A 144179-nucleotide genomic window follows, 5' to 3' on the forward strand; every position below is an offset into this window, starting at 1 on the left:
CAGAAATGGATTTTTTTTAAACTACTATTTTAATCTCTTACTGGCTTGATTACGTAGGACAATTGACAAGCCTGATTTTGACCTGTTGTCACGGGTGTATACACCATTGCCCTCTATTTCTCAGGACCAGAGCCCTGTCACGGACCCTTCCCAGGGAAGACCAGCTCACCTTCTGGAAGGCACTTGGGTGGTGGAAGAACAACAGGCTCCTCGCCACAGCTGCCTGGCCTACTGTCACCCTCGGGAAGGAACCATCCATTTGCTGTAATACTAAATTAATTACATCTGCCTCTCCAGAATTCTGTATGTCCCATTTGGACAACTACTTCAAGGTCCATACTTTTATCTGTACATCATCCAAAGTATGTGATCAACATGGGTCCTCCAAGCAGAGTGGGAAAACAACCACGTTTCTGTTTCCTCTCTTCTTGCAGACCTGGAGCAGAGCACCCTGGGGAAAGCCAGAGAGGACAGAACTGAGAACAAAGAACTACACTACTAAAAAGTGTATTTTCCTGACCGTGGTGACAATGACAGATATTGAGGTCAAGAACCAGTAGCCATATAAACGGTGGAAGCCTTGTTACCTGGGCCTGAAAATGAGATCACCCACATGACTGTCACCGAGGACAGTAGTCAGGCTTGGAAGATGTGCAGTATACGGAAGACCAAGAGAGGAGTAGGTGCTGTGTAGTAAGAATGATTTTCACGAATAGAGATCCAACGGGGAACAAGCCAGAAAAACTTGACTTAGTGATTTTACAGTCTAGTAAGGCAGTATTAGCATTCCTTTGGCAAATGAGGATTGATTTGCTTGTGTATGATACGTTACCAAATGTAGAGTTAAAAATTGGTGCTACGCCACGTAACTATTGCCGAAGTCCCTTTTTAAAAGCCACTTGGTATTATTGTTTAAAATCAGTGTAAGGGGTCACTGGAAAACATTAGTTACACGGCTTCCATTGAAATGGAAGTACCTGTTTATAGTTATGTATTCATGCAAACAGACAGTGTAGCATAAATAAATATCACCATTCTTTACTTAACATCACAATGGAAGCGAAATAAGGCAAACCCCAATGCATAAAATCTTTATTGGATCTCAGGAGGAAGAGAACAGCAACTTTTTCATTGAAATGTCCATTGCTCTGTGCTGTCAACACTAGTCCTCCAGTGCAGAACAGTCTTCCTAATTGTCCACAGGAGAGAAATATAGTGTTATAGAAAACATTTGGTAACTTGATGTAACCTGGTTTCTTCTGCATAGAAGTTTTAACTGTTTACTGATAGTTGTCATGCTGTTCCTGAAGTAACGTTTACTTTTCGTTTCTCATTAGCGAGGTTAAAATGAACTCCGCTTTTTGTGCTTCAGTATGAAGTCTTTGGCCTCCTTGTCTGAGGAGTGAGTGCAGTAACTTCTGCCTTCCATCTCCTGCTCTTCCCAGTCCTCTTCCCACCTAGGAAATGATGCAAGGAGAAGGGGACAAGGACCCAGCCTCCTCTTCAATCCATTCTGCTCTCTGACGGGAGATGATTTGTGTCACTGTGTGAGTATCGGAGCACAGTCCAAGGTCCACTGAAATTAATGCTTTGCCTTCTGATTTAAACCCCAGTAGACAAGCAGGTGCTGCCGCAAGTACAGAAGTTTCCATTAGGCACAGCAGAAAAGCCAAGCAAGGAAGGAAGATGACCTTCTGTGGTCTCCTCCCTCTTGCACCACTCTGCAGGATTGCTGGTGTAACAAAGTTCTCAGAAAACCCTTGAAAAACACTGAGAGAGAGAGGGAGAGAGAGAGAGAGGACTGTACAAATATTTCAAGCTTTAAAACTGTCTTATGGACAGCAAACAGAAGGCATTAGCAAGAGTGAAGAGTTCAACAGAGGGAGAGGTAGCAAGTCGTGTGCTCAAGAAGGCAGCATACCGTGTATATGAACGGTCTTGAGTATGCAAGTTTTACTTCAAAACTGGTTTTACTGGTAACATGGTAACTGAGGGTGGGAAGCAAAAGAAACAGGAGAACCAAGCCAGATGGACTGGGAGGGCAGAGAAAGAATGGTCACAGAGAGGGAAGATGAACCTCTCCCTTGGTAAGTGGCAAAGGCATTTTAATGCAGTGAATAAAACTGAAGAGAAAATGTAGGAATTATTTTAATTTGCTCTCCTCAAAAATGATGGGTCTGATTCTCAGCTTGTATAATGATTACAGCTCCAAAATAAAGGATCAAGGGTTGAACAGAAGTTGTTTAAATCAAATTAATTCTAGACAGTAAATTCAATTCCCACCAACTTCAGTGAAAATATGAAGTGCTGAACAAATTACATTCTGACTTGGGTTTTTGTCCCCAGTAGAAAGGAAGAAGCTTACCGGTCTTTATGGTCCTCTAAGATATTTATTTTTTATATAAAGTTCATTAACATAGGGATATCAAATCAAGCAGTAAAGAGTGTTTCCAGAGTTAACAGGAAGAGTTTTGGAAATGTCCTATCAGAATGTTATGACTTTATTTAAATAAAAGCTGTTAAATTCATATTTGAAAACCTAATATTTATATTTCACGATAAAGCAAAAGCTGTAAAGAACACTGGCCTCTGCTGTAACAGTTGAAAGTTGGGGGCATAATTATATAGTCATTCATCTAACAGGGCAGGGTTTACATCCAGGATTAAAACATGCTTTAAAAAAAAGTGGTCTTGAATTATAAATAATGTACAGTTTTATATTGCACTCTTCCTACACAATTTTACTGCTTGGTAAAAACAGTGAAACACCTCATACCTCACTGGAGGCTCTTTTATACAGTCCTCTTCTGGCTGATCAGCAGTGAAGCATTAAAATGCATTGAAAAATTACAATTAATTTCTGAAAACTTACTTTTTCTATTCTTTTTAGGAGCACAATTGTGACCTGGGGAGTCCGCAGCATCTCTTGCCTCTGCTGGTTTGAAGCTCTCAGTACTTCAGTAAGTATCATCTGCCTAGCGGAGTAATGGAGATAGAACTCTTTTGTGCTTAATACTCATTTTTATTTCTGAAACACAAGGTTGCTGCTTCAAGCTTTCACATCACAGGGAGAAATAATCCTTTACATTTTTTCTATTGGTATTTCACTCTAGACCCTAAATGAAAGAAAATGAAAATATGTCTCCTTTCTTACTTGGTCTGTTGGAGATCCTTTACTTAGTCCTCTAAAAATCACTCAGAGGTGTGTGCTCATGTGTATTGTGCGTGGGGCAGTTGTTTCCAGATAGCTGGTAGTTTAGGTTTATCACCTTCCTTTATTTTCCCACAGATGTAGTACCACAATGTAAGAGGGAAAACATTCTCCTGATGCCAGAACATAATTTTTTCATGTTTTTCTTGCCATGGATACTTTCCTAGATGAGTTAATTTCCACCTAGAGAACCTTTTGAGTCATCTAAATCAGAGGAGATGAGCCTTTTCCTTGCAGAGGGCCAAATAGACCTTTCACACACCTTTCATGGGCCACACATTAACACACAGATTAGTGTTATTTTATAACCTGGGAGGGGAAAAAAATATAGCTTCGAGTCATATAAAATAAAAGTCATAGGGTAATTCTGCCAATAGGTTTTCACATCTTCTACACATGACCTCCCTTGCACAGGGGACTCCCATATTTATATACCTCCTGGAAAAACAACTCCTGAATGCTTTATTAAGGGAAATATCACCTATATAGCATTCCAGCCCTGGAAAAATTCAGAAGGAATGTCTCTGAAAGTATGTAAAAGTGTAGCTCATCTCTGACTAGTTGCTCATTTAGCTTAAAAGATACCTGCTGAAGGAATTACATCTGTACCTTCTCCCAGCCCACACCAATAAGAGTTTGCAGGAGTGGATGCAGTTCCTCAAAACATTGCTCTGGACAGCCAACCCTTCCTCTCCCCTGCCCCATCTCCTCCGTAAATTTGTGCTTTTCTCACTCATGCATCTGATGTTTTCTTTAAATCAGAGAAATTCCTCCATACCACATGAAATGCCTTTGTTCTCTCCGCAGTATTTGTTGAGAAGGATGGATTGGATGCACAGAAAGATCATGGTAGGCGTGTCAAAACATACCTAAACTTATCTTAAGCCTACATTCATTTAGAGTAGATCTTAAGGCTATTCTGTTGTGGATTTTATGACTTCATACTTGCTTGGATACTGCCAGTTAATGAAACTATTGCATGAATTTGTGAAAGACCACACGTAACAGGTTGTGTCACTAGCTGGGGATGCTAAATGTTTTGGGTTTCCCAGAATATATCCTCTCTTTTTGCCTGGAAATGTTCTCTGGGTAGTAAAAGGTATTTTTTTTCCCATTTGTCTGGATAAGTTAGCCCAGAGAAAAGGTAGCTCTCTGGCTGCCAGATGTACAGCAGCCCCAGGCAAGTGTATGTGCAGATCACCAGGTGGACGTATTGCTTCATGCCGTAAGACAGACCCCAAATGCATTAGTTCTGTTGTCTATAGCATCTGTGCCGCTTCTCTGTTGGGAAATCTGGGGCAGAAATATTGGAGCCCTATTAACTTAAAGTCCTTGGGTTTACATTATATGTAAATAAGTGACACCCCGTACTTTTTCTTCTTAAAACACTTAAAATACTTGTGCCTGATTTTCTACATTGTCAGCATCTCCCTTGCACGTGAAACTCTCGGGCTCATCACTCCCTGTTGCAACAAGCATTTGACATGGTCTGATGATAAGTTTTAGACTTAAGAGATCTCAACAGTGGGAAAATCATGTTTTGGGGAGTAAGGGGGTACTAGTAGTGCATTGCTGCTGGAATGGCTCCTACAGCATCACCTAATCAACTCCATCAATTTCTGGCTGGCCGAACAGCCTGAAGTCGCTGGGAACCAGGCCAGTGGCCGAACCACTGACAGCTGAGGGGTGGATCAGCAACATGTGTTCCTGACCTCTCCGCTGAACGAAAAGCAGTTCTGATGCTGATCCATAGTCTGTGTATCTACAGAGATGGAGCCAGTTGGTAGAACTGGTGATTCTAGCTATCTATAAGTTGTCCTGTATGTTTTGCATATTGCCATAAACCAACGCTAACGTGTACTCCTAGTTCTGATCGCACCAGTAAGCAACTGGCTAAGCATATGGAAGTGATGGCTCAGGGGGCACGTAAAAAGCAGATGAAGGCACAATGGGCATTAGTGCTGCAGAAAAGAGGTCTAAGAGGTGATGTCAGAAGCAGCTCTTTATGCTTTACCGTCCCCATAATTTCACCCAGCAGAGTGAAGGAAAGCGCCTGTTGTCACACTGTCTTGCAACTGCTGTAACACACCGGTGAAATCTCCTCGCCCTGCCCTACACGGGTCAGCTGTGTTCTCACTGCTCTGTGCTTGTTTCCAGTGAAAAACAGTTAAGTGCTTCTTTTCTTCATAGCAATAGAGAGCCACAGAATCTACCCGGCTTTGTTATCAGATGATTTCCCTGAAGCTGTAGATTGGCCTCCCAAATTTTCTGTGTGCACCAGGAGCTAAATGAGCTAACCTTCTGTCAGGCAGCGAATTCTGGGACATTTTTTCCACTTTTGCAAACATTAGTCTGTTTAAGTGAATCAAGTACTTAACATGGCATGATGAGGAAGAACCCTGGGGAAAAACTAGTCAGCTCATAGTCTAAAACTGATGCAGTCATAGTTCTCAAAGAAAAAGAAAGAAAAAAAGCACTCAAATTTTCCACTATGATAAAACCAGAAGCAAGCGCTAGAATAAGTAGGTTTTGACATCCATTGTTCAGTGTCACTTGAGTGTTATTTTTTCTATATAGCAGAACAGTGGTTAATTCATAGCTCTTGGGATATTTTTTTCAAGCATAAATCACTATAGGGTGGGTTTATTTTCTCCTATATCAATAAGTGGTTTGTAAAAATCTGCAGGGAGAAATAAACCATACAAGCTGGCAAGTCGTTTTAGTGGCATTTAAAACAACCGTGGTAGTTATAAACAGTAAACAAAACATAGTAACCAATTTAAACACTAGAGATTGTTGTATCATAGAGGCATAAATCATTAACTTAATAATTTCAGCAGCAGTGACTCAAATACAAAATTAAGCCAACAGTACCCCCTGTGGCAATAATGAAGTACTGTGTTTCTTGCAGAAAACAACCGACACAATTTGTGGTTGCAGCTTGGAAATCCTCTGAAGTTGATCCTTGGAAGAGAGACCTCCAAGCAGCTTTAGCACAAAGTACTTTTGTAAGGAATTATATTCCAGACATATTTTTGTAAACACAATCCAGAGGCTATAAGCAAAGGAGATGAGTTTAGAGGTATTTTGAGAAGAGATGCATGCACACGAACATGATGGCAGAACGTTGCTGGGATTCAGACAGTTCTGGGCTTTTAGACAACATCACTGGCTATTTCTCTGAAGTACCTAGTGACGCACCAGTGTTATGAAGAAGGAGATTAAAGCATAGAAGGGTCTGAAGATGCAGTGTTCACCCTGGCTAAACTCCTATTACAGTAGCACTGAAGGGTTCCATTCCAAATATCCCAGCTGGCCATTTATGAAACACTGAAGCATATCTGAAATGAAACTACGCTTTCCTCCCCTCAGCCAAATCCATCCTACATCTCTTCCTACCACCTGGAAATAAAGCTTAGACTGACTAAGCTTCTCTCTAGGCATTATTCATGGGTCAAAAGTTAGGTGGCTGAATCTTAGCTTTAAGCCTCCTTAATTTTCCAAAATTACAGAACTTCTAGGATATACAAATGCTGCTGAGCCAAAATTTCTTTTCAAAGAGATTAGAAAATCCAAAAACTGCTGTTGGAGTTGGTTGGGAATGCAATTCACTTGTAAATTCATGCTTTTTTTTAATTATTTCTCTGATATTAGTGCTTCCAGTACAGTATTCTGGGGATGGGAACAAATAAAGTATTTCTGATGTTAGATGATACTACGGGGGGGGGGGGGGTGTGGTGTAAGGGGGGGGGGGGGGGGATAATGTGATAATATCTCACTTCAGAAGTGCCTTTCAATTAAGGATATCAGAATTGTTGTCTTCTTCCCTTTGCTTCAGTGCCTAACAATTTTATTTATATGGCAGAAGCCTTGTACAGCATGGAATAAGGTAACAACCAGAGTCCCAGTGAAGTTATAATCTAAGTAGAAGACAAGAAATTAAAAATTCAATCAGCAGTGCAGGGACACTTTTCACTTACATATGTACAATAACTCTTCAGTAAATACTTGAGTATGCTGGTTTTCCTCATAGAAATCACTCAAGTCAAACTCATCTTCCTCAGCTGTCCTTTGTGATTTTGCAGGGTGGTGATATGTAATTTCAGCCTAGTCCCTTTTTTAACACAACTAGATTTTTGTTCTCTAAGTATGTGTCATGACATACATTAATGCTTACACGAAATATGAAGTCCTTCCCTACACCCTAGGGAAGACACAGACTGACAAGTAAAGGACTGATTGCAAACATTCCTGAATGTAAATCCAGACTATTGAATCAAGCCTACATATCACATATAACGTATACATTAGCAAATAAAGGTGATGAAAGGAATTTGCAGAAATGACAGGCTACAGTGCTGTGCACTCCAGGACTTCCCTGCAATTTCTAAGATTTAATCTTAAAAAAAAAATAAAAAAAATTAAGAAAGAATCATTATCTGCGACAGTTTTAACAGCATTACCTTATCCTCTTGTCTGAAAGCCCTGGAACAGTACGAGGAATTCTTTTTCAGTGTATCAGAGAAGAGAAGATGCAGCAAAGTGCTGTTACTGCTGGTAAGTAATCTGGATAATTTATCTGAGTAAGCAGCAGGGACTGAGTCAAGCATCAGCTCTCTGAAAGCCTTCTTCCCAGGACAGCCTTCTGAGAATTAAAATACAGGACAGGGAAAAGAAAAGAGATTCAGGATGGACACTGTGAACCTTGAAAGAAACATTTCTGTCAGGATGGCAGGCAATGGAAAAGCTGAATTCCCAAACCTGTGGCAAAGCCATCACATGCAGGTGGTACAACTTGCACTGAGCCCACACACCAGAGGAGCCCAGGGGTTAACTGTGATGGGCAAGTGCCGATGGCAAACTGGACCCAGGGCTCGTGCCAACCAGCCCAGATGATTGTTAAGGGCCGAGGAGTCATAATACCACCTGTTAAAATGTAGCAGGCGATATTCTCTATGTATTTACAGGTAACTCCATGTAAAGGGGGAAGGGGTACTTTGGCATTTTACATACTAACAGGTAACAACAGATCAGAATCCTTCATCCTCAATGTTCCAGAGCCTCAGGTCACCTTCCAGGGTGATTATTAGACTTATACCAATTTAATACTTACAGAGCAACCAGTTGCTGTATACGTTACCAGTTTTCTCTAAATCTAAACTGTATGTGAACTATGGGAGTGAAAAGTGTCAGACATTGAAAGGGATGAACCCAGTTCATACGCAAACAGCTATCCATCACATCTTGCAATAACATGTACAAAAAGTATCAAGTACCCTGCCTGGGCTGAGATTTTTTCTTTTTAGATGTGCCTTAGTGTTTGCTTTATTTCTGAAGCAGCATTAGCCAAGAAAATCCTGACAATGGCCAACTACCATTGCTGTGTAGCCAAACTGAGGATTAATAACATATTTAGCCAAAAGCAGAAGCTTTAAGGATATCTCCCAGCTGAAATATTTTTCAGGTATAAAATACTGCTACAGATCTTCTCACACAGAAGGATTCTGCATCATTTACCAGGAAAAATCCCATCACCAAGAAGATTCCTTGGAGAAGACTGAAAACTAAATAGCCTGGCCAATTACTCAGCTCTACCTACTAGTAAAAAGCTGCTTAAGATGCAGAGGTGGTTTGTGGAGCTTTGCACTGGACAATGCATCCCCGGTTCAGGTTTTTGAGCTCAAGACTACTGGAATCACTGGTTATCTGAAAAATCGTAGATACTGACCACGACTCCAGATGTGAGCCCTTTGGGAGACTGTGGGAGAAATGAATGCTCCACATGTGAGCGCTCCACCACAGGGTACACCATGACCTCCTGGAATGAGTGGATTTTTTCACCAGGTAAGGCTATCCATTTCTCACGACAGAAGCCAGCTCAGAACCCAAAGCCATTGCTAGCTAGCACTGAGGTAGCCCACTATTTACTTACAGGCACGCATTAAAAAACATGCTAAGAGACTTATCTTGAGTTCACAGGTTTGTAAAGCATTGTAAAATAAAGACTTGCCTTTAAAATGCAGCCTAATGTCGACCACAGAAAACTAAGGTGGCCTTGTTTTGCTGTACATAGGCAGCAAACATCTTCCGACTCTGGGTCTAGTTTAATACACACCCTTGCAAAAAAATAATTAGGTTGTTAATTGTGAGGCAAATGTCACTTACATTACGAATAGTGCATGTCTGTGTGATGTGGAAATGCTGACTACGTATGAGTTCAGCCTCTTAACTAAATTTTCAGCCCAAACTGCTAGAAGTTACTTAATATGTGTGAGCAACATAAACTGTAAACAAAACTAAAGAGGAAAATTTGGTCCCTGAAATACACCCTTTTAGGTCCCAGAGATTATTAAATCAACAAGTTAGCTCTGTCATTAATCTCTCTTGAAGGAAAGTGGTCTATTTGTGTCCAAGTATATGTGACAAATAATGTGGAATAATGTTGTCATAAGGTTGTAGGGTTGCAGGCAACACTGTAAAGGTGTGGATGAAGGCGCATTGCACATTGCTGTTCTTTAGCTCTTCTCAAGAAACATCAAGCATCTTTAAAAAAGATTTATTTGGGAAATGTTGTGTGAGATATTTACTAAAATGGAAAGCTAATTGAGGTGAAATCAAAAAGATGGTACGAGACAAGATGAAACATCTTCATTTATCCGATTCCTTATAAATTCCCATAAATCATGTTAATTTGCCTTCAGAAATTCAGAAATGTGCCACCGTACTTAGAAACTATGACAGTGCACAGACCAGGAAAGAAGTGACTGTCCTGTAAGCACCCTTCTGAAAGCACACCCATGCTTCTCTTCCAAATTCTCATCTGGGATGACATCTCACTGCAAGGTAGGTGTCATGATCTTCCTGCTCCCCCTCAATTTTCAAAAGAGAAGGTAAAGATAATTCTACCTAAGCTGACAAGTCTACTTTATGATAACTGCTGACAAACTACTAGTAAGTAACTTTTGCAAGCACTTAATCTTGATTGCCAAAATCATTATTCTGATCATCTGGAAACACGGCTCACCATTAGAAAGACTAAAATGAACCTGATTGCAATTAATATGTTGTCATTATTTTGGTCATGTGAATATTCTGTTGCAATGTGTGTTCTCTTCTAAGCACATCAACCTATCAACTTAATTGGGTTGCTTCTACTGTAACTCCAAGCATCTCACTGAAATTCATACAACCCACATTACATCTCTATAATAGATAAAATCTGCTATTGTAATGGCATATACAAAACAAAACTCAAAATCCCATTTATGCTTAAAGTGATAACAAAAAACATGACTATTGATGCCTCCAGGATAATCAGAAGTGGAAGAACTTTTCGCTTGTTAAAATTACCTTATCAGGAGCCTTATACTTCCTTGTACATTTAAAAATATGAGCTTACTGTCTTTCCTTCCTATTCTTACAGCTTATAGCCAAAATTCTAGGATGGCAGCATCATGAGTTGTACTGTAAAGCATATTTAAGAACAGAAATCCCGTGTATAATATATATATATATGATATATATATATATTTTTATATATATCCAACAATAATGTAAAAAACAGACCCCTTTCAGGCAATAAAAAGCTATTTGTGATCCCTATTTAACTCTCCAAAATAAAGTGAAAAATCCAACTTACTCTCCCTAGAAAAATGCAGTGACAAGCCCTATATAGGGAGATCACTTCAGCATAAACTCTGAGATCCTGCATGACATAAGGAATAACTATAAATAAGCATGTATTCAGTACTTAGTGCTACCTTTTGATGCTGCTTTGAAATGTCAGATACGTCCAATACAAACAAAATGGAAAACCAAAGTTGCATCTAGTGGGTTAGAGGCAATAATTTTCTTAAACACCACAATCCACATGCTGAAACACTCAGCATTTCTAACTTGCCTTCTCTGTTGAAACACTGAAATACCTCACAAATATATAATGTAATGTATTAGCAACACCAAGGTATATGCACAACAGCATTTGCATTGACATGGTATCTGGAAGTGCCCATCAAAGTCAGACCCCATACGAGACACTATTCAGGGAAGAGAGAAAAAAATGTTATCAAACTAAGACAAGATGCCATAAGAGCATGAAGAGAATGGTGCAGCCAAGACGAGAGAAGCAGTATGAGAATCTGCTTTTATGGAATCACTGAATGTCTGCAGGTAAAGAGGGGCAATCTATACCATCCTCTGCTGCTACCTCTTTGTACAGGAGCCTTCTATCTAGAAAGGGGGATAGAAAGGTTTTTTTAAGGAAGTGACTTTTTTAGGGGAAAAGCAGTTACTTCTGTATACCCTTATGTTAATTTTCTGTTTTTGACAAAATAAGGTATATCAACGACGCAAAAATTCTGTGGGCTTTTATATCACGCATCGGAATGGTAGAGAATATTTTCAGGCAGTCTAAGGAACACAGTAGTGCCCTACAGCCCTTTAAGAAACAGTCTTGAACTTAAATCACTGATTATCTCTTGCGTAACTTATCTATCCCATAGAACTGGAATTACTCCATAGAATTATGCCCTGCAGTCGCAACGAGAAGCCATATGCAGACTTTATCCAAACATGTACAAAGGGCCCATTTTTCCTTTAGTTTCTGTTGTACTCTCCAGCCTTCTTTAATGTAAGAGTATCACGATCCATCCTATTACTAAGACAAGGCAACCGTCTTTGTGCTACCTTAATACGACTAGTGGCTACTCCATCCCTAAAATGGTTATTTTACGTAATTAAGAACTGACCAAGACCATACTGTTCAGAGCTCATGGAAACTTCTTCCCTGAGGTCACACCCCAGTTCATATCTAGTCCATGCAGATCCTGGCTGACATTTGAAAGCATAATACCAACAGAAGGTCTGATATATGGTCTTCAAAGAACTGATAATGGCACTACTGATCACAAATGTAACATTGGCTTCTTCAGCAGATCTGTTCCCACGTATCAGATTCAGCTTGCTCAAACACAGGACACAGGGTTTATCAGCAATGCTAAAATTTGCGTCTCTGCTATGTTCCCCTGCATCAAGTGGGGACGTCAGAGTTGTTTGGCCACGTCAGGCAAATATCCCATGCCAGGCAACATGGAATGATTTTGTAAGTTTTGTAATGTAAAGTGAATACAGTTTTGCTAATCATTCCTCTCTATCTGGCTTTCTTGAGGGTGCATTTGGAGCATTATGTCTAATTTTGTCCCTTCCTCCGTTCAAGAAAGACATTGGCAAACTGGAATGAGTGCAATGGAGAGCCAACAAGACGGTCAGACTGGAGCATGTGAAGTAGAAGGAGAAACAGAGCGGGTCAGGTTTGTTCAGAGTGAAGAAAAAGAAGGTAAGGGTGGGATTTACCTCCTGCCTGCCAGCCCCTTATGAAAGGGTGATCACATAAGAGATAGGCAGATGTCTCAAGGCACACAGCAAAAGGAAAAGAGGCAACAGTCACAGGTCATAGGAGACAAAATTCTGTCTGGACATAAGAAAAAAAAAAATCCCAGTGAAGGTAGTGCAGCACTGGAAGAGTCCACAGGTGTAAAATTAGACACCCTCACTGCTGTGAGAAGAGCCCAGCCATGGTTCACCAGCAGAGATTCTGGTCTGCATGGTCTGATTTTCTCAGGAGGAGTAAAGATCAGCTGTTTCCACTGACATTTGCAATATATGCCAACCTTTATTACTTTAAGGAAATTAAAGGTAGGTCACTGAAGATTCAAGGACCGGATTTTTAAAACTCCTTTATAGAAGGTACTGAGCTTTGAGGACAATTGCAGACACATCTATTTGCTTAGGTACCCTAAAATTGTTGCTAAAACACCATAGAAAATTAGGCCCTCATTTTACATGTCTCTTTTGTTAGTTACACAGGTCAGATCTCTTTTGCTATCCCACAGTGCTATATGCGGTGCCGTGTTTATTTTCCAGGTCAAGTAGTTTCATGCACTGGAAATTTAACTTTGAAGAAATAATACGAGGGAAAAAAAGATAATCTTAAATCTACCAAGTTTAAAGGGAAGAGAAAAAAAGTTCAGTTCACATGATTAACTGTCATAAGCACAGTACATACCATCAGAGGTGCCAAAGCCCAACTTGAAAGGTTTTAAATGTTTCAAGCTGTGCAAGCATGCGTTTCTTCAAACAGGCAGAACTGATTATGATGATCACAGGCAAAACCTTAGTTAAACAGAGGATGTGCAATTTTTGTAAATCGTTATACAGCAATTACCAACTATTGAAATAAATGGCTTGCATGTTTATTAGCATTAGAGTCTTTTTTTCTCCCCTCTTATCCTTGGGAAGAATAAGGAATGTCTCAGGTGATGAAGACAATTTTCACCATCAACAGAGGACAGGCAATGAGCCTGGAGAAAATCAAACTTGATCAAGTGTTCTTTAGATATCAAAAAGTTTGGTAAACTTTGGGATAGTTTTCATTTCTGAATAACTCTTTTCTAACAGTTCAGGTCAAAAGGCCACAGAAATGCTATTTTTTTAGGTGGTTGGTTTTGGTTTGGGTTTTTTGTTGGGTTGTTGTTTTTTTTTTACCCCTTTATCACCTAAAATATATACATTCTGGTTATACCAAGAAGCTGGATGAACATCTGTTCCTCACTGTGTCAGGAGCTGTACACACTCCTGTACACTTAACATTTTAGATGAATGAATGGAAAGAAGCACAGGAAATGTTGAAAATAGGGGTAAAGTCATGAAATCCATACTATATTTTACTGTTCATGTTCCTAACTCTAAATAAAAACTTAGCTGAGCTATATACATTAAAAAAAAAACCAAACCAAAAAACCAAACCAAACAAAACAAAAAAAAAAAGCCAAACCAAAAAAAACCCAAGAAAACAAACAACAGAAAAAAAACAACCAAAAAGACCCCAACCAAACAACTTATTTAAACTGGCACAGGTCATTGTTTGGACACTCCTAAATCTTACTTAACTTGCACAAGAGGCTGAACTGTCAAAAAGGTATGAAGCAAGCGAAGAGTTTAAATACGGTGTTGTAAAGGGTCAATTCTGTCAATTCAAAACTGAAGTTAAACTGGCATCGCTTTACGACTGTAAAGGCGCGTATTATTCTAGCCATGGTGTAACTCCAAACCAGTTAAATGCTGACATCCCTCCTCCAAAACACCATCTTCACCATTCACCAGCCGATCAGAGAGATGAAAACATCTGGAGGCAAACAAGGAAAACATCTGAAGATGGAAAACCTCTCTACCTAGAAGAGGTACACCTTCAGTTAAGGTGAGGGCTAGTTCTCCTTGCTGGCCGCCTCCTCCCACCATACGGCCAAATGAATCATTAGTTCCCAGGAACAGGGTCTGCCTCAGTGGATCAGGTTGCAGTCTGAGGCTTAAACATATGCTTGCTGTGTTGTCTATGTCAGAGACAGAAAATTTAGGAACACCATGAACTTCAACCTATCAAAACAACAAATGATTAATAGAACTTGCTTTCCATAGAAAGACAAGATTTTTTCCCAAAGGGTCTTGTTTTATTGTCTTACCACCATTCACTCTCCCAGTTGGAGACACCTGAAAGAGGTCTGATTTTCAAAAAATGGTGAGTACCTGCCCATCTTTTTAAAATGCTGCAGCCAAATTGCAACACAGTGCTCAGGTTGTGAGTCACAGAACTGTCCCTTGTTAGGATGGGCCATGCTTAAGTCCACTGAAATAAAGAGTTGTTCAAACATTATCCTTATTATGATATGTTTAATGTTTTCCTGGCAGGGATTCCTGACCAGTTAGATTCAGAACACCTTGAATAAGCTGGAATTATTTGCTTTATTTTTTGGAACATGAACAAATTTGGTTTGTTCAGGGTGACAAAACATCCTGGCTCCTATGCTTGGCTCTTAGTCAGGGTTTCTCCTTTCTTCCATTTCATGATCTATTATGTGAAACAGGATCTGTAACCAGTAGTAAACCAGGTTTTTTTCTGTAAACTGAGCATCTCATAATGAACTGATGCACCAGTTTGCCAGCATCTCCCCTCCTGTCTAAAAACAGAGACATACACTTCCATCTATATATACTTAGCTCTTTCTCATACAGGTAGTCTTTACAAATGTGTGCCAATTCCTGCATGTGCTGTTCAGAAGAATAATATACAATCTATAGTACATTGAAGTTGTCATTCCACAGTACCCTTAAATTTGTAATGGAAAAAGCCAGATCCAAAGGGAAATCTAAGGAGTTGATTAATACCAGAAAAGGAATAAATAAGATTGGAAACAGAGGGGGTGCCTGAAAATCTTACTTGTTTCTACCTAGGGTCACTAATTTAATTTTCTCCTACCGTCCATGTGGTTTTTGTTTTTTAATTTCCAGGAATTCCTGACTGTTTATTCTATAGCAAACCAATGGGATTCTGAGGCTGTGGTATGTTGTGGGAAACGTCTCAGCAGTATGTGTTCTTTGTTAAAAGTTGCTGAGGAGCTGCGTAGGTGTAACTGAATAAACACTAACTATCCCGCTTTTAAAAGTGAGTGTAATCTGCACTACAATTAAAGGCAAATGTGTGCTTAATGGTTAAGACACTGCTATGTGTCATCCTCCCAACATTCAGCAAAGAAACGCTCCACAAATGCCTTTAAAGCAAATTGCCAGTGTTAAAAAAAAAAATCTTCAAATAGATGTGTGAAGGCAGATGGCTTGTTGATACACCATTTTAATAAGAACAGTGTTTTTCTAATAAAATCTTGTGTGATTCATCCAACATGTAAAGCACAACAAAGGAAAACAAGGAGTGGGCTATACGCACACACATACCAGGTTCTGCGAGTGCTCCAGCGCCTGCCCCGAGCCCGGCCAGCAATGCTCTCCCTCCCTGCCTCCCACCCCAGCACCCGGGCTGCGCGGGTGAGGGTGGGCAGCTGGGGCTTCAGCCTCGCACCTGGTAAGACCACGGCCATCCAACTCAGTTCTCCCCTTGCCGTATCCCTCCCTGCTTCTAACAAAATCTTAACGTTAAATATAGATGTAACCATGATGTAACCAGCAGAGGTGCTGCCACTGGTAGTGGGTAGGTGTCTGTCCCTGATCTAGGTCCAACCTCACTTGCCCTTCCTTGCCTTCTCCCATTGTCAATATTCCTCCAGTACTTCACAGATGTTTTCTTATCGTGCTACTGAGTGGTTATTTTTCAAGTGGCTCCTCAGAGCAGATGTTCTAGAGGCACGTGCTCTTTAGCCTTCTGTTGACATTATTTGTCTTATAAAAGAAGACTGCCGTGCTACTTTTAAACAAAAGGAAAAATAAACCCCAGAACTTCAAATAAACAAACAAATTATTGTGGTTTTAAATACCTGCTGATAATATTCTAAGACAACCCTCATGAGCCTGGGTGCGGTAGTTATTACTGTATATTTCATAAAGTAGTTCTTTCAAACAGCTCTTGCTCAGAAAGCTCTAGTCCCTATCTAGTTGCAGGACACCTTATTTAAGACAGCAATAAAGGCTACATAAGAAATAAAAGGTGGCACACATACATTTACTCTTTAGACATACACTATTTCACCAGCATATTTTATTTGCTTTAACGGAAAAGTCCCAAAATAAAATATGCACCATTTGGGTTTATGCCAGCAGGTGAATTAATTCACACTTCGTGAATCCTGCCTCAGCTTCTTCCACCAAACTCGGACACTGTGGCATGTTCTTTTATTTACTTGGTCCTAGCATCTTTCTATTCCACTTCTAAAACACTGTTGCATTCCAGTCACTAATGCAGATATATCCACTTGCTGCAGTTGTGCTGAGGTTTTCACAGGGTGTTTGGAAGAGCTGCACTTACACCCCGCTAGATCTCAGGTCAACACTTCAAAATGAGCAAGGAACCCATTTCAGAGAAGTATCGTTGGAGGCTGGACTTCAAAGAAAAATGTGCAGCAAAGCAGTCATGTGGAAATAAAACTGGGTTGGAGGCACTCTCTGGGTGGCGAAAATAAACAAATATTACATGAGTTTGGGAGCTACAACCAGTGGCCAGGTTTCCCTCAGCGAGTATAAAACTGGAATTGCTCCATGAATTAAAATCTGGTTTCACAGGAGCTGTGCCAGTTAAAACCGGCTGAAGAGCAAGCCCACAGTCCACAGCTTTTGGCTTTGACCAAGCTGCACATCCCACTACATCTCCTTGATGTGGAAGCACAGCCTTGAAGAATGAGCACAAGAGCAGAAAATCTTGACTCGAGCCACCTCATGCCTTTGCTTCAGTTGGCCTTTCTATACAACCAGTTCATTAAACAATACTTCAAGTGCCTGATTCATCCTTTTTCGTGCCAGTGAAATTGTTGGATTCCAACCAACATAAAACTGGAGCCACACAGGGCTCAATTAAGCCCAAGGATTTTGAAAGGGTTGATTAGCTAATGTTTTTTCAGTTCTTGTTAGTATAAAGCATCAAATGCGTTTCCCTTGCAGAGGCTTTCTCCTGTCCTACATAACACCAAAACATCTGGGGTGGTGGCCTGTGCCAGAATTCACACCAAGTTGTCCAGCTGGTCAAGATGTCCCCAAGGATAGGACAAATGCCTTGTATCAGATGTCTCTCAATCCCACTAATAATTTTGCTACAAGAAGAAAATAATGCAATGGTTTAAAAAAAACCAAACCAAACCAAACCAAACCAAACCAAACCAAACCAAAACAAAAAAACACAACACACACAACCATGAGGTACAAGCAGTTTGGAAGCCAAGGCAAGAAGAGAGAGATAAAAAAGGCTAAATAGAGTTGTGTGCATGAGTGCATGCACGTATTTACACACACATACATGCACATGATATATATAACATTCTCTCAAAATATGTAAGATGGGTGAGAAATTTCAAGGGTGAGCACAGACTATTACCAGAAAGCATAAGAGAAATAAAGTAGCTGACTTTGAAAAGAGTGGAAAGTACTTTTGATTGGATTTCTACTAACTGTGGGAAAACTACTAGGCGAAAAGTGGGAAATGTTTAAGCAACTGTTGGAAAGAGTGCCGCTGAAATTCTTCCCACTTCAATCTAAACAGGGAAAAGTGCAACATAGGCCATTGTGGTTAGGTAAGGAATGAAATGCAAAGAGTTTTACAAGCAGCGAGCTGAAAGCTTTTAAAAAAGATAAACAAATCTGGTGCAGAGGATTTGGAGGCACTGTATGTAAAAATAAGCAGAAGTAAGTTAAAGGATCAAATTAAAGGAGCAAATGGAATTACTGAATGCTAAACTACATAAATATTTCAAGTGACAACAATGGGCTCTTTAGACATATTCACATTAAAGAAAAAGGAAAATATAATACCGGTCTAAAAATGCACAAAAAATGAGAAACAGGGACAAAGGAAATGGTCTAATAATAGTATAGAGAAGGAAGGGAAAAAACAAGGATTATATTACTATTCCTGATTTAGAGCCCAGTCCTACAGGAATTGAAATGCATCTCTCTACTCTTTTAGGGGCAGACCTTCATCTGCACCAGGTGGAGGCCAAGACGGAAAAGGCAGGACCAAGTGTGCCACTTTGTCCACCTTTTCTCTCAGCTGTGACTACAGGGCTGTTTCAGGCTGCCCTGCTTGTCAGAGGAGGCACGGAACTCCTGCGGATTTCACCTGGCTGCAGTGATCCTAAAGGCACCTTTCTGGTTATCGGTGAATCACTACGAGTCGGCTGCTTTCTGATCACTCACTAAATTCAGCCCAACTCGATGCCAGATAGCAGGGCACTATAAAGCCATTATAACAATCCTTTACTCCAGAGAAATCCCCAGGCAGCTCAGCAGCACTTAGGTGACTCCCTATCTATTTTGTTTACACCTTGTGTCCATGAAAAGAAAAATGGATGTTAAGGATTAAGACAATTTTAAATCTCCATATAACATAACAGGCTGTGAAGAGCTATGAATGATAATCAGATAGTGAGCGACCTACAGTTCTGGGACCTGGAAGATTTACTTGCTTTACACGGCTCTATTCTGTCACATGGACCTTCAAAGCAAAGCACTTATGCAGAGGAGTATTTACAGCGGGAGTGGGCTAGGAAGGCAATACCCTTGTTTGCATCAATATATGCTCATGCTGTTTGATGGAGAGAGGCACTGCACTCTGGTGAATAAACCAGTATTTTTCTTTCAAGCTCCCTCTCCCCATCTGGCTCCACACCTGTTATGAGTTAAGCTTATTTTCAGTGACAGTGAAAAACATTTAGGATGACCTAATAGATGTGTACAAAATAATGAAGGAAGTGATAATGATGCACATGTTAAAACATCCTCCCAGCCAAGAGGCCCAACAGCCATGAAATGTGGCAGAAGCTTTCTAAACATAAACATGAATAAAATCCAGTATGAACTTTTTTCATGAAGATAAATAAACACCTGGAATAAGTGGTCGCAGTGGGCAATAAAAACAAATTGCAACAGTGATTCAAGTATTTTCGTACTGCAAATAAGAATATAAAACACTGGAAAGCAGGAATGAGATAAATGTAACAAGAAAATAAAAAGAAGACACTTGGACATGTCCATGTGCAGGCTGCATATGAAGTAAAAGCAACTGTAAAAGAGCAACTGTTTATTATTATTAGAGTTATTGTTACTTTATTCATTCTTCCAACACGAAATGTATATGAAGCCAAAGCCAGATACTTACAGCGGAATTATAAGTACATACATGCTCACAAGGTTTGCAAGATCAAATCCTGATTTCTTATTTTGATCTATCACTGTCGAAGATGTTGGCACCAACATATTATCCCTGACCATTCATGAAGGTTGTTAACCTTTCAGAAGTAAGACCACTGTTACCAAGAATATTTCCTGCTTTGAAAAACACACCTGGCCACTCAAACTGATTTGCTCTATTTAAAGTCATCCCAGAACCTCCACCCCAGATCTAAAACCTTAAGGGTATGGTTCTGTCCCTAAATTTGAAACTTAGAGCCTTCTCTGGGCCTGGTTCTCAATTGCTTTATTGATGCCACATTGATTTACACTTTCTGAGTGTGTGGTTCTATATGTTTATTCCCTAAAGACGAGCTGAACAATTACATACACCCTGTGCCTAAAATATGTATTTGACACAGCCCTTGACAGTAGTATTAAATACTTAATATCATTAAAAATATGGAGGTCCATTCAATGACTTCTTCAATAGCTCAACTCTCTCTGTTCTGCTAGTTTTAGCCCTGAGGCACAATGCTCACATGTTCAGATGCTGCCCAAACACGCTGGACAACAACCCTCTGTTTACACACAGGACAACTCTCGGGCCATGTTTCTCCTCTCAGCCTTCAGAAGATGTTTTGATGTTGTTCTCAACAGACTGTGTCCTGGGGCAAGAAGCAATATGGTTTCATTATTGCTTTGCTTGGATGACTGCTGATTACCGCCCACTATGGATGTGGGGGTTTGTGCCATGTGTTGGCCCAAGTGTGCTGCAGCTCTCTCCCCACGTCCCACAGCCAAACCAGCAGAAGATGGTGACGGCTGTCACTCCCCATTGCCCTCTGCCAGCCTGGAAACCAGCCACTGGGAACCTGCATCTCATTACTGCTGCCGGACAGTGCTGAGCTGCGTTTGCGTACAGTGATTAATTCAATGAATTTGGCATGTAAAAAGAAACATCTCGAAATTGCATTATTCCAGTGAAAACACCTGGATACCCTTAGGAGACAAGTATAACAACACTAGTACTGAGAAAAAAGAATCAGTAGGAATTTTAAAAGGGGGAAATATTTTGAAATCACAGCTTTTATGTATTAGAACCAGCTTGGTAAAACGGATCCTTTTGTAGTGTTATCAAATGCTCTGGTACATGGATGACATGCAAACTGCACGTTTCCTGTTCTGCTATAATATTAGGGCAGGACTTTATCCACTGTGGGTTTTGCCTTAATATTAAAAGCTTTGATAGGTGTTTCCTGTGCCACTACAAAACAAAACCATATCAAATGGGAGTTATACTTGTATGCCCCATAAATTAGATCAAAATCTAGAATTTCGACTCACAGTCAGTAATGTCCCTCTTCTCCTTCCTCCTCCAGCTTTTTGACAAGAGAAGGCACTGGAGAATTTGAGCATCACTCAGTTTTCTTGCTTCTCCCTTAATAAAATATAGTAAAACTGGAAGCTTTAGTAAATATACACACCCTAACCTCATGTATCAAAAGGCTGAAAGGTACTGGTAAACCTCAGTAGACAGGGTGTCTAAACCAGTAACTCCTCTACATCATTATCAGAAAAGCTTTAATATTAAACCACTTCAGCTGATTCAAAGGGGTCATAGTGGTCCAGATTTTTGAAGCCCTTCTAAAACTGAAGTTCAGAATTACAAATGGTCATACAATGCAAGAATCAGTTAAAAAGCTTTGCCTAACAGTCCCATTGACTATTTCCAATAGTTACCATACAGAACAGCAGTGTCCAGGACGGAGAGGAGTAGAAAAGAATTTCACCCCAAAACCTACTCAATAGGATTTTATTTGTTGTTTTAATTAAAAAGAATAAAACTGTATTCCTAAGCATTGGCATCAGATACATAACAGTCACACGTACTCTGGGATCCCTAGTGCATATCTTGCAGTTCCCCATTTGAGGACAATGCAATTTAATTTCAGTACTCTGAGCTAATCAAAGCGGGGTGGGAGGTGTGAGTGTTTCCAGTACCTTTCTACGGAAATCTCTTGTGGCCCATTCTATTAAAAAAAGTGAGATTCCTTTTAAGTCTGCAATTTCTCTATTCAGTCAGTAGAACTAAGTTCACATAAGACCTCACGGAACAAAAGAAAGGGAATGTGATGGTGTGACAAATGTGTTTATGTTGCAAGTTCCATTGCTATGAAGTCCTATCTTCTCAAGCTCACTGCCTATAACATCAATTTAAACGAGATACAACAGGACAATACATTCTCATTTTGCAGCTGTTACCTGACTTGCAAAATCCTTTCAGTACTTAAAATTCCTTATTTATTTTTCTGAACTATTTTTTAAATTCACTGATGTGATGAGAAGGGCATCTTCCTCACACCAGTGGTCTCTAGATCATTTCTCTACACTCATAAATTAATTAGAGCAAACCATCTTTGATAAAAAATACAAGGGTTCAAACGCCAGTGTTCCTTTAACTGAAGTACAAGAACAATTTGCGCTTACAGTCACTGTGACAGCACACCCGAAGGTGTTATGTGTACATATAAAATACACTAGAATCTGAGTTGCACCTGTCTTGCCTACACAATTGTACCTATGTGTGTAGGTAGTAAATGCTTGCACCATGTTTCGGACCTCAGGACTTTTTCATTCTCTGTATTTGAACAGCAAAACATGATACAAAAGCCATATCATGACTAGGAACTAAAGCTAAGCTCAAATGCTTACAAACAGTCAAACTGCTGTTTTAGCACTTGTAAATTAGTATTTGCTTGTTCAAGAGCTTACTGCAGTATTTTGGATGAGACTGTTCAGTAAAAAATACTGATTTTATTCATTATAAAGCAAGACCACGACAGAAATCTCTTATCTGATCCTGTACTGAACTTCTGCTTAACTTAAACAAAACTTAGAGACCAGCCACTTTTGCTTCCGCAGTATCCCTAATAAATAAATACATCCGTTTGAAAAAATTCCACCCCAAGTTTGTCTTGGTCCTGTTCTTAAAAACAAAGGTGTATTTTTTCTTCCTGATCTCTTTCCTAGCAAAGACAGATAGATTGTGTGTAGAGTTTATTACGAGATCGATCAAGATAATTGAGGTATAATTTTCTCAGCTATTTCTGTCATCATTTCTAAAGGCAGCAATGATTATGTTTCTCTTTCACCCATCTGGGAAAGCACACTGTGTTCTCATGTAATTTGAATGTTTCAGCAAGGATGTGAGACCATCTTTCTGGATGTAGCTAATAGCTTTGCCATTAGGCCATCCTCTCTTGAGACTTCATTTTTCTTATTAAAAATTGTCAACACTATCTCTTTTTCAGTAACAAGCAACCACATCTTGGTCTCCTCTTCCTCTCTGGCACACCACCATCCTTTATTAAGTCCAAAATGTGGCTATGGTTCTGAAGATCCTTACAGATTCCCTTCTTAGGAAAATCTTCTTAGGCAATCCCCTGTCTATAGCACACTTTTTCTTTGTAAAAATTATTATGGAACACTTATGTAAAAACAAGCAACCCCACCCCACCCCCCCACCCCCTGCCCAAGGCCACCTCAAAATTAAACTCCAAGTCCAATATTTTTTCTGGAGTGACCATACACAAAATTCTCATCTATGCCAATCTTCTAGTGCCACAATTTAAGTGAATTACTCTTAATTGCATCTAACCTTTTAGAGAACAAGATCCTGACTGTCTGCTCTGTTATTTTTCACTGGATCCCTTTTTTTCCCCTCTGTGCTATTCTGTTTCTGGTAACAGTGATATCAGTTAGTACAAGAAGGATTCCTGTTCTGAAACACATTTTTTTTTTTTGATCCAATATTAGATAATTTTCTAGACCTGTGATGACAACGCTCTGTTTCACTATGAACACTTACATTTCAATCTATTTCAACAACCTGTTTTCTGCCCAGGAATTCTGTATCAGTCACCTCTAGTCCTTAATGCTTGAAAAGGCTAAGATTTAAGTCAATGTTTTTGCCTGCTTACCGTTAAGGTAAAACCAAGACATCAAATAGGTTAACAACACATGCATGAGTATATATTCTTGTGAACGTTGATTGTATCAGAGGTTTGAACCCTGACTTATTTTTCTAGAATTGATGGTGATAAAACATTCCTACTGGATTTAAAATCAGCGATTTCCAAGTTTGTGACATAAGCGTATCTAAGCTTCAATGTCCACACCATATCTAAGCAGCTCTGTCCACATTAAACATTCTCGTTTATATATACACAGAATCTTCGATGTACCTTGTCCACCAAATCCAGTCATTTTATAAACATAAGCAAATATAGCTGCTTGCTCTGCATTTGACTTAGAGCAATATAAAAATAATATATAATAATAAATTTATCCTTTTCCAGCTTACTCTTTAACAAGTTTTTTTTCTCTGCTACCAAAAATAAGGCATTTAAACTAAATTTTTGTGAAATAATTACTAATAAAAAAAATAAAATCAACTTAAATATTAAGCTTTTAAAATCTGGATGACAATGGTGGCTTTTTAGTTAAACAGGACTTTTTTCAGGACTGTCAAAATCTTCTTTAAAATGAACCACAAATTATTCACTATCTATCTGGAAAGTTCAAAGCACTTCAACATTCTACCCAAGAGTTTGCCTGTTCCGACTGGCAGCAAAATAAATATGATGGGTGGTCTGTTTAAGGCACTTGTCCAAGCCCAATCACATTACATTTTTATAGTGTCAACATTTGAAAACACTATAGCTGTTGCATCAACAAAAGTGCATGGGAGTATCTCCAAAGCAGATGGCAACTAGCACATCACAAAAACATGCAGATTCCTGAGCCAATTTATATAGCAAACCAGCATCTACCACAGAGCAAAGGGAAGGATAATTAGCATATTCAAATGTTCAGAACTTCCCAACATCACATGGTTTATGCTAAGGACTATGAAAAATAATTGCTCTCACATTAAGACTGGCTTTCATTTGGACAGGACCAACTTAAAGCAGTTCATTCAGCTGAGTAACTCCCTCTGAATCTGAAAAAAAGCACACAATTTATTTGAAAATATTGGGTTAACTTTGCATAATGGAAAAAGTAAAAATCCGAATAAGGATCTTCTTAATTAAAACACTTAAGTATTTTGTTCTCGGTTCTTTTAAAGCAATATGGTTCTAATGCCATTAATGTATCAAATTTTATTGTAATTCACAGATATCTAATAAAGGCCACATTTCAAGACAAAGGTGAGCAATCTGCACCTATATAATACCTAACACTTCATGCCAGATTTGTTTACGTACTGCATGCTTAGGTGTCTTTGCAATTGTTTCTGAAAACAGTGATTAAGTTACACAAATGTAACTTACATGTTTCACATTGCCTGAAAATCTAATTATTTAATTTTCTGCATAATTCTCTCTGTGTTAATTGACTTGGAATGGAGTCATCCAGTTATCCACAGGTGGCCAGTTTTGCAGTTTTCACGTGTCTGAGAATTCGTTCAGACACGTAATGGAAAAACTGCTCTACAGCTAGGCTTAAAGCAGCCCCAACACCCCGGTGGGTAACCTTTCTACAGTGACCTGTTCATATTTTTCATTCTCTAATTCCATAGTTCCTGTGCGGCAGGGAACAAAACAAATCCTTGTTATTGCTAGCTTGATGGTGCTGATTTTAAAAATGTAGGTACATTTCAGGTATGACAGAACTGGGTCATAGCTATTTTGCTGTCACTCAGCCACCACACTCCAACTGTAAGAGTTTACAGATCCAAACTGGGACCCAGTTAGATTTCTGAGAGATATTATGTTCAGTGGCCTGCTAGGAATGGTGTGGCCATGACCTGAAATCCAACAACACAAAACCAAAGTAGAGACTCAGGATGCACTTAATCTCACCTAACTTGACATGTCCACATTTCAGATGGCTATAGCTGAGCTCATAGCCATAGGCACCCTTTACAGACCATAGAGAAGACCCACTGCCTCTACTGACTACAGAAAAGGACCAGTGTTACCAGTGTTACAGACCCAGAAAAATATACCTGCACCCTTAGAGTCCAATCAAGCAAAATAGTAACAACCAACCATCAATTTCATCCCTAGCACATAGAAAAAACAGTCCACCCAGAACTTATTATCAGACATTCCGGAACTACCCTTTTGGAACATATTTCATTTTAGAAAAAGAAATAAAACATAACAAATGTATGTATGATAGTCACTCCGCATACTGGTTTCATATTTAATCATAAATTTATATGTAGGAAAAATGTTTTGATGTATATTTTGTGTCCTTATGCCATATCTGTGTGATGAAAAAGATACACCATTGTGTTTTATCTTAAGGCATCAAAAATGTTATCTTAAAAGCTTTGAGTACAGTATTGCAACATTCAGCTTACCTTAATATTAATACTATATGTATATGTATGTATATACATGTTGGATGCTCTGTTTTGGAAGAATTTGGTGCACTGACACCAAAATAATTTAAAACGTAGCACATTTGATTTAAAGAAATGGGGTTTCCATTAATCCACCGTCTCAAAGTGAATCTATGTATCTTTAGGACATATTCTGATTTCCAGTCTTCCAAAGGTCTTGGTGGTTGATCTTGTCAAATAGTCACAACATTGTACTGGAAATGCGAACAAGATACTCATCTTTCCAAATTAAATGCTATAAATTTAGGCCAATATAAACCTGCCAGAATTATCCCTCTATAAGTTGCACCCCAGGGTGTGGTGCTGCACAGCTGAGGAGCTGAGCTAATAAGTGCTGAAAAATGAAAAATGCTGCTTTATGGCATCATCTAAGTTTGCACCCAAAAAAATGCTTACACCTACGCCCCGGTTTTTGACAAATAAATGCCAAAATGTGGAAGCCATACAAACAAAGTCCCACTGGTAGGAAAGCAGGAGGAAAGCAACAAACAGGTCTGTCAGGGACTTCTGTATTATATGTTTCCAGTGCTGATACAAATTTCTACATTTTACCTGCTCAGGCTCAGACGGGGTAACTTAACCAAAACCAATGTGAACACAGACACTTGCAGATTAGTAAAGTGATTTCTGCCATTTCTGTGTTCTAATGTCATTACAGGGTTGTGAGTCCAAAAGACTTTTTTCTCGGGCTCAACTTATCTTTGGTTCAACCAGAGGGACTTACTCCAGACTGACAGTAATGTAACCAAAACCAGATTTTAGCATTAAGAAAGCAAATTTAGATTTTGTTGTGACTGTGTAAAGTCTTGCCAATATATTTATATGAGCAAAGCCCTCTTTCAGACTTCCAATTTATACTGGCAAAAGTACTCCACACTGACATGAGATACTCTGGTTGGACAGAATATATTTCTATGGAGAAAACGAGAGAGCTCGCTAGCACAGCTATGTTATTTGAGAGTGTGATATGTTTAACACGCCCAATTCACATGAACACAGAATAGGTCAGCACAGATCTGGGCACACTCATTTATGAACTCCAGTGCAGTAATCTCACTAGAGCGCTCCTGTTAATTTTGAGAATTCCTAATTCATAAATCAGAACCTAAATAAATGAGTCAAAATTATGAGCTTTAAAATAGGGATCTTGGGGTTTTTTTCTTGTATGTCTGGATTTTAAGGTTCATGTTTTCACAGCCTTTTCCTCAATTCAGAGTGCTTACGTCCTTTTGAAGCAACAAGAACCTGAGCTTCATACTCAGTAACATATATACAAGAACACTGGTCCTCAAGAGATATACCAAAACACAATGAAATCACAAGGCGTGACAAACTTGCCAGATACACAGTTTAAATCAATGATGGATCCTTCATTCTGAGTCCAGAAAATTTACTGAAGACTGTAATAATATTGTGGTCCCAGCACCAACATCTTCCCACAGGCAAAGCTCCAATGAAGGCAAACCCTCTAGTGGCACTTCAAGTTTCCCTCAAAAGTCCTGAAGTCATCTCCTACAGCCAAGGTGTGTTCACTACCCAGGGTGAGCATCTTGGAAATACCGTCTGGTATGTAGAGCAGCTCTGCCAGCAGCTGTCAACGTAAAACCAGTCATACCAGTTAGCAGCTGTAGCTCTAATCAGCAACGTATTGAACAAAAGGCAGACACCACCAGTCCACTTATTAACAGAAAGCGGCTTTGCTATTTGCTGAGAACACTGTTAATGTGGTTTTGGTAAGCCCCGAGCATGTCTGCAAGATTCCTTGGGGAATTCTGGTTGAGGAACATCCCTCCAGGCTCCAGCAGGCTATAAGCTGAACAAGATGGGCCAAGGAGCTTGCCTGGGAGATGCCTGCAGATGCAGCAGCTGAGTGGACATCCAAAATGACTCAGAAGCAGCAAATCTGCTGCAAAGAACGAGCAAAAGAAACACACAGGCACCAGTACTGTAGCCAAGCCTGGGTTTGTTTTGGCAGGGTCTTGGCTAGCTGCAGGCTCGGATTTCTGAATCTGCCTCCTGTTGTCCCTGGGACTGTGCCCTCATTTGTTTTTGAACAAATTGGATGGCATGCAGTAAATATCTGGCGCCTGCTAGCAAAATTATCTCACAAGACCCTAAACACCATTTATGTCTTGGGCCAAAAAGAACATGATTTGTTTATTTATTACTTGTTTACCTTGCTGTGGTAACTAGAAACATTGGGTCAAGATACCATTGTGCCAGGCAGTATTCAGATGCAGAAGGCAACTTGCTTTTCTCTTTGTGGACTGACTTGCCCCACACAACTCCACAGTGTATCATACATGTGATGCACAATATTAGGCATGGTTCCTAGCTAGGGAGCCTTTTTTTGTAGTACAGAACAGAACTCGGCACCGAAATATACTTCTGACTGGACAGGAAAACAACTTTTCAAAATCCACATATTTTGAATGTTGATCATTTGCTAAAACCTCAACATATTAATTAAAAATTATGAATGAAAATACAGTTTTCATTTGGTTTAGTGAGTGTATGAATAGTTCAGCATGATAAACAGACCACTAGGTTGTATGCCTGAATAGCAAACCCTATAGCACTTCCTACCTCTACTGTGGCAGCTGTGCAGAGAACTTTACAAGAACTTTTTAGAATAAACTATGCCAAGATGTACACTGAAAGGGAGACCTAAAAAAACCCCATGCCATATAAATTCTACATCAAAGTACTGCCAAGGAATGAAACCACCTGCAAATCTGAGGATAGTTTTTTTATTGGATCACAGTAACTGGCATGATGGTCTTAAAAATTGTGGACAGACCCTTCAGCCTGTAAAAAAGGGAGAAGGGTAGGACAGGGAAGGAACGCACACAAAAAAAGTCAAGAAATACAGCATTCAATTTAATGCCTTAATAATGAAGAAAGCAAGTATAGCATAGCTATCACTCAAGTATCTTCTGATACGGTGATGATAATGTCATTATAATGAGAAAGAAATACAGGGGTGTATGTGTGGAAAGATCCAAAACCCTGATATTTTTATTTCTATACCAAAATCCCTGCTTCTGTCAAAATCACCTGAATTTAAATATAATCAACTAGAAATCAGGTATACTTCTTTGTAATCATCGATGAGGCATCTGTGGATTAACTCACGTACTAAACCAAAACCAACAGTAACCATACAATACCTACAAACTGTTTTTCAATGTGGGATGCAAGAGCCTTAGTTCTGTTTCTGGACATAATATATGTACACATGCTGGACATAAAAATTACTCAGCAACATACTGTTTTCAGCTAAAGTTAATTTTAAAGTGCAAAGCCATTTTAAATGAGAAAAATATCAAAATGGTTGCAGGTAAATTAAACTCTTCTGGTTTCTTCTGAATAGTCAGCGTGAGAGAACAAAGTTGGAACAGAGAACACCGTGAGCAAGAGCCTATCCTAAGGAACAAAACACAGCTCACACTAAACTTTTAACTTTCTTTAGAAAACTTAAATATGGCCACATATTTCAATATTTATTTAGCATTTAAGTCAAATTTTAATCAATTTCTTTCATTAACCCTGGAAACAAAATAAAAAGAAAAGCAATTGCAACAGAATATGTTTTTAAGGGTGTGGGAGGACATTTGATTGATGCTGTGAAATATAATAAATTCCTTTTGGATATGTTACATGTCAGCAGCGAAAAGACTTATAAAACACTGTAAGCATCAGAACTCAAGCATATGTTTAACAAAATGTGCAAGGTATTTTCATACTGCCTATAATTATCTACAGTTATTAACAAACCATTAATTCAGGTTAGCTCTTTCGGTTACTAAGGCTAGCTTTTAGCAGCAGTCATGATCTTCATGTTTTTCATGGGTTACATCGCTCTGCTTCATGGGCTTCATAGGTTCAGCCCAGGGAAACAGAACCCTTTTCTAGTTCGTACTCCAAGGATGTTACCTTCTTCGCCTCCTCCTTCAGGTAGGAGGCAAAACTGGCAGGGAAGGGGACTCCACCATCCCTCTAATGACAGCAAACTCCCAGAAGAAACAGAATCATCTTCTGGCCATTTCTGAGCACTTGATTCAGACCTATCACAGTTAGAAGGGGTTTTTTGTTGTGGTTATTTTTTTAAAAATGTAATTAAAATACATTTTTAATATCATTAACTTTCAATATAAATAATATACTTTAAAACACCCCAAGAAAATATTTTTATTACCCAAGGTAATAAATAACAGGGTATTACAGTAAATTTGTAGTCATCAGAATTGTAACTCAGATCTTTTCCATTTAGGTTTGTTCAGAGCTCCTATTAGTGCTCCATTTTGCCTTTAATTTTTTAAAAAATACTAGTCTTTCCCTTGAAGCTCTGGAGTCCTCTCTGCTCAGGGGAAGATAGCCCCTTGCCTGTTTTTTAATGGAGAAGAAAAAATAAATCATATGCCTTGAGGTTTTCCCTTAAAAAAAAAGAAACAACAGACAAAACCCTCCAAACCTGGAGTACTAGTTCGCATGGTCTGATATTTTATCCTTTGTTTTGTTCCTGGCATCAAGATTTATTTGTTGGCATAAAAAAAATCTTGTACCTCCAAGCTTGTAACTCAGAGGCAGGGAATGACAAACAATAAGCTTTAAAAAGGTTTGATCATGGTTTGTTGCCGTAACTGTGCAGAAGAGTTTGTCCAAAGCCACACGTCACTGTTGTACCTTTGTTCAGTCACCCTTCACATATAATAGCCCTCAAAAATTACAATGCTTATGAAAGCTGGCAAGATAAATTAAAATACTACAAGTAAGTGTAGTTAACTGAGTGAATATACCCTATAATCATGATTAAACTTCCCTGCTAAGGTAATTTTTATTTATTTTTTTTTAAAAAAAGCCTTGATGTCTCAAATACCACAATTATTTTTGTGTACTGCAAGTCAAATGGAAACTAAGGTATGTCTCAGCTATTAGGCACCAGCAATACTGACTTGTTCATGGTGGCACTACTTTGCTGAGATTTTGTATGCTTGTATCGAGCAACTGACACTGTAGAAAATTTTACATACGTCTTTCATCCCTCCCGGCCATGCAATTTTCTCACTTCTGCATCTATCAGGGTGGGGTTTTTTTTCTCTTTATTTGCTTCTCAGACCCGCTGCAGAATGCTTCTAGATACATTAAAAAGACAGCTGCGTACATTCTGAAGGGGCATCATAACATGCTGTTTGACAGTCTACGTTTAACTGGTGCCCTAAGATTTCATGGACTAAATATAAAGGAAAATAGTAGTCAGGACAGTAATCTGAACAGAAATACAAGCACAGCATGCTCTTCATATTACATACATGCTGATGTTTCATCTACTTAACCCACAGGCCATTCTGAAGGTAATAACATGCTACCTCAAGAGGCTAAGGTTTCATTACATTTTTAAGGACTAACAGGTGTGCCCCTATGGCTTGCCAAAAAACTTCCATGATGAACTGCAAAACTAATCTGTAAACTGGCTGCTCACCCCCTGGGTCGTGCTGCACCTGGCTAGTGAAATGGCAACAGCGGCGTTTATGTCTGGTCATCCTTGTTCCACCGCCGCAGACCTCAAAGCACCAAGGCAGGTGGTTAATCTAGACTTCACTAGGATTAAAAAAAAAAAAGGTCTTATGGCCTTGAATGTGTGTAGGTCATCTAAAAGGGTGAAAGAAAGTTCCTATTCCTCGTTCCCCTACAGCAGTTCAGTAGAAACTACCGGGATCATCAGAGTAGCTGTGCTCAGACGTGGATTACGGTCAGACAAGCTCTTGCAAGTCTGTTGGACCTTTTTTGTGTTGGACTTTTTTTATATCCACCCTTACAGGCCCTGCACTTTCCTAAGAGCCTTGAAGGAGCCATCCGAGCCCCCACCACCTGCCTCCCCTCAGTTCTCTCACCAGCCAGGTCTTTATTCTCCAAGGCCTGCACCTGGCGAGGCTGCAGCCTCATCGGCTTTCCAAACACCTATGAGAAGATGAGAGGGTCGACCCCCCCCTTTTACGGTTTGATCCGCGGTTTGCCCACCATACGGCATTTCTACATATGGGGTCTGTAGAGAGACAGTGTTTTCTATAAATAGGCTTTGGAGACAGGGCACGGCACTGAGCGTGAGCAGCTTGCTGGGTTGGGGCTGGGAGCCGCTCCTGAGGGCAGCGGCGCCTGAGCAGAGCGGGCCCAGGGGACCGGGCCGCGGGGCGAGGCGCGGGAGGCGGCCCCGGGGTCCCTCCCGGCCCGGCGGCGGGGCGCTGCGGGCGGCGGGCCGCTCTGCGCCGGCGCGGCGGGCCGCGCTACCGGCAGGGCCGGGCCCGGAGGAGGAGGAGAGCGCTGGGTATGGCGGCGCCGGGCGCGCTGCAGAGGAGCGTAGTGTCCCCCGCGGGCAGGCACACCGCCTCCCTCATCTTCCTGCACGGCTCAGGTGGCTTCTCTCCCCTCCTACCACGCGGCGGGGCCGGGGCTCGGGGCTTGGCGCCGGGGAAGGGCGCAGGGCGCCGCCCGGGGCAGGCCGGCGGGGCCGGGGTGCCTGCCGCTGCCGCCGCCCCCGCCGGTGCGCAGAGGGGAGGCCGGGGCGACCCCTCGGTGCGCGGCGCTGCGTGAGGCGGTCAGCGGGACGGGCCGGCCGCCACGGCGGCTGTCGGGCTCGGCGCGGCTGCGAGGCGAGGGGAAGGGACGTGAGGGGTCCCTGTCCCTGCGGCTGCAGCCGGCCCGGGGGACGGCGCGGCGCTGGCCGTGAGAAGGAGCCCTCCTTGGGCAGGGGGTGTGCGGCGCTCGGGGCCCTGGGCCCCGGGAGGGTCTGTGGGGCGTGTTTGAGGGCGGTGCCGTTAGACACCAGCCTGGCTTGATCTGCCGGGAGCACGGCCCTGTTCCAGAAGACCCCTTTTAATTCCTCCCCTCTAAGGGCGGCCACAAGCGAAGAGTGATTTTCACGCTTAAAATTGCTCCTGGCGTGTTTAGGATCAGACTGAGAGCACTGTTGTCACCTTTTGAGAGCCGGTGTTGGGCTGGCTGCTCTCAGGAGTGGCCACCACCTGCAGAAGGGGACTGGTCTGAGGGCAGGAGGGGCCTGTGTGCTGTGTTTGTTTGTTTTTCTTAAAAGGTTATTTCTAACTTGCTACATAACAACAACAAAGCCCACACGACTTAAAGAACAACAGTAATACTTGGTCTTTATCAGATCAAGGCCTTGGGAATCAGTTTTGTTGAGCTGTTCACGTGTGTGCGGCAAATGCTCAGCTCTTCCAGTGCATTTCTCCTAAGCTGATGCTTCTGTTTAGTTTAACAAAGATGGATATGTTTATTAGTTTCATTTTTATAATTTGCTTTTCTCAAATTCTGTGACTTAAAGAATGAAAGTGAAAGAGTTCCTAAGATGTGTTCAGCCTTCTTGTTAATGCTAATGCTTTAATGCTTGAGGAAATGATTTTCTCTCATGTTGGAGGAGTAAGGGAAGATTATGGTTAGAGGTTGATTCCACATGTGGTTAAAGTAGTCTACAATTTTTCGTTTTTGATACAATTTCATTCATAATGTTTGCAGTGGGGAAGTACAAGGATGCTTTTATTTGGTTTTGTTTAGCAGTTCCGCAGAACAAAATTTAAAACAGAAATAGCCACAGTGCTGTTGCTGTGGGCTGGCCTGTAAACCTGAATTGTAAACCTTCTGTAGAGCGCTTATGATGGAAAGTGGCAGTCAAATGGCATGGATCCATTTTGTTCATAATGCTTGCTCCAGACAAATTATAACAAGTGGAGAATGTGAATGCAAAACGGTATAGAAAAATATTAGAAGATTTCTGGTACTGTACATCAAATTTAGTTAGAGGATCCACTTGGTAGCTCAGCAGGGAAGGCAGATGGACATAACAAATGTATAATAATTTTTTAGACTTAAGTTTACAACTTTTCATGTTGCATAGAAGTGTTTAGGTTGGAAAATACCTTCTAAGATCATCAAGTCCAACCATTACCCTAGCACTGCCAAGTCTACCACTAAACCATGTCCTGAAGCACCACATCTACATGTCTGTTAAATACCTCGAGGGATGGTGACTCAAGCACTTCCCTGGGCAGCCTGTTCCAGTGCTTGACAGCCTCTTCCACCTTTTGTTGAAGAAACTTTTCCTAATATCCAATCAACGTGTTACATGTTAAGTTTAAATTTTGTATAGAAATAAATTCAAGCTATATTTGAAAGGAAAATAATTCATATTTTACTTGAGGAAGGGGAAAAGATAATTCTGTCATCAGTCTGTTTCAGGTTTGTAAGCAGACTAAGCAGAACTGTCTGTGCATTGTTTGACATTCTTTAGTAGAGTCCAGGAAAGCATATGATGCCAGAATCTTAAGAACAAACTGAAAGACAAACCTTTCAGAAAGTTGTTTGGTCTTCTTTGGTGTCAAAGTTGCCTCTCATTTCTTCCTCGCTTCCAAATTCTATTCTTACCAAATCAAAATGCATTACCTCTGTATGCAAGTGCTCACAGCGGCTGCAGAACATTTGGACCGTGGGACCTTCTTGACACACAGAAGGTCATAGTTAAATTTTCTCTTTCTTAATGAGTTTTCTATGAACTTTTCATGGACTAAGTAGCTTCCTTAACTGTAAATGTTTCTGCTGATACTGGCAAAGCTTAGGAATTGTGAGTAATAAAAGATGTGATATCAGAATTAATTTAAAAAGAAAGAAAAACAAAAAAGTAAACATCTATAATGAAAAGAAAGAATTTGAAAAAAAAGAGGATAATATTTAAATCCTTACAAACAGTTAACAAAACATGGCCTTGGGAGAAGGAACAGACACCATAAATATGTCAAGCTGGGGCACAACAAGAAAAGCTCAAGGACAACCAAATGGTTAATGTGACTAAACAGAAAATTACTGGAACTATGTGTAAGCTGTTCTAATTGGCATACTAAAGATCCACCCTTGAGAGCCCACTACTAACAAAGCCCCCTCATTACAGAAGTGCAGGGTTAAAAAAAAACCCACTGTACTTTTAATGGAGATGAGACTTAGGAGAATCAATGAGAATTAAGTGTGTCTAAACATGATTGTAAACAATTTTTTGAAGTGTATGAAAAGTTATGCTGTGTGTTAAGAGGTGTGTTAACTTTGTGGATTACCACCTATAACCCATCTCTGCACAAACATGCAATAAACGAATATTTCTTCTCTGTGTGTGGATCGGCTCTTGCATACTGGGTGAAAAACCTAGATTTGGGATAACAGATGTATCCTGCACCATTAAGGAGTTTGTAAAGACCAAAGTCCCAGCATTCAGATAGTTGCTTAGGTTGACCTACCTGAGGGTTGGTCCTGTGCAAGTATTTGCAAAGTCTAGACTTCTGTATTCTAACTGTAAAAAGAGGTGTGTATACAAAAAAAAAATGTTTATTCAAGTCTCCTTAAGATGCATCATTCGTAAATTTGGTGAAGGAACCATGAAGAAACCCTTCCAGATGAAAAGTGTCTACTAAGAATCAGAAGTTTATTTGGACTTCAGACCATACTACTCACATAAACAAAGTGGTTATGGGAATGTGTTCTGAAGCATCCAGTTAAAGATGTAACTTTGGTTTTACTGCTTAACGTAGCACAGAATAAGATTTGTGTCAGTTTTGCAACCCTGTTGCTTATTTGTCACGGAGTATTTGTCAAGCAGAACTTAATTGTTATGCCATTTGGGCTCAAAAGGAAAAAAATGCTGCGTTTGTTGCCTTCTATTTTAATTCTGAAGATTCATTAAATGTATGTGTAAATAAAGATAGCTGAATTTTGTTTGAGTGCTAAAGCAAAGACTCATCTTCTCTGTTGGGGAATTACAATCATAACAGTAAATCATGTTTATGTGATATTGTTCAGATGAACCCATGTGATGTGGCAGTAAGCCTGGTGTAGGGCAGTGACATTTAATTCTTGTGGTTCAGTGATTTTGTTGAAAAAAATAGGGTGAGTTCTAAAGTCAAACTGATCAACTTGAGAACAAGTAACAGAGAATACTTTTAACTCGGATTAGCACATGAGTTGATAATATGTGGGAGCCCCAACTTCAAACAAGACTAAAGCCCTATGGTAAGAGTTGCAGGAGTGAAGCTCCTGTTTGCTGAATCCCTACCAAATGTTTAGGTTGAACATTACTACATGTTGTATTACTGCCAACTATAAACCATGTTCCTTGATGGTCCAGTTTCTTCAAGCTTAAAGCATTGTTTAACTCTTACTGGAGACTTGTGTGTGCATGCTGTTCAAGCAGGGTGGCAAGTTACGGTTGAGGATACAGTGATGCAGAGGTGAGTTCTGGTGTACATATGTGTGCGTGTGTTTGAAAGAAACATGTAGTGTCTGCATAAGAATTCATCCTGTATATCCACGCATAGCACTTCAGGCTGCAGGGATTTGGCTATAATCTGACTTGGTCTAGGCTATAATCTGACTAGGAAAAAATACACAGTCAGATCACAACAAGCTTTCAAACAGAACTGTGGGACTAAGGTTTTGGAGGAGCCTGCCAGATACTTTTAACCCAAACTCATCTCTTGATCACTTTCACAAAACATTGGGAGTGTTTGATGCTTCTCTTAAGCCTGTGTGTAATGTCAGCATAATTACAATAATGTGAAGATCCTTTGTCTTGCTCTTGACTAGGTTTTGAAGTGGGTTAAAATAAAATTCTGTGTTAAAAGTAACTTATCTTTTCTAATGGGAGCAGCAGGTTTTATCTTCCTTCTTAAGATGTTCATCAGTATTTTATATCACTGTTACCAGCAAATAAGGTGAGCTACAAGTAAGAGGTAAGGCCTTGTGCCTGATTAGGATGTGCTTAAGCCATTGGATGTAGTAAAGCATTTATTAAACTTAATGCTGTGGGACCTTTAAAGTAGTCTGTTTCTAGGAAGTTTTGAGTCCATCTTCATTGGGAAGGGTGTTAAGGTTTTCTAGAAAGTTCTCTTCTAGCATTTTGGAGGATTTACACTGTGATTTGGAAATCAGGTCAGTCTCATGTAAATATATTTGACATTGTCTAGTTTTCTTGCTAAATGCACAGAATAATTCTTGTTGTACTCTTTTCTGTGATACAGGTGATACTGGCCAAGGAGCAAGAGCATGGATAAAACAAATTTTGAATCAAGACATGGCTTTCCAACATATAAAAGTAATTTACCCAACGGCTCCTGCCAGGTATTGTTTAATATATTTTAACTGTAGGATTAAATTTCTCTATTCCAGTACTGTAAAATATGCTTGTGAGTATTGGTACAGACTGTTGTAACACTTCCTTCTTCTTTTTCATGTGTGTGCTTTTTGGCAAAACTGAAGCTCAGCAGTGCATTGCTGCCCAGGTGCTATGATTTTAGGTCGTTAAGATTCTAAATGGTTAAGATTTTGTAGAAGTCACAGTCTCTAACTCAATTTCAGGTATTGTCCTCATAGTGTCTTTCCATCTCCTTGATATAAATAGAAGAAGATACTCCAATGTGTGTTGTAATGGCATTACAGAGCCATGTTCTGGATCACAGTCTGACTTACATTAACATCCATAAATTATTAACCACTAAACTATTCTTTTGTATTTAATGCCAGGTTTCAGTTCTGAAGGTGGTAGGTCTTTTTGGCAAGTGGGATGTGAAAGATCTTCAGCTGCTGGAGAAAGGACCGGGAGTTTAAAATTACACATTTCTTCTACTTTTAATCCTGACCCAACTGTTTCAAAGAGAATTTAGTTCAACTTTTGCTGTAGGAACAGTTCTTATTAAATGGCACTTGTATGTCCAGTGGTAGACTGGAAATACAGATAAAAATGCTTACCCCTGGGAATCGGAAAGTTAATGAGGTCAAATGTAAAGGCTAAAAATTGGACACCTGCCTCCATATTAGCTGTTAAAGACATGGACTTATATTTCAGAGATGTTTGATTTTTCTTACTATAAATTCATTTTTAAGGTGTCTGTGGCTCTATGTTAGGAAAATGTTTCCTTGAAAGGTAATGGGGCTTAAGTTTCTCTCTGAATTTGTGCGTAAGTGTGGATGCATGCTGAAAGGAGAAGGAAATTGTGACATTCTACACAGACTTTCGAGGTACAGAGGTTTGAAAGTCAGAAGAAATTTCTTGGAGGGTATAAACGAGTATAATAGCAGATTTTGTCTGGCACTCACTACACTTTCCTTGACCATGTATTTTTATGATCTACTTAGGCAGGAAAAGCAATTGAGAGATTGCAGTGTGAATGTAGTCACTGTGTTCCAGAAAAATCAAGCCTGTGAGTGGAAGTCTTTGAAGCAGTGTGGTTTGTGTTAGGTAGGGAATGTGATTTTCTGTAAATAACGTGATCGTTACTTTATTGATGACAGGCTAAAGTAATGCTAGAGTTATCAGTGGCACATGACATATAGTGATGGGCCCCATTTCTTTCCTGTCAATACAGCAGGTACTGGAGAAATGCAGGAAGTTTTGTTTCCCTATGAAATGATTTTTCTTCATGTTACCAGAACACCTCAGACCACATCTGTTAGGCCAGTGCTTTGCTTTTCCATTTCACTGCATTTCTGGGGTCCAGTCCTTCTCTTATTTATTTTGGTTTCTTTGGATAACTACAGATGTAAACTATGTATAAATGATTAACCAGGAAGATCTCCTGACTCAAGTGAGTGGCTTTTGTGGGTAATTTGTTTATATCTTAAGACTTTGGATTTAAATACTTTGGTAAACAAATGGGAAGAAAGGTAGTGTTGTACTTAAAAGATGTGAATAAACAGTTCCATACTCTTTCTTTTTTAAGTTGGGGTTGCTCTTGTTCTTCACTAGAGCAGATAGAGGTCATGTATGAGGTGATTCTGAAGTGATTTTTAGCAAAACTGTGAAAAGCTGTATATTCGAGGAACAAAAAATACCCACACTGTTTGTCTTTGACTGGCAATATGAAGTACGTTGGGAGTATTAGTGTACAGCCCTCTGCTGATAAGCACCATTAGCTGACATAATGAAATAAAACAGATGCCCTTAACTACAGTAATGTGCCACTGTTTGCAGCGATGTTGGAGTGAAGTTTGTGAAGATATGTGTTATTGATTGAAACAGAAATAACAAGCCTTTACAGATCCATTTCATGTTGTTTTGGTATTCAAGTCCAAAACACGCTATGCTTTTTGACACATTTGTAATGGTTGCTCTCCTTTCTTCCACAGAAAGGAAAAACGGGGCCTAGAACATCCAGGCTTGAATGGCAGACATTAAAATAGCTGTATCTGCATTAGGAACTTGAATATATGGTCTGATTTTGTGTGTGTGTATGTTTTGATAAGAATTCCAAATGCTTCTGGCACCAGCAGGGAAATTCAGAGTCCTTGATAATGAGACCTATAGATACACAGTTATGAGTGTGCAGATATGATGAAGAAGTTTCTGATCCAGTCTTTAATTGCGCAGAGACAGAGCGATATGCTGGTGGAAAGCTACACTGATGTGAGTGAGAGACTCTGTGGGTGGCACAACCTGCCACTGCATTGTCAATTATAGGAGCAGAGTGCAAAAGCTTGCCAGCAGGTTTTTACACTGATGATGAAATCAAAGAAAAGCCTGAAGTTAGGCAAGACCATACTAGGATTGCTTGGCTAATGTGCTCTTCTGGCATAATACTGTTCATGTGGATGTAGTTCATACTTTATAAACTCCTGTCTTTTCCAGCATAACTTACCACATACACATTGAATGCTTTCTGTCAAAGTAGTTATGCCAGTAAAAGCAGGTTTGATGCTATAACTGCAACACTAGAGGCTCTGGCAGGATAAACTGCAGGTCAGGAATACCTCTTCACTTTTTTGATGGATATAATTCTGCTGATAGATCTATAGATTTGGTCTTGTACATTCTTCACCTGTCTTGGAGTTCTGTAAAGCAGTGGGATTCACATTTTTCAACAAATTAAACATATTTTTTTTTTTTTTTTTTTTTTTTTGTGGAGGATGCTTGGGGTTTCTCTTTATGTTTTGTTTAGATTTTATCCCAGGCACTGAAGCATACATATTTTTCGTTTACTACAACATCAGGGGTTCAGACATGTTTTGATTGAAGAGTCAATATGTTTGAAAATTATTTTGGAAAATCAGCCTAGCATATAACCTAGAAGAATGTTCAAACATATTCACTGACTTCGTTAGCATTGATTTTGGCAAACACTTGAGAGGATACTTCCATTTTAAAGGTAAAAGCATTAGAACACTACTGGACTACTTTTATAAAACTATTTTTTACTGTTCTCTAGGTTTCTGTAAAAAGTTGCACTTTTTTTTTTTAAAAAAAGACTTATTTTCTTTAATCATTTTTGTAATGTGCAGGGTCTGTGTAGAGAATGATCACCAGATGTCCCCTGGACAGGTAAAATATTTGCAACACTTTCTCACACTTGCCCCCATCACTTTGGAAGGTCCTGTGAGTCTCATGTTTGGTTTTCCTGAGCAAAAATAACAGAATGTAGATAGTACGATTTACTATTTAAAAAAAAGGAAAAACTTGCAAACTTTCTCATTAAAATGCTTATGGTAAAAAGCATGTTTAGATGAAAAAGGAAAAAATATGTGGATTTGAAGTCTCAGCGTGATGTAGTCAGAGTAGTGAACACTGAATTTGGAATATGTTTGGAAGTTCATGTAGCTGGGGCATGCACATTTTTTTACAAGTAAAACTTTTTGACATTTCTTAGGGAGGTTTTGTTTTTTCTCTGTAATGTAGGCAACTGGAATACTAAAAAATGAGTAGAGAACTTGTTTTAATAGGTTGTTCTTTTAACTTCACCTTTCTTTTAAGATCGGTGCTTCTGTACATCGATTAAACTTGTTAAACACAGCAGAATTCTATTTCCTCTCCCTTTTAATGCTGATGTATATCTTTAATTAAAAATAAGAAGCTCAAATTGTAGCCCTAGCAGCTGATGCAATCCCTAAAGCCACGTCTACAGTAATAGTTTTAAAGGAAAGGGTTTCCTTTTTCCTTTTTTATTTGGGTCAGGATGGCTGCAGCTTTAAATACTGTTTCAGCTGCTACAACTGTGACTTAAACATTAGGTTTCTATTGAGTGTCTAAATCAGAACTGAATACCACCCAATTTAACCTCCTTTTTTTTTTTTTTTTTTAATAGAAAGTGATAGTTTAAATTGGCATTGCAGGAGCTAACGTGGTAAAGTTAAAACCATTTAGGCTCCACTTATTTTAATAAGTATACCTTACCTTCTATAATTCCCTCAAAAAATCTAGGTCAAAGATTCTTTGCGTTGTCTAGCATTCCATTCTGACAGTCTTCCTCTTCTGCAAGTCAGAAAGTAAACTATAAATACTTCTTGGGCTATTTTGTGGATCTTTTTGACATTCACTCAACACATCTTTCTGTGGCCAATAAGTCTCTATGCAGAGTTTGTTGTCTAGTTGGGGTTTTTTCCCAATTTACTCTAATTTCCCTTGTCTCTAAGTAAGTGGCTGGTAAGGACTGCTCAGCATTATATGGCCTGGTACTCCATCCTTTCACCTAAGTTCACATCTTTGCTCAGCATATGGGTGGAAATGAGTTTCATCTCATCGTAGTCCCCATTTGGCTATATTGCAAAACCACCAGACAGTTTGGCACCATGCAGCTACATTGGCAGTCTCTACTTGTGAGAGGCCCAGGACGGGAAAAGCAGCAGGGGTACTGCAGGTCAGACTGGAGATGGATTGGTGGAGCTGTGTAGGGGAGCGTGCATGGTGCCTATCATACTATTTTTGGCTCAAGCGAATGTTATTAATCCTTCACATTTGTAAGCCCTAACCTCATTCATAAATTTCACACAAAGAAGTCTTTTTAGAGGTGGACGTTTGAAGGACAAATCGAAAGGGTTTTGGTTGGTGTCATGGGGTGGTTCTTTCATCTCCTTTTGTAAGTAGAAATTTAACATATTTGCATAATAATGATGGAAGCATGCTTGAATGAACTTCATATTTTCCTTTTACTTTTCCTCTTGCATTAGGTGAGGAAAACATGAATATGCATACATGTAAGGGTTACATCATATTCTAAATAACATGTGGAATGCAATAAACAGTTGTCAGAGATCCTTCAGTCATGCTTGGGGAAAACAAAGTAGAACATAATAGCAATAATCTTGGATTTCTGATCCCATTAACTACATCATGCTCTTAGACATCTTTCCTCTTGTTTTTCTTCTCTCAACTGTTTTCCAGGACAGAATTGGAGACAGTGGTTTTTATATGGCTATTCCAGCAAGCAGTTGGGTGTTCTGAGTTGTGTCATTCTGTGCTCTCGCTTTGCTGTCTTTTTTTTTTTTTTGGGGGGGGGTGGTGTTTACCTACTGTCATTCATCCATCCTCAGTGTTGTTTGCCATCACTGTGTGAAAGATACCACTTTGAATCCCAGAGTGTCTTACAAACCCCATAATGGAGAACTGATTCACATTGGACCCTGGTTTGCCTCTTGCCACTTACCTTCAGTGAATTCATAAAGCAGCCGCTATTTGCTGGTTGCTGAGGAACTGGAAGTGTGCAGAAAAGGTCATTTATGGTCTTCTCAACCATAACAATAGTGCTATTTCAATGATTAGTACAAATCCCCACAATTTACATTCACGCACACCCCCAAAAAAACCCCAATACCAACCCAACAAAGAAACGGGAGCAAACGCAGAATTTGTCCTGCTGAGTCTTGTTTTGGCTTCTATTGCGCTTCCTTGTCCCAAGTAACAGAAACTATCAACTTAGTATTTCTTCAGGTAACCATTCTGCACCAGCTCAGTTAGCTGTCATTTCACACAATATACATCCAGAACAACTATCAAAAGCATTTTTATGTGGTTGTGTGAACAGGCACAGCCTTTTCTCCAGAACAGCCAAAATTGCTCCTCATGGAAATGACTCTTGCCTTCATTTTTTTTAATTTTAAGTGTACTTCCAATTTTAAGCTGTTTGAATGTGCATCTTATGTTCTGTTACCATATTGCAAAACTTCATTGTTAAGGTACGTTGAACATCAGTTTTAACATAAGATATAACTTGCACTAGAGCTTTGAATTACACTTCTGATTTGAGTAGATGGATTCTCTGCCTTCCCTCCTTTTTCTTTTAACATTTTCTGGTTCAAGCAGACAGTGAGAATTAAAAAGCAGAATTATGAACTAGATTTTCTGTTGCAGTGTACTAGTATCAGCAGTGAGAATATGCTAGGAGAGAATTTGTCACAGGGGAGTAACTTTGCTTTCATTGGAAAAACCTCCCATCAGCTGTAAGGGAGTCAAGCTTTGCTTCTAGAATCGTAGAACGGTTTGGGTTGGAAGGGACCCTTAAAAGCCATCTAGTCCACCCCCCCTGCAGTAAGCAGGGACGTCTTCAGCTAGGTCAGGTTGCTCAGAGCCTCCATCCAATGTGACCTTGAATGTTCCCAGGAATGGGGCATCTACTACTTCTCTGGGCAACCTTCCAACTGTTCCAGTGTTTCACTACCCTCATTGGAAAAAATGTCTGCCTTATATCTAGTCTAAGTCTACCCTCTTTTAGTTTAAAATCATTGCCTCTTGTCCTATCGCAACAGGGCGTGATAAAAAGTTTGTCCCCATGTTATAGTCCCCCTGTAAATAGTGAAAGGCTGTGATAACGTCTCCGCAGAGTCTTTTCTCCTCCAGTGTGAACAAGCCCAACTCTCTCAGCCTGTCTTCATAGGAGAGGTGTTCCATCCCTCTGATCGTTTTCGTGGCCCTCCTCTGGACTTGCTTGAACAGGTCCATGTCCTTCCAGCGCTGAGGGTTCCAGAGCTGAACGCAGCACTCCAGGTGGGGTCTGACCAGAGTGGAGTAAAGCAGAGCTTAAGCAGTCCAGCAGCGTGCTCTGTAGATTTCCTCAAAGGGATACGTAGTCTTCCAAAAGATGATGTTACACTGTCTCATGCGACTTTGTGCCTCCTGAGAGGAGATGGGTTTGGGAAGGAAGCAAAAGTGAGAATTTAAAAAAATGTGATCTTTCTTTCTTTGAATTTTGAAGCCTAACTTCACTATAAATTCTGAGTTCTGTCTGACATCTCAGGAAGTTCTGTCTGGAACTTAAAGAAAGCTGTAAGCCAGCTCCAGTGGTCTGGGGTTTATGCGACTGCGTTAGCAGGGTGATCACAGTGCTGAATGTGAAGGCAGTGATACCATTGTGCATCAGGAGAAATTGCTGGGGGAAGAATATTTACTATTTATCAATGTGCTGTCTGCTACTCTTATGTTTCTTATTTAAAGCAGCTAGCAATGCTCACTTGTCTTTTAACTTAAAACGTTGCACAAGGACAGTGATTTATTGGATAATGAACAAAAACACCTGTAGTTTTATGTGAATTGCTATGCTAATAGCATCATTCTGGAGGCAGAATTTGGTGCGGCTTTAGATCTGAATTTGAACCTTGTGTAGCATCATTTGTTTGCTCTCCACTTCTGTTACGAGAATGTCAAACTATTTAGCACAATTCTAAATGTGATTAAGGTCTAGAGTATTTAATATGTGCTCAAGGAAAGTGGACGAAGATAGTGTTGTTGCTTCCTGCTTTCATGATATTTTCATCATTAGTACATAACTCACATTGGCAGAAGCTACCCTATCTTGAGTTTGTGAAAACTTGTGTGATCCATATTACTTTGAGACTTTGCAGTGAAATCAAGAGTGAAAATTATTTCTACTTGAACATGTTTAAAAGACTGAAAGATTGATAAAAACTGACAAGAGATATTACAGGATATATTTTCCTTTTAAGACATTCAAATATTAAGTGTGTAGGATCTTCTTGAAACTGCTGTCTCATGCAAGAAGTGTATGTGTGAGAAAACAATTGTAGATCAATGCACACCCTTAAAAAATAAAACCTGTAATCAGAAAACATGATCTAGAGTGATTTGAGGATGTTGGGAAGCATTTTAAAGATTCTTTTCCTCAGGGTGCTTGCAGTTTCTTAAACGGTCTGTGATTTTAGCCATGTCTCCATTATGTTATCTTTTCTCTCTATTTTCGTATGTTAAGATTTAGTTGAATTGTTAGGAAATAGTGTTTCAAATGTCTATTAAAAATGTGTTCAAGTTTGAAAGTCAGGTGTACCCAGAAGAGAGGGTTCTTGGTTCTTGTTTTCTTACATAGATTTGAATCTTGTGTGCTCCAAAGCAAGCAAAACATACACGCTCCCACCATTAAACGAGCAACAACAACAAAAAACAAAAAAAAACCCCCACGCAACTTGAGCGGCTATGTATTTTCATTCCAAGTTTCAACCACACGTGTTTTAGAGACACAGAGCTTTATTTTTTTATTTATTTTTTTTAATCACTTAAAAAAGAATATAAAGAAAGCAAGATACAGAGGAAGAAAACATCAGGACTAATGTTACAAATTTTGATTAAACATGGGAAAGCAAAAAATCCAAATTTAAAGCTGACCGTTTGGTCTGATGCTGTCCTTAACTGACCGTGCTGGTCTTACTGGATGGGGTTTTCACTCCACTTTGTACTTCTTGCTTTTGTGTATTTCAGTCCAGCCTCTCATGTCACTGTAATATAGGGATTTTTCTATTATTTTTTTTCTTTTGTGGTTTAATTGTATGAAAAAATTTTGTGCTGTATTCTTGGATCTGTACAGATGGTTCTATGCCAAACATATTTGTTTACCATGGTAATGTCTGAGTTGTAGTGTGCCAGCTAACAAAGGGATTTATTTAAGGAACAAGGTGAATGACTAAAACAGATGTGCCAGTTGGGTGAACCATTAAAAGAATCTTACTTCTCAGCTTTATGTAAAGGTTATTTTTAATGAATTTCTGAGAAATTAAGAGTGGTTGCAAAGATGTTTTTGAGACAGCTAAAAGCATCTTGTCTATTTGCTTGAGGATCTTTTCCTGTGGGCTATTGACACATTAGTCTTTCATCTGTCTTATTGAAGAATTTGCAAAGACAAAAGTTAAAAGTCCTGATTTTCATCATCTGATCAAGTATTACAATCTCATAATGGATTTCTTCCTTTTTATCAATTGTTTGATTCTGACTTTTGGTTGTGGGAAAATCTGTTTTTATATTTCTGTAATGTAAATGCAAATTTCTGTGATGTAATACAAATATGTATCTTCATTCCATGGAAATCCCGGGTGAACCTGTTGTAATAATACTAAGACCTTATGCATGTTTTCTCACACAAATGTAAGTTACTCTGGTTTTACTAGAAAATTAAGCACTCTGGCTGCTAAGCATTTTAACCAGGATTGATGTGAAAGTGTTTGAGAGAGAAGCTAAAACTGAATTAAATGCTGTTTGCCCCAGCGCTTAGTCTGTTGTACATCACATTGTCCAAGTGACTTCCAAAAACTCCACTGATTCTGCTGTTGTTGATATTTTTGACTGGAACATCTCCTCTTAAAAAATTACTTTTGTGAATTGGAGATCTGTAATTTTGTTTCTTAGGTATTGATCAATTCACTTGGGAAGAATCCTGGAGACAGTGGTAATACTAAAGAGAAGTTAAAAAAAAAGAAGGCATTTTAATGACATTTTTAAAATTTGGCTTCTTGCATGTACAACATATTTCTACTGAATTTCCTTTAATTTAGGAGTTACCTTTTTCTGTTTTAAAGACAAGGGCTAACTTGAAAGAAACCTGTTAATTCGGGTGCTTAAGTATATGGTTTGTTTGGAATTAAGCAAATCAGGGGCTACTTAAGGCACACACTGTATACACTGACATATTTGTATGTCATTTTGAGTAACAGTAGATTTTAGGTGCTCCTTCCATCAAAAAGATGAAGCAGTGTAGTCTGCCTATAACCATCTGTTGCTGTTTGCTGCCTCGTTCTTCAGATTTGGCTTGCCAGCTTTTCAGTCATGGACTTTATTTCATGTTCATGGCACCAGGCAGAAGAAATTCTGTGTTCTTTCATATGTGACTCGTGTCTGAGCAATGCAAATAGTATACTGCCTTTTGTATGTGTGTAGTGGTGGCGGTATTTCTGCTTTAGAAATAGCCATTTACATATGTGAAGCCTCTCTGGTATTAATAATGGCAGAATTTGTTCCTTCATTAAGAACAATTAAAATAGCGGCTTTCTCTTTTTAGGCTAGTTGTGGTTTTGTTTAATCCTAGTACTGAAAAAAATCCAGAGAGAGCACAGAAGTCAATGTTAGTGTTTTCAGTGGGTTCCCATCCAGACAAATTTATCAAGGGCTGTCTGTAGGCAGTGATTGTCATCTGATCTGAGCTCATCTGAGTTTAAGTAAAAATGAAAAATTTTCTCCCTGATTAAACATTGCAATTAAGGATTTTAGGGGGCTTGGTTCTGAGGTGAAGCATTGATCTCATAGCAGTATGTTTGGTATTAAATTTTAGAGCCATTGTAAGGCAATTAGATCACCTTTCTTGGGATTTCAGGGCTCTGTTCATCATATTTATTTAAAAACAAAGAAAAGGCTCCTTTGAATTGTAGCTTCCTTGATTATCTGAGGTTTGGGCAACATGTTATTAAAGCCCTTAAAATACTAATCTGACAACACAGTGTTATGGTGGAGTATCATGTTTCTGATCTGTGCACCAATCCAATAAGCACGTGGCATTTCTTCATGTTATTTTTATGAAGATACCTGCCCTATTAAGGTGAGGATGGCTGTATTTATTTAAGAAAAAGAAAAATCAAGAGAAGGAAGGAGTTTTTGTAAACACCTAGTGGTTCATAATACCTATCTCCTGTCAATTTTGACAACAAGACAACTGAATCGCATAAAGCTAGCTCCAACAAAGGTGTCTTGTTTAGCAGCTAATTCAGTTTGTCCTATTCCAAGGTGGATTACAACTTTACCTTTGTTTGGGATTAGGAACTTCTTCACAGGGTTAAGAATTAAAAAAAGTTTAGCTGAGCTGACCAACCTTGACACTGACTGAAACTTGCATTTTACATAGCTTAAAAATGCTGTCTTAGTTCTTGAAGGACCACATTTTGAATGCAAAGAAGTGCAATGTGACTGGATGTAAATTGAGTTAGATCTGAAGGAGGTTCCTTCTCTCCATTGCTGGAGAGACACTGAATTGTCTTTATGTATCACGTACACTGAAGGCTTGTGATGTTATGCTTGGTTAATCATTTGTTTTCTTTTCTTCCACCATTCCAGGCCGTATACACCTATGAAAGGAGCCTTTTCCACTGTGTGGTTTGACAGATATAAGATCTCAAATGACTGTCCAGAGCACATCGAAAGTATTGATTCTATGTGCCGGGGACTTACAGACTTGATCAACGATGAGATTAGAAATGGCATTGCAAAGAACAGGATACTAATAGGTAAGAGAGATTTGGTTTTAATGTGTTTCTTTTAATGGGTTTTAATTGTTAAGAGATCATCTACTTTGAATTTACTTCATCCTGAAAGCTCATGAGCATGTCTTGCAACTTCTGAACAGCCTCTTCAGCAGCCAATTCTCAAGAATATTGAATCATTATTTAAACCTGTAACAAGTGGGGAATGTGGCTAACTGTAAGCAGTGTCCTCAAAAATGTAACTTAAAACTGGTGTTATTGTAAATAGTCATTTGTACCTTACCTGTTATTTAAAATACGGAGTGGGCAGTGATTTATTTGAAATGGTAAAAATATGTACTACTTACTTTTAGCCCTCTCCAAGGATGGAAGCGTATACTTTCCCAAAATTACTTGTATTTTGGAGAGAGGAGGTAGAGCATCTAAACAACCATGTGCTTTTCCTTTCTGCTCTGGTCATTTTGGTTTAAGTTAATTTGTGGGGAAAAAATCTGCATGTTGCACATCACTACAGATTAACACCTGATAACAAATGAAGTATTAGCCATCATAGTTCATATGTGTCCATCTTTCTGTTCCTCTTAATTTCCACAAATTTCCAGTAATTTTCACAGTACTACTGTGGAATAGATAGTGGGGATATTGAGGCATGGGAGTCGAGGGCAATGGAGTAGCCTGGAGAGGCTACAGAGAATTTACAAGTCCTTGGCTCCCTGTCCCGTCCCTAGACCACAAACTGTTTCAGGTTGGGGAAAAAAACTCTTTAACGTGGGAACTTACAAATTTATGGCCAACTGAGTCATGCCATCAAAATCCTGCATGGTGGAGCCACTACCATTCAGCCCACATTTTTTCTTGGTCCAGCTCCATGTTGCTCTTTGAAGGCCTCTGTTTACTTTCTCTTTTTGGCTCATTGCCCTGGCTGCAGAATGCATTGTTTTGGATGGCTGTCAGCATAGTCTCTTTGATTTTTCTTTCCTGTGTTATACCTGCTGGCTTGGAACAGCTGAAGAAGCGCAGGTGCTTTTCTGTAGAGTGAGCTGGGAGATGTTCTGTGTACAAATCCACTTTACTACTAGGCTTTTTTCCTTTCTCTGGAGCCTTTAAAATTAAAAATAGTGAGACTGCAGAGTATGAAAGTTGTTTTACAAGTCATAAGCAGAGTAAGGAAGTTGGTATGCGCCGATTGTTTCAGCCTGTAGATTCTTTGGAAGTCCCCATCTGTGTGTTTGCATTCCTCATCTGTAAATCAGAAATAATTGCACTTATTTTCTCACTCTTGGGAGATTTGATTTCAGGCTTCTAGAGTGAGGCACTGTTTCCTTGCCTCTGTGACAGAGACTCGATGTATACATCTTCACAGTTCAATCTGATATTGGTGCAACAATCAAAATAAAGCAGGCCTGAATTGACTCCATCCAAAGTTCAGACGGGGACCCATGTGGATGCATAAGAAATTCACTAGTGGAAAAAGAATAGTGTCATTTATGGCTGCACGAGATTGTGTTCTTCCATGTGAACTCTGTACCTTCTCTGCAGTGGTTTTTATGATTAACCAGTGTTGATGCAGTGGAGAATGAAGCTTAGAGATCCTGTAAGGTTTGTGTGCATAAAGGGGAGATTTAGTATCATTCTGAGTCAGCCCAGTGTGACATTCTTAGTTGTTTTAGATGGGACTTTGTGCAAATAATTGCCTGTCTTCTGGCATTGTTTCTTAAGGAAATTAGGCATTTTGTAAAGGCACCTGACAGCTTTATAGCATTTTCGATCAAAAGAGAATACGAGGCCTAGGTTTGGTTATGAAGGTATAGTCAGTATGTCTGCACCAAACTGTAACGTCAAGTGGAAAAGGAGAAACGGATGGCCTGAAATTTTCCGCGTTTGGGCAAGATTGGTGTACAGGAGATAATGGAAGATATGGTCACTTGCTTAGAATGCCAAAGAACTAAGTCCTGTCAGATCTTTTTAGATTTCTCTTTGAAAAAGTCAGAAATATCCATTCGGTACAAGAAGAGGAGGCTCGAGGTAACAGGTGGGGAGCAGACAGTGGATTTGTGGCTGCTGGTACCGTACAGGTGGAGGCGGCAGCCTTCTTGAGGTGAAGAGAAAAATAAGACAATTATAGCAGAAGATATGAAGGTGAAATTTTGCTATGGATATTTTGTCAGTGCATTCAGTGATGTTGAGTCATATTGAAGATCCAGAATGGGAATGCTGGTATGTGTCTTATTATGGAAAGTAGAGACAAAATAGTTGAGAGAAGAGACTGGAGGGCTTGGGGTTCTGTGAAGAGCAGTGGGGGCCTTTTCGAGTAGGTCACAGAAGCCAAGAGAGCAAAGCAGTTGCACGAAGAGGTAGTTACAAGGAATGAAACGGTTGTTAAAGGGTTAAGGAGAACTGGGTTATGGGACTGTCTGTTTTGTAATGAGTGGGAGTTTTAATGAGTGGAAAGAAAACAAAATGAGTATGAGGAGGGTAACAAGGTTGAAGGTTATGGTTTTTTATGGAAGAGCGGACTAGAAATTACAGGCTGAGGATGAGTGTCAGATATTGTTAGATGAGGGTGAGCAAGGTGTTAGGCAAGCAGGAAGGTGGGCAGCTGCTGACAGCTCAGAGGTGTGGGGCAAGAAGGCAGGGTCTGAGGGAGCACTATGCAAAGGAGAGCGAGTGGGAAGAGAGGGGAAGCAGAAGCAGGCTCTCAGCAGTGGAAAATGAGGCCAGCACCTGGTGTTCTGGGGGATGATTCTCCCGGAGCCATTCAAAATTTCCACAAGGCTCAAGATTGTGGGTACAGTAAGATCATTTGTTCTGAAATAAATTATAGCCTGTGCTGTTTGTTTCGGTAGCACAGTTTGCTCTGAAATCCGCAAGTGGCTGCTTGTAGGGCAGAACTCTAAAGCTGAGGACGGAGTCCACATTGTGCAATGCCACTTCTCTTTTTCCATATCAAGGAAAATACTGGTGCAGCTTTGTTTTTAACAGCTGCTCAACGTATCTACTTCTAAAGAATTAAATTACTTAATTTACTCAAGGTAAATAGTGTCTTATTATTAAAACCTCCGTATCAATTTAGTGTAACAAGCAGTACACAGTAGTACATGGCTCACCTACCCATTCCTATTTCCTGACAATTTCATGAGTTGCTTTCCATTTAATACAGAAGTTGTTTGAAAGAAGTAAACTTCTGGTTCATTAAGGTTTATTTCCCCTGACCTTGGAAGAGGAAGGAAGGGAAAGTGACTGCAGTATATAATTATTCAAAAATAATTATATCATCCCCAGAATTTGATAATGGAAGTCACTTTTTAGCCAAACATTCTTTTTGAGTTACTCTTGCTGGTCTTCCTGGCAAAAGCACTTGCAAATAATCCTGTAAAGAGCTGTATATTGACTTTGGAGGTAAAAGAGGATGATAAAATTAGTCACATTCTGACACTTGGAGCCTTGATAGTATCCCTCCTTAAAAACTAGATGTATTCTTTCTTTTTAAATGCTTGAATTCATTGCTAAATTAGCTAAGCAAGCAAATAACCAGAGTTTGAAATGTGGGACAATCAGTTCTTTTTCTATTTAAAGCTGGAGTTGGTTTTTCAGGTGGTGGTGGTTTTGCTTTGTTTTGTTTTCTCGGGTTTGTTTGGGTTTGTTTGTTTTTTTTAAACTGCTTCCATAGCGATAGTGCATTATAAAATAACTTCCCTTCGGTGGAAAATGTCAAAGATTTCAACAGTCCTATTCAATAATATGTTAGAAGCTCTTGAAAGAAATGGCCACTCTCACATTTGGAGCATTCTGATAGTGCTTGCTTTATGTCCTGGTTTTGGCTGGGATAGAGTTAATTTTCTTCTTAGTAGCTGGTGCAGTGCTGTGTTTTGGATTTGATGTGACAGCAATGTTGATAACACACTGATGTTTTTAGTTGTTGACAGGTAATGTTTATTCTAAGTCAAGGACTTTTTAGTTTCTCAGGCCTTGGCAGCAAAAGGGTTGGAGGGGATGCAGCTAGGACAGCTGAGCTGAACTTCCCAAAGAGATGTTCCGTACCATGGGACATCACGCTGGGTATAGACACCGGGGGCATTGGCCAGGGCCTGCCGATCCTTGCTCAGGGACTGGCTGGGCATCGGGCAGCAGGTGTGAGCAATTGTATTGTGCATCATTTGTTTTTCTTTTCTCCCTTCCCTTTGGATTTCATTCCTCTCCCGTTCTCCCTCCTTTTCATGGTAACTGTTAAGGTTATTATTATTGTTGGTTTTGTTTTATTTTATTTCAGTAATTAAATTGTTGTTAACACCTGAGTTTTACATTCCTTTCAGATTCTTCTCGCCATCCTCTGGGTGAGGTGGGAGTGAGCGAGGGACTGCAGGTACTTAGTTATCAGCTGGGGTTAAACCACAACACTTTAGTTAACTACACTTTAGTGAAAGGCAATCTTTTTTTGTTCTCTTTTTTGTTCTTAATTTAGTGCTACTTTCTTACTTCTACAGGTCACTTTTTTGTGTAGTGCAGAAATGCTGATCCAAGCCTGTTGGCCTCGCCACCTGTAGTCACTTGTGTAGGCAGCCAGTGAAAATAAACTTTCCATAACAGTCTTGTAGATTTGACTACATGCCAAAAAACACATGCATGATTCCTGACCCCTTGTACTGTAACAATAACACAAGACACACAACCACTTTTTGTTTATTGCTAGACTTCTTACATTGCTACTGAACCATGGTGGAAATAACATGAAAGTTCTGTGCTTCTTGTAAATATTAGCATTTCCATCTCTCTCAGTGTGTGTGAGAATGGGATGGGGAGAGACTGTCTTGGCTTTGACATCGCAGAGAAAGAGGATTCTGTAAATATGGGAAGATAAATCAACAGTAAATAGTTAAAATGTTGGGCAAACTACATCACCTACAGTCTTGGTATTTTATGTCTTTGGCTTCGAAGCCTTTTGCTGTTACTCTTATTCTCTTATCTTGTTAATCTTGTATCTTCTGTCTTTATTAGGAAAATGTCTTTCACTTAAAGGCACTTGCTGCCTTGCTGTCACAGGGTAAAATCATGGGTTTATGTTGCCATTTGTCACTGCAATTCAAATGAGATTTCTCTTTCTGTACCACCCATTACGTGGCTTTGTGGTTTATCTAAATTATGCTTATGAGGTGCTGGGCTCAAACCAGTACTGTTAGTCCATCTTCCCGACAATACCAGCAAACATTTCATTAAATTCCAGTGCATCAGTGTAAATTTGCATTGCATTTGTACTTCAGGGCAAATGTTTGCTCCCCTTGTTTGTTTGCATCTGAACTGGCCATTTATCTCTTTTGTCTCACTACTACTCCTTTTACCTCCTGATATGCAGGCAATAAACACTGACAAATGAATGTTTGTTTCCTTCCTAAATTGTTCAGTAGGAGGTAAAAATGCTAATAATTTTAATCAGTAGGATCCACCACTTGTCACTTTGTTTCCCAGCTCTTGACGGTGACTGTACTAATGTATCTAGAAATGAGAGTCTTGCAAAGATGGCACGTTCTCAGTTTCAGTCTGCATGGTGAATGACAGACTTAGCAAATGATAGTGAAGATTTGGAGTAATGAAGGCATACAGCAGTAAAACCAAAAGTAATTTAATGATGTTATTGTCATCACATATTATCATCAGATAATGGCTTTGGGAAAAAAAGAATTATGAAGTGAATTGGATTCTGATCTCTTCAGCCTTAGTAGAAACTCTGTTGAAAACATATGCTGACTCATCTTCAATAAATGCCTGAATTCAGTGGAGAAGTAAATGGATGTAGGGGCTTTTAAATGCTTGAGAGTCATGTGTAGACATGCCACAGAGTGCACGTTAATGTGTTCTTTCTTCGCAGTCGTGCCTACAGATTCATAGACGAGTGAGGACTAGCAACATTTGCTAATCCATCTTCATGTGTCAGTGCAGGTTCAGCTCTAATTAGGCAAACCCTTACCTTTGCTTTTCTGAATACTTCTAAAAGACCTCTATTAATGGCAGGTTCACAACTTTCCAAGGCAACCTGTTCCTGTGCTTCACTATTCTTTGCTTTAGAGAGTCTAGTTTCTAGTTTCTTCTCTGTGATGCAGTTTAAAATCATGAATACCGTGAGTATAAAGAGTAGATTATTCTTTTTTTCCATGTTGTGCAGTTATGCTGACTGTAAAAAATGACAGGTAAGTATTGCAGCAGGGCTGTGCTGTCATCCCCGAAACAACCAAGAAAGCACACTAGGTAAATAAAGCAAGCTATAGATGTAGAGTAACATCTCAGTAAAAACTGATTTCAGACTTCTCAGGGATTTTACTTTCCTTCTAGTGCTAAAAAAGATGATTCCTTAGGTATACATGTTGCGTTCCCCTCTACTACTCGTATCAGTTGGAAATAAAACCATACCTGGTTCTGGTTTTGCTACGAGTTGATACATTAAACTATTATACACTTGTTTTTACAAGAAAGTGGTAAAACTTGTACCACTTAAATATGCATTTCAAAATGGGTTTTGGCTGGCGAGAAAGTTGGATAGCAAATTGATTCATGTTCCTAACAAGAGGATGTGGCTGAGCCAGTGAAGGGAAGTTGCTTTTGTTCTTGTAAAGACTCTTAGTTACTGAGTAACAAACATAAGTCTACCAAAGGTGGAAACCATTCATGCACTTCTGCTAGTGTGGAACATTAGTGAAGTTTCATGAATAGATTAAAAGGAGAAACTTGCCGCTGTGAGGAAATCCACTTGAGACAAAGTACATGTTTGGGCACTTACACAGGAGCAGTGTTCAGGGAGTTCTGCAGAGAACAAATTTGCTGTTCCACTGGCATTTGTATTCTTTGCTGATATTCATATATGAACACTGTTAAATGTATATAATGCTTCCATTCATGGATGAAAAAGGAAGGTCAAACCAGAAAGTCAGCTTCTTTGTGGATGATGTGTAGAACAAGGTTTTGCTGTTGTCATTAATAGAAGGTAAATCACAGAACATCCCAAGGGAAAGCGGAAAGTAAACTAAAATGTAGCTTTAGGGAAAAATTCCTGATAACAAACCAAGAAAGAAATTTAAGCTGAAATATCTAAAGAAAGGAGAAATTGAGAATGAAAATTGCAGGGAGAATGGAAAGAAAATGAGGCAAGAGTGTGTAATGTGTTGTGATGATAACAGAACGAGCAAGGACAATTTCTAACTGTGCTGGGGTAGCGTTATACAACAGAGGGATATTTGTCTCTCCTTGCACTGTGCTGGCACAGGCACTGTATGCTGTAGCATTCATCTCTTGCCACTTTGTTACTAAAGCTGCACTGACAAATCTGAAGAAATCCAGGGAAGATGAAGAACAACTACAAGAGAGAAACTGCTAAAAATAAACACAGCAAAACCTACCCGTACTCCCAAGTCCAAATACTTATCGCATCAAAGTCAGGGGCTTAGCTTCTTCTCTTCCTCTTTTGGTTCTGTGCTGTAATAAAGCAGTTTCTACCTCTGCCACTAATATTAATGTGAGAAGTCCTCAAGGTCTGTTTCTGCAAGGTTCAGAAGATCTCTACTCAGTGCAGATGGCAGAATTCATGCACTAAATGTGATTAATAACTAAAATCTGTTTCATATGGCTGTGATTTCTAGTATGGAAACCAGCTTTGATCACATCTTAAAATTATATTGGAAAGATGGAAAAAATGATCCGGTTTGTTGTTTCCTAAGTCCATAATAATTATCTATAACAAATTGACTAAGGCACTTTACAGTCAGATCTATATGGCTCAGGAAACAATTGGCAGTGTCAAACCTGTGTGTGTTAGAGAGGTGTTTTTTCTGTAATGAAGGAAGAAAACCTGAAGAGCTTTCTGAACTCAGGAATAGGTCATTGCAGGCACTAAAGTGGAGCATGGGGGAGAAGGCAGAGTTTTTAGCATTCTTATGTATACAGGACACAAGAGAGAGACTAAATAAGGAAACCTTTGTGCTAGATAATAAAGTTAGTCATTTTCTGAGATACAAACCCAAATATTGTTAGACCAAATGCAAAGAAATGAATAAAGCTGAAGTTTGACAGTAGGTAAATATTTGGTTTCCTGAACTTGATATAATGTTGAAGTGTCATCATGGACCAGATTATCATTTAAGACAGATACAAATGAGGAGCAAATTAATATAAATCAAGATCTTTAGCAGAAATGAGCTCAAGACTTTATACAAACACTTTGAAGTTTAAAAGGCTCCTAAAACCATTTACAAGCTCTGGAAAGAAGGTTTTATCACTGAAAAATGGCAGCTGTGATGAGGGTTTCCATTTTATCCAAGCAGGAATAAATTGCATACGAGAAATTGAATCTCTCTTCACTCAGTGTTACATCACCGTATGGCTGGGGTTACCTTAACATAGTTACAGGTAATACTGCAGCAAAGAATGTTTTGTTTTTAGTAAAGTATTGCATGGAAGTTTCCTTCTGATTCAAATTCTTTAATTTGGAAGCGTGACGATCCTGTGATTTCAGCAGATCTTCCTCAACTAGGAAAGCAAGTTACAGGCAGCGTTCTTCTCACTGCATAAGGGTATTACCTAGAAACCAACACTACACAGAAGCAGATTTAAGGTCATAAACATGAACTTGAGTGAAGTTTCTTTGCAACTGGAAGAAAATTTCTATACTTAATTGGGTTTTTGTATGTGCTTATCTCTTAGCCTGTGCATAAACTTCTTTTGTAAAGCAGGGAAATAAATGCAGATTCTTAGCTGCCTTTTCTGAACTGGTATCCTGAATATTATAGAGCCAACAATTTCTAGTTGTTTTGAAGCATTATTCACAGATCTTTTTAAAAATAGAACTTTTGAAAAACAGATATAAGGGGGAAAATGGAAAATTAATATACTTTTTATGTGAAATCTATTGGCAAATTCTGAACTGTGCATACCCATTGTATGCTTGGGACTAGATTGGTCTCAAGCAAAGGACTTGTTCTGTTCTGCCCATCTAAGGTTGAAATGTTGTGTCATTTTCGATCTTCCTTAACACTCATGACGCAATCTGCTTAGCAGTGCTGTGAGGTTTACATATCCTTTATGCTGAGATCATTGGTGTGTATAAGCATACTTGTACTTCTCTGTTTTGCTTACATTCTGACTGTCACTTCGTAAGTTTTTTTTTTGTGTAATATCTGTACCTGCTTCTTACTTTTCCTTAATCCAAAATTTGAATTCTTGCAAAAAGTTCTTGACTGAGCGTGTTTTATGTCAAATTTATGCTTTTACTGAAATACTTCTTGTAATAGAAAAAAATTGTCTCCAACTAGAAATGCTCATTCAAATATAGCATGTGCTATACAGCATTTACTCAGAGACTGTTACGGTATCAAGTGATAAACTTCAGGTTTTCCCCTGGAAAACCAAATTCAAAGAACTTGTCTTTTGTATTACATTTTGTCATAGTAGCGTGAGCCACATAAAAGAACCATTACCTAATATTCTTCTAAACAGAAGGTGACTGCATTGTCAAAGACTGCTGGTGAGTAATTGCAGATAGTGTTGCCAGAGTGTGACTAACTGGGTACAAAATTTTAGATTAAATCATTTACAAACTAGTAATGAGTTTTCAATGCAGCTTTTTTCCTGTATTCTAAAATACTTAAAGTGGACTTCATTTTATATGTGGACAAAGTATATATGTAGTTATTTGTAAGCAAATGCAAAGTGGTCTCTTAGAGTATAAGTGATACTTTCTGGGTTTGGGGATGACAGCATTATCCAGAATGATCAAAAGGAAATGAAGTAAATGATCAGACTCCACAGAAGAGCATAAAGGAAACTTCAGCACAAAATGATGTTGTTTACATAGTAATTTTGTGTAGCTGTTATATCTTACATACTTTCTCAGAAGGCTAAATTTTTCTCTGTCTGTGATTGTGGGGTCAATGATGTTGAATTTTTGTGATCACTATGACACATGCAGCATTTATCAGGTTTTTTTTCATTGTAGAATTCTTTTATGTGTGATAGGAGAACATATCTGGTAGGAAATAGTGATGCAGATGAAAGGCTTGCAGTAGTGTTTCCAATATTTTTATTTTTGTGAAGACAAGCTATTCAAAATTTCAGGTGCTGTTGTTTCTAAGGTCTGCTCTAAACTTGTTCACCCACATTCATTCCTATTTTTCCTGTACTACCTTTGTTTCTGAACTGCCACTGGGCACTTAAACATACTACATTTATCATTGAGCTGGTTAAAGATTGATTCGTAGGGTAAACAGGTCCTGGCTTTATTACTGAAGGTAAATATCAGGGTATTGTCAGCCCCCTGGGTGCATAGGTAGGGGATCCCAGGCCGTATCTCCTAGTTTGAGGATACAGCTGTCCTAATTCAGTTAAGGACTGTTTGAAAAAGGGAAGCGAGATTCCAGTCTTCCATGTTGTGTGGTCTTGCTCTTTCTCTCTTAAGATCCAACTTCTGTAAGTCAGGAACCTGCAGTTACCACTTCTGGCCATAATTGTATCAAGACTACAAGGTGACAGTAAGTAAAAAGAAGAGTCAGAAACTCAGTAGAAATTCTGATCTGAAATCATCAGAAATCAAAAAATAATGTGTGGGAGAAAGAAAGAACACACTTTATGTCTGGATTAGTCTAGTGTTTTCAGGAAAATTTCCTACACAAATCCAGCCAAATCTTCCAGTCATAATGTGGGATTGACTGTGAGCTAGCAGGGCCTCAGACCTGCTGGAACTTGCAGATACAAACATGCGGGAAGAGGATTTCCCTTTAGGAACAGCCTCACTGTGACCCAGTTAATATTTACAAAACGCAGTGTTTTCTGCCTCTTGAGCTTGTGTGCACCAGAGATTCCTGGTGTGGTCCCAGGATCCAGTGAAGTACTAAAGTTGCAGGGCATCATTTGGCTCGGATTTGGTGCTGCAGGGGCACTGCTTCCTGGCCAGGTTTTGTTTAGCACCCATGCCAGACTTCAGCGTAGCACAGAAGTCAGGCCTAGAGGACTTATATAGCCCTTGCAAAAGAGCCACTCCCATTCTGGAGTCTCATTTTAATCACTTCAAAAGGTAACAAGCTGAAATGGTTTGGTATTTTGTCTACTGGTTTTGTATTTCTTCTTCAGTCCCTGATTTCATGTCTCTTGGTGAAAACGTCTGGGCTCAGTATTATGCAACTGATTACACCACTTAACTACCTGGCACAAACCAATTGTATCACCAGCACCATGGATGCTAGTGCTGGTCTAAGTAGAGCTGCGGTCATTACCTTTCTGCTGGTTGCCATCTCTGTGCTAGAAGATACTTCAGCAGCCAGTCATTGTTCACCCTAGTTCTTGTCTGGATGCAATCAATACGATAACCTACATACTGTGTCCTTGTGAAGTGGTATGCAGGATTTCTTCCTTAATGAATAAACATTCGTCATGTAAAAATTGTCCCTGAGGAGTTATCTGGTGTAAGGAGTTAGTACAGCTGAAGAGACATATGGAACACAGAAGGCCATTAATTCAGAAGTCCTATTAAATCTCAGGTGGGGTACATTGCATTTTTCCCTATCTATTATATATCCTAAGGTACAACAACAAAAAAAACCATCCAGCTCTGTGTACTGGTCTAATGTGGTGAATGTTCATTGGTTATGTACAATAGTGATACAGATCTTGCATGTGTGATTGCTGCTAGCCTAGGGGAAAAACAAGTTGAACTAAAAAGCAGTGAAAATTATCCGTAGAGTTTTGCTTTGTTAACATCAGAGAATATATGGCCACATGTTTCCAGCTGTCTGGTAGGGATCATACATGAATGGCTTCTAAAGTAATGGCATTTTAGCTGATTTTTTTTAATTGTTTTTCTCTCTCAGTAATGAATTTTCAGCAGTACTTTAGATATCCAACTTCTTAACTGAATTATGCTTTAAGATCAGTGTAATCATTATGTTAGTCAAGATGGTTTTTGATTGCATTGTGTATAAAAGAAACAAGTTTGAAGATAGAAATAAGTTGGACACTGGGTTACAAAGACATATAGTAAAATCCAATCTTTGTTTCTGTTGTTGCATCCTAGGAGGCTTTTCGATGGGAGGTGGAATGGCAATGCATTTAGCATATAGGTTTCATCAAGATCTGGCAGGTGTATTTGCTTTGTCTAGTTTTCTCAACAAAGAATCTGCTGTTTACCAGGTGAGTGTGTGGTGGACTTCACAGAAAAACTGCTGAGCTGAAAGAAAAACATGATCATTAAAATTGCATATAGCGTGTTTATTCATCTGAGACAATTGATTAATATTCTTAACTTATGACATTTCCTGGAAATAAATAAGCAGAATATTAGGGAAGTGAGGCTTTAAAGCTGTCCTTACATGGTGTTTTGTTGCTTTTTTGCACAGACGGTACAATTATTTTATTCAAAGTAAGTCAGTGTAGAAGGTAGATTAGCAAATGAAGTGCTGTGCAAGTTGTCCTTAGAGTCCATGCAAGTGTAACTATTCTTTGAAATTTTGTGAGAATTACAATACTCATGAGCTCCATCTACTGTCATGAATTTTTTCTATTTCTCTTATTTAGAGAGAGACACAGACCTTAAAGTACACCCTATTGTTTGTCAAGAGTTAGCACATTGGAATTTGAAGTACAGTTTTTTCCAATATTTATTTTTTATTTTTGTAGAGATAGTACGATATGACCGCTAGAACCAGGTTAATAAATGAAATGCTATGGAAGTTGTCACCATGTAATTGTAACTATTCTTTTAAAATTTTTAGTGATATGTGTGGCTGTGTTTCTTCTCCATTTAGGCTTTGAAAAGAAATGAAGGTGTTCTTCCAGAATTATTTCAGTGTCATGGAACTGCTGATGAACTAGTTCTCTACTCATGGGGTGAAGAGACCAACAAGATGTTGAAGTCACTGGGAGTATCAGCATCACTTCATAGTTTTCCAAATCTTAATCATGAGTTAAACAGAACCGAAATAGAAAAACTAAAAACCTGGATTGTAAAAAAATTACCTGTTGAGGCAGCAAAGACAAACGAATAAAAGAAGATAAGCTTTCATATACTTCCTGATTTTTGTGGTTTTAAGATCTTGTGTGGCTTATATATATATATATGAGTGTTCCATATATGTTATATAAGCAAAGCTTCAGGTAGATACTATTTTATTTCATGAAGTTCACTGAAGTGGTAAAATGATGGTGCTGACTATTCACACTCATTTTATCATACGGGTTTCTTTTTCTGTTTTCTTGTCCAGTTTTTAAGTACACATCCACATTAGTCTATGGAAAATAATGACTGCTAATAGTAAAACCATTCCTAAATAATCAAAACAGTATTCAGGAAGCATTGCTGTGGATTTCCCAGATTTTTTGTGTGTCTCTGTGTGTGTTCTAAGATGGAAAAGTATACAGTGGTATGGTTGGCTTTCTAATGGCATTAAAGCTGGACAATTATTAAAGTGATGGACTTTTACTTGAGGAGTCGTATTGCCTTCAGTTGGATTCTCAGCATGTGGGAATTAACCTACATCAAAGCAGAATTGTATGGTGCCTCAAAAAAACCAACAAAAAAACCCCAACAACTGAGGTTTGTGTTGTAGTTTCAAAAGTCGTAAGTAGCTGCGTCTAGCTATACCACAGGCCCTTGTTATTACCTGCTTTCATTGTTTTGTTACTCGGAGATGTAGCTTTATGTGAGTTGCTTGAGCCCTGTGTGGTTTATAGTGTAGGTTTAAATGAAAAACAAAACAGTGCCATCATGATTGTTAAAATCTATTCTGGTTTTGAAGATATCATTCTTTGGGCACTGTTCCTTTAGAAACTTATTTTTGCCAACAGTTTTACTTTGGCTTGCAAGATCGCATTTTAAATTGAAAGATGAGGATACTTGACTCCTCTGAATATTTAAGAGTTGTAAATAATGATTGTGATATAAAGAAAACTTGTATCCCATTACTTTTATGGTGGATGATTCATCTCTGTGTCAGTTTGATAAATTAACTCAGAGTATAAATATTCTTAAGTAATTTTAATGCTTTTTATTATCATTATTATTATTATTATTTTCCCCCCTCTGCCCCATTTTCTTCTCCCCAAATTCAGTAATTTTCTGAGCATGACAAGGTATTCAGCCTTTTGCCAAAGCCAATAGATCCAGGTCTCTTGCTTAATCTTCTCCTTTCCCCTTTTTTGAAGAGTGGATCTAGGACACTGTTGTTTGCTCTGTCACAGCAGATTGCTGCCAGTATTGGCTATGACTCCAGAAGAGTCCGCCAAGTCCGGGGGACGAAGAGTTTTGTTCAAATCCTCATGCACTGAGACCGAAGCCAGCTTTTACCTATCTTGAAGAATAAGCAAAGGGGAAAAAATGTCACTGTTCAAGTACAAGGCATGTAATTGGCAGTAGCAAGTAACAACTTCCTGCTGCTAAAAATATTTTGCTTTATTTCATTTTGCTAGCATTAGCAAGTCAGCAGTCTGTTCTGAAAAACAGGATTTTAAATGGCACATGAAAACTCAGCTATTTGAAACAGTAAGTGAACAGCATTTTTTCTTTCCTGGTGCCCTAAGCTACCTAATTACTGCAAATTAAATTGAAACAGGTGTGTTCAGAGGCAGCTGAGCTAACATTGCCTTGTCCCAACTCTAATTAGAACCCTTGACAACTGAAGTTGTAGCATTTTGGCGATTATACATCATTTTGAGTTTTGCACCATTTTCTGCTCTTCCTGCAGTTTCTATCAGGAGACTATTCAAGCCACTAATGCAAAGTGGTAATTCATTTTGGTGACAAGCGCATGCAGGTGGGAAAGTGGTGGGCTCCTAGCAAGGTGGCTTGTAACAAGGTCAGAGCATAGTGCAAAATGGTTGAAATGATATCATGGAAGGAATAGAAACTATTACCACGCCAAACCCAGTTTTTTAGATTGTTTTTGCGGTGTCAATAATTGCAGATGCAGTGGATACAGACTTTGGTTTCGTTCCCTTGATACAGGGTGAGAAGCATTTACAAAGGTCCACATTTCATGACGTTTGTAAGGTCTGCATTTCATGACACTCTTGGAAAACGGTGAAGTCCCACACTTGCATCCATCTTCTTCCATCTTCCTTGGCTTGTGAGTGAAATCCCAACTAACCCAGAGATGCATTGTGACGTAAGATTGGAGATCTGTTAGGTGTGTGCTGTAAAGGGGTCCCAAATCCCCGAGTTTTGAGGTCACTTTTGGGATGTTAGAGAACTTCTCTGTAGAGTTTTCCCTCAGTCTGCAGGTAGCTACAGCGAGGATGGTGTGACTGGCCTGGCCTGTTTGCTGGGGATGGTGTGGCTCTGTGTCCCAGATGGTGCCTAGCTCGGGTTGGACAAACAGATTGAGTTTTAGCCCAGAAAAAGTTGGACTGTTGGTTGGTATTGAGAAGCAGCCAGAGGCAATATTAGTCCTTGAAGACAGTGGGCCTGCTGTTAGATCTCTAGTCAAATGAAAACTTTAATAGTCAAAATTAGCCCAGCTGCTTGACAGCAAGAAGTAATCCAGATAGGTTTTTGACTGGCTGGCCTGTTTCAACTTGGCCCCTTTTCACTACGCTTAAAAAAAAAAAATCATTTTTAAGTTGATACCAGAGCACAGGGCAGGGGTTCGTTTGCTGAAAGGGCATCTCGACAGCGCTTAGTGGCACTACAGCTCCGGGACCGGCCTGTTGATTGCCAGGCGGCATTTGAAGTACTTTGTAGAATCTATAAGGATCACAAAGAGTTCCCTTTTCACTGCTGGGTTACATGTTGTTGGGACAGTCACAGTAGCAGGTGCAGGGGCATCCAGAGCCCTGAACTGGTATGTCTTATCAGTTGTATCTACATTTAGATGAAGAGAGTGGAAAAGAATGCAACTGTTTTTTCATTCATCCCTAATCTTTCACTCTTGACACCTTTAGGGGTGTTTACGTATCGTAATAAGATGTTAACGAGATAGATGCCATGTAGTTTTAGGAGGAGCAAACTCAGGGCTCTGCTTCTTGGGGGTTTGCTTTTTTTTTCCTTTTCTTGTTTTCTTTTTTTTTTTTTTCTCCCAGGATTTTTTCCCAGGGTTTGTTCCCAGTTTTTTCCTGTTTGTTTTTTTTCTGGGTGTTTGTCCAGGTTTCACTATTTTTTTCTGGGTTTGACCCTTTTTCTGCCTTTCTTTTTTCTAGTTTTGACCAGTTTTGTTTGAGTTTGGAGGGTTTGGGGTGAAGTTTTTAGTGCAGCCAAGGTTTTGTGGGGGGCAGCCAAAATAATTATGAACCTTACACAGGAGTATGCCAAAAATGCAAAGCCAGTGATTTAATACTTCCAGAGTAATAAGAATGGTTGAATGCTCAACCATCGTTCCCTTCCATGGCTGTGATTTTTAACTGCTAATCTCTAGCCCAGTTAAGGTAGCTTATGTCTGAGGAAGGTCTCTCTTTTGGGTTTACTTGTTTATGAAATGTAAGTTTGGATAATTAGCAGGTTAATGTGATACATCATTCTGGCAGCAAACTTCTTTTATACTTAAAAAGAAAATGGAGCTTCCCTTCAGTCTCTTTGCACTGCATCCAATGGGTGATGGATGACTTTTTGGACAAGACCAATTGCATTGCCATCAACAGGAATTTTTTTCCAAATATGCAATAATTTAGATCAGGTTTATCCATAGACACATCTTGACTTAAGCCTTGATCCTGTACCGTACAGACAAATGAATGTTTTTCACTGTTTCCACTGAACAAGTTGCAGTCTCAATCTGACAAATAAATGCCTAATGAGGAGCTCAGGGTTTGGAAATGGGATGAACCCTTTCTTTGATATATGTCAGAGTATTTTCCAGTGAGGACTTGGAGGTGCCTGTCGGACTGCCACCTTGCCTTCCCGGCTTTTTTGGGAAGGGAGAGGAAGCTTGTTTTAGAAGCAGGTTCCCTCTCCTGTCGAGTAATCAGCCTGTTTGATCCCATGACACATCACATCAGATTTACACTTAGAACCATGCAGAGTTTTCATTACAGGAAGAGGTTTTTGTACTGTGGACACCTGCAGCATGTACAAAGGTGATGTGAAGTGCATGTGCTAATTTAAAATAATTTCCTGGGTAATGAACTGGATCAAAAATGAAGGATGGTACTGCCAGTATTTTTAATATGTTGACATATTTTTGGGGAAGAACGTGGCCCATGCTTCCGTTTGTATCTATAATTTAGCGTGACTCATAACCAGAAGTCTGAACTGTCCTGGTGAAAAGAAAGGAATGGATATTAAGATTGCAAGTGCCAAGGCAGATTTTGTATATCGAAAGCTGACAGAAAAGATGATTTGCAGAGGTTTCAGTAAGTGCATCATTAAATCATCCTTGGCTCCTTCTCAGATGTGTATTTTTTTAAAAAAAACCCCGATGCTTCTCTAAGCAAAAATATAAACATGTGAAACACTGGAGGTGACTTTCTTGGAAGAAGTGGTTTTTTCCCCACTAAGGAAATATATTTTTTTCTTAAGATGTCCAATTGATTAATGCCAGACCGCATGGAATTACTAAGTGAAATCCTCAAGATGTTCTATTGTTTTTATAGCACAACTCAGTCACCAGTGTTTTTCTGTATGTGAAAATATTTGGCAGCCTTGTTGACCAGATAGGCAATGGTATGTGAATTTCACATTTTATATAAAGGCCCTTGGTTTCATATTAAAAATTAGGGGTTTGACGTTCAGCTAAAACAGCGGGTAACTGATTGCCTTCATAATTTCTGTAGAGTGTCATGAGAAAGGAGAGCCTCGTGCCATGCTCCACTCCAACAGCCCTGGACATACATGCCCGGTTTTCCTGAAGGTATATTTGGACACACCAAGCTGCCAAGCCTGGAATTACCTGTAGCCCAGCCGGCCTCAGCAGCTCTCCCCATGGCCCATGCAGAGGCTTCAGTCTGCTCTCCCGGTGTTACAGGCAAGTTCCGTCTTCATAGCGGAACCTCCCTACTATGTTTGGCGCGAGCAGCGCTGAGAAACATACATATTGTATAAATTCCCTTCTTGAAGCACTACCAGTACTTTGGATAAGCCACTGTAAAACTACTGGTATGCATTTGTTCATAGTTTGGAAAATACTGTTTTCATTACAGTAAACCAATATAAACATCAGCAATATTCCTATCAAACAAATTAGTTCTCATGTGAAATGTATGGTAAGTAAATTTGTTGTGTAGCTGAATACAGTGTTATTTAATGGAACTTGATTTGGTGCCAACTAAACATATGGATCTTTAAATGCATTCCCCTTGTGGCTATGTTGAAATCATCCACCAATAACATGTGCTGAATTCCCTTCCAGATTTGCAGGCTGGCTGCCCTTATTGTATGAGGTTTTGAAATGCAACAAATAGTATTGGTGAGGGAGGGGAATACAGTGCAAGAATTTCTGTTTTGTTAGTTATTTTTCAAAAACATTTTGCTTGACTAAAGCTTTTCTTCTCCACCCACCCCCCTAGCCCCCTCCTTCCTTTCAGCCTGGAAAAGAGTTTTGTTTTATCTTCAAATGCCATAAAGGTTCTTCGTTCCTTTGAGGATTTTTGTCTCCATTTCTCTTCTACTTCTTCCCTTTTTACCAGGGGAAATCAGTAAAAGGGGAGATAAATGGAAGACAGGGAAATACAGGTAAATCTTTTTGTCCTTACCTTTTTACAGTATTAAAATTATTACTATAGGAATATATATTTATGAAAAAAATATTTTTTCAGAAAACACTGCCTTTTTTTTTTTCCTTAGTTGTGACAGTCTGTGTTCTATGACAGGAGGCAGTATTCAGAAAGCTACTGCAGCTGTCTCGTTTTTAACCACAGAACTGTAATGTGCTAACATGATAGGATGCAGCAGAAGTAGTAGCGTGGATCCTGGTCTACCAAACACTTCTGTGCATGCTTACATTGATTGCTGTCTGTACTAGTATTTGAAATCGGTGTCATTCCCTTCTTGCAGTGAAGCATACACAAGTGTCAGAAAGTCTGAAGTCAGTGTTCCTCCACAGCAGTCAGTGCATTAAGGTGGGCTTTAAAAATTATTGTACTGTAATTACCTCACGTCATTTAAATGTAACTCACTGGCAATTTCTTTAAAACCTTTCCTTTGTACTTAATCAAATGCTGAAGTGGTGCTAAGAAGGATGGGCCTCATTTTATTTTCTCAAATTCCCTCCAGGGCTATAACCACAAGTGAGTGCATAATGATTTACATGTATAACATCTGCGTGCGCTGATGTCTCTTGTAGTCAAAATTGTGTTTTGGCTTACTGAGACAATTAAATGGCGCAAATTGTGTTCCCAGATTTGTGCCCAAACGTCATATTCAGAGCTCTGCATGCGTTCAGCTGGTGGCTGGCTGGCCAGACCTGGTAAGGTTACCTGACGGTGGCACGCAGGACTTGCAGGCGTCCAGAAACAGCTTCACATGCAGCTCCAGGCGCTGGATGGAGACCACCTTGGAGGGACTTGGCTTTAGAGAGCAGCAGGAAAATAAAACATTCTTTCAATAAATAATTAGGAGGACCTGTTAATGCTATACGGAGTAGAGCGGAGTTGTCTGTGCCAGTTCCTTCTGTAAATTGGTGTAGCTCCTTTGGGACCCGTCGAACCGTGCCAATATACATCAGCCAAGGCCCTGACACGAGTGGAGTTACTGGGGGTTTGACCCTGTGCCAGCTGAGGAGCTGCTTCTCCTGGAGAGTACATCAAGTAGAAGAGGATGTCGAAGGGGCAATTCAGTACTGCAATGATTTTTATTTTATTTTGGGTTTTTTTAAGCCTCAAGAAAACGTAGGTGAAACGGTGGCGTAATGCTGACAGCTAGAGGGGGGGCACTTGGGTTGCAATTAATGCAGCAACAAGTGGCAAGCTGAAAGATGTTTTTATTCCCTCAAAAACAAAGTTAGGGGCTAATTATAGATCCACTGATGTAATGGGAACATTCTGACCCACCATTATTGTCATAATCATAGTTGTAAGTCTGGTAAATTTAAAGGTCTGTTTTCCTTGCGTCCTGCATACAAATTCCATTTCATAACATTTTGGGCTATTTCAGGGAGGTTACAGGGCTCTAAAGGTGATTAAACTCACTCAGTCATCAGCAGCTTGACTTGTAACCCACTCAAGGACTGCTTATAATAGTATTGCTTCATTTTGTTATTTCTCTTGAGGTTCCCTCGACCACATCTCACCTTCAGCTAAGACATTTTCAAGTGCCAGCCTGAAAAATCAAGAGTTCTGCGCAGCTAATAGGATCTGCTGTCGATGTCGTTAAAATCTTGGCGGGAGGTGGGTAGCGAGGAGAGGAAGCAGTCCAGGGGCATCGAGCCTTACATGTTGTCCTCCTGCCACACGGGATGGAGCAGCGTGTGCGGTGGCGGTGTGTGCTGCGGGGCACCACCCCGAGCAGGACCGAGAACGGGGGGATCCGCGCGGTTCTGTGACTTTGCTGTGTAAATCCGAGCTCCGGCATCACACGTTTGCTGACACACAGACTTTGGGTGCTTTTATTACCAGGTGAGTGCACCAAGTCTGTCCGTGACCTGATACTTGGGCCTGCGTTTCTGCAAGAAAACTGTGGCGGTGCCTCAGGCCATCTCTAGTGGCATCTTCTGAACTGTTTGAAGGTGAAACCCAACTGTCCCTGTAGTCCCTACTGTCACAGATCACTGAAGCTGATTTGGTCACCTTTGCTGTGAAATATTTTTGAGGTGCTCACCCTGTGTTCTGTTTGGGCTAGGTGGGGAGCGATATCTAGTCTCTTCCAAAGGTGTTTTCATACCGGAGCCCGGTGCTCTCCGTGTCCGCCTGGTGGGAGCGAGCATGGTTTGGACTCAGAGCAGAACTGTAGCAGGGGCAGGAGCCAAGTGCTTGAGAATTTCTTCTGCCTGCAGGGGCATGTCGGGTGATGGACGGATGAGAAGGGCATGGTGTGTCCAGGCAGCAGCAGAGTACCATGAGCCTGCCAGCGTGCTGCTGGGGTGGCTGGCTGTGGGCAGCTGACAGTCTCGCCCGCTCAGTCAGCAGTAAGCTGGGCTTGCACAAGGCCGATGCAGAGACAAAACATCTGGGTCTCAAGTGCCTTTGGGTCTGGTGTTGCAGCCTGAGGTGTGTGGAGTGAGGTGCTGTCATGGCAGTATGTGTGGATGAGAAACGCGGTCCCAGAGGATTTGACCTTCTAGGAAGAAAAATGACATGCACTACTGTTTTGTTTGTGAGAGTTTTTATCGTTTCTCTTTTTTCTTTTTTTTTATGGATCAAAACCGATGTATAATATGGTGAGGCAGGATAACGTTTGAAGTTGACAGTCAATACCTGGGAAGCAGATAAGAGAGGTACAAGCATGATGCAATCCAATGAGACGTGGCTGAGAGAGGGTGAGGGAGGACAGCAGTAGTGGTGAATAACCTTCAGGGGAAAGACCCTGGGGGCCATAACCTCAGTTCAGAGAATATGTAAAACTTACAGGGGCCAAAGGGGGAGTAGAAAATGTCAGAAGCCTTCCAGAGCAGCAGAAGGTTATGATCTGTTCCCCAGCCACTGCTTGGAGATAAGCTTCTCTTTGGGACAGATTCAGCAATATTTACAATTTATGTGATGTGCATAAAATAAAATGCTTTGTCCGCTGATCCTTTAGCCAAATGCAGAACACAGTCAGAAGCTTTGCAAAGCTGAATATCTTAAATTATAAATCAACTTTTTTACACTGTATTGAAATTACTGTAAACTCCCAGCCTTTGTGATAAGCTACCACAGAAGGGATTAGAAGCCAGCAAATATTTCTGGCTAATAAACTCTGAAGATACTCCTAATTTTTTCCCAAAAGACTGAAAAAAATTGATTCCCAAATTCTGTTCAAACTGGTGTAGATAGCTCCGGTGCCTTGGTTTTATAGGGCAAACTCCTTAGGTAAATGATAGAAGATTGCAAGTTAAAAGACACTTGAAATTATATTAGTTTAGCAAAGTGAAACAAAAGTTATACTGTAAGCAAGAGAAACTACTCAGTTTAGTTTCTCTGTCCCAATTAAAATGTGGAAAGTAAACCAACTGCATAATAGCAAAAATGCAGAGCTAAAACCTCTTGTTGTTTTGTTGCAAATTCCATAATTTTACGTATTTCATCAGCCCTTAGCTCATATAGATTCATGATTATGTGAGAATTTTTGCTTATTAGCGTTTTGGTTTTAGTCTGAATTGCAGCGAAACTGGAAACATGCTCTAAAACCTCTGGAAATACAAAGCAAAGGAAAAAAAAAAAACCTACCGTCAAATGATCTTTAGTAAAAAAGATGATGTGGGGGTTTTTTAAGCTGGTCATACAACTTCAGGGTATATATCTGAATGCTATATTTCAATAAAGTGTATTTGAGTGCTATGTTTCACCACCAACTTCAAAATGATTATCCAGCCTCAAGAGAAATATTTGCTAAGTAATATGACCAGGTCAAGACGAGGGTGATTCCACTGCATGACTTCACTGCCATGTGAATTTACAGGCATGTAACTTAAAACTTCATTCTTGCAGATAAACTTTAGTTTTTTCTTACTCTTTATGAAGTGAACCTGGAAAGCATCTGATCACCATCCTCCTTACAATTTATTATTTTTTTTCTCATATTGGGAAACAGTTGCCACTTACCCATGATATTCTTCTAGATGAAATCTGAAGTTCTTCAATCTTTCCTTATGTCATGTTTTGTAGGTCTGTGTAAGTTTTATTGTTCTGCTGTGGTTTACTCCTTTCTAATGCGTGATGCTCGAATTGGCTAGAGTATTGTGGATGAGACCTTTCCATTGCAAAGTTGCACAGAATAACTACTGCCTGTCTCTTAGGAATAATGTTCACATTTTTAACACAAGCCAAAAAGACCAGTGCCCTCTTGCAGCATAATGGTATTGACATGTATTTGCTTTGTCATCTGCTATAACCCCAGATTCTCCTGTTCGTCCATATTTTGTAATAGTAAAAAAAGTGACATAAAATGATCTTTTCCTTTTTTTTTTTAATGATCTAGCTTAAGAATAAGCAAATTCAATTTAACATTTAACTCCCCTCTATTAAAAAAAAGGGGGGGGGGGGTGAGAGTTAGTTTTTGGGTGGAGAGCTTTTATTTCTAGTTTCATCCCAAGCAAATTTTTATGGCTGAGTTATAAACCCCTGAAAATTGCAGTTCATAATGGAAACATTGGCAGACCCTGAACGGCGCCGCTGTAAAGTAGTATGAAGCTTTAAGTTTTTCCACTTTTAGACCTGGAATAAAACTAAATTACAACACTTTCCGTAGAGGCATTTGATTTTCCCCCCAGTAATTTCTGCTGGATCTGTCCAGTGTTTCCTGACTTCCTATGTTGTCATTGGACTTTTTCTTATTGACTAGGCAGTTCGTTTCATTCGATCGGTAGATTCACCAGTGGAGATACCCAAAAAGTGTTGTTTACTGGGGCAGAGTGTGCTAGGAAACGTAGTGCTGGCTTGGAGCAAGTTACAGTGCGGATTTATGGAAGAAATCTACAGCAAATAGGGCTGGAATGAGTGTTGTGGGACTCACAAAACACCTGAAATGATAAGGGTCCCCACAATGTTGTTCTGCAGGATAGAAATGTTCTTCCAGATTCCATCCAAACCCATTGCCGAAGTGGATGCAAAGGCGCTCTGAGAAGAGAATATCAAGGTTGTTTTCCTCTCCCAAGGCAGGAGAAATAGATTAGCAATATGATTTTTCATAGCGCTGCAGTATGCTAGGGTATTCCAGCAGGAGCAGTTTTATCTGAAAGTGGATGTGAAAACAAAAGGCAGAATGGAAGTCAGCAAGTGGACAGGGCTTTTTTCTGGAATTATTCCTGGAGTCATTTCTCATACTGGCGCAGGCTGCAGGAAGCCAAAGATCAACGTGTGGGTTATTTATAACCATTTTCTAAATTACTTCAGTGCAAATGATCTGTTTAGCTACTTCAGTCCTTAGGGCAAGAGTTGCAATGCCACTCGTTTGGTCCCTACGGGGCGGGGGGCAAATTATGGAACCAAGGCATAAGCAAATAACGTACCCTTGCTTTTCTCTTTTGGGTCTCTCCTTCAAGATGAAATTTTTTTGTTATTTGTTGTTATTGCATCCCAATGGATCTGTGGTGGTTCCTGGCACGAACAGCGGAGGGCTATGATATATTCCTAGCTGGGCTGTAGTTAGCTGCCTTGTCCGGGCAGTTTCGCCTCCAGCCCTGTGACAGCTACCCAGGCTGTCCAGGCAGCTGTAACTTTGGCGTGTGGATGTTCTCACTGTTTCTGGAGTTCTCCATGGGCAGCAGGTAAATTTCTTTCGGTCGTAATAGGAATGATTCTAACGCAAAATATAGGAGAGAGGTCCATGAAAATCAGCCTTGAGGTCATAGATAAAAGTGATGTCTCCATCCCCTGGGTGACTGAGAATCATTTCCAAATAGTGGATTAGCTTAGGTTGGATTAGCATTCCTCTTGAACACTTTATCTATGTCCATACTGTTCCTGCACTTGCTTTTTTCTGGATGTAGCAGCAAAGCCCAAAGTCTGTTGTAGTGAAAAACCCAATTGTTCTTTCCCAGTCAACTGGAAAATTTGTGCCTTTATGAGGGTTTATAGGAATGGCACTGAGCAACTAAGAAACTGGGCAACTCTGCTTTTCCTTATTTTCTTCCCTTCTCTACAGCAAAAAAAAGTGGATTTCAGCACAGAGCATCACCAAAACATAAACCGTTCTGTCTGGATCTGAAATCCTTTAGGAGAGAAACACCCTCACCCAGCTGTGGCTGAAGATTGCACCTGCCACTTACCAGCAGTTACAGTAGCTCTTGGATGGATGGAATAATCTGCTGCTGGAAAAGGTAGTTCTTTTGTTTTCGCTGAGGAGCTGAGCTATTCCAGGTGATTTTGTAGGTGAATTCCAGTAGCTCTTTCTCAAAAACTCTCTGTAGCATTGAGCCCCCAGTAAAGACAGTGATAAACTGGAGTGAGGCCAGAGGAGAGGCACCAGGGTGGTTAGGAAGCAAGAGCATGAGAGGTGCTTGGGGTTGCTGAGGCAGTGGGGTTTGCTGGGTCTGGAGAAGGCTATTGGGTGGGTGAGAGGATCCAGTTGTCATCTTCCACTCTCCAAAGGAAGCTTTTGGAGGCAGTGGGATCAGGCTTTCTGACAGACACAATGACAAAGGGACAAGAGGTCATGATCAGAAGTTCTAATGAGAGAAATTTTGTTCGGATGTGAGGAATGTATCCTTCATCATAAGAGTGGGTAAGCACCATGGAAAGTCCCTCCTTGGAGGTTTTTGAACTGCAGCTGGCCCTGATCTCACCTTGAACCTGGCACTGCTCTGAGGCGGCTGGAGCAGGTGACCTCCTGAGGTCCCTTCCAAACTAATTTTTTTCTATGAATCTGAATTCATTTTACAGAGGTAGCATCCTTAAGAAAGAAGGGAAAAAACCCAACTAAACAAGTACCAGAATTGAGGATTTGAGAAACAGGTATGTATCTATATGACCAACTGAGAGAAAATAGGTTTCCAGCTGTTTAGTTTTAGCAGTTTAGTTTTCTTTTGGAAAATAAAATCAGGAATAGTCTAGAGTCTGAAAGTGAGAAATCCAGTTACAATCAGAAGACCTTAAGATTTTTAGCTCCTGTTTTTCAAAAGTAAAGCACCATTAAAAAGAGTATATTTCCATTGCAAAGCAGAGAATGACTGTAATGTTTCTTAATATGCATTGAAAAGTACCAAAATCACATTCTTCGAGACTCTGTGTGTGTGTATTAGATTATATAAACTTTGATTTATACATTCCCAGTCACTTAATGTACATAGTTTAGCATTTTAAAAATCATGAGCACAGAGTTGTCATATAGGATGTTTTGGAAAACAAAAATTATATGTTGTTAAGAAAAGCTAAGATGATCACACTTACTACTGCCTTCTTTTGTTTCCTTCAGCTGAAGCGCAATTGTGAAGGCAAGAAATGTGAAGAACTGGCCTTTTGCTGATATATCACCTGTACGGTAATCAAAGTCTTGTCACTTTGCATTAGCTTTACTTCAGAGCTTACCAAAAAGATCGCCTGCCCTGTAAAACAGCCTAACTTGACCAGATCACCAGCTAACCAGAGGCAGCAGTAGCTGTTGCTCCATGATGCTCCTTGTGGAGCTTCTGCTGCAGGAAGCCGGGAGGCAGATTTGGGATCAGAAACCAGGTCTTCTGTACTCTGGGTTAGCCCAGCTCGCTTTTCTCCGTCTCACTTAGGGCATTTGTTGTAAATATAAGAACCAAAACCAAAAGCAGATAACCTGGGGTTGTAGGATCCTGATTGTTTTTAAACACTGATAAGGGCACTTTGTAAGATCAGCTTCTGATTTGTAGCTGTTTACATTTGGAAGAGACTGAGAGATGCTAATGTCCCTTCTGGCATTCATAGCTATTTTGCTTTCTGGAGATTTGTGGGTTTTACATGGCATAAGATCAAGCTATAACAAGGCTGTGACAGACAGGGTTGTTGTTGAGGTACAGAATGAGTCTTTCTGCTCCAAACACGTTGCTTGCTTTGCAAGTCAGTGTCTGCTCACTCCAGTGACTCCTTTTGCATAAGGGTCATCACTTCAGACGTAGGATTCTGGAAAAAAAAAAAAATAAATACACAGTTGGGTTGCATCTGTGAGTTGATGAAAGAAAGCTCTGAGTTGGGATTTCTTTTATGCTCAGGTAGGCTTTTTCCTGCACCATAGATGTCCTCAAAAGACAAGCAAACATAGTCTCTGTTATTAAGCCAAAAGGAGCAGATAAATCTGACAAATTTTGCTTTTCTGCTGTTTTTCTCTTCTTGGTTTATAAAAGGTCACAGTGTGAACCACTTCAATGCCTTCCACTGTTTTCTTTTACATTTTATAGTGCTTGCATGATCTCAGTGAGGGAGCGTATTTATTGTGCATGCCATTCAGTTTAGATTCAACTGCAGCACATGATTACAGCAACTTAGAGGAAAAAAACTGGAAAATAAGTCCCTGATGTAAAACTGGTAACTGAGCCAAAACAGTAGTGCCAGTTATTTCAATGCCTCACAGAGTGATTTACGAATTCACTGCAAACACATTTAACAATTTATTGGGACAACTGTGCATATTAACCAGCGCTCTCGAAACCTTGGATGCAAACCTCTTTTGATGATAATTTTTCCTTTTAATATTTTACAGAGAGGCATTAGAAGGTGACAGTAGGGAAAGCTCATGTTTGCATCATGCCTTTCAGTGAGTTTATCCCCACAGTCTCCACTGTATTATTTTATTTGGGAAAAGACATGCAATGTCTCCTGGAAGAATGAATACCCACAGGACTGATCTGAATCCTACAGATACTTAGTAAGCTGAGACATAACCCATTTTTCTCACACGTGTGTTGCACATGCCTGTGCCTACGTGGCTTTTAGGCTGCTGAAGAACATGAGAAGCAATTTGTAGCTGGCACTGCTGTCTTCCAGCCTTTGCCTGCTCTTTCCCAATTTGCACAGATTAAACCTGCGGGATTTACAAGGAAGGACACAGATGAATGGAAGGTGGCAAGTAAGGACAAAATTTTTAGGAAGTGTCTCCCAACTTCCTGACGTTACAGCACCTCACCTTTTATTTTAGGCAGGCGTTTACTTACCTTTATAATGGTTTCTATCACAAGCCTCTTGTCCAAGAAAGGTATTTCCAAGTCGTGCTTGTGTTGGTAAATGCAGAAGCTCTGTCAAACCTTTCAAACCATGTATGAGACACCAAAAATACCTTTTTGCTGGAGAAAATTATAGCTGCCGTCTTCCTACTAAACCTGCAGGGAGGCATGACTAGATGCCACCTAAAATGTTTTAGAGGTAAATGGAATTAATGAAAGCCCCAGTGTTTTGCTTTATGATCAGTTTAGAGGCTGAGAGATGCAGTAGCTCGGATTTTTTTTATCTAATAAGGTCCCATCCCACAGCCTTATCTATATGCTGGTAAGGTAATGCAGAGCAAAGTGCCAGCACAAAGTAGGTAGTAAGAACTATCCTAAGGGTTGTAGAAGGAGGTTGGAAGGAAGGACTTGTTTTTCACACAATGTGAAAGCTTGATCTTTGCCATCCCATCTGGCTGGTTACTTGCAAGTAAAGTAGATACCATTATAAACACTTTAGGGAGATGTTCTAAATTTTGTAAATGTTCAGTGGGGCTTGGGTGGTAACAGCAGTACAAAAGCTGCCTTTACTCTCACTGCATATATACTGCATGTGTCTAGGGCTCAAGTATCTCGATCCTGTTGCATATCTATTTTTAAAAGCTATATTTTTTTTATAGCTTACATACAGACTCTCCAATGCACATTTACATGCTACAATGAGGTCATTTTTCTGGATAATTGGGAAAGTTAAGTAATTGCTTTAAAAAGTAAACATTTCTTTTAACATCCATGAAGCAAGTCTTAGAGCTGTTTGATACCTATACTCCTGAAATTAAACAGTGGTTTACATCAACATGAAATCCATCTTGAGCTATCCTATGATGTCATATGGCACTGCCAGGACACATGCAGGCGACTTCAATACCCTTCATTCATGATGGGGAGCCTCATTGTGATTTCATTTTTCCCTCAGACAGCTAAAGGCAATATATAAAATCTGGTATCCATATGATTTGTGTGTATTTGTAGTGTACCTGTTGACAGCTTAAGACACCAGTGGGACAGACTGGCAGAGTTTTCTCTCCATCTTTTATTGCCTTTATGCTCTCCAAAGCATGACCTTGTGGCTTTAAAGTAATTTACCTGTTGGTGTACTCATGTGGCAGCAAGATACTTTGAAACACCTTCCCCTCACCCACCCCTTGGTTGGTTTGGGGGTTTTTTGTTGTTTGTTTTTGGTGTGTGTGTGGTTGTGTTTGTTTAGGACCAAACAGAACGATCTTGGTCTGTGTCTAGGTTTCTTTATTTTATGTGGTTTAGGGTCATAATTTCTCATTTCAACCCTGGTGGTGATTGCAGCTTCTAAGCTAGTATGCCTAGCTTTCTTTGGAGCACTTTAGTACCTTCTTCCATAGAATTTCCCATAGACCTTTCCTAATTCATCAGTCTCTGGATAAGATTTAACTATAAGATCAAGATTTGTCTTTGCACATCAAAAATGTTGATTCTGGAATTACTGCTTCTAAATTAGCAACACAATCCAATCGCTTCTTTGCTTCCACCTACTCTCTAGTTTTTACTACCTTATGTCATTTGCCAAACTCAGACTCAAGGTCCATCGGACTCATCTTTTTGTCATCTCACAGTCTGATGACCCAAACTCTGACTGGGATGTCTGTTCATTATTTCTACTGTGGTTATTCACAGTAAACTGCAGCATTCAAGTCAGTGAGACAGGAATGAATTAGGGTAGCAAAAACCCAAACACCAGTTTGATAAGAGAGGGGTAAAGTTTGTGATCTAAAGATGAAAAGGAACAGATTTTAAATGTTCTTGCCGTAAAGATGGGTGCCCTGCATAAGAAAAAGGGAAATAACCTGGTCTCAGAGCGTGAGATTCTGCATAATAGACAGTGGAGCCATTAGTTACTGCATGAAGGCTGAGAACAAATAAGTATTCGGGGGTATTTGACAGCGTGGAAAAATAAGAAATCCAGAATGACTTACCACAAAGGCTTGCGAAGCTTGACATCAGGAGAAGAAACAGAAAGCGAGTGCCAGAGGGGGATCCTCAGCAGAAGTCACTGATAAACTCAGCCCTTTGGTGGGTGGTTAGATATCGTGTAATGCTTCAGAGGATGCCGACGTGTTCTTCAGCTCCTTAATATCTTTGATTACTTCTGAATAACTCTTAGGTTAAGTTTTGGAAGCTTTTACTTCATTTGAATTCTTCTTGAAAAGCCTAGACATAATAGCCAGTTGTTGATTTGTATGTTGGATGCCGCTTCGATTACTTTCTCCAAGGGAATCGGAAGCCCCCAGAATTTCAAGAAGTCTGGGTGGATCTCTCTGCTGGTAATAGAAATCAGTCACCTTCACGTTTTTCTGAAATATCTGAAATATCTGCTATAGACTAAATAACCTTGTGTTGCCCTTGGAACTAGCTGATTGCACACATCACTTTCCAACCCCTGCACAGGTTTATCTTTCAAACCCACATGTTCCCCAAAAAACATTAATTAGATTTGCCACTGTACCTTACCATACTTCTGAAGTTATTTGGTATGATGCAGGAAAAAAAAGTAGTTTCTAGGTCATTGCTTCAGGAAATGAGTGCATAATAAGCTCACAGCTGTTAAACTGTGGCCAGCTTCTTCTGACACTTAGTAGTACTGTCAGAATTATTATGGATTGGAACAGGGCAGTACAGAAATAATACACAGAAAATAAAATTATGTGATTGTTAAGGGCTTTGGTTTTGAAACAGATTTCACATGAGCGCAAGTTACCAAACAGCATCTTAAGGGTAAGTTGACCAAAAAATATTTCTAATAAGAGAGTAAGAAAACATACCGTATTAATTTATTTATTTTTTTTAGTTGTAGCAAAGCAGAAAGTGTAAATACCCCAATTTTCTGAAAGGGACCTAAATAGTCTTTGAGACCTCTGGGGTGAATAGACAAAGAACAATTAAGATTGATTATGCATTCAGTTAGAGGTTGAGCTGTGCAGCATCTGTGAGTACCGTGCCCCTCCGCTCCCAGATGGCAGCTAGATTTCTCAGTGAGCAAGGTGGGGGCGAGGGGGGAAGGAATATCACGTAGCGTGACTTTATCACTAGATAGGAATGAAACCTTCAAAGTGCTGCCAGCCCCCAAATGCTACCCATTAGCCCAGCTGTGTGAAAGTGCTGTCTTTAGTGCCTGTCAGCAAACAGAGCAATGAGGTTATACGTAGCAATGGACTCAGTAGTTTGGGGGGGTTATTTATATACTAAAAGTGAAACTTTTACTATAAATGTGGTATGAATTTGTGTGCTCTCTCTAGCTGCATTGTTTGCTTACTGCTGAAATAACACTTTTACAGCTTTGGGTCAGCATGAAGCAATTGTTTGCTCTCTTTGTCATCAGTCGTACAAATATAAGTCAAAGGCATGGTTTAAGTGTGTTTTCTATAGCAAAGAAAAAAATTGCAGTAAATTAGAATTAATTCTAACAGCCACATTACCAGCAAGACCTACAGGGGTGAAATCTTTTAGCAGTGGATAGCACTGGTGGGGTAACTCTGAGTTGGCTGTTTTCTTCATTGCTTGACCAAAACCAATTGTAAATTTTGACCTATTGAATAGTTTTACTGGGGAACAATATTCTAAAACAAAAACATGCACACTCACCCACTTATAATGAACCTTCACAGCAGTAAGATCTGTGGAACAGGATCTTTTTTCTTCTAGGTTAACTAGTCACACTCTCTTCTATTGTTAAGTTATGGCGCAACACCTATATTTGAACAAAAGTATTGACAGCCACAGAAGCATCACCTAGACCATATGTTGGGGGTAATGATGATCTTCATCAGTTCCCCCTCGTTCCAGGGGTGATTACAGCCTGCATTTTAAAAATGGCCAGAGAAGGCTTACTTTGCTTTGGTGTGTGTCCTTTTACCTCCCTATTTCTTCCAGGGGCAAGTTCATAGATGAGTTTAGCCATGTTTGATTTTTGACTTTCACTTCTGTTCCATTTCAGTCTGCGATGGTCTGTTTAATATTAACATTTATGATGGAAAGTCTGTACTTTCTGCTTTAGTCAAGCACAAATGGAAGTCACAAAGGAATCTTTAGCAAGTATTCCAATATCATGGTTGGATATGTGAGGTTTGGAAACTTATGAAAAGTTTCCTCTGTTGAAATGCCTCTGTCTAGGAAAACAATGGAGGTCTAAACAGCAGACTGGAAGCCCGTGGCTCTTGAGGCTTTGATGCAAAACTTTAGGGGAAAGGGGAACAAAGGGCAAGAGGTTTTAGAAAAAAAAAAAAAAGCTACAAATGATCAAGAAATATAAAATGATCTATTTTCAAACCTCCTCCGAGATGGATGGCTCCACAAGAACAAACATGAAGGTAAACCAAGACCAATAAATATGTTAAAAAACCTCTTTTGTATAGTAATAACTGCAATTACAAGTCATGCCTGTGTGTATTTTCTATTTCTACACAGGTAAAATTGTGTTCATGGTCCATTTGTTCATTCAGACACCAGTCAAACCTGACTTACATACTGACCAATCGGTATTCATAAAACTTGTGTTCGTGAGCATCAGAGAGCCAAATAAAACATTTAGGTTTTGGGTTGCTTGGTTTCTGTTTAGAAGGTATGGGGTTTTTTGTCCTACAGCTATTAGAAGAGTACTAACAAAGCATTTATTACAGCACTTGAAGGGGTGCTTGTTATTTAACTTATTAAACTTAGGGACAATATGTAATTTTTTTTCCCAAAGAAATCACAGAACAAATTATCTTCCAGATGTTCTAGCTAGTTTTAATCAGACCCCTCCAAATATTTTTATAGTTCATTGAAGGACCCAGAATTAACCAGATCTTGAGAGCAACTGTGCTAGCTCTCAGCACAGATTAGGTTTTGCTCATTGACAATTGCAGTCTTTGAAGAACAGCTGTATCCCAACTCAGAGCAGCCAGTTCTGGTCAAAATGGGAAGGTTTTTCCCCATGCCCTCCGGTAGCCCCCAGCTGTGCCAGCTGCCTGCAGAAACAGCCTCAGGTGCTTCATAACCACATTTGCAAACTTCTGCAACTGCAGAGATCTTGGTACAGGAGGTAAGTGCCTGAAGTCAGGTGCAGGATTCCATTGCCTTGAAGTTTGGTTACTTTTCCCTGCCCTCATTTTAGGTGAGCAAATGGAATTTTTACACATGCTTTTGATCCCAAAGAGGGCAGGAATTACTTAGAAAACATCCAAGTACTTCCCTATGAAATTTTTTAAATGCAGGATTTCCTTTCAGAAATGTCTTTTTCTTCCACTTTTTTAAGTACAAACTATTTTTACCAACTCATCATCAAGGTTCAGTTAGAAATTTACCTGAGCTCTTAGAGCAACATAATGTCCTAAGAATTTACCCAAAGAATGAAGCAATGCACCTTGCTTTTTGTGTGAAAAAAATATTCTGAGTTGAACTTAGATTATTTTTATGAATGGCACATTTTACTTAATTCTAAGATATTAATGTTTGCTTAGAATCTGTTTGCCTTTTACCTCTTTTTCCTAAGTTAAGCTGACGAGCGAAGAAGAGACCTGGTTGCAGAATGGATTTTTGACTGTTGTGCCACCACCTTAACTCCGATGAATCCCTGAACCCATTCCAAACAACGCTGCCGTTGGAGCACTGCAGAATCAGTCAGCAAAACTTGCCTTCCAACCTGGCCCTGGCTAGATGATGGGTAAAACCAAAAATAAGTATTAAATTGCTTAGGACAGAAGTAGTTAATTGGTAAATACAAATCTGGTTAGAACCATGCCCATTTCATTCTTATACAAATAATTTTCAATAGACATTCACATTTCTAAAATTCCCTAGAATGTAAGGAACCGGTTGATATCCTTGTTGATAAACTTTCTTGGGAAGCTTTTAACCTTACTTGCTTCACTGGATTTCAGTGAGAGGAGGAGGAGGATTGCCAGGGGGAAGGGTGCTGGTGAGATAGCATCAGAACTGCACTGCGCAGCTCTGGAAGGATTAACTAAATTAAAGAATGTGTCTCCTGTGAAGGGAGGGTGAACCCTTGGTTGTCCAGCACAGAAAAATGAGAAAAGATGACTGATCTGTGCGAGCCAGTCATGGGGATTAAGGGGAAAGGAAAGAATTACTTAAAGGATACTCTTGGCCCATGAACAAATGATCTTGAACAATTCATGAATAAATGAAGCTTTCAGAAGAAGCTTAAGTACAGGGTCTGGAACAGTCTTGTAGTCAGGCGAAATAGGTGAAACACTGACCTACTTTCAGCTGGAGCATGGTGAGTTATGAAAGGAGCTTGTATAATGCAGTTATTGAGTGGCCCAAGGAGCCCAGGAGGTCCCTGCCCAGCCTGTGATCCTGTATGACAGGGAGCACAGTGACAGCAGCAGCATCCTAATGCTACAGGGATGTGGACAGCTATAGCTTTCCTCAACCTTCTCACTGCTTTTCATATGGATCGCTCTTCTTTGTTTAAACAAAAATCAAATTAAGAAAATCCCTGTGCTTCAAAGATTTTAACTGTGAAATATTTTAATAAAGGAGCAAGAAAAAAAACCTATATGATAAAAGAAAAAATACAGTAGAGCCTTCTCTTTTTCCTCTTAAATTTTTCTGTTCCTTGTGCATGTTTGTTACCTCACCAAGAGCCTGTGCTTGTTGGCCAAGTGTTCTCAGTTTTTAGCAAGTTAAAATAAAATAAAAATAAGAAGTCAAAGACATTTGTGTGATCCATCTTTTTTAGAGATTCTAATGTTTTGAGAATGTGAAATTAAAAATTTGTACTCTGATTTTAACAACTAAAATTCAATTTGCATTGCAGATGACCGTCATTTCCATCTATTATTGCAGGTGCGTTCTGTCTAATGATCCGAATCCACTTTCTCGTTGGGTAACTGGCAGGATCACCAGTTCAGTTTTCTGCAGAATGCTAATTAACACCCTTCAAAGCAATTGCAGCTGAAGCTAGGCATTATTTGGGTGGGCACAGGCAAGGATTAATAGGCACAGCTTTTTGTTTATTGCAATAAGGGTCATTCAGGGGAGATCAGAAGTACAGTAGATTAGCGTCTCCATTATGTGCCTGCCTCCTTTCTGGAAAAACCTCCAGTCGAGGCAATAAAGCAGGCTTCAGTCCCCATCACCGTTCAGCTGAAGGGCACATCAGGGCGCATATATCAGCTTTCCAAAGCAGTAACAACACATTAGCTCATTAGTAACTTCATACAAAACAGACCTGGAGCCCCTCAGTGAATAGTATATAGCTGCCTTTGTGTGGCTGTGGTTTAGACAAAGCACTACAAAGTCTTTCTTAAGCTCCAAGGAGGAGTGAAACAATGACAAAGAGACAACAAAACGTGGTATATCCACAGTTAGGTTATTGCCATAAACCTTGTTCCCCAATTAAATCTCTAAAAAATCCATACATAATGTCTTAAGACAGGCACTCATATGTTTAATTCAATGATCTGAAGTAAAAAAAGAAGAAAAAAGCAGCACCACATCTCACTTTCCTAATTCCCTTAGGCACCAGGGACTGAAGTCACATCAGATTTCTGTGAGACTGAGGTTTTTAAGTGCCACTGTCATTTTTGAAACTTAGGGGGTTTAAACACCATCAGTTTTAAATAAAGGTGAAAATCATTTTCAGCTCAAGATTTCACCCTGCTATCCATAGAAGGGAGGAAATTTTGGCTGAGGCAGAGACACAGGTTATTTTGCATATTACAAAATATTTCAAGATATTTTACATGGAGACGCAGTTAATCTAGATTTTATGGATTAAATTTGATGTTTACTCTCTGAAAGAGACAGATAGTGGGATCCTAATGAAACATTCTTTTGAAGAAGTAATTCATACATGGCTAGACACTTTTGAAAAATCTACTCAGACACTTCTGCATCTTCAGAAAATCATCAAAAAATCTTTAAAATTTAACTCTAGTACATTCAAAATCTACTTCCCATCAGAAACTACATACTTCCAAGAAAATGTAGAATTAATTTTCCGTATGACCAAAAAGCCAGATGCTTGCTACCTTCCTCAGAAGACGTACCTCCCTTTGACACAAAACATACTTGTTGCAAGCACATCTTTAATGCTGCAAACAAATGTTGTGGCTGTTACAAAGTCTGATAAAAAAGCAACATCACTTTCATGCAAATCTGACAGCCCTGACAGAAGTTTAATTCTAAAGTTCCGCTGGTAAAGAAAAATCCATTTAGGTGATACTTATTGTAAAACACCCACTGTGTGTAGTAGTCTCAAAATGTAAAAGCTGAATCCAATCAGAGTAATAGAGCACAAGTGAATTCTCTTACAGTGAAAAAAAAGTTGAAAAAAACAGTTTGTTTACTTTGGTTTGCCCTGTCTTGTCTGCCCTTTTCTAGGATACTGACCGAAAGGAATTTGTTTGCACTATGAACAGATACAATGTTGACAAAGGATGGAATAACAAAAAACAAGTGCATTCTCTATACAGAACTTGGGATTTCATGTTCTTTCTGAAGACATTACAGAAACACAGGGTGACATTTGAAGATATTTAGCCCCCAACCACAAGAAAGAATTCCTACCATTGCAGGACTGGATTAAGGGTTGGAATTTATTGTAAAGGCTCTGAACCTACATTTTTATTTATTTATTTATTGCTTGCTACAGGGTATTTGGAAAGTTAAGCAGTGAGCGCAAAGGAAAACAACTTGAAGCAACCACAACCCGTCACCCAAAACCCAGAAGGGTTGCCCACCGACTTCTCTCCCTGTTGCCAGCTTCTGTGAGCATGAACGTCTGACTTTACTCATTGCCTGAGCATTTGCCTGGTCCGCAAGGCAAGCTGCATGTGTCGGTTCAGCCGCTCACTGCAGACCTTTCCGTTTGGTTGGAGGGTACCTCAGCTGTATTTAATAAGACTATCAGTTGCAACTCTTCACAGAGTCCTCAGTTGTGAGAGGGGACTACACACGTAGCTTTAAGACTGGTCATAAAGTAGCAGTGATAAAATGGGACCACCACCTTCCACCTCATATGTGGTAGCTTGCGCCTGAGCTTTGCTCAGAGTTGTTTTGCTCCTTTCTTTTTCATGCCATCATTAATCTGTTCAGTTTCATGACATGCACACAAGATAAATTATATTATTGATAATTTGTAGAGAAGGAAAACAGGATACAGATGCTGCATCTCTTCTTGGAAAATACAAGTAACTTGGCTACCAGTGCTGCAATCATCAAGAAATATTTTACAAAATTTCCCAAGAGAATACAAACACTAAGTGACTTGTCCAGAATTAGAAGTTTCAACCAGGAGCCTTGTTACAGCTCCACATGCTAACCCTCGGCAGTGCCTGCCACCATACTTAGCTGATGAATTGTTCAAATACAATGATGATTCTTTTCCAAAATAAATAGCCTATGGCTTGAGTGCTGCAGCAATCATTTTACTTTTTCCTACACAGAATTTTTTTTACAAAGGACACTACCAGTTCTTATCTGAAACAACATTTCATTCAAGAACTCATGTTTACTGTCTACTTTTTTCTCAGTCCGGATATTGACCTGCCTGTAGCACAACAGCTAAGATGAAGCTTTGAAATGCAGCGTGATACGAGCTGGGAAAGAGCAAGTGCTGGCGTTCTGCTGTTCTGCTTTCGGGTTGGGGTGGGGTTTTTTTGTTCATTTGTTTTTAACAGCACATTACAAATTCTGCCTTTCAGAAAAGACTGTTGAATTAAGTACATTTTTACATGTATATAGAAAATCTTAATTCGTTAAGATACTGTAGATCTCAGGATTAGTGATGAATAATCCTCAGGACTTTTTCCTAGGTAAACATACAAGATTTTTGTAATCTTAAAAAGTGCTCTCATTTTTAATCTCTTACCCCTAAACTGAAGTGTCCATCGCACAAGCCAGTCAGTCACTGTCTGTCATACCATTAAAGGCTCCTTTTACAACAGGTCTTCCAGAAGTGCCTTCTCAAAGGAGTCTGAGAACTTGACAACTTGTAGGAGCTGAGCCCATATGTATAATTGAGCTAGAAACAGTATATCTTTTTTTTTTTTTTTTGTAGTTTCACTTGCCTAAAATACCTTTAAATAAATTTTTAAATGCTGTAATGGCATTTTTGGTCCTGAACCTAGTCAGAAACCAATGGTGAAAGCCATCTGAGGTTTCAGAATTTGTTAAACCAGCACCTGCCTCCCCTTTAGCATCACCAGTATTCAGAATGAAACTGCAACACAATCATCACCACACCATTTCAATGCCAATGAACAATTCCCAGATGTGTTCAGGGGGTTTCCACAAAAATTTTCACGAGTCAATTCAGAGTGATGTTGGACAACATGGGACAGTATAACCACCACTACTTTATTAAGATGTAATTACAAAGGAAAAGCCCGATTCACCTGCTGCTGCAGCCAGTAACAGTTCAGGAATAGGGCAGGAGCAGGCAGAAATGAGGAATGAAAAGAATAAGCTGGTGCAAACTGATTAAGGACAGGGAGAACAAACTGTAGTGACTTCCCTTTGCCTTACTGCCTTCTGGCAAAAAAAAAAAAATATAATAAAAGAGAAAAAAGAATTCTCTCTTCCTTTCCCATTCCGCAACAAGGAAGTGTTTCCATTTTTAGGAACATACAAATCAAGGCCTAAAAGCTCCTGCCTGAAAGCAGATGTTGAAATACGTGGTGGGAGCTGTAACTTGCTCATCACAGCCCAGTTCTCTTCCATAAATCGGGACCTGCCACTGGATTATATCCCCCATAAAAAACACTTGGCCAGAGACTCCAGGGTGAACATCTCTCCCCTCATCCCGAGTGGAGACCCTGCTGAGAACACTTTGGTAGAAAATAAATAGGGAATAGAGGTTGTTCAGCAGACTCTCCAGCTTTCTGCTGGAAGACAGCTACAAACGTCCCTGTTGCTGCAGAGAGCAGGAGGCAGCATGGGAAGGGGGAGTTCAGAATTCACTGGTTTTGCACTAGTGGGGGCAGGGAATGAAAAAAAGGAGAATGTAAAAAGAAAAGTGTCCTGTCTTCTCTGAAACCATGGAAACAGACTTAAATGGCCTTTTGATTTTTCACCGAGATCCTGCCTATACTGTTTGTTAGCCATACCAAACTTCTTAAGTTCACTATATCATCATTCTACGGCAGTGACAATCTGTTTCAAACAAGTCCCAAAACTGCATTTCATTTGCCTACCCAAGGAACCGCTTCGCCTCTGCCTGCTCCCACCAGGGCACAGTCAGACCTGCACAGGCACCAGGAGCTGTGAGGACTCAGGCTGAAGCCCAGGTCCCAAGCCCACAGTCGCAGGGTCTGCAAGGAACCTCCAAAGATCACTAGTTATGGTTGGACTCTTCATTTAACCACTTAGAATGGCAACTGGTACTAAACCCGGCTAGTTACCATATACTGGCAAATTCAAAGTGTCTTTCCTCAGTCCTGTTATGACAGGTTTTTGCTCCTATGATCAGAGTGATTCAATGACGCTGACTGCAGTTTAAACTGAGGGATATATAAAAAAAAAAACCCAACACAAAACCAAAAACAGCCATCAAAGCAAAACAGAGACCAAGAGTAATGAGGAGAAGCACGGTGAGAAAGTACCCCCCGAGGAATAAAAGGCAAAGGACAAGGTGGCACAGTCATTCAAGAGAAAGCAGGCTGCCACGACACCAGTAGCACATCTCTCCTTCCCAGCAGTGAATGCAAAGACAAGCCATTCTCTTTCCAGCAGTTAGGGTGTCTTTACCGGGAGAGTCCCAAAGCAGGAAACTACTCACTAATCCATCCTTTGCAGAAAGAGTGTCTGGATGGTCTCAGCAGATCCCCCTAAGGCTGCCTCTGAGGTTACGGCTGTGTCTGAGCTCTGACAGGGGTAAGCAGGTAGATACCTTCTGCTCAAACTAATTCTGTTCCCAGCAGCTTTGGCTTACCTATTAAATTTAATGGCTGTGGATCTTCAGGGTTTACTTCTTCCCCATAGCTATATTATTTTCTTAAATAATCTTCATCACTGCAATTATCCTTATAAAGAGAATAAGTAATGATTGTTACAAAGACTGATGGTAGCTGTAGTTAGAGGGCTGGGAATGAAGAAATCGCTTTGTGAGGAAGCTGGGTGTTGGTTTTTTTCAAAGATAGTTATGGGTTATTTGATGTGATTAGCAGGAGTTAAATAATCTGTTTATTTGACAGCATTGAGAGCAGATCGCTGAAAGAATTGGATGGAGGCCACCCCTTGTCTCTAAGGCGGATGGATGGATGGATGGATGGGAGGAAATACATTTAAGACCAGTTTCCTGTGCCTCCATTGGGGAGGGAGGGAGATGGCCCCCAGCGGACAGAGCTTTCAACCCCAAAAGCATACTTTTGGCTAAGCAGAACAAATGCAAGCATGAGTCAGGGGGGTAGCATGAGATTAAGGTCTCAAACAAACATATCAATAGCTTCTCTTATTCATTGGCTTGTCCTTTTTTCCATTGTCTCAAATTCACTTTTTTTCATTTTAATAAAAGTAGGTGATATTTTAAACGAAAAGTAACTTTGCTTATCAAATACTAAAATGTTTTCATTCAAAAATGCAGAAAAGAAATATATCAGCTTGGGGAAGGCTTGAGGATCAGCAAGACTAATTACATAAAGCCATGGCAAATTAGTAGAACACTTGTGTTGAAACTCTGCTGCTTTTCTGAAAAGAGCTTTCCCCAAATTTGGCATCCAACACCAGACAAAAACTAAAGACTGCCTATTTCCCGGCAGCAGCAGCGTGTCCTAACTTTGAACCACCTAAATATACAACACTCAGTTAACAGGCCTGCCAGGTCCTTCCCGTCCTGTGGTCCTCTCTCTGCAGGGACAGCACTCCACTGCGGTCACCGTCCATGTGCTCATCCAGCATGAATCCTGAGTCCTACCTAACTCCTCTTCAGAGCTGGCTGGTCTTTGCAGATAAGTCCATCTACTTTCTGCATTGGAGTCCTCCACCGGGGATATCTGACATCACCCAACCATTTGCTCTGCTTCTCCCCGAACCAAATACTCTGCGACAGAGGGGCTTGCTCCTGCTGTTTCAAATTGTCAGCTGTCTGCCTTAACATCAGAGGCAACCCGCATCTTACCAGTCACTGGCCTGGGTGTCCAAAAGGCAGATATCCCTTTGAACAAGAGTCAGGTCATTGGAAAAGAGCCTGTTTTTAACGTCTGGGATTTCCTCTGCCACAGAAATCCCTCAGTCTGGTAAGTCCTCACCTGGTACTACACAACATGGTACTCCTCACATGCGTGACCTCTACAAGCAAGTGCTTTTTCTTGCTTTATTTAAGGGTAACCAATTTGGAGTTTTCATTAATCACCTCTGTGTAGCCTACTTGAAACTGTGTTTTGTTTGCTTAATAGAAGGAGGATTCCAGGAACCTACAGATGCAAATCTACAGAGTGACCTGCAAGCCAATAGTTGCTGAAAAACTAGGTTAGGAAAAATTAAGCTGCCTGAAGCTCACTCAAGTTTGTCTTGCTCACTACATCAAGGTATTTATTTGCATAGTTCATAACAGGGTTTGTGTCCACCCCCCAGTTCCCCTCTCCAAGTAGTTTCAACTGTGAGGGATCTGGTTATGTATTTCTTTTAAATCCTTCTCTTCAAAATGATCCTCAGAGTCAGTGCATTGTCACAGCGCGCTCTGGAAACACAGACTAACGACCTAGGAAACCAAGAGAGTCCTCAGAACAGTTAAGGAGGATTTGCAGGAATGCCTTCATGCAAAGCTGGGCACCCTAAAAGAAAAAATGCTTTCGAGTTCAAACTGTTGTTTATTTTGGAGCATGTTTCTCTCTCTGCTTTCAGTGGTGATCTAGGAATGAGCTCACCATTGGAATCAAATCTGTCTTCTGTTTCCACTCCTAAAGGATTACCTACTCTCTGAAGCGCATGGGGTTATTGATGGCCTTACACCAAAATTATGATTTGGAATTCTGTGGAAAAAATAAATACACACACATGTGTATGACACTGACAGATTTAAGTTAAAAAACTTGATGAAACATTACAATAGAGAGATTGAATTTGTAATAAATAGAAGGCTTCCTTTATTCACAAATGTTCTGCTTTGTGCTTGAACAGGAAATAGCTAATCTAGCATGACTATGCAGGAGAACAGCAAAAACATATTGTTTTGTAACATTCATATGGGCTGCATAGCATTCAGCAGCATCTTGGACTGAGATCCAGTTAACAAACAACCTTGCTGTGCCTGTGTGAGGGGTTGTTTGACATCGTTTTCTACAAGCAGATGACGTGAACTGGTGCTGCTGGCAGTTTAGTGCTTCAGCTACAAGGCTGATGACAAACCCAGCAGAGGCAGCTCTGCCCATCGCTCCACGCTGCCCTGCAGAAGATGATTAACATCAGGCACCAGGTCTCGCTAACACTACTTCTGACAAAATTTACTCCATGGGGCTTTCAAGGCAGGCACTGTCTGCCAGCAGGGCCAGCATATGAGAAAGGTGAAGGCACATGTCAGCTACCTAAGGTGTCATTGCCAAGGATGCCCTCATCTTGATTGCATACCCCCTCCTGCTCCTCTGACCTCACAGTGCACACTCCTCTGAACCCCTTTCCCATGTGGGGACAGGCAGATCCAGGCTGTGCTCTGTAAATGCATTAGGAGCTTTTCCATTCCAGCCTCTGCCTGGTGGCGCGGGGCGTTTGCGAGCCAGTGAGTGACAACTGGCCCACCAGCACTCAGAGACGGAAACTTTTTAAAGCTGAGTTAGAGAGATGGCTTTATTTTTCCTCTTGCAGCAGTTAACCTATTAAACTGAAATACTGACAGAAAGCCAGGTACAGTAGTGACAGACATGGTGTAACACCACAAGCTGAACAAAAAGAAAGAATAGGCTCTAGCATCTCTGTTTGGTGAGACATCACCCTGTTTTGAAGTCATTTATTCTGAAACTCCTGGGAAATCACACTGGCAGCCGATTTCTTTAATTTGTTTTGGTGTCTCCTCATACATACCTCTCCTTCTCCCTTTCCTTTCCTTTTGTCTCTGTCCTTCACACATTTCAGAAGGAAGGATTATAAGAAAAAAAACGCACCACCATAAACCCCAGATCTACAGATCCAGGAGACATCTCTTAAGTCATTCCTTCTCTTTTTTCACTGATGTATTCTCTCAAGAGTGATAATCATCTTTTTTGAAATGCAGGTCTAAGACGGAAGGAATTTTTATCTGGAAGAGCAATATAAATTAGCTTTGACTGCCAGTTTCCACTGATTATTACTTTCCAGGCGGAATTCCTACAAATTCTTGAGGCATGACCTCTGATGAAAAAATAAACCCCTTTAAAACTTGTTTGAGAAATTCCAGATAACTTTCACAAGAGATTTAATTTTAGAGCATTAACACAATCTTGGTTGGAAAGATAAAACTACAATGCAGTTATTTGGTAGGAGTCATTACTGAACAGTGAAGTCATTTGAGCTTATTTTACCGTGCTTATCTTTTGCTTTCCCCCCAAACTAATTTTATTATGCATTACTCAGTGCACTCTGGATTCACCCTCATAAAAGGATAAAGTATCTCAGCAGATATCCAGGCTTAGGCAGTCAGTTTGAGAGTAAACTCACAAGCCTCAGTTATCTACACCAAACAGCCAGTGCACAGGGTATCATCTACATATTGTCAGTTAGAGTTCATTAGCTTGTAAATCTTGGGTTTGTGAGGCTTAAGCAAAGGTAAAAGCTGCCACAGATAGAAAAGAGCTGTTTTAAATACCAGTGCCAAGCACTTACTAATGGCAAATGCATCTTCAAATCAGATTTCACCTCTCCTAAGCAAATAAATTAAAATTTTTTGCACCAGAAGGTCAAGAAAGCCACTCTCCTGCAAGTCCTTGATCTGCAGATGCATGAAATGTAAAAAAACAACATGTTAGAAGATATTAGATTATATTGCAATCATTTTCATACTTTTTTGAATGTTTAGGGACAGAGTCCCTGGTTCTTGACTTGCAAAGCATGCACACACTGCAGCAAGGTGTCCTGGCTCTGAATGCACACAAGGAGCTGTGCTAGTGTCAGTGTGGTCCTGCAAAAGCACCTGCCCACTCAGCACCAGGTGCTTAAGTAGGTGCCCATTGTAACTTGACATGTACCATGTGGAGCATCAACATCTCCCAAAGCATTCCCAGTCACAGCTGCTGCCAGGCCAGCACACCTGCCTCCAGGCTAAGGGATGAGAACTGCAGCGCTACAACAGCAACAAGATCTACATTGGTGGGGTACTTAGGGGAAATTATTTCTGTGTCCTCACATGTGACTTCAACCCTGTCAGCTGCATTAAAACTGGCTGAGACGTCCCAAAGCAGAACGGAGGGATCAGGCACCGGTTCCCACTCAGTCTGAGCAGGAATTAGCAGCTGGCTCCAGTTCTATGGAGAAGTCCAGTTGGACTCACCTGTACCCGAGGCAATGCATTATTTTATTTTTTACAGCTCAGCTTCTGCCTCCTAAAGTGCTTCTCTTCCCACACACAAGCATTAACAGCTAGTACTCCCCAAGGCCTGCCAAGAGATGACACTGGCTGCCTGCACATAGGTGCCTGCCCAGTATCATTGTACTGGTCTGTCTTATATCTCTGGGGGAGCAGGCACCAGCCGAGGATAGGAAGCTCCACAGGTCATTAGGAGCTTCTTTTATGTGTGAGGACCAACTTAAAGTAAAGCCTAATCTTTCCTTCCTGACAGCTGCTTACAACACTGCTTCAAAAATTCACTGCCCTGCACAAAAGGCACATGATCATTTTTTGGCTAGAAAAATAGCCTTTTGGGGAACATGTTTCCATTTGGAAAAAATCCCTATTTTCCTGCAGGAACATCAGATTTAGTCCTCCCTCATCCCATTTGTTTTGTCATTTTCTAATCCCTTTTTTTTCCATTAGCCCACACTGCTCATCTCACTGGTAAAATGGAAGAAGAGAGGAGGGAGGGAAGGAGGAAGGCAACTCAAGTTCATAACTGAAAGATCCTTTCTCTGGGTTTTTTTTGTGGGTTGTTGGTTGTTTTTTTTTTGTAATCATGGATGTTTCAGCTATACTTCTCTGTTTCTGGCTATGCCGGCTCATGCAAATTACACCTTGATCTCCTCCTGTTGGCAGTGCTTCCTTACCAGCAAGGGCTGCACCATTTCTTTCCAAAACCCAACCCATACGAAGCTCCTTTCTCCTTTTCAGCTCATCCCCAGCATTTCAGCTAGCTGAACTGGTAGCAACTTAATTCTGGCTGAAGACAACAGAAAAAGTAAATTTAAGCTCAACTGTTACATGGAGCGGTATCCACATCCAGCAATAACTCAACATACACATAGGTGTGTGGTCAGATGTTTATATATACACTTCCCCACGCCATCAAGGATCACCCAGCTGCCTTTGCCAAATTAGCTGGTTTCTCCACTAATTTAGCTTTATGGGCCAGCTTATTTACAATGTGTAGAGTACAAACACACAAGTGCTAGTGCAGCTAAACAGGGCTCATTCATTTACATGAAATAAATGCACGTGAAGAGCATAAACTTAGGGGGTAAGGTACTTGAAAGCAAAAACTTTCTCTGTTGCTTTGTGAGCATCTCTATATAGTACCCACTGGAGCAGGTCCATTCCTTTCTTGACCAAACTCATTAACCAGAGTTGAATAGAGCTCACCCCTGTGAGAAATGTAGGCTTTTGTTTTTAATAAAACATGTGGGCCAAATTAGTACGTAAATAAATGAATGACTTTCAAGAATCCCAGATAACACTTGCTGAGCAATGGGTCAGGCCAGATTTAATCTAAAAATCTTTGTGCTGTGTGTAAACGATTATGTCATAGCATTTGTCTTTAATTACTAAACTGTTTCCAAAGGCTTGACTCATGGCATGGTTCTCGGTTAACCACAAAAACTTGTACTACAAGATTTGCCATATAGATTCTTTTTTTTTCCTACAGCATTGTTAAGCCTTGGCTCCTGAAAAAGGAATGTAATGATCTCCCAGAGATAGACACTTGATCTTTACAGTAGTGAGAGTTTTTTTTTTTAAATAAAGTTTCCATATAAAGGAAAAAAGGCACTTTTGACTCATAAGGAACACTGCAATGTCCTCAATATTGACAGCAAAGCACAGAAGAGAAAGCATTTCAAATACATCTGTTTAAATATCTCTGTATCAAACCAAATACGAAGGAGTACTTTTGTAAATATGAGCAATGATTTCTGTAACAAGCTGTACCTTTTCCTATATGCCACAACAACCAGCCCTTGCCAGTGGCAGATATTTCATGAAAGGCTCAGTCTCTCCTTGTTTTTAGTTGCATAATAACGCTTGATACCCATGAACCCTTCCTATGTATAGCCTGAGGATGAGGTGAGGAGAATGAAGTGTACCAGCTACTCTGAATTAACAGTCTGGGAACATAAGAAGTGTTTGACGACAGAACAGCAGGAATTTTTCTGTTGTTTTTGTGAAGAAAACACTGACCTGACCACCCATCTTTAAGAAGGACAGTATAAGATCAAGCTGGTGGCTTTCTAGCTCACAGTGAAATTCAGGAGAAAGATGTAGTAAGCAGAACCAGTTTGCATGGGTAATCTGGAAGTTTGAAGTATCCTTCACCTGCATTGCTGCAACTTGAGTTTGATATAGGGAAAATGTAGGTACCAAGCAATGCAAGCTGATGGTATTTGGAGTACGAACAGGCTCCTACTGTCTTTCAAAGGGAAATACAGTAGTTGGAGGCTGTTAGGGAAGAAGCACATTCCTTCAGTAAATTCATACAGTGCTACAAGGTGCCACTTATAGGAACTATTCAGCCCCCTGTGCTTGAGATTTTGGCAAAGCTGCTGGTAGAAGCGTACCACCTGCTAAACACCCTTAAGAGCATCTCCATTTCTTCAGCTCCTCTGGCTACTAGTCTTACCCTCCCCAGCCATAGCACATGAGCACCCACACAGCACACTTCTGCAATGAGCTAACTCACCAGAACACACGAGAGGAAGCACACACCAAGCTTCTTTGGCTTGACTTGCTGAGCAGAAACACCAAGAGAAAAGATTCAACAGCCACCAAAGCAAGGAACATCTGAGGGAAAAAAAAAAAAAAAAAAGCCACTCACCTATTGATACACCTCAAACAAAGCAAAAGCTCTGTACTCTCTGCAACACACACCACCCACTTTCTAAGCCAGAGGATTTATTAACAAACAATGCTGGGTAGGGGGGGGGGTGTCATCTGACCTTTATAACCAGCAGTGATTGCCACTGATCAGGACAACCTCGTTCAGCTGTTGGGTGGGTTGGGCAATGTCAGGAAGGATGTCCTGGGTGTTTTTTTCAGGTTATAAAAAGGTAGAGAATGATGTGAGAAAGCTGTTTTGTTGTAAGTGAAGAGACTGGGTTTTTTTTAGAAGGTAGGGTCAGAAGAACCAGCAGTTCCTATCTGTAACAGCTTGCTAGCTCTAAAAGCTTGTTTCCAAACCTGTGTGCTAGGGAGGGAAAGGGTAGGTTATACACTCTAGACCAGCCTGTATTGCTAAAGTGACTAAATAACATTCTTTATGAGAAGCAGATGACACTTGGACAGGAGCAGGGAAATCAAAGCTAGGTAAGGGACGATTCAGGTATCAGTATAGATAGGGGTATCTGTCTGCTGTTGGAATAACCCTGATGGGGCTAGCAGTTGTAGTAATTCTGTTCACATCTTAATTTTCCTGTTTCCAAGGTAGCTTGGACTCCTTTCTGTTTTCTCCACTCCAGTAGACAATTCATCATCTATAGCTTCTAGATCTTGCTGGGTGAAGTCCTTACCTGGCCAGGCATTTCTAATGAAACTTGTTTTCTTTCTCTAAATTGCTTATCCCACCTCCTCTGCGACCGATCGCTCATCTCTCTGTAGCTGTCCTCACTGTATCAGCAATTCACTTCTGCTTGCATGTTTGTGGTGTTTCCCTAACGCAAGTCTCTATACCTCTTACCAAACCTGTTGGTACTTTTCAAAAAAAGTTCTGGATTTTGATATGTTGCCATTTTTTCCCATGTGTTTATGCTTCCAGCACCTGCTCCTATGCTATGCATTTGCTAACTGTTGTTAATGAGGGCGTCTTTGTTTGCCAGCAGTGGCAGCTCATATTCTGCTTGAATCTCTGTCCCTGTTTCTTCTCAACTAACTTTTAATAATCCTGAAATGTAAACGGAGAGTTTGGTTTGGAAAAATAAAGGCACCTTCTTTTCATTTTGTACCTCGAGTTATAAAATATGATTTGTGTCGAATATAAGGTAGTAATATAGTTTTTGTGTTCAGATCCTTGAGATGAGTGTCAAATGCGAATTGTAAGATGCTGAGGGCCAGACTTTAAATTGTTGTGAATTGCCTGCAAATCATCCCAAGGGTACAGGCTACGGAACGCGCCCTGCCGCAGCAGAGGACTGACACGGTGCTGTCCCGAGCCCCGTCCCCGACCTGCCTTCCCACCTTGCAGACACTGGCTAAGGGAACTACTGTCCTGGTTTCAAAGTGCATGTTTCCAGCGGAATTCTTATAGATGGAGGAAACTTACTACTAGGAGCCTGTCTTAGATTGTCATGTTTTTCTACCTTCCTAGAGCTCAGGCGGCCTCTCACCCTCCAGCTAGAAAACACAGTCAGTTCTTTCTTGTAGGTTACATCTTTCCCCCAAAGCATTCTCTGTCTTCAATTGCAATAGCTTTCTTTGTGACTGCATGTTTTAATCTTTTCCTTAAAATGATTCATGTAACAAAGCAAAGCAGACATTAATAGCTTCTACAAAGGGGGAGATTAACTAATTTATTTATTTTTTTAGGAAGTGTTACAGAAGCATATGTATGTTCTTTCCCTACCCTGAACAGACTAAATAATGAAAAGGGAAGTCCTGTGAGAAGAGTTTGAATATTTCACTCATTTTCATGCTTTCTGAACATTTTCTATTCAAACAACTGTTTTAATGAAACCAGCAAGCACACCATTTCATGATTCCATGACGAGTCTTGCACCAACGTAACCTACGGAGTAAGGATGACACTTCATAAACAATATTTATGCATTCATTACAGTAAAGCAGTGTCTACCTCTTGGCAGGGCTACAGCTAAGATAATCATGTAGTATCAGGGAAGACCCAGCGTCTGCTCTGGAGATGTCTCCCCAGGAAAGGTGGGTGCCTTGGGCTGCCCTTCTCCTGAAGCAGAATATTGCTGTAGTTCTGAATTTGAGTGGCTAATTACAGGAGAGGTTTGGCTGGTATCACACCTTGCCTTGGTCTTAGTTAAATGCTTCGACTAAATTGTGCTTCCATAGCCTCCACTCACTGCCAGGTGATTGCACAATATTCTGTCCTTAATTTGAGGTATAATTAAATATCTTTAAGTTGCTGAGCATCTACTGTAATGTGCGGACTGCATTTTCTCATTCGTTCTACATGTGAACTGAACAAACCTGGCTTGGACTCAAGGGAAATTTGGCATGGGGCAGTGGCCTCCTGGCCTCTAGGACTTTCACAAGAATGTGATCCCACATTTTATGTGGCTATGTACTGGTGAATGGAATGTTTAAATAAATAGCAAATTGAGTTACTTAACCCTGAATCAACAAATATAGTGTCCCAAAAGGGATTCCCCAAAATTTATAGCCGTATCTTGCTGAAGATTCATATTCAACTGATTTCAGGAGGCTCAGAGTTGAAGACTGGTAAGATGGCAGGCAAATTCCTAGCAAATTCATAAAGCAGGGCATATTGCTCTCACTGCATGAAACCTTTAGGAAGCTTTGATCCAAGGCAGCTCCACCTGGACAGCTTTATATATGTGTGTATATATATATATATGTGCTTATAATAAGAGCCTCTACTTGTGGCTGCAGCCTTCAGAGAATTCTCTCTCTCTTTTCTACAATAAGAAATGGGATTTTTAACAATCAAACATAACCTTTCCTCCATGCAGCAGGTTGGTTCGTTAGCAATGGATTAGTCACAGCTTTTAAAAAAAAACCCACAAAGGTTCTATTGAAACATTTGGTCTATTTGAAAAAAAAAAAAAAAAAAAAAAAAAGTGGGGCAGGGGGAACCCAGAAAGCAAATTTGGGGAAGAACCACATCTCACAATAAATTTCTGCTATAATGTAACCATGTAAAATATTGCTCAGTCTTTGTTCTTCATATCACAGTGAATCAATCTGTATATCATGGACAAGGTCTCCTATCAGTTTCTTCAGCTGCCTACCTATTTTTGAAACAAAAGGCCAAGCTGTTTCTGACTGAGGAATATGAACCTTATCCCACTGGAAATTTTGCAAAGGTCATCTGGTTTTCTTTGAGTCTTAAAAAAAAGTATTCTAAAAGGTACTTTCCTTTCTGTGATTTAAGTCATGACCATTTATCATCATGCCAAGCCAGTTTGTCTTTTAAAAGAAGCTTTCCAGAAAAAAAGGATGACTTCTGAATTAGGACACAAAGAACTTTTCTTGCTGCCAAAATCAGCCACAAGGCAGTTCAAATGCCACCCGCTCCATGGTGTGCCCCTGCCCAGCTGTCACTCAGTATGCAGATCTAACTGGAACACATCATGAAAATAAAATTTCTGGAAAAACTGACAATTTTCATAGGAAGAAACAAATTTAAATATTTCAATTTGCTGGACCGGAGCTGAAACATTCCAGTTTCTATCATTAGGTTGAACCTCAGTTCCCGTGAAATGCTGTTTCTCACTCCCAATGAAAAAAGATGGGGGCAGGGTGTTGACTGCTGAGTTTTCCAATGAAAAATGAGAGTTTACATTGCAAAGCAAATATTTCTATTGACTTGAAACAAAAGTTCATTAAATGTTTATCAGATGGTAACCTAGCTGGATCTTGTAATGTGGCAGTAGCTGCTTCATGGCTGGAAGAGGAATTAAAAGGCTTTGGTCTATAATGTTGTGATCCAAAGCAGCAATTACAGCGCACCACCTGCTTAAGCATCCGAGGCAAATCTCTTACGCTGTAGTCCAGGCACAAAGGAGAATGTATAAACAAACAAAAGCCACATTTTGGTCAACTTAAGATGACATTTTTGCTCCTGGGTATTGCAAACCTTTCACAGGTCCCCAGGAAAATGCATGCTATGTTTGTAACAAATCTTACCACCACCACAATACCACCTGCATGTTTAAGAAACATCTATCCCATGGCTGTTACCATTTCACAAGGTACCTTACCCTGCCACTGCTCTTTCCCTTTCTCTGTTAAAGACCTCTTATTCTTGTTTGTTATACTCTCGTATAGCCTTCTGCCTTGCCCTTCAATTTTTCTTTCTTAAAACTTGCGCAACAATCCCGCAGTTTAAACTGAACTTGTTACCTCTTTCTGGTTGAAAGGACTTATTAAGAATTACTCCAGATTATGTCAACCAACTTTAACAAAAATGTCTTTTGATTTCGTATCGGTTCAGATGCTGACTGGTGCTCATGGGTTTTTTCCCCTTATTGCATTTGACATAAATATCCACACTGTGATCCTTGCCAGCGTTTGTTTTCCCTTTTGTACAAAATGAAGAATACAATAATTTTGCCAGTAGATTTTGTGATCAGCAAAGTATTTGCACAGCCTAGTTGTACTTTTCTAAACAAAAGAGGTGGGGCTTGAATGATTCAGGGAGCCCATTACACCCTCCTAGCTCTCCTGCAGTCTCAAATGCAGTCAGCTAGATGGCCTGGGTCCTACCTGGAGGGCCACCACCCAGAGGACAGGTTGCACGGTGCACAGACGTGCTTTTCCTTGAATATTTATTTCACACAGGACTCAGAGCTTCCCACCACGGCTCAATGAAAAAATCACCAGGCCTATGAGTTCCCTCCTAGTACACAGACATAAAATATGTCCTTTGGCAGAGACAACAATTTCTTTTCCCACAGAAAAGGGGGGAAAAGATTTTTTCATTGCCGTACTGGGGCACACGCTGCTCTCGAGGGAAGCGCTCTGGAGCAAGGCGGGTGTGATGCAATGTTTACCACCACGTTAATAAATGACAATCAGCAAATGCTGTGATGGAGTGAAATATCGCAATTAAGCCAGAGTGCAAGTGAAGGGTCATGATGTGCCTCTGGGCCCCATCAGAGCCAGGGTGAGCAGCTGCGGTGGCTGAGCAGGAGCAGCGTGAGCTTTGCACCTCCAGCGCAAGCCCATGTGTTTCGGAGGTGGGCGGCTACTGGAGACAGTGCGATCCCCAGCGCTTGCTACACCTGCTTTAAAGATGCATCTGGGTCCGCACCTGCTGCTGCTAAGTATGAGAAGCCGTGGTGCTGGGTGAGCTGCTGGCCATCTTTGGCCTTCCCCTGCTCTGTGCTAGCTGTGCGGATGGCAGGAGCTGACCCGGCAGTTTTCCGGTCTCTGTTCCTAGGACTTTGAGTGTGCCGAGGCAGCGGTGGAGAGAAAGCAAACTGTATCTGCATGTCCTTATCTCTCCAGAAAAGCACTAAACCTGACATGAAAGCCAGGCCATCCTCCTCGCTATTTAGCTGTGTTGCATTTGGCTTTGAGGGCACCTGCAGCTTGCAGGGTACCCAGGAGAAAATCTTCTGGTAAGGGAAGGCAGAGGCTTCTGGTTCAAAACATCATGCAGCCAGCCAGGTTTGGGGCACGGGTGAGATACAGATTATTAAGTGTCTTGAGGAGGAAGGAAATCTTAAGAAACAAATTGGCCACTAGCCCTAAGATGGCCCGGTTTTGCTGCCCTTTTTCCAGGACATGTGGCAAAACCACAGTCTTGGCTCTGCTAGTCTTACCTAGAGCTGGGTCCAAAGGCAGCCTTCTATTTTGAGGACACTTGTTCAAGCTTTTGCAGTGGAATGTTTTGCAAAGCGCAGTGAGAAGATGGAGGTCTGTCTTGCAGAGCAGATTCCATGCAGTTAGCACAGTCATCCTCATCTAATTGACGAATAGCAGCAGCTTATAAAACAATAGCATATTGCAGCTAGAGGAGTTGCATTTGAAAATGCAGTACTTGCCAGATTCCTGCATTTGGTACAAGAAAGATTTTCTGTCCTTTGAACATAACGTCATGGTCCGTGGTAACCCAGCAGGAACTACGGTGACTTATCACCGGACTGTTGAACCTGAAAGGGACTCTTTTCCACCCACCCATGAAAACAGATTTAATTTATCTGGACCAAGCTGCACACTTTGCCTTCCATTGATAGAAAATAAAAACCGTAAATTAATCTTTCCTTTTTTTTGTGGAGAGCATAATATTTTTTGTAGGGATTAAACTCTCTGAAACTAAGACAGCCATGTTCCTATCTTATAGGTCTCTTTAGTACTTAGCATCATGATTCCCCAACTCTAGCACAATGCAATTAACAACCTGGTATGACGAACTGTCTTCCTGAGATATACACAACAGAACTTCAAATGAAAATAAACCCCGACTTCCCTAAACTTCAACCTCAGAAGTCTGGGGGAAAACAGATGATTTTTACAGATGATCTTAAAGAGGTCCTTTTCCCAGCCTGTGTAAAAAAAAAAAATAAATTAAAAAAATGTAGTATAGTGTTACTGTTCATCATGTTTAAAAGACTTTTATTTATCATCTCAAGCCTTTTCCTTGGACTGAATTTTTTCCTGCAGGCCAGGTCTCTGGACTCTTCAGCCCACCTAGATCTTGCTGCTTTGGCAAAGCAGCCCCTCCTGCGGCTAACACAACTAGTCATCCACCCTGGTGAGCCAAAGTTCACTTGGGGATCTAGCAGCAGTTCCCCGGTTTTAGAAAAGTCACTGCAACCCTTTTTGTGTTTGATATCTTCATCCGTCATCTTGCAAACTTAGACTCAAGTCAGGCTATGACTGTGGTAGGCCATTGACGGCTGCTGGGGAGCAGTGCACGGGAAATAAGCAGTTACATGTGTTTTCCTTCTGGCTTTCTCAACAAATTTCAAACAGAGGCACTTAAAAGTATATCCAGTTGGATGAGCCAGCAGCCCTCCGTGAGCAGCGCTGTCAGCATGCACCGACAGCAGGATGGGGCTGGCCGCTGCCTGCAGGCAGCGCGGGCAGCAGCGTGTCAGAGAGGGGTTAGTCCTGAGCACAATGGCCACTGAAGTCACACGCTGAGAATTTTGTTTATAAAGTGAATTCCGTAGGTACAAGTCATCAGGAGAAGAAAAAACCCCACGGACAATATTATATAATCCAGATAAATCTACTAATAGGGGATTTTCCAGTGGAAGAAACCTTACATCATGCTTAAGCAAGTAAAAATAAACCTGGCGCTTGCATTTGTTCTAAACACAAGAAGAGTCTTGATGAACTACTAGTTAGATTTTTTGGCTAATTATTAGTCATGCTGAGCATTGTGATGTTGCTTGCAAATTTATTCCATAACTGCATCCTAACCTCAAGATTAAAGTAGCATAGGCTTTCAAAATCAGTTTCTTTGTAAAACTCACTGTTTCCAGAGAACTACACACTTTCCTAATTACTGCTGATGTTTTAGCCATTATTGAACCTCTTATGACCTTCTTCAGAGAAGAAAATAACACTGGCATTTGAAAACAAACAAGTTACTTGTGACATAAATCAAAAAGTAAGGTTTGTATAGCAACCCCCCCATATGCCAAATACATTTGAAAAGCTTTCTTACAGTTGGAAAAACAATCGCTTTTTCACTGTATTTTGCATCTGAATATCACTAGTGAAAGCAGATGTGGGTTTGTGTTTATGGCCTGCTTTATTTAAATAGTCCAGAAAACCCCAAAATTATGCATCCTGTTTATGACAGATTAAAAAAAAAATAAATGTAAATGTGGAAAAGGATCCACAGTTTGGCTGAAGAGGTATACCATGGCTTTAAGAACAAAGAGGCAAAACCAGGTCTGTTGCCTGGAAACAAAACCTTTCTTTTTGGAGGAAAAAATAAAAGATCTGTATCACAAGCCTCTGTTACATTTGATAAAAATGGCATATTCAAGCAGACCAGGTGATTCTGGTGACTCCCAGCGTGCCACTGTTTATCCACACGATGCATGACGAGGTGTTCACAACTTTCCTTTGCTGAACAGTAGGCTTATCCAGAGAGAGAAGTGTGTTTGGGTTTGGCAAAGCCTCACCGGCTCCTTTTTTACCAAACCTTACAGTTAGGTCCATCGGAGCAAACCCAAGTTAGCAGCAGAGAGGTGTTATTTGGATGCAAATGGAAGTCTTCAGAACTTCTGCTCCACGGACAGCCAAACCCAAGATGGTTGTATGTGCTGATCTTACACCCAAGATAAGTTACAACAGCTTCAGACCAACTCCGTACGAGTCCCAGAGGGCGAGATAAGAATGAGGGAAGTGCAGATGTTCCTTCTCCTTCACACATCTTTTGCTGGGGGTGGACAGTGGATCATATAGAAATTGGCTGGTACCCACTGCAGCTGTCTAAGTTTGGCCATTGCCTTTCCCTCCACCCCCACCTCCTCCTCTTTCCAAGTAGCAAATGGAGCATCTCAGGGAAACGGCTGACCTGCAAAGTCCACGTCAGGTACAGGGGTTTCCTGTAGGGTCTGATCATTCCTATACCTCCTTCACCTTTGCCAAAGGCATTTGCCAAAGGCAATAATTCCTGTCACATGTGAATTCCTCTTCCTACGCTGAGTTTTGGCATCGCTAGCCTCTTAACCACTTCTTTCAGCTGTGAGAATCAGCACAGCTTCTGTAATCCTCAGACTTGCTCCAGGTTTCTTGAAAAAGCGGGCTGCTGTTGGAATTGCTACTTCCAAGCAAACAGAGGTAGCAAAGCCTACCCACTGAGTCCACCCTAGATGCTAGACTAGCTTAGAAATGGAAATAGCAAATTTGATCGCATCATGCTCCTGTCAGGTCCCAGCTGGCAGCAAGGTGGACAGAACGCAGCTGTAGGGTTCTTCACCAACACACCGTCTCAGCACCCCTAAGCAGAAACCTGGTGAAGCCACACCGGCTGGCAGACTTCCTTGGAGGAAGACACCTTCCACGCATTGAGACTGAGGCAACCAAAGAGCTTTGAGCAAACAGACCTTCTCTGAAGGAGCTGAATGCAGCTGCAACTGCCTCTGCATGAGTGTTGAAACTCTTTTCTTGGCTACACTTTGCCAGTGGACTCCGCTTCCAGGTGAACTGGTCCACTATAAGTAAAAAGCTGGCAGTCCCTATATAACTTACCTGGTTTAAGCTGCTGGCAAGAGAGGTCTCATCCCAGCTGGACTTCCTCTCAGTGTAAGGTCTGAGCATGATTTTTCCTTCCTCTTCTATCAAAGGTATAGGTAGAGATGCTGGTATAGGTAGAGGCAGTGTGGGTGCACTGATGTAAAGAGTAAACACTGGTCTGTAGCCTCTGTTAGTTGATGTTAGGCATAAGAAGACAAGAAGCTTTCAATTATTTTTTGTTAAACCCAGCCTGTGTCCGTTGAGCTACCCCTTAGAAAAAACACATTAACATGTAAGCTCTTCAAGTATCAAATGGAAATACTGACACGATAAACACTGTGCCACTCACTGCATTTTTTTTTTTCCAGAGCAGAACTGGCCTTTAATATCACCTTGCTTTGGCAGATTTTCAAGCAAGCAGAAGAGAGTGTTAAGGGCCTCCACTGAGACTCCTCTGACACCAAGCTGTGGAGAGGTCCATTCCAAGCTGAAGGGCATCCCACCATGGGTCATAATGCAAGAGTCAAATTAAAAAAAACCAGCCACTTAAAAGTAAGTGGTTCAATGGGGACATTTGGTTTTGGAACTGTGAACTGCATAATTTAAAAAATAACCTTGTACTTTGGAGCCTAGCACTGACAACCAATGTATAATATCCCACCAGCAGAATATGAAAGGAAAAATTCTGTCTTGGATGGAATGTGTGGGAAGTTTATGCCTCTGAATTTGCCTCTGAATCTTGAATATTCATTCCCTCTGACCTTTCTACATCGTGCATGTTCCAGAATCTGGAATCTGATTCCACATCAATCTAACTTTGAATAAAAAAATGGTTTTGATAGTTTTGTAAAGTAGGAATATTAACTTGCAGTTTGGATTTTCTTCATAAAAGTATTCACACGTTCTTTTTTCATGCTGACCTTTGGCTCTCAGCAATGATGCCAATAACCTTTCTGCCAACATACTGATGCAAAAGGGGAAAAAGTGTGTGTGTGGGTGCAATACTACTGTCCTAGCAATTGGATCCAGCTGGCCTCCTCAAATACATTCAACCGGGGCAGGGGGGGGTGGAAGACAAAACCCAACTTAAATATAAAAGACGTGATTTCCAAAGGTTTTGTGCACTGACAGCTTTTATGCATTTGAACTAAGTGTTCTGCATGTTTGGAAATCAGTCCCAGGAGTAGAATTACTCTGTGCCAATAATATTACAGGACAGCCATTCTTGATTCCCTGGTTCACCCCCTCACATTTTTCATGTTATCTTAAAGTTCTTTTAGGCTGGAATATAAAGGTTATTTTTTTGTACCTTTCTTTCATAAGCCTTTCTTCCCTACTACACCCCTTCTCTGTTCCCATCTGTTTTTTCCCCATGTGTGTTTCAGCCATTGTTCTGATACTTGTGGGGAAACTAAAATCCTGAAGTCATGGGGTCCTGGATTTCACAATACATAAATGAAATTACTCTGTGTCTTAGACTAATTTTTTTTATTTTTTTTTTTTTTTGATACCCAGTGTGGTGGTTCTTGTCGTGGCAAAGACCTGTATTATCTTAGTTGAGAGCACCAAGCTCATTTCATATGTCTTATGCATGAGGTCAGCCATCACTGGGTTCTCTTTTGAGGTTCTCTTTTGTTGAGCTGGTCTTCTAGATGTGAAAACTTTCCTTATCTGTCACCACTTACCAGAACTCCTCTCTGAAGCATCCAGCAGCATCGTTTCTGTCTTGGCATGGGGCAGCAAGCACCGCCTGAGAGCTAAATCTGGGCAGAGAAAATAAGATACAAAATGAAGCATGTTTCTGCTGACTCAGATAGTAGCAGCAGGCAACCTAGGAGTTTCTAGCCCTGCTGCACGCCCTATGGTTCTGTTTGAGGTGGGTTTGTATGTAAGAAGGAGCTAGGAACATGGCCAAAGTTGGGTGCTGTCGGAGGGACTCTGGGTTTACAGAAGGGAGAAGCAGGCAGAAATTGTCTTTCCCAGTACAGCTGCAAGACTGCCACCCTAAGGCCAGAGGGATGCACAAGAGCATCATCTTCCTTCCTCCAAAGGCTCGCATGGTTACCAAGCATGCCTTGGTTTCAGTAGGATCATGGGTCTGTCCAGCTTCTGCATTCATTCATGCAGCAACCTGCCTTACCTTTGCACTTTAGCAGAATGGTACTTCATTTCCCAGAAAGGTCAAAAGGCTGCGCACACACCTGGGCGGAACGGAGCGAGAGGGAGCCCGTGCTCAAAATCAGCATCACGAAGCAGTTGGAAAGGGCTCGTGGGCCGTGGGGCTGCACCTCCCACCCATGCCCCTCTGCTTCACCCTGCACAGGTCACCTGCACCCCAGGGAGGGCTGTGGTGGGGAAACACACCCGCAGGTGAGCGGTGGCGGGGGAGAAGGTGGCAGTGGCATTCAAAGAGGATCTAAGAGGCGCAGAAGGACAGCACTCTCCACCTGGCAATGTGCTCCAAGGCCTTACTGAGTGCCCAGAATTTGGGTTCAGCAATATTGCCAATCCTTAGCTTTGAAAAAATACTTGGGTAAGTATTGGAAAGGCAATGAGATTGAGTTAAAGACATCATATGGAAAGACAATAAATTATGTTTTAAATTTTATTTGCCTTTTGATGTTGCCTCAGGCACAGCTCATTTCACAGGCTTTGCTTTACAGCTCTAAGGGTTTTCTCATCAGTTTTCTAGGATCTTTAAGTAAAAAAAAAAGCATAAAACTATTGAGCAACAACAGAAAGAATCCCAAGCCACATCCTCAAAGGACGAGTCACGTGAGTTGACCCTGATGACTTTAAAAAAGACAAAGGCCAGAAAGCTCAGCTCTTCCTGCTTGCATGTTCTCAGGTCTTGGCTGAAAACAAAGGATTTGCTGTGTAAAAAGCTGCAGTGATGCCACTGGGACCGATGCCACTCGGACCAGTTGGGTGAGGAGTGCCTTTGGAGCCTCCTGCCCAGCTCATCATGTCCATCCGCCATCGTTCATTGCCTCCATGCAGCTCAGGGATGAACGCGGTGCTGGTGGGACACACAGCTTGGGCAGGGCAGGGACCTGCCCCTCCGGGCGAGCCCTGGCGAAGGGGGAAGCACAGACATGTCACCTCGTACTTAGAGCTGGGCATGGAGGGTCTACCTGGTTGCATTGCTAGGGATGCTTTTTGTCAAATTTCTGTTGAAGGAGAAAAATTGCTTCCCAAGCTTTGATTTTAGGTCTCTTTTGACATTCGCTGAAGACAAACGGTATTCTTCCATGGACTTTGGCCATAAACTTTAGTTGCTTCATAGCACGCTAGTCACTGTTAACGGTTTGTTCCGTAGGCATGAAGGGGCCACGCTCTTTGCCAGACCCCAACTTAGTACTTTCTGTACGTGCCATTCTGTTCTGCGCAGGCTTCACCAAAACTGAAATCTGACTTTTTAGTGTTATATAAAGCTTTTCTTAACTGAACTCCTGTTCAGAGCCCTGCTTCCTAAAAGGGTGCGGAAAGAATGAAGGTAAAATTATTTCAGCAGTGAGATGACAGGAGGGATCTTCTCTTCAATTTTCATTTAGTATAAATTACTTTCACTGCAGGGGTCTCATCAAACCATTATTTTGGATGACTGCAGTCTGTATTTTACTTCTCACACCAGAGATATTATTTTCTTTCTCATTTTGCTTTCTCTTGTGTCAGCCCTTTAACTGAAACACTGAGCAGTTGGAATCTAACTGCAATTTAAAGTAACACTTATCTGTGCTGCTGTTCACACTGTACGAGGTAATTTCGAACGGTCAGAGCAGCTGGGTTCCATTACAGAAATGCAGGGAACTCAAAATAGACTTTGTAAATATGTTTTTTGAGGAATTCAGGCAGCTGCCTTCAACACCCCTGGGCCTTATTGTTTCAGAGAGCTTCAGTATCAGCTGAGGTCAGAAATTACTAAATGGCTCTCCCTTCTCCCCCAGAAAAGAGACTTCCTTTGGATGGACATTAAGAAATAGTCAGAACAGACATATTTCTGCTTTTGCATTTTAATAAGTTTTATTGCAATAAGTACTAAATCAAGAAAGCTCTCTTCCATATGTGTTCAAGAACCATTTCCACCCTTTTTTTCCTACACATATGACATTTGTTTTACAATGCTGCAGTTTACAAATCAAATAGTTTCTCACAGAGATAGTATGTTTTTATTCCATTTGTCCTGTTTCAAATAGTCCAAACCTCTGTGGCTTTGTCATTAAAAGTCCAATTGGCAGATATATATGGAAACTTTATGTTTTCCAGCTGGGCGACTACCAGTTACACATACTCATTATTCGTATTATCATTATTGTAACTGTGGAGGATAATTTTGTGTGGCTTACAGAGTCAATATTCAGTGACCTACAGCAGATATTGTCCTGAAATCGTTGGAACTGAACTCTTCTTAAGGTCTGAGGACATTTAGATATAGATCTGAGCCTCATGACTTGACCTTTCCTTTAGGATAAAACTAATGACAACCCTGACCCCGATTTCTGGAACTTGCTAGTAATTTTGGACACTTTGCCTTAGGAAGAAATTTCCTCAGTTTGGAATATCTTGTTGTTGAGAAGGGATGGCTGGGGTTTGTTTCTCCCATAGCAGTTTTGCCCACCTGTAATTTTATTGGCTGCGTTGGAATTATTTTTAACGTACTCCATCGGCACAGCAGGGGTAGGATCTCAGCCCTAGTGTGAATGGTTTAAATCAGAGTGTTATTTCGGTGGGGTTTTCAATTGCTTGAAAAATTCTAAATCCCCAAAGCTTTCTTTTCCCCTCTTGCTGTAATTGTAAATGACCACACAAAGAGTACGCACTTCTGGACAGAAATTTTGTATGCCGTACTATAAATCACTGAATGAACAAGTATGTCAGAGAGGATGAGCAGACTCTAAACTGTAACCATCCTGGTGGGTGGTACCATTATACTAGGCTAATTTATTGTAAAGCTTCTGCTGACATGAGCATATTTCTGTTGTCTGACATGGAGTAGTTTATGAAGGATGCCAGAACTCTTCCATTAAGTCACTTCCGTAGTATTCATATCACGACCCCATGTTATATGAAAAACATGATTGTGCAATTTGTAAGGCATAAAAGCCTTAAGACTCCTGGATATGTAGCTACTTTTTACTTTTTTTTATTTATTATTGTAGAAAGAAAGGAGATTGATGAATGGACACTTAGAGACATTTTTATTACTGGGATAGTAAAAGCAACACCAAGCACCACGAGACAAAGCAAAAGTAAGCTCTTCCCTCCCATGTGTATATAGGCCCTATTTCCATAGGCTTTTGTGGAGTGAAAATGCTTGGCTGGAATGAGATCCCATGCAGAAGCAAATTGGGTGGATACAGATGGATTTTTCCCTTGATTTGCAATCAGGGAGGCAAGCAGATACATCCAGCTGTTCTCATTTCCCCCAGGAAATATGGTCATCCAAGCTGAGAATATTGCCTTTCTAGATATCTCAGGGGCAAAAATAAACCCTGCAGAAACAGCGAGGAGCAGACAGAGCCCATCCTCAGCCAGCTGCCACGGCCAGGGGTGGTTCAAGGGCTTTGCTTGGTCACATTTGCATCCAGTCCTGCACACACCTTGACTCTAAAGGACATTTTGAAGAATTCTTGAGGTTAACAATGAGGCTTGCATCACTTTAAACATTTTGCTTCCAGTTCAATGTGTTACCCTCTGTTAGGTCAATCTACTGTGAAGGGTGTTCTCAACCAAGAAAAATGTAAAAGGCACGTTTTTTGATGGAGTTCTTGGCAAATCGTTTGATTACATTCCCTGATACTCAACAGATGTCTGCAACCCACATGGCAAACAGATCCATAGAGGCAGTAGCTTACCATAGCACTTGATACGAAGATGTGATATATAGCATTTAATAGAAATAATCTATTATGTATGCAATGCTCCCACTTTTTCAGGATAGCCAATGACTGGCCAACTTAATTTACATTTTATTTAAAATCTTATAAATGCTTGAAACGCCAATATCAGAGACCTTCGGACTGTGAGGAACCATAATGTGAATAAGACCACTTCTGTTTAAAGATAAATTTGAAAATTAAACCATTGTTCATTGCAAACATACCTTCCAGGCCATAAATGCAACTGTGGAAGTGGAAAGGAAAAATAATCAGAAATAGTTAAGTGTTTTCTGACATTTGAATTCAAAACTGTTTTGGTTTGTAATGGGCATTGCCTTAAGTCAAATTTCTGTATGGTACTCATGAAAATTTCCAGCTGTGAATGGGATTATCAGAGCTCTCCTAGATGTGTGTTCTATTTGCTTTTGTACCTCATGTGCAAGCAGAAGATAGCTGGCTGCTGGCAACTGCTGGCTTTCTTACTAGTGCCCCATTAAAGTTCAAACCGTAATTCTGTCACACAACTGAGTTCTAAAATTTGGCTCACCCTCCTAATGGAAAGCAATATCTTCAGTTCTTATGTGAGTTGCATTTACTAAGATAGGATTAACCATACTTTGTAACCTAATTTTTACAGTCTTTATATAAATATATATATATATTTATATTGACATCTGATACTGAACAACAGCCTCAAGTATAAGGTTTTCCGCATCTATTATCAGAAATAAACCTTAGTATTATTCATTAAAGGCTCTGAGGCTTTATACTAATAACGATCTCTTCACCATGATGTGTCACATCTGCTGCAACCAATGAGCAAAACTGTAGTAAAGGAAACACAGGATCATGTAACCTTCCTGTTTACTCAGGTGTTACTCTGTTCTGTTAAATAAGATCAAGGATGGAAACTGCATTTGAAGATATTCTTATTCTTTTCATTCTGAGGATGTAAAACCTGGTGTGCCTAACTAGAAAAACATTCTTAGGACAGAGATAGAGCCAGACAGAGTGAGTATGAATTATGATAATTGTATCTTCAACATTTTACCTATCCAGTATCGTGACACTTCATTACTGTTATGTCTCCTATGAAGACAGGCTGAAGGAGTTGGGGTTGTTCAGCCTGGAGAAGAGAAGGCTCTGAGGAGATGTTACAGCAGCCTGCCAGTACCTAAAGGAGGTACGAGAAAGCTGGAGAGGGGCTTTTTACAAGGGCATGTCGTGATAGGACAAGAGGGAATGGCTTGAAGCTGAAAGAGGGTAGGTTTAGATTAGATCTAAGGAAGAAATTCTTTGTGATGAGGGTGGTGAGGCACTGGCACAGGTTACCCAGAGAAGCCGTGGGTGCCCCATCCCTGGCAGTGCTCAAGGCCAGGCTGGATGGGGCTTGGACAACCTGGTCTAGTGGAGGATGTCCCTGCCCGTGGCAGCAGGGTTGGAACTAGATGGTCTTTATTGTCACTTCCAACCCAAACCATTCTGTGATTCTATGGTCATTACTATTATTTAGCAGATATAATAAGATGTTCCTTTCTGTGTGAGAGTGGATACCCTTAGCTATGCAATTCCTCTTGAATTTTCATTACTGTTCACATAAGAACTACCCAAACATTGTAGAAAGAGTTCAAAAATATTCAATTGACTTTGGATATCATCCAAAATTTGGGGATGCTTGATTTTTCATGTATTAAGTTTAGAAGTGAAATGTGAATTACCTAAGCATACCTTTTTGTTTATTCCAGTTGAAATGTATTTATACAAAAGAACCAGTGTATTTACATTCATCTACATCTAAACATTTCATGGCCATATGTTTTCAGAAGTCCTTGATATGTTGGTTCATCACACTAAGTAAAACTTGTAGGTTCTGGGTGTGGCATTTAGAGGTTTAGCTGGGTGGAAGGATGTTACCCAGTCCCATTAATTATGTTTATAGTCGTATATGAAGAACTGAGTAACAAAAAAACCCCCTGCTATCTCTCTTTCGGATCTCATAGATGGTATTGCAAGTCCATTTGTTCTGCTGGTGAGACATGCAGTGACATCCCTCCTTGAGCAAAAGAAGACAGCCAACTTCTCACAAGAGTTGCTTGTTTTCTGGGCAACATCTTACTGCTGACTACATTTATTAAAAAGGGTACTTTGTGAAACAAATTCATCACTCTGCCTGTCACAGCCTCATGGAAAAAAAATCTCTGCTTTACACACATTTTGCTTCTTGATTACTTTTTTTTCTTGGGGCTCCAGAATATTGTGAAAGGACAAGACCAGATGTTTGAGGAGTTTGGTCACTACCAGCTGTTGTTCTTGATGCACATTTGAAAAGCACGTACGCATACTAATCAAATATCTTTGCTGGAAGTCCGCAAGGAATTCTTCGTTACTAACACTGTTTCCTTCAAAATATAACAGTCCCTCACGGCATACTATTTAGACTTTTTGTTTTGTAGAGTTTGTAGTATTTGTTTTCATTCCCAGTCTTAGAAAAACTCCAGCTTGACCTTTTTATTGTAGAGTTACTTGTTATACAATATTCTACATCAGTTAAAAATACAGTGGTATAAATTAGGTTCAGAAGGGCAAATAGTTCCTACGTGTTATTTGGATACGTAGCATATGTTTACACCCTATTCATTATCAACAGAGGACTGTAATCACACGCTTGACAGCACTGGCAAAGCTTCATATAAGCATGTAAGTCGTATGTGAGAGACCACCATGTCCTTTTTATGTTCTGCATTAAACAGTGATAATGAAAACTTTCCAGAAGGTACTACTCCATCTCCTGACAGCAGAGCTCTGCCCTGGTGGTATGGGAGTAGCTGTCTTGATCCTGCAATGCTGAAGTCGATGACCAGTTTGATTTCAGAGGAGGCAGCGATGGATCCCATGTTTTCCCATGTTCCTTTGGTTTTAGTAAGGACCAGAGGAGATGGAGCCTTAGGAACAAATCCACAGTTCTCTGTGCAGGATTAATCCCTGACTGACTTGTCAAAGACAAGCCTGCCCCAGAGCTAGAGGGCAAGTCTGAGGTGGCAGCTCTTACTTTATGCAGCATAACGAGAGGAAACAACAAACAGGGAAGCAGCCAGGCTCACTAGGCTCTCTTACATGTGAATTTCTTCCAGGGAAGCAAATATATCAAGCGAGTCACTACCAAGAACTTCCATTTCTACCTGCACTGCACTGCAGACTTTTAGCACGAGATGCCACTTTTCTGGATATATTAATTGTGTTAATGTGTGCCATGGGTGTTTTTTTTCAAAAGGGGATGGTAGGTGATGTGAATGCTGGTGGAGATGATTGATAAAATTTGTAAAGAGCACTGGGACTGCACAAGACAGACCTGTTACAGATCTGTGATGTTACCAACACCATTTTGTTTTTTCTTTTTCCTGACCTCTCTTTCTATCTTCCTTACCTGGAGCAAGGTTACAGGTAGATTATTGCTTTCTAAATGTGAAAAGTTCTGACTTTTCTCCTGGGGTCTACTAGCATCTAATACTTTAGTAAATGCCTCAGAGAGCTCACTCCTTTGATTTCTGTCATCTGGAAGGTTTTCTAAGGGTTTCTGTAAGCATGTGACACTGTGAGAGTCCTTACAATCAAGTCATTTGTCCATTTTGGAGAGGTACTGCATTCGTCCATCTTCTTTCAGAGGAAAAAAAACCCATATTTTTTCTGATAGAGAGAGAGAGAGATGAGGAGGCAGATTTGAGCCTGTGTGACCCTGCTGTCACTTTGCTCTATCCCTGCGGGTTACACTGCATTTTGAAGTGGGATCAAAACAGGTATGAAAACACCTGTAAGCTGTTTTTTTGCCCAATTAAATTCAGAATCTAATTCAAAGGTCCTGGCAAAGACCCAACAGCCTCAGCAACTGTCTCTTATCTCAGGTCCAACATAACAGCTGTGGCCTGCAGGGCTGTTCGGTGAGTGTTTCCAGGGCTGTACTAACAAGGGATCCCGGGGATCCCTGACCATGGAGTTTATACATGCTGGGAATCGGATTGACACTTCTTTAAGGTTCCAATATGAGAAACAGTGCTGTGGAACTTCCTACTGCAGATGAGCTCTCCAGGCAATGCTCTCCTTGAGGCAGACCAGCTGGGTCAGCATCTGTTAGCCCTCCCCTGGCTATGATCCTCTCTAGGGCGAAAAGGTGAAGCCTAGTGATGAATGAGGTGGATTGGGAACTGGGTCTCCTGAGGACTCTTCCAACATCAGGATGCATGTGGCATGTAAGCTGTTAACAGGTGCTCTCTGAACTGGAGATACAGATGGCTCCATCTGCGTTTATGAAGTCTCTTAGCTCCGCTTGACTCTGTCACATGTATTTAATTTCCTGTACAGTGCTGACTTTAAGCCATAAAGGTTGTATCTGCATTGTTTTGGAAAAACATACTTGACAGCACCTGGGAGACCATATTCCCTCGCTAAGTGCACTCTTGTGTCATGGGAGCTCCCCACCCAGATGCTGCAGCCATACCTTTTCAAAATGCTAGAGACAGACCACCTCTCCAGCCTCCTCGTGTGCTAGGCGGTCTCCGCTGGCATGGGAGTGTCAAGAAGAAGGACTCCCGTGCACCTCTAAGCACGCAAGCTTGTTCCCATGAGCAACTGCTTCTCCAAGAGCACAGCTTGAGCGTGGAAGTTAAGGCAGGCAAAGAGCAGAAATATGTCCAATAACCAATCATGTGGGAATCTTGGATGATGATGGTCAATCTCAGTGCACTTTCCCACAATGCAATTTTTGCCTGTCACTGTTTATTTGGATATGATACACTGACTTTCAGCTCTGGCTGAAGAAGAGGGATGAAGGAGCGAGGATAGGGATATTACACAAGAGCTGTTCCTTTTGTACATCATCTCATATCCACCCACTTAGCTTGCCTCTGTCTTTTTGTTTCTGAACCAAAACAAAAAGTGAGATGAAGGTAACTGCAGGAGGAAAAACCTGTTCTGGACCACTCACATGCTAGTATATTCCAGAAATATATTTCAAAACCACCTGAAGCTTCATGAGTTCACATGGCTGTTCCTCGGGAGACCCAAATTCATGCTGGCTACTCTGCTACAGTGACTGCCATCAGCGTGTAGGGACAAACGTGCAGACACACTGCCATGCCCATCGCTGCTCAATCTCTGGATGCCACTTCTGGCTGGCCCAGAATCTGCCATTAACACCAGCCCTTCCCAGGACTAGACATGCTCAGCTTTGCCCTGCACGGTTCAGCCCTGCAGAGGCTTTGCACCCCTGCTTTCTTTATTCACAGTTATACAGAAAATAGAGGCTGTACTTCTGTTTGCCAGGGGCCAAAAGGGACACCGAGATGCCTAGTCAGAGTGATGAATTAGCAACCTGAGCTGAAGAGTCTAGAGGACTTCAGCGACCAACAGACATCCTGCTCCTCAGTATCTATGAATTTATCAATCACTTTCTCAAGTTCTTCCTTACTTCAGTCTCATGGCTACTGGAGTTAGAAATCACAATTAAGAGGTTTCTGTAACTCTGTGGTAGCCCAAAATGGTCCAGTGAAATAAGTGGAAACCAAGATCATTCTCTCCAGCAAAGAATGAAAGCTCAACTCAGGGACCAAGCTGGCCACCAGCCTCACAGCTGTTATTACAGGTTATTACAGAGGCAGAGTGGCTACATCCCTAAACACAGGGAGCGTGCCTCCACCAGTGCATGCGCATCTCCAATAGATACAACTGTTAAGATTTGTTAGTTCCCCACCCTGGGGCACATTTTGATTCTGAGCACAATAATGTGCAAAAGTACTGATAAAATATTTTTCTATAATGTTTTATTATTCTGAACTTTGCAATTCAGAATTGGCCAGTTTATCAAACAAACTGAGTTCAGTGACATGATTCACTACACAGAGACTATCATGTCTTCCATCCAAGTATTTTCTGAATCACTTCAACCTTTATCTCCATTATTTGTGGAAAGACTGGAAAATAGGTTAATTTCTTTGAAATGAAAATGAAAAAAAAATGGGGTTTTTTTATGTATTGGAGCTTACCCTTTTTCTGTTATATACAACACTTTTAGGAAAATCTGAAATGCCTATCTTTAAAATAATGGTATCACTGCCATAAAAATCATTTAAACAGTTTTCAATTTATTTGGTTAACTTACCTATGCTTCAATTCAGGTATTCAAATCTGAAGCCTAGGAAAAAGAACACCAGATAACAAACCGCAGGCCTTATAAATTATAATTGGCTTAAAATGACAATTTTTCTATGTATCCCTCTGTATGGTGTAATAACACAACACTGCTGAGATCTCCAAATCTAATATCTTTTCCAAACTTTAGTATGAAGTTACTGGGGGTGCTATGTGTTATTTGTATGATGAAAGTATTATATTTTAATGGGAACTAGAAAGAATATGACGAAGACGACACTAGAGGGGATGGAAAAGGAAAATGTATTTCCATATTGTTCAGTGTTTCTCAAAAAAAACCCCCAAACTGGTAGCTCACCAACCTGGGATTATTTCAACCAGAGAAAGACCAAGTTCCAGAATTAGAGGGTCCTTAAAACAAAATGCTACTGGAGGTTCCTTTTTTCTTTTTTCTTTTTTCTTTTTTTTTTTTTTTGAGACTCTATATAGTATGCTTTTTTGACCCCAGGAGTGGTAATATCACAGAAGGAAAAAGGAGAACTCTTGCAAAAAATACCTGGTCTATACTCCTTAGGAAGCTAACCCCTCTCTAGCTGAATGAATGCTACTATGGCAACAAATTAACTAATAAAAATACATTTTTCATTCTAGAATTTCAAAGAAACAAGCTATAGAGTGTCAAATGTATTCATAGATGTTAAGGGCAGAAGTAGCGATTAGGTCATCCAGTCTGGCTTGCATATCACATATCCTATAAGTTCACTGAGCCAGGAGTTTGCATCCAACTGCAGCATACCTTTCAGAGAGCATTCAGTGTTAGTACGAAGACATCAAAAGAGGGAGAAAACAGCCTGTCCTGTCTTCTTTGTTCAACTTTTTAATCAGCTTTGCTATTAAAAAAGTGTATCTGGTTTCTAATTTTAATTTATCTAGCTTTAAATTTCCACCACAGGTTCCTGCTAAACCTTCCTCTACAGAGCTTTTAATGCTTTCTTCCCCTGTCTTTCTCTGTGAGAGTACTTACATGCTGTAATCAAATATTTTTTTTTTAGCAAAAGTGTATTTCTATGGCTGTTTTTGTCACCAAATTCAATCCCATTGCCTGTGAAAGGATTTTAATATTCTTTCCACTAAAACATCCAATTACTAAAATATGCTCAGCTACAGGCCATCAAAGAGCTGTCTAATTAAAGAGTATGAATTACATACCAGTTACGATACGATATGCTCTGAGCAAATCTGCAGGGGGATCTAAATCTTCATCTTTGGGTTTTTGAAGGCAATTGCTTTGCCATTTGAGCTAATGGAACATTTTTCTGGGCCAGCCCAGAAGAGGGGCTTTATATCTTTAGCTCCATCTCCTTAAACAGTGTTGCCTTTCACTCCTGTAAAAGGGGAATTCTCAGTGGGACCTTCCTTGAAACACTAACATTCTCCAAGACCTTCTCGGGAACTTGATATGACCATAACTTGACACCAAGCTAGAAGTTGCCCAATAAATGTTTGCAAGTCTCCAGTAAACTCTGTTTCTATTAGTGTGCTTCACACTGTGCTAGCAAAGTGCAGAGGAAACGGCAGAGGAGAAAGCTGTAGAATGACCCCAACAACACTCCATGTACCTGCAGCACCTCGGTGCAGATGCAGGCAGCCCTCATCTCCCTTTGTTCTGCTGGCCCAGCTTTGAAGTCCTCGCAGAGCTAGGAGGAATGCCGAAACATTCTTTGGGTGAAATGTGGCTGTAGATATTTTTTTATTGTTCATGATGAACTTTAAGGGAACAGAATTAGTTTCAAAGGTAAGAGTAAATGTTAAGGATCCTAATAGCTCATAGGAATCCTTCCAGGCTGCTTCCAGGGGTTCTTTTGGGAATACAGCATGTCTGTAATGAAATCATCCCAAACACGCTACTGGGCTGTGTGATTTCACCTTCCACCTATATGCTGATGCTGCCCAAACTCAGCTGATGTCAGCAGCTTGGTATAGGGGTCTTTCTCCAGAGAAGACCCTTTGAACCTGGTAAGGTTCTTCATGGGAATTAGGCCACATTTCCCCTTTCAGAATCAGCCTTTTTGTGATAACTGAAGCTCTTGTAAACATGAGTCAACATTTACTATTTTGTTATTTGTGATATACTGGTTCCAGAGTAAAAAGCATCTATGCAAAAGTTCAGGAAACTTTTAAATATGAAAAAAAAAACCCAAACCAAAAACCAATAAAAACCACAAACCTAAAGCCAATAGAAAAGTAGAAGCCCAGATTCTTCTCATCCCTTATTTTCTTACTAGACCTTTGTGGCCACCACAGCTTGACTTTCTTTCCATACAAAAATCCCATCCTCAGCTGACTTGGCTGAACTCTGGCTTCCTCTTACATAGTGATATATAAAGCAGTTTTATGGCACAGCCATAAATAAAGCTGATTCATTTACAGTACTTAAAATCTTGAGCATTTCAAAGAAGAAGCCAGTTAAAAAATCCTCTTGGGGTCCATTAAAGTATGGAAATATTATGTCTATTTTGTAAATGGGGAACTGAGGCACTATGAGATTAAATGACGACACGAGATGTTCATAGAGAAGTGAATAATTTAGTGTGGATTTCATTAATCATAGTCTAGCACCTTAGGCAAGAGAGCATCACTCTTGCCTTGCTGCCTGGTGCTGGGATCCAAGTTTTTCTCTTTCATAAGCATGTCTACATCCTTAAAAAAAAAAGAGGTAGCAATAAAAAGTAGCTACACAATATATAACCTGTATGCTGAAGCCAGCACATTTGAACTGATTTTAATTTGTTAAAAAATTAAAAAATACAGTCTACCTCCTATTCAGAAAATTGAAGTTTTGAAACTGAGACAGAAATTTGATCTTTGAGCATGGCTATAATGCTTAGAAAAACATACCATACATGACTCAGTACAGTTTATCTCTGTATTCAAAGGTATGCACCAGTCAAAGTCAAATGACTGTGCTTCACATTCATGCATGATAAGTTTCTGCTTCAGTAGCTGTGTTAAATAAGTTTAAGAAATGAGACTGCTGAGCCTATTTTCTAGTTTACAAAAGTACCCCAGAAGCACACTGAGTGTGCCTTTTCAATTTTTTTTAAAAACTAGTTAAAAACAGAGTTCACCCAGAAATGTCACTAACATTTATCACACAGAATTAGTAGAAAATAATTTCTGTGTTAAGTTCTAATGATTTTACTTTAGTCAGCTAAGTCTGGTCATCTTTAGAATGATTGATACTGGTGATTTAAGTAGAATTATGTCTATTCTTAACTTCAGTTAAAATGAATGAAAACCAAGGACTGATCTGCCTATTCTTTTGTAAATGTTCTCCTAGGCACCTAGTAAGACCTTTAGGACCCTAAACCTTTCAGAAGCTGCACGTCAATATTAGTAAGTGAAAAGATTTCCAGAGTTATGAAGGCCAAAGCTCAGTATATATTCTCTTTAGAACTAGTAAAATTCATGGAAAGCTGTTTTCCAAGCAAATGTGTTTTGTTCTGAGTCTTAGGCAAATTTCTCTTTCTAACCATGATGGTGCATACTAATGGCTGTAACCGTTTCACATGTATCCTGAGAACTAAATTCACAAAGTGGATGTAGGCACTTAAATTTCTGGCATGTCCCCCAAAATTTAGATCTGGCAATTTCAATGGATATATTTTTCTCAATAAATCTCCCAAATGTCTAATATGCTCCAACTACAGGTAGTTTCGTGTAAATCACCACCAGAAAGACCAGTGACCTGGTCTTTTGTCTTTTTCCAGTTACTTGCTTATTAAGTCCAGTCTCACCTTTAAGATCTTTAAGATCATCAAGTTCAACCACTAACCCAGGACTGCCAAATCGATCACTAAACCATGTTCCTAAGCACCACATCTACACATTTTTTATACACCTGCAGGGATGGTGACTCCACCACCTCCCTGGGCAGCCTGTTCCAATGCCTGACCACCCTTTGGATGAAGAAATTTTTCCTAATATCCAACCTACGCCTCCCCTGGCGCAACTTGAGGCCGTTCCCTCTTGTCCTGTAGGCTGTTACCTGGGAGAAGAGACTGACCCCCGCCTCGCTACAGCCTCTCGTGTCAGGTAGCTGTGGAGAGCCATCAGCCCCCCCGAGCCCCCTCCTCTCCAGGCTGAGCACCCCCAGCTCCCCCCGCCGCTCCCCGCAGGATTGTGCCCCAGCCCCTTCCCCAGCCCCTGCCCGGCTCTGGCCGCGCTCCAGCCCCTCAGCGTCCCTCTGGCCGTGAGGGGCCCAGCACCGAGCCCAGCATTCGAGGGGCGGCCGCACCGGTGCCGGGCATGGGGGCACGACCGCTGCCCCGGGCCTGCTGGCCACGCTGGCCCTGACACTAGCCACCCACGCGCTGCTGGCCTTCGCAGCCCCCCGGGAAAGCTGGGGGCTCCCACCCAGCCAGCCACCAGCCAGCCCCTCCGGCCCTTTCCCACCGGGCAGCTCCCAGCCGCTCCTGCCCAGGGCTGCAGCTGTGGGGGCTGCTGTGACCCCTGAGGTCCCCTCACACCCTTGGCCTCATCCCACGGGTCCAGCCCGCTGAGGGCTGCAGGCCGGCTGAGGGAGCGCTCGGTCCCTCGCCCAGATCGTACAGAGGTTTCCTGGCTTTGTACACCAGCTTTTGCAGAGCCTGTGCTTGGCTATCTTAAGGTATGGCTGCGTAAGTGAGTACAGACAACCTTATGCTCACCCTGACCAAGCTTCACATAAACTAGCTGCAGCTTGGAAGCCATGGAGTCATTTAATGTAGTCTTAAGGCTAGAGCGACTGACTGCATCTCAAAAGGCTGGTTTTGGTGAGGGACAGGGTCTGGTTTTATCTGGCAGTAAGGGATGAGGTGCATGGAGAATGCAATAGCTGGTTTAAAACATAGCGGTGGTGCAGAAATCTACTGCTCGTGTACCATAACCACATAGCTAACGCACAGGGGGATTGCACCCTCATTTACCTTGTTGTGGGTTTCGTGTGCATTCATATCCTGAGCCTTGGGGATGGAAATGTACCTAGAACGCTTGTAATCCCTTCACATCTTCCTCATAATGTCCGTGGTTAAAAGCCTCTTCTGTGCAGGAAGCCAGCACAGGTCTATGCACAACTTAAATCCCAGTTAAATTGCTATGGCTTAAGTCCCAATAAAATAGCTCCTGGGCCTCCCCCGCTCTATATGGGGACAAATTCCATGCTTATGGAATTCCTCAGCATTTTTTCCTTTTAATACTTTTCTGCTTGTTGGCAGGGTAATTTAGCCTCTTCTGTGTGCAATAAGAACATTTAGCTAGTGCTGGTACCCAAGCTTGTTTCATACTTTAACACTAAAAGTAATTGTCATTAAATATTGGTATGATTGAGTGCAAAAAAACCTGCCATACTTTAGGGAGGATCAACCAAAATGTCATTATCAGTACTGTGATTCACTTCACTTACTGTAAGATGAATCACACATAACCATGACTATGGGAGAAGAATTTACCAGAAATTAAAGTACTGTCTGTCACACTTTGGAAATAATTATTGTTGGAGATGATTTGAGCTTGGCTGGACTCACTGGAGAGGTTAAAGAATATTATTGCAAGAGTTCACAGAGTTTCAGTCTTGGCCCATGGCTAACCTTACACTGCATCCTGTAGTGTATAGGAAAAATGTAGAAAAAAAGCCTGCATAGACATGAATATTAGTGTGAATGAGGCGACTGAATATCATTTACTCATTATTTCTATGATATCCAGAGGGTGAATGGTCATCTTCTGGTGTCCTTTCCTCATGAGATGATCTCTGCAATCAGTAGATCCATCAAACTAAAAAACAACAGTGAACAAATTGATTACTTTTTCCATGTGTAAATGATCCAGTGCTGCATCAGTTTACTTTTTAAGATGTGTGATTTCCTTAACAATGCTTCTTTTTTCCATTTGCATGGTAGTGCACAAAGGTAGCTTGATTTTCTTATGCAGAGCCACTCCTGAAGCATCTGCATACACGGGTATTTTTATATACATCAGAACATGCACATTAGAACCATCTTTAGAAAATAATCTTTTTATAGAAGTATTAGTAGCTCAATCATATAGTGGTGCTGTGTGACTCAGCTGACCAGTCTCGGACTACAGTTAATAAAAGAAAAACAGTTGGAAATAGTCACTTCAACAGGTTAAAAAAGTGTCAGACAAAATAGTGGAGATGGTGCCATGGAACTTTACATGATATAGAGAACACAGGAAGGAAAAGAAACTTCAGCATGGAAGAGGGTGCATGAAAACCATTTAGCTTTGTTAGTCCTGTTGGAGCTTCGGCAGCTCACCCCTGCACAACATCCCATCACTGGGAGCATCTGCAGCTCCAAAACACCGTCGAGCACGGCACAAATGTGATAAAACAGAGGAATCCCAGCCCTCGCTGTGAAGCGATCACAGCACACCAGGCCTTTTACTCACTTGACCTTCCCTAGTGTTATTTTTTATGTCTTTTTTTTTTTTCCCTTGGCCATTGAATATGTATTAACTGTTATACAATGCTTACCAAGTTTGTTATGTAAAATTCTAGAGATAAAACCTCAATCCAGGGCCCCCCTCTAAAGATTTTTGAACTTCCTGAGGGCTCTGGGAGCACATCCAAGGATTTTTATTGTTCCCAGAAGATATATGGAGATTATTTGTCATTTGGAGAATGTGTGTGTGAGAGTGTATTGGGGGGCTCTGCTGAGAACACTATTCTGTTGCTTTCCTGGGGAGAAGGTAGGATTCAAGGGTGACCTAAAACAGATGTTGAGAGAGAAGGGAAAGTAGGGGAAAAAAAGAAAAAGAAAAAAAAAAAAAACAGACAAAGAAAGGGAGAAACCCCCTGAGATCTGCTAAGGATTACCAACTGCATTATGCATTTTATGAGGGTGCCTTCAATATTACTCATCTGCAATATGCTCCCATAGACCTTATAGGATTTCTTTTATTTTCATGTATTAACAACACGGCAGCAAGGAGCTGACACTTGTTTTCCATATCAAGCAACCTTTTATAAGTCATTTTTTCTGGCTATCACCTCAGCTTACATTTTACTCTGAACAGTAATTCCAATTTTATGGACACTGTCAAATACTTTATTTTTATAGAGTTCCTCTTTAAAAAAAAAAAAAAAGTCTCATTTTTAAAGGTCTCTTAGTGACTGGTCTCATTTTGAATATTGAACCTACAGAGTCACAAGTGCAGATAACTGCTGGAGCAATTAATGGCTCTGAAGAGTGAAATCCTGTCCATGCTGAAATCAGTGGGAGCTTTGTTAGTGTGACCAGCATTTCACCCTGTGCATTTAATATCTACCTCATCCTCAGCTGGACCCGCAAATTGTCTGTGTTGACCCGAAAGGACCACTGGCTTTCATAATCGCCAGTGTTTGATATGCCCAGAAGGGCTGGTAACCAAATAACATTTTCCTTTCTGGTGATTCTGCCTTTTTTCATCTGACAGACATTAATCTTTATCTCATTGGTTGGCCTGGATTGTGAGCAACTATGATCTGGATCCGAGGGGTATAATTCTGTAATATCAGCATATTATCACAACAGCCCAGAGAACTCAAGCTTGCTAATTACCTCTTAGGGTAACGGAATGACTATTTTGGGGACAGCACGCTGAAATGATGCTGGAGTCAGTATAATAAAAGACATTCCAAGGCTTTAATAACCACATTGGTGGCACAGTGGTAATGTGTGTTTGCTGGGATATATTTAGAATCTGGAAGAGCATTACAAAATAGATTCCCATTTCAAGATTTTTGGACAGAGCAGCCTGTTAACATCCTTTTAAATCTTAAGTGTGCAATGCCACTGTTTCCTGAACTTACTGTGATTTGTTGCTGTGTTTTTAAACAAAAGGCATTCACTTTTACTGAAAGTGGAATCAGATCCTGGATGCTGGTTGCTGGACTGAAGTCAGCCATCCCAGGGTGACTTTTGAGATGTTAGATAAGCAGCTTTTTGGAAGGCAAGAGAAAAAGTGAAAATACTGGAGGTCAGCAAGCTATAAATGCTCATATGAGGATATTTACATTAGCAACGTTCCCTTTGTGTATCTGCAGAAGGGCTGCTGTGTCACATCAGGACAAATATGACAAAACCTCTATCAGTTCAGGTCATAGCAGCATTTTGGGAGTTTGGACGGACCTGTTTAAACTGAGGAATGGTCTGAATTCTTGGCAACTGGGCACGTATGCAGTGATACTGCTCTTAGGACATGAACACATCCATAATTGCTGGTTCAGATTGCCTGTGGCCCTATTATGAAAAGTAAAGTAGGACTGCAGCGGGTATCACTGCAGCAGCCTTCCCTTCAGATGTTGAGGAAAGGATATGGTCTATACCACACTTATAGAATACTGTTGTGTCAGAGACAGCCTGTCAAGTTTCACTGTGCATTCTATAAGGAGTAGCATTGTAACTTCACTCTTTAAAATAGCAAAAGGCAATCAGCAATTATGGCCATCATCTGAAGTTCCACCTTTGTCTCCTACCAATTTCTGATACAGATAATGACAGTATTTTGCTTTTTTACCTGGGAGTTTTTGGTTTAGTTCACTAGCAGACAGTAATGTGTGCTTTCTTTTCTTGGACCAGAGGAGCATTTTTCCAGTAGGAACCAGGAGATCCTGTTGCAGATGCTATCAATCGAAATGATGGCTCCTGCTATATAGAGCCCACAGAATATGTACCACACAAGACTATCAATAAGGCATGAAAAGAAATACGACAATACTATCTGTTGTCTTTAAACATATCTGTACAGGAGATAACAAAGTGTAACATCATCAGAACAACATAGAGTTTTGAAGGAGGAATGTAAGGAGGTTTGATGAGGTTTCTCTAGAAAATTACTTTCATGTTTGGAAACATGGAAAAGAAGATGAAGATGCTTGTTTGAATTATCTGCAATTATTTAATAAAGAGTAGCACAGTGGCATGCCACACCTATCATATAATATCTTTGAGAGTATCCAGAGAAATAAAAAGTATTTGAGAAGGGATGAGAAAAAAAAACAAAACTGAATTTTACATCCTGTCCGAGAAAGCCAGCAAGGTGATCCACAGAGTTCACAAATACAATTTCTGATGGTAGCTTGAAATAGTTAGGAGTACTATATCTAGTTTACTTTTCTGATAGTGCATTGTAGCTAAATACTCCTACAGCAAGTCTGCTGTCCCTTGCAGTAGGTGAAACTCTACAGATGAAATCGAAATAGTTTATATTAGAGAGAAAGAAGGAGATACCAGAATTCCACTCATGCCCAAGCTCACTATAGCTGTGGATGATCTGTTAGTGACATTTGCACAAAAAGCGATCTGTGGACCATGCAACAGTGGAAGGTGAATACCAGCAAGGTCCAAGCTCATCTGAACTGAAGAAAATGGTCTCCCTGGGCCCAGACCTGGCCATTGAACCCATTTGCCCGTTCCAGTGCGAATACTCTACTTTTAGATTTTAAAGATTTCCCATGTCACATTCTATGAAATGTCTCAGAGGCTCCTAACTTTTCCTGTATTTAACAGCACTTTCTTATCAGAAAGCTGCATTTTTATCTTCATCAGTTTTTAACCCATTGCCCGCTTTCTCATGTCTTTGGTGGACAAGGTTCTATTGTACATCCTTCAGTTGAAGTTACATGTGCTACAGTCCTATCACAAGGAAACTTTTTGTGCAATATGCTGGGGTAGCAAAACCACTTGCTGCTGGAGCTGATGTTTCACACGCCAGCTCTTGCAGTGCTCAAGGGGGAAGGTTAGTCATTTCTCCTGAACTGGATGCATTACACTTCTTCAGTTGTTTTTCGTCTACCTCAGCATGATTCTCTTCTATCCCCTTGTTTCTGTTAGCCATCTGGCAGTGTTCTACACCGCCTTCAGACTTCTTCTCTGCAAGCTTCCATTTCCTGAGGTCGCAAGCTCCAGAAAGTTTTGAGTGCTAGTGTGCTGCACTTCTCCATGCTGATATTTGGGAATACTGAAGTCCAGTTGACTTGACATGCTGGGTTTATTCAGGTCCTGAAGTTTCTTCCTGAAATAAAGACATCTTGGTTATGAGTTCATTTGTTTCACTTTCTGTGTAATTTAAACTGACTCAACTTGTGATCAGTTTGATCCAGGGTTATTTTCTACAACCAGTACTTTCATAATGTCATCGCTGCTTACAAAAACAAAGTGGCTTTTGTGACTCTATCTTTTGACTTATGTTGTATTTCCATTAATGCCCTTGGCTCAAGAATTGGGGATGAAATCCATGAGTCTATCCTCTGCTGTGGTCCTTTGTAATCTAAAGCTCTGTTTCATGCAATGCACACTGCACTCTAGAATATGGGAGGTTTAGCGAGCACAGCGGGCATCTGTCTGCTGCCTGGCAGGCACAGCCATAGAAAGAATACTACTTCAGTTCTTCTCTGAAAGAGATAGCTTTTAAGTGGCAGCTAGATGCTTGTCTTGGCTACCTGATATCTAGGCTTTCACCCAACGGCTGACATCAGCTAGAGCGTGGAAACTGCAGATTCAAATATCAATGTGTTCGTCCGAAAAGCTTCTTAGATCTGTCACTCACTTTTTCTCACTGGCCTGACAGAGCCTATTTGTTGACTCTGCAAGTCATAAAGAAAGGCCCACTTATTTTCTCAAACCATTATACACTGAATGCTTAATGTTGTTCAGTCACATTCATGCAATTAAAAAAAAAATCACATTTGAGTGGTCCTTCATCATGCCCAATAGAGCACATTAGCACAGCAGGAGTCATCAACTGGTTCAGTAACATAAATGTCTTGGAAATTGACATTTTTTAGTAAGTAGGAAAGTTTCCCAATTTTGAAGAAAAGCTGCATATAGTTTTGCTGTCCTCTGAAAAAATCATCATATATAAAATGTCTATTTTGCTATCATTTGGCAAAAAACAAGTTCCTTTCTCTGATTTGACCTTTGTGATTACAACTACTGCTAGCCATTTAAGCAACACCAGGAAAGGTTTCTGCATGCTGCATTTGATTAGATGAGTTTACTGTACTGCACAACAGAGTCATCCCTGACATGTTTTTGGCCAAAGTCAATGAGCTGAGATTTCGGGGGGGGGGGGGGGTGGGGGGGGTGGTGATTTTCTCCCTCCTCTTTGTCCATCTGGACTGAAATATATTTTGGCATTTGGAATACACCAACTTTGTCCCATTTTGGTGACCACAATTTCTTTCAGCAAGCAGTTGACAAGGATATACAGTTAAGATGCTGGGAGCAGTGCTAGAACAGAAGCAGGAGTGTGATCCTGAAAGACATGACATAAGTATTCATTAAATCCTGCAAATGTTATTGAAAATGTATAGTTTGTAATGATTAATGTGCTTAATATCATGCATTTAAGCAATTCCAGCACTTGAATTGTTCATATTATGAACTTAGATGGACATGAAGAAAGGGTAGACCTAGACATGTTTTGTATGTCAAAGGTATCTTTTTAATTTTTTTTTAATGAGTTTTCAGTATATGTGATCTATTTAATTTTCAGAGCATCATAAACTGCTTTATAACTTTTGGCTCTTATAAAATGATTTGGGAACACTGGGTAACAATGGTGATTTCTGATTGGCTGGCAGTGATGTCATACGTGTGTCAATACGTCTCATTAAAAACACAGGTATGACCTTTTTACCTTGGAGTTTCCATACCATAATAGCTATAAGGCACTCACGGTTAATAGATTTCTGAGGGATTATTGCACTCTTTGAGTAGCTGAAGTCACTTGCCTTTTGGCTGGTGCCTCATACTGCACCTGAGGTGTGTGATAATCCTTCAGAAATGCGCTGCTTGTTGAATCTCATGGCTTAATTATAAACATTAACTGAAGTCAGCTACACATTAACTAGCTTGTCCAGATGTTTCTGTACCTGATGGATGGATGTGATGACTGATGAAAAGAAATGGTGCAAAAAGGTTCGCTTCTGGTGAGTTCGTTTGCCATGGAAAAAGAGGAGAGCGAAGCAGTTATCCTACCCACTGACAAGAGAATTGAGACCCCTCAACTGCAGGAGGATGTACAACAAATATACTTCTAATTTCTCCATCTGGAGTAGGAGCAGCTCAGTTTAAAAACCTGAGGGTCACCACCACTCCCACTCGCACATCGCCCTTCACTTGGAGTTCCCCTTAATGAGGCCCATGGCCATGTAGCTCCCTTCTGTGCAGTCTTAGATCCAGGATACTTCAGAGGAGAATACTCCTTGCCCAAGGATTTTCTGTGATCCAGGAGAGAGAATTTTGCCCCCCATCAAGCAAATCATCTCTTCTTTACAGACTTGTTTTTTCTTCCCCGCTTCTTGTTTTTTACTAGCACTTCACTTCTTTAAGGTCTGTGATATATTTTTGATATGTTGGCATTTGTTGATTCACATTTTCTTCATCGATTTCTTTAATGCTAACAGTAATAAGAAACAATGTAAATAACCATCCTTTTAGGTGGTTTTACAATATTTTCCTTTACAATATTTAGGCACTATACAAGAGTGTGGCTAATTTTAATTTTTGTAAAAGACCGAACTCTTAGAAACACTACTCACAAGTGGGAATGTCTTGGACAAGGAAAAAATATATGACAACCCTTCTGGTCCAGGACAAACATTCAGCTTCAATTATTTGTAAAGCCACTTTAAAACTTACCACACTAAATGATAGCTGTACATGTAATGTACATGTAATGTAATGGTACGTACAGTGGTGCGATAGGATTCATACCCACAAAGCACATGCAAGCATTAGCCTAACATCTGTGTCTCTTACTAATAAATTGCAGAAATTAGGACTAAAGCAGATTGCCAGGGATCCCTTGACATTCAAGGAAATCCTCAATGGCCCTGCTAGGGCAGTTTTGCAGATGTTTTGCCTGGGCAGCACAACATCTGTAAGAGGAACTGAAGTGTAGTAATTTGGTTTCAATCAGTATCTGTCTTCATGCCTAACTGAAATTGATTATAGGGTTGTTATCAGTGCTTTCATAATATTAATAAACTCATGGTTAAATGGGCTGCATTTAAACATTTGTAAAGAGTAAATCTTTTTGCTTCCAAGTATAAGCCAGATACATTTTCTGAAGTTGAAAACAAATATTTCCCTATCAGCTTTTCAATATATAATTGCCCTTAGAATTTTCGCAAACCCTCATAAAAGTTTTGGAAGAAGGCTTTGAATTCAATGAGCCATTAGCTGATTTTTGTTGCATTTAATTTCTATGGGTAAACCTTAAAGGTGACTGATAAATGACAATCTTGGTGTGGCTTCCTGTGTGTTCTGCCATTTCACCAAAAGCAGCACACAAGGACAATGCAAAGCTGCGTGTTGTAGTGGAGTTGTCCTGCTAATGCACTGTGCTCCTTTCCTTCTCAGTAAGAGAGGTCCTGTATGATATTAAGAGCTACCATGGTGTGGATAGAACGAGCTGTAGAGCTAGTGTCGTCTCACATGTGGAGAAAGGACTGCATGTAAAAATAGTCATGCTGGTTTCCTTCATCTTTGGCATTAGCTGCAGTGGAGGAAATTAATGAATGATAATACTAATAAATTAAAAACAAGCATCTTCATGTTTCTCTCTCATTCTGCAAGCAAACATGGGATTTCTAATATCACCAAATGGAGAGATATTACATGAGCTATGTCATTAGCACAGCCACAAGACAGCACTATTTATTGCGTGTTCTTAGGTCCTTTTAGACTACGCGTGGGTATTGACCCCATGGGCATGCAAATCAGAGTCTGCTCCTTCGGGTGTTTGTCTTTGAACTTGAGCAGTGACACATACGGGGAGAAACTGTTGTGCAGGAAGTTGTGCTCCCTGAAGCTGCTCATCTCCCATCAAAACATGTTCAGTGGGGTGACCACAATTCTGTTTCTTCTGAGTTTCTGTGGTTTGGGGTTTTCTGTCTGCTGTGGTGTTCCACCGGGGATTTGTCAAAAGTAACAAAAGGAAGAATCAGGTCTGCAACTCGGAATGTCGTTCTGATCCCAAACTCTACAGGTCCCAGGCAGGGCAAGAGATGGGGTTCATTCCCAAGGATGTGCTGGGTCTCAACTTCGTTACTGAAGCCCTGGTTCTTGATTTTGTGCAGCATCTCCCTGTGTGGGCTGCATTAGTAAGCATCCTACAATGTAACTTTTTATCAGGAAATCCCACTGAAGTACTCAAGTCCTTTCTAATTGTTATAGAGCATATTAATCATAACGCTAAAGAAAAAGTCACACACTGTTATGTTGTCCACTCTGTCCCCTCTTTCCTCCTGCCCATTACATTGCCAACATTCTACACAGTCAGCAGAATAAGATAAGTTTTAGTTATCTCAGGGTCTGAATGAAGAGCACTTGACTGTAGCTGACTCCTGCCAGGGCTTATGTGCTGCAGGTGAAAAAAAGGACACACTTTAAGATATTTCCTAAGCATCAGTTTCGTCTTCCTGAGAGTGCTCAGCCTTCTCCAGGCTGTTTTAAACCTCTTGGTCTTCTGGTAAACCAAGGTACCAACAGTAGTGAAAATACCTTCTTTCTTCTGTATGCAGTAGGACACCTCCCTTTTCACTCCCAGACAAGCACACTGACTAAGGCAAACTACCCTCCCACTTCATATATTTTTTTTAAAAATATGTCAAGAACATAAGAAATTATGTGCCAGGCCAGCCCACAGGTCCAGCCGGCTCACTGTACTGTCTCCAAGAGTGATAGATAATGGGATGTACAAGAAAAAGTCAGAGAACAGGCAGGAGTACCATCATTCATAGTGCCTCAGGATACTTTTCCAGAAATTTGTGGCTCAGGGACTTCCTGAGCCTTTTCCAACTTTACTGCATCTTTTTCATGATGGGGAGACAAGAACCACACATAGTACTTACGAGGCAGATGAAGCATGGATTTATACAGTGGCATAATGATGACTAATGTTTTCTATTCCTTATCTTCCTAATAATTCCTGGCTTTCTATTTGGTTTTCATTTTGTTCTGTTTTCTTTTAAACATCATATGTTGAGGTGGAGATTTCTAGAATTGTTTTATAGAATTATTTGTTCCAAGATTACTTTTCCTATGTGCACTGCCTTACATTTCTCTAACCTGAATGTCATCTGCCACTGTATCTGCTGGTCACTTTTATGAAAGCACTTTTGAAAGTTTATCTTCCATGCATTTTATAAACATTATTGACTTCATCCTTGTAATGTCAGTGTTGATTAACTGTATAATAAGAAATGTGTGAAGAGCTAGACTGCTTTACTAAAATTCTCCTTTAAGCCATGCTTTACAAGGACAAGGTTTCAGGAAGACTTTTGGCAGGCATCTTTGAGCAAGCTGGAATATTTTTAGAATTCAGATGGTTATCTCACTTTTATAATTGGGGAATCAGAGACAGAGTACTAGGCAGAATTTAGGCAATTGAATATTGTCCTAGGAATTCATTTGATTACTTTGATCTTTGGAAAAGCTCTTTTATGAGCCCATTAGCAAAGTGTGATATTCTTGCAGCAAGGTGTAGAAGCAATTATTATAAGGCTTTTCAATACCAGCAAACGCTTCAGCACACCACCTCTTTATAGCCTTCAGCACCTGCTCATTATTTTGAAAGAACAAGTAAATAAATGAGTAAATGAATAAACCAACCAACACATCCACAAAATTCTAGCAATATAACTTTTTCAGATGAAGTCCTCTATTTTATAACTCAGGTTTTGGCCTTCATTCATTTCCCAACCAGCTGCAGCATTTCATCTTCTGAAGAGCACAGCTGATATCTGAGAGCTGAGTGCCATTGTGCTAACGACTCCATAAACAACCCCACCAAATCCTGGATGATAAATTTCCCCCGATTAGTTAAACAGATACTGTATCATGCCAGCGGAAGGAGGTTTTGTGGACACAGCATCTCTGGAGACAGTGGTATGTTTTCTTTCAGTATTTGAATACTCAGCAACTAAAGTAATGAGTATGACAGAAAATCAGTCAATATTATTCAGTCCTGATGATCTTTCTTACCTTTTTTTTTCTCCTTTCTTTTTTTTTTAATTTTTATTTTTAAAGAGGCCTTTTATTACACTGCCAGATTCTGTCTTGTAAAAATGAAATTGAGTTGAGTCTTTGAAGGGCAGAATGTGAAAATATTGTTAGCTCCAATCACAATATGCTTTTTTTAGTCTATGATCCATTAGAGCTACTTCTGTGTTTCAAAAAGGAAAGAAAAATTGTACTCATTTTATGTTTTGAGGTTATTTTATTTTTAGCCCTTGGGTTTTACAGTAAATGCATCAGTGGGTCACTTTTGTGCATTATTTTTATATCTTTTGTAGTGCAATTTCCATGAACATGTTGGTTTTATAGTGGAGTTTCCACTTAAGGCTTTTAGTAAATCTTTCCACAGAAGCCAGGCCTTTATAAATGACTATTGTTACAGAAATGTTACTGGCTACGATGGGTGTGACAATAAATGTAAGAAAGACCTGGCTTTTGGTTATTGCTCTTGTATCAGCTTTCCCATCATGAGTGGAGGAAAGGGATAATTGTGTTTTCCCTTCCTTGCAACCCCTACGCTTTCGTTTGGGCAGAGCTTAGATGCATGGTTTTCAGAGAGAAACAAATGACGCATGGAGGAGTGTAATCGCCATGGCCTGCTCAGACATAAACTATGGACCCTTGGATAGACTTTCAGAACAGTATGACGTGTTCCAGATAAACAGCAATTTACTGTAACGGGAATGTGAATTCAGTATGCGACATCTTGGGTTCCTAAATAGTAATGCTTTTTCCATGACATGTAAGGAACATTTCTGGTGTTAGCTAAACACTGTAAGGAAAGCCCATGTACGTGAGCATCTGATCGACTGGATTTTCCAGTTCTGTGTCATATAGGGCTCTAATTACTGTGCTTCAAATGTTAGAGAACTCAACACGCTTTTAATCAATCCCATGGGCTCTGCTATTTCCATTACTTGGTCTCAATCCCTGTTTAAAAACTGGTACTGAGAATTTGTTTCACATGCTTAGGGAATCCCTAAGTGCACTGCTCCTGAAAGCAGACACACTAAATCTGGACAGCCTATATTCATTCTAAATGAAAACAGCAGAACAGTGGGATGGATGACTGTGAGAAATTATGACATAAAGCTAATTCAAGACCTACTCAGACCTTTGACTTCAGCTGAGGGATAAAGTGCTTTTATCTGTGTATGTTATTTATGAAGAAGCAGACAGAGTCCATACATAGCCCTCAACATGGAGGAGTCAAGGCTCTTTGAGCATCTTCCAGTCCAGCTCCCTTTCTGATCAATTACCATATTGAGCCATTCTGCTCAAATACATACAAGCAGATCTTAAATAATAGTAAGCATTGTCCACTAAGCAAAAGAAAAGCTTTAGTAACTGATACAGTGAAATACGGTGGGTTTTGTTGCCCTGTGATGATGATCCTCAGCTGTACCCAGGGATTTAGCCCTTCTGGGAAACTGCGAGGTAACTACAACAAGGGTCAGCATGTTAGATGGATTCAGCAAGGGTCAACTGAGACAAGTAACCTTGTAGTATGGTCTTCCTTAATGTGAAATACGATTTGAATCTTGGAATAATCAACTTTTGGGGCTGTGCTGGTTACATACCATTTTGGTGTGGCCTTTTTCCTTACTCCTGCAGGAACAGGGAAGTTTGGTTGCATATTTTTATTCTGAACCAATTCTTGGAGTAGTTATTATTTAGAAACTGGGGGTGATTTTGACCTACTAACTTTTGACCATGCGCTGACACATAGAGAGTTCTAAGAGCTTCAACTAGTAATCAGAACCACTTTCAAAATTCAAGATATATTGGGAGAAAATATATACAGGCACATTCACTGCCTGTATGTCTGAACTCAGATCTCAGATACATAGAGAAGGGCTGTAAGATACTTACATGTGAGACAAGATCTCAAGGAATCATCACTGAAAGAAAAAAGAAAGGGACATTGCATTCAATTCCACTGCCTCACCATTAAGGACAACAGTATTTATTAATAGCTTTTTTTATATGGAAACCTATCCATTAGTACCCAGGCAATGGTCACCAAATCTGTTCAGAGCCATCACCTGAAAGCAATCAGATGGGCATCAGTTAAACCTTTCTTAGATTTGAATTAAGGCACCTCAAAAAGTGTGAGTGTATGGGAAGATTTTGGCAGGATACAAGCAGTTGCTGCTGCCTTCTAAATCCTTGAATATCAGTGGGAGCCGAGTTGATTTCTAGCATGCCAGATTTGGTGCTCTCCATCTTACAGGACCAGATTTGAGGCAAGGCCAAAACAATTCCTTTGGGTGATACTATTCTGATGCTTGTTTCCCAGAAATTATTTATGTCTGTTTGCAAACTGAGGCTGCAGTGAACAAGGGTAGACATGTATCAGCCGAAAGTAATGGCTTAAATTTGCCCCATTGAATTTAATGTTAAATCTCCATTTAACTTCTGCAAAGACTGAAACTCAAATTAAGGTGTATGTGTGTCTAATTGTTGAAACCTTAGAAAATGTTGACCTGTTTACAAAAAAGGAAGGAAACAGCACCCCTACTTTCAGAAACCCCACATGTTTTGTTTTTATTCAGGAGCTTTTGTGTAGGAGATCCAGTTGATGGACACTTTTATTAATGCTGAAGTGTCTTCTCTTCAGAATACTTTCACATATGACTTGCAGAAATGGCAAAGTATCTTGAAATGCTGTCTTCTGTTACAGAGCTTGATATCTCATTTCTCACTTCCTGAGTAAAATCTTGGGCTAGAAACCCAAACTGATGGAAAGTAATTAATTTTGAGGAGGATCTTATCTGAAATGAGTGTTTTCTTGATGATCATTAAAATAGACAATTTATAGGAAGTATATTATTTTGGATAACTGGGCTTGTTTTCTTCTGAAGGATGAATCCAGTACTGGTGTATCTTCATTTCTGTCATTCCTGGCTCTGAAACGCTATCCTTACTCATTTTCATTAAGATGAGTATACTGCATTGTAGACCAGCCTTTAGCTAGCTAATATTTGTGAATCTATAGCCACTGGTGGGCCTTTTTGCTAAAATGATGCATAACAAAGAGTAAAAAGAATAAACATACCGGTAATTTGCAGAATCACTGGTCCAGAAATTTCTCATTAAAAACGTCTTTGTTCATCTCTGTCTTCAATTTAAGGTCTAATCCTTAGCTCATTAAAAGCAACCGAAAGGATTTCACCAAGTTTTTTGCTTGGTATTTATTGATCTTTAAGTGGGAAACAGATATTCAGGAAGCAAATAGTGATTCCAGAGAAAACATCTCCATTTATTTATACTCATCAGCTGACCATTTTCACTTTTGCATTGCAATGCAGCTGATGTTCTTCCTACAAATATCAAGAAGTTTGCTTTTGAAAAAGCAAAGGTTGGAATATATTCTATAAACATCATGTAAATTCTCATATAAAGTTACATTTTATAGGAAATTTTACTGGTCTTATATCCATTAGCCAAAAATCTCAGGTGCTTAAGTCTGTGGAAAAATAAGCTACTGTCTGTTGAAGTTTCAATAAAACAGTCAAAAAAGTTGATGTTAAAGAAAAACTGACATGCAAAACTAATATTATTTTAAAGACTCAAAGGATTTTTTTCTTTTTTAGTTTATATTAGGCACATTAGAATTCTTCAGAGTTTATTTCTTTCAAAGATCCTAGATATTTTAGATATTAATTCTCACTTCTAAGTTGAAGTGGAACAACAGCTTTGGTCCAGAAAGGTATCCTTTTCATATTTGTTTTCAATATAGGATTTTTTCTTTGTTTCTTTTTTCTAATATTGTCTCTGTTAACATTTCAGATGTAGAGGGTGGCAACAAAAAAAAATCTATTGATACATTAATAGTGGTAAAAAAGCCTTAATGATAACAAGTAACGTGAGTATAAGTCACTCTAATGTGACATAGATAAGACAAAGATAAAATCATGTACTTTCAGGTATTAAATAGGGAATATATTGCAAATTGGTGTTTCTAGAATAGGTAACAGCTGAATGTTGACATCTGGTCACTGTGAACACCTAAAGCATCTTTAAATCTGTTTCTTTTCTTTATTTGCAATTCAACTTACTTAAACTTAAGAATAGTTTGCACATAGATCATATAAGTATTTCCACTTCAAAAAATCAAGTAAGCCTCTAAACTCTCTCTCACTCTTTTTTAACTTATGAAAAACTGTAAATCTTTTACTTTTTTTTTTTCTGTAACCACATATAGACCCAGTTAGTTTTATTCCTTACCTTAACAAAAGAAACAAAACAACCAAAAAGTTGTATTCTTTACAAGGCTAGTTTACCCCACATGTCAATTTTGAGCCCTATCCAAACTCTGTTACGTCAACAGGAAGACTGTGGATCACTGAGGTACAAAATGATACACCCATTTGGAGAATAAAGGCCAACATTTTTAAATTAACCAGAATTAAATTTCCCTGTAACTGTTGCTTTGATAACTACAAAGGCTGAATGAAATGATTAATTTAAAACTGTTCCCCAAAGATTCATGTATATGCTTAATCCCTATTTGTGTGCAGCTTGTATGAATCACTCCCAGTTATCGTTGTCTGAGGGGCTGAAATTCTGATTTTGCCAAAAAAGCTTCACCATGGACATTAAATAGACTATCAATGGGGGGGGGGGGGGGCGGGGAAGTTGTTTTCTGTCTTCTGGTTTTGGATTGTTCAATTGTAGTCAGTTTCTCTTTTTGATTTTCATTTAATGGCAGTCCTGTTACTATCATGCATTTCTGATACTAAACTATTTTGAAATTATTTTTTTTAATTGATCCCCCTAACATTGTGACTAACAGTTTTCTGGCATGCAAATTCAAAGGATTTGCCAACATTTTTTCTTTCTATGAAGCAAATTTTATAACAATACTAGCAATTTTTGTATTATTCATGAGCTTTGAATTGGTTTTCAGGACTTTATAAATAACCGTTGTTTGCAAAAGGCAGTCTATCAAAACAATCATAAAATGGCAGGTACATAAACATTCTGTACTATCATACAGTTCTCTTACACTGAAATTAGTAGAAAAAATAAGAAGTTTGGCAAACTCCTCTCTCTTATAGCAGGAAAGCCTCCATTTCTGCCAGTGCCTTTGGCAGAAAACAGAAATCAAACAATAATGCAGGTTCCCTTCCTGAGCAACACATTCCTACTGTGGTAGCTCTGAGGGACAGGGAGGAACAAAACATAGCAAAAAAAAATCCACTTTTACATAATTTCCTTTCCATGACTTTACTTTAGGTTGTCAGCACTCAGGTTGCAACAGCCCCTGTTGCCATTTTACAGTCAAGATCTCCATCCTTGCCACGTATGAAGGCCACATACGGGCCTTTACATATTGTGCTACTAGTTGTCTTAAGCTGTTAGACTACGGCAGAAAACCCATTTTCCTGTTTTCCACAAAAATACTGCCCATGAGGCTGAGGACCTTTCCTCTCGCATGATGGCACACATCTTTTGCACAAGGGTTTTGGACATATTTAGCAATGCCATGAGTTAAGGCTGGGATGTTGGGAGGTTTTTGGTTTATTCATGTAAAACCACTTTGGATACCTTTAACCTGCTTTCCCCAGTGGATCTTGCTGAACCACTTTTTTACTAAATCATATTTATAAAATGTACCTAAAAGGTGATGATCACATTTGTGCTGTTGAAAAGAGTGTAAGAGCTAAAATATGCCTTTATCTTTTGCTATTGCAAATAATGCAGGCTTTCTTAAACATCTAATAGAACAATATTTATTAGTACCAGCAAATGTCTTTGTCCTGGTTCCTGTATCACTAGAACTTCCCTATCTTTATGTAACTTATAATAAAATATTTTCATAGGGAATTATAAAATATAAAATAATTTCAATTACACATGTAAAATAAAGGAAATATATTTTAATGAGCTCCATCTATGGGACTCATAAATGTGTTTCTTCATGTAAGGCCTGATCAAAAGACTACTCAAATTAATAGAAAGTGTCCCAGAGATTTCTATAGATTTCAGATTGGTCCCTTGTTGAGATTTAATTCCACACAGTTTAACTCAAATAAGTCACATGTGGAGCTGGTTGGGAGAGGGTTTTATTCCTTGTGAAAAATTTCAAGGAAAAATAATACATTAAAGAAATGTTTTTCCATTTGCAGTGAAAGAACCTACTAACCCCAAACTTAATGTTTTGGCTGTATCTTTGGCAACGAGGAAAATAGTTCTGGCAGTTCTAGATATGCTATCTAGCATATAATGTTAGATAATAAAGCCATTTAAGAAATTTCTTTATATGCTCATGATCAATTTGTTAGCATTGTCAAATATAGTATCTGCTCTTAAAATTATGATCTCAAATTTAGTGCTCCTAGACATTTACTTAAATTCTGAATAGTTTTTTTTTTCTATGCTTTTCCTTCTTGCTTGCACGATTTCCATACTGAGTAATTCTGTCCTAATTCCCCTGGTTTTTCAGTGCAGGTGTGGTCTCTTATGCCTTCACATAGCCCACAATGATGATAAGTACTTTCAAATCTCACTTGTGTACCTCATGTTTTGTTACAAAATGAGAATAAACCCATGAATCTCTACCTTCAAAACTTCTTGTCTTTCTGCAGACATCAAATATGTATGACTTTGTTCAGAAGATCAAACACTAAGTATAAATACAGTATTGTTGTAGGTAGGCAATGCAGGCAAGCTAGGAGGTTCTTTGGGGCTTTCTGATTTTAGAGCTAAATAGTGAGAAGTCCTATAAGCAACAGGACAGAGTTCAAGATCAGTTCACCTTTATTAGGCATTTATGTAAAATTGTTAGGTTACTTCTCCACACAGTGTCCCTCCTTTACAGACACGTAGCTGTTTCTTGCTATTGCCAATCCATTCGTCTCAGCCAGGTCTGGGTATTAAGCTGAGTTATCTTTCAAAACATGGAAAGTCTGTGGACCAAAGTTATCCTTCAGCTATGCCTGTGCTAACCCATACTGTCAAATGATGCCATTACTGACAGATAGCTATTCAGTGGCCACGATGTAGATACATCTCATATGTACGGTGTTATAATAGACAGGGTAAAAGGACGTGGAATGTAAAAAGCAGTAATATTGCTCTACACAACGTAATATAATCTAACTCACTTCTTCAGCTCTGAAAATAAAAATAAGGAACATGTAGAAAATATTTCTTTATCAGTGCTTAGTCTCAGGAACTGATAAGATTATTACTAATGATAATGGAAGCAAAGGAACCATTTTCTGGTAATTAAAGGGCAAGTGCTGGGAGCCATTAACAGAGGAGAAATATCTGAGCTCCTGTCATGTACTGATATCTCAGACCAGAAAAATAAGACTTAAAATTAAATCCTGACTTTTAACGTATCCACCAGTAGTGCTTACAGGTGTTTTTTCTAGAGAAATGCCTGTGCAGTAACAAGTGATACTTGGTATTTTGGTACTTCACATCTTGCTTATGTGCCCACTATTTCACTCAAACAGAAAGGGCTTCTGGTGGCTGCAGGAAAGGACTCCATAATCTTAATGACAACGTTTCAAATGCTCAGAGACATTTATGACTAAGTCTCTGCTTAGCTTCTAGTCTACTTTTATTTTACCACAAAACTGGCTGCTCTGAAGTCACCGGGGAGGGAAGGCTCAGAGAGAACAATGTGAATGTCTGAGCAGCCTAGAGGGTTGAAAGGCTCATCCAATTAGTTGAAACATTTGAAGCCTGACCAATTTGTACCAAAACTAGGCCGTCCAAAGTTTTTGCTTGCGTTTGCAAAGGGATGTGTATGTTTCCACTGACTCATGAAGAAGTCTGACTTTGGAAAGCTATTTTAAATTAAGAAGGAGCATTCCAAACTACCAAGAACATTCAAAATCAAACTCGACTGCCTTCTGCAATAGCCATATTTTCCACCCCTAGGGAAGACTTGCTCCAGTTTCAAAGAAGGAGAAATAATGACATCCAGTGGCCTCTTACCTCCTCAAACAGTGCCCATGTTTATTACATTCTTCAACTTACCGGTCCAGTCACCAAAGCAGAAAATAGTCAGAGAACAGACCATACACCACCACTCAGCGTGGTCCAATTACAAATGTCTGAGTTCGCATGTAAACCACCTTTATTTATATAATCCACTCACTAAGCTTGCTAACAGAGGGTTAGAGGTTTCAGTTTTCTATTGAGAAGCTCACAGATGTTATTTGGGAGTTGGGACAAAGTATTGATAAGAGCATTTAATCAGAATATCAGTAAGAAACCACCCTTATTTTCCAAACAGTAGAAGTAAATACTACATATTTATACAGCATAGTTGTTTTGTTTAGTTTATTTTAAAATGGGGTCAGAAACTCTTCAAGTCCTATACAATGTCTATAAATGCATACATATGTGGTGTAAATAGGTGTGTATACCTGTATTGTGACTTACTGATCAAATCCTCACATTTGTCTTATTCACCTTATTTAGAAATATTTGTTTTTGACAGAATAGACTGTATCACAAATAGGCTTTGATGCATATGTTAACAGCGTGTGTTTTCAGATCAGACCTCAAAATCTAAATCTCCTTAGCTTGGATCCTTGTTAATTTAAGTAACTCCATATTTCAAAATTAAGGTTTGCCTCATTCATTCTTTGTCTGATATTTTTTGACCCAGAAATGTCAGTATTTCCATTCTCCTGTTCATACTATTAGTGGTATTGCTATTTTAGCAACACATGTGAACCTGACTCAGGGACTGACTCCCATTGTGCCAGGTGCTGTCCGCACACAGAACAAAAGCTGGTTCCCACTCCAGGTCTTTAAGCTTGTTAAGTGCTTTGGGCTGAAAAGCTTTGAGTGGATATAAAATATTACAGCTCATTTACAAAATTTGTTTAAAAAGATAATCAGGTTCTAAAGGGAGCTGATTCAACAAATGTGTGTAGTAATATATCAGATTTCACTGTGGTCCCCTGTGATTTCATAACGATATGTGCAACACTTAATTCTCACTTATACTAAAGCCAGTTTGCACTCCTTTTACAATAAAAAGCTTGAAGTAAATGCAAAAATGGGCCCAGGGGATGCATTTTTTTCCTGCTACTATGGCCAGCGTCAGGGTTGAAAAGGGATGGATACTTGGAGCAATTAATTCTCCCTGAGCATGGGAAAGGGCCCAGACACCAAAGAATACATGTCCGGATGATGATTCCTGCAAGCATTGCCACCCTCTTTTTTTCTCTTCACCATCTTTTCCTGTCTGTTGTGATGCTCTCTAGCTGTCCTTCTGTGCCTGTTCTAAGTTTCCACTCAGAAATCAGACATATTCATCTGTCTGGGCTGAACAGTACTGAATTATCCAATTTTAAGAACATCTGGAGAGTTCTTAATTCTTTTCTTTAACAATGCTTTAATAGTTGTGCATGAAGTCATAGCCATCCAAGGACTTTCAGACTGGATTGTGCTCAGCTCAGTTGTTAATACCTAGAAGACGATAATGTAATAATAGATGAGCCCAGGAGTCCATCTACTCTGCTCTCCCATCTCCCGCAGAAGCTTGTGGTTACATTGAGAAGATACCATAGTGCTTCTCCAGTATATCCTGCTAGCTTCCATCAGCCTGAGGTTTATGAATTTTTGAGCCTGAGACTATATGCTGGTGTTTTTCATCATCTTCAATGATTTAATCAACTTCAGTGGTGATTCCCTCATACACCCCTTCCCCATCAATCACCCACTGCTGCAGCTGAACATTCTGGCTGACAGTGAAGTCACAGAGACCAAAGCCACTCATGGAGACACGTCAACTCATGTTAGGACTGCTTCACTCAGACAGCAACAAGATACATAAATGAGACAACTTTTGGTAATTAAGTTTTCATGTATTTTAGATTGAAATAAAACTTTGTGTACCAAAGCCGTCATTTAAATAGGTAACTGGCACTAAAAAGAAACCCAACTACCCAACCATTAGATTATCAACATTTTAAAGAGCAATTACAGCATCAGCAAGGATTTGAGAAGATTGGTCCTTAGGCTGAACCTCTGTAGCTATTCCAAAGCAGCAAAGCAGCCATGGGCGATGCCGTGGCTCTCAGAAGGAGGATCACAAGGCACAGGAGGAACCTGGCTGTACAGCCATCCAAAATATTATCTGTTTGGGACTCCCCACTCCACCCCTAAGTGTAGAATAGCTTGAGCATTAGGTATTTTTAATTTGTTATAACATGCGAGCAACTGGCTACGTTGGCAACTGCAAAGAGGCTGGGACTGTATCACAGTCTAATAAAAGCCCCAATAAAAGTTTTAAACTAGTTCACACATCTGCAGTCTGATGGGGGGTATTACCTCATGTGTACTGTTTCTGCTGTGCTCCCCACTATCCCCTCGGTTGTCACAAGGGAGAAGAGTGTTACTATGATGTCCCCCAGGCATTTTATGGCCTTCTCTGAACCACCACCATCTTCAGACAAACCTCATGAGAATTTATTAGAGGGATATAGGTAATTCTCTGAAGTGCCCATAATTCTCACTTCTTAAGATTCTTTGAAAGTATTTTAACCTACCCCCAGTCCATAGATTCCTTCAAAGGGAGATAAAAATACATGTCTGGTATTTTTATACCTTGGATAAAAATAATCAAGCTGGTCCTTTGGGTCCAGTCAGTGTTTTAAAACATTTGTTCCTTTAAGTGCTATGATTTCACCACACGGTTGACAAAAATGAAGTCCATTATTAATATCCAGTATCTGAAAACTAATGAAGACATTTAAACCTGTCCACATCCAGGATAGTGGGGAGCTCTTAGAAGTTCTGAATATCATTAGAAGATGAATTTAGCTTCAGCTCAGTGCTGGTCGTCCTTGCTTCTTGTATGTATAGGTGTGCTAGGTCTAGTGGGATTGCACAGCATTTTATTAGTTGGTAAGGTGGGTCTTCTGCCTCAGTTGGGCAAAGTCTGATTTCCAACAAAGACTGTAACAGACAATAGTTGCTTTAAATATAGAGATATAGCTCCTTTACGCAGCCCTCAGGCTCACACCTTGCCATGTTGCATGTGCTTGCCAGGCACCGTGCTTCCAGCATGGCAAAAGAGCCTGAAAAGCCACACTATAAACCCATTCGAACACTCTTCATTTACAGCGCTTGCAATATTTCAAGACACATTTTAAAGATGTGCAAGCTGCCTTCCTTTCTATATTCTTTCCATTCAAAGGAAGTCATTACAGTAAAATGCTGAGGGGCCGGGGGGAAGCAACGTCTGGCAGGGGCTGGTAGAAATTTACTTTGAACTCTGATGAAGAACATTTCCACTCTGTTTATTACTAAATCCACCGGCCATAGATGATCCAAGGCTCATAAACTCAGGTATGATGGAATTCCCTAGGGAACTATCAGAGAGAAAGAGAGAGAGGCTCTGCACACGCGCACGCGCGTGTGTGTGTGTGTGTTATTTATCTTTCATTCTGGCTGTGAGAAAAATAGTGATCAAATGACAAAAAATTGTTCTGTGCTCTCAGAAAAGTAATGGTACATGGCAGCTATTCTCAGAACTAAGAGAAAAATGCTCATTAAAATATCAGCATCACCTCTTCACCTCTTTTTTGCCCAGTTTTTCTGAGCTCTCTGGAAGTACCTCCTTTATACTTTAGAACTGTTTTGCAGATTATGATAGACTTTTCAGCAAATTTATTTCAAAAAGAGGAATCTGTCTTACATTC

General features: G+C 40.1%; 1 protein-coding gene and 3 long non-coding RNA genes across 7 annotated transcripts; 3 read left to right on the forward strand and 1 right to left on the reverse strand.

Annotated features, from left to right (window-relative positions):
* Nucleotides 1-32560: 32560 nt before the first annotated feature.
* Nucleotides 32561-62495, forward strand: LYPLAL1 (lysophospholipase like 1). Its single transcript, XM_037404982.1, has 5 exons — nucleotides 32561-32694; nucleotides 37355-37454; nucleotides 48421-48590; nucleotides 60613-60728; nucleotides 61343-62495. The coding sequence occupies exons 1-5, from the start codon at nucleotides 32610-32612 to the stop codon at nucleotides 61580-61582; spliced, it is 711 nt and encodes a 236-aa protein (XP_037260879.1). The 5' UTR covers nucleotides 32561-32609; the 3' UTR covers nucleotides 61583-62495.
* Nucleotides 62496-64696: 2201 nt separating this feature from the next.
* Nucleotides 64697-78050, forward strand: LOC119155893. Of its 4 annotated transcripts, none has more exons than XR_005106898.1 (3): nucleotides 64697-67194; nucleotides 67516-67580; nucleotides 67861-78050. It is a non-coding gene; the product is annotated as an uncharacterized LOC119155893 (long non-coding RNA). The 4 variants fall into 4 exon arrangements; XR_005106899.1 differs by lacking the exon at nucleotides 64697-67194 and adding an exon at nucleotides 67201-67383; XR_005106900.1 differs by lacking the exon at nucleotides 64697-67194 and adding an exon at nucleotides 67201-67383 and having other exon boundaries at nucleotides 68729-78050.
* Nucleotides 69801-84884, reverse strand: LOC119155894. Its single transcript, XR_005106901.1, has 2 exons — nucleotides 81748-84884; nucleotides 69801-79979 (listed from the first exon to the last, which is right to left on the reverse strand). It is a non-coding gene; the product is annotated as an uncharacterized LOC119155894 (long non-coding RNA).
* A 15678-nt stretch (nucleotides 84885-100562) lies between these two features.
* Nucleotides 100563-105269, forward strand: LOC119156386. The gene is made up of 2 exons (XR_005107109.1): nucleotides 100563-101461; nucleotides 104780-105269. It is a non-coding gene; the product is annotated as an uncharacterized LOC119156386 (long non-coding RNA).
* Nucleotides 105270-144179: the final 38910 nt, after the last annotated feature.

The sequence above is a fragment of the Falco rusticolus genome, chromosome 12, assembly GCF_015220075.1.
Source record: "Falco rusticolus isolate bFalRus1 chromosome 12, bFalRus1.pri, whole genome shotgun sequence".
Classification (NCBI taxonomy): domain Eukaryota; kingdom Metazoa; phylum Chordata; class Aves; order Falconiformes; family Falconidae; genus Falco; species Falco rusticolus.

Bases quoted from the DNA above. Each gene is read 5' to 3' on its own strand.
- LYPLAL1 (XM_037404982.1), top strand. From the start codon at position 32,610: ATGGCGGCGCCGGGCGCGCTGCAGAGGAGCGTAGTGTCCCCCGCGGGC. The intron at 37,455-48,420 runs GTATTGTTTAAT...CCACCATTCCAG, and splicing joins TACCCAACGGCTCCTGCCAG to GCCGTATACACCTATGAAAG. The intron at 48,591-60,612 runs GTAAGAGAGATT...GTTGCATCCTAG, and splicing joins AAAGAACAGGATACTAATAG to GAGGCTTTTCGATGGGAGGT.